The sequence below is a fragment of the Camelus dromedarius genome, chromosome 22 (genome assembly GCF_036321535.1).
Source record: "Camelus dromedarius isolate mCamDro1 chromosome 22, mCamDro1.pat, whole genome shotgun sequence".
Classification (NCBI taxonomy): Eukaryota; Metazoa; Chordata; class Mammalia; order Artiodactyla; family Camelidae; genus Camelus; species Camelus dromedarius.
This window is the reverse complement of record NC_087457.1, coordinates 13864352-13986247: the sequence shown is the minus strand read 5'-3', so window position 1 is coordinate 13986247 and position 121896 is coordinate 13864352. Positions and strand designations below refer to the sequence as shown.

At 39.5% G+C, this 121896-nt stretch overlaps 1 long non-coding RNA gene across 1 annotated transcript; it reads left to right on the top strand.

Annotated features, from left to right (window-relative positions):
- Positions 1–4968: 4968 nt before the first annotated feature.
- Positions 4969–71732, top strand: LOC116149130 (uncharacterized). Its single transcript, XR_004132743.2, has 5 exons — positions 4969–5044; positions 12585–12900; positions 15172–15420; positions 34238–34375; positions 71622–71732. It is a non-coding gene; the product is annotated as an uncharacterized LOC116149130 (long non-coding RNA).
- The last annotated feature ends 50164 nt before the right edge of the window (positions 71733–121896 follow it).

Here is a 121896-nt window from a genome sequence, read left to right as displayed (position 1 = left end):
CACATATGAATGATATTGTATGGTATTTTTCTCTTTCTAGCTTACTTCACACATTATGCTGTACACCAGAAACTGACACATTGTAAACTGACTACACTTCAATTAAAAAAAAACCATTAAATTGAGCAAAACAATTATGACTACAAAGTTGCACAACAGAATATGTGTGCCACATATCTTGACTTACCATATTATCCTTGTATAATGCCTATGATTTTTTCATAGAATATATATAGAAATATATATATATATATAATCTTTTAGCATTCTATATGATGTTGCTTAATATAGAGATAGTGAGAAATAATGTGATGCAAAACTCCAGGATGACACGTACTGCCTTCTAAGAGTTTCTGGTATGGCTCCATGTGGCTTGTTCACAGTTCTTCCTACTCTGGGCAACCTTACAAATACTGTAGTAATTAGAGAGGATGAGTGATGTTATTGATTTGAGACTGGAGGAAGGAAAGAAGTAAACGTGTCTCCAAAAGATTTGAAAGGTGATGCTTAACATAGTTTAGGTATTTTGGTGGGAGGGGACTCTAAAGCAAAACCAAATTATTTAACACATACACATTACTATATATAAGATAGATAAACAACAAGGGCCTACTTATAGCACAGGGAACTATACTCAATTTCTTGTAATACATATAATGGAAAGGAATCTGAAAAGAAAAAATATATATGTATGTATATGTATAACTGAATCACTTTGCTGTACACCTGAAACTAACATTATAGATTAACTACACTTCAATAAAAAATAAAATTAACAAAAAAGAGAAGGAACAAATTGTTTAAGAAAAAAAACTAGTATTTAATAGACTTTTAAATTAACACCCATATCTGTTCTCTTATTTCTAATCATCAGTGCCGTTGGAGTGACACAGCTATGTTGATCCCAGTTCTACCCAGAGTTTTCCATTGCCAATATCCCCAAACTATGTTAGCCCATTGTAATTCTACATCCCACTGTCTTCAGGGTATAAGAAAAACACCAATGTGGAGAGAAAAGTGTGAGCTTAGAATAAATCGAATCTCAAATGATGAGATTTGCTATAGTCCTGAAACCAAAAACCTGATGAAGGCAGTATTAAGGAAAATTACAGGCCAGTCTCATTCCATGAATAGAGATGCAAAAATCCTGAAAAAGAAAAAACTTGGCAAGTTGTATTTATCCCAAGAATGCAAGGTCATTTCACATTCAAAAGCCAATTAATAATAATGTAATATAAAATAATAATTTATTATTGTTAGCATCAGATTAGGGCAGAAGAATCACATGATCTTCAGCGTATCGGATAAATCCAACATCTGTTTGTAAGAAGACAATGAAACACAGCATCCTTGCAAATGTAACAGATGCTGCCCACGTGCCCTTGCACTCACCCCAGCACACTCAGCCAGACTTCTACCTGCCAGTGTCTGCCTAAGAGATTTTCCTGGTTTGCGGTCCATAAGGCAGGCCAGAGGTGCCAGAGAATTAGCCCCCTGCTCCCTCCCTGGCAGCCCTCAACCAAGGACTCCCAGCTCTCCCATCTCTCCCTTTGAATAACTCTAAGGAGTGCTTTTATACTGACTCCTGGAAACAACTGGCTTTATAAAGCACCTTTCAATGGTCTCCTTCGCTTCCCTAATTCACTAAACATTTTCTTTATGGTGTTTCCGGAGATTACCTCTCAAATAAATTATTGCATTTAAATCATCTTTTTTCAGTCTCCTTCTGGGGCAAATTAACTAAGACAGCAAGGTAGGGCTGGAAGGAAACTTCTTCAACTTGATAAAACAAAAAAGAAAAGAACAACAACAGAGAAATCCTGAAAAGAAAACAGAAATGCAAACAGGAAAACAAATATCACAGCTGACATTCAGCTCAGTAGTGAAATGCTGAACTTACTCACGTAGCATCCAAAACAAGGCAGACGCACCTGCTGTTACGCCTTCAGCTCGGCACTACTCTGAAGGTCCTCGCTGAGTGCGGCAAGGCAAAAGAAAGAAGTAAATGGTATAAGAATTGTAATAAATTGAAAGGAAGAAAACCTGTCATTATTTGCAGATAACATGGTTGTGGAAAAAGGAAATGATTTGAATTGCTGAAAGGTCAATATATAAAAAAACGATTGTAAAGGCAGGGCTCAGGAGAAAAAAAAAGTCCACAGTAAGGGTGTATCCACAGAGGAAACCCAGTAGCCAATTGAAAGTGCTCCAGTTTGGCCAAGGGTGGAACCAGTTTAGCAACAATATAAATAAAGTAGCATCAGATTAGAGCAAAACTCTAAATTACTCATGAGTCCATGCTGATATACATAAACTACTGAATAGATAAATGGGGAAGAAGAGACAGTTTCAGGTGCAGAAGAATTCCAATTACCTTGTATAGGTATTTGGCCCTCAAAAATGTGGACCACGACTCCCCACTCCTTAGGCATGGGCTGGGCACAGTGACTTCCTTCTAAAAATTATAGTATGGCAAGGGGGTGTGAGAGAATATCCCTGCAGTGGTGAAACCTGACAGACACCACCTCAGCCAGATCGCCAAGGTCAACTTCCACACTATGTATTCTTTTCTTGTTTCATTGAAGTATAGTTGACTTAAAACAGTATGTTAGTTCCAGATGTACAACATAGTGATTCAATATTCTTATACATATGCACTCACACTATGTACCCTTGATAAAATGGAGCAAAAATAACCCATCACTTCTGTGGTCTTCTTCCCCAAAACCTATGACCATGAAAAAAATGTCAGACACATTCCAATAGAGGGTTACAGAAGATACCTGACCAGTTCTCTTCAAAATTGTCCAGGTCAGCAAGCCAAGGAAATTCTTAAAAACTGTCAAAGTGAATTGGAGCCTAAGGAGACATGGTAACTAAGTGTCCTGTGGAAATTCTGGAATAGACAAAGGATATTATGTAAAAACAAAGGAAATTTGAATGAAGTATGTACTTCAGTTAAATAGCAGTGTGTCAATATTGGTTCATTAATTACAACAAATGCATTAATAATACAGGAAACTGGGGCAGAATTTATGTGAACTCTCTGTCCTGTCTTCCAAATTTTTTCTTTAAATCTAAAACTCTTCTAAAAAATAAAGCTTATTTTAAAAAGGATAAAAAAATCAATTTCAATTTGATACATGCTCAAATACATTTATAAAAGGTAATTATTAAAAGATAGCTTTTATATTGGCTTGAAATAAAAAGAAAGTAAAGTCCCAAGGAATTAATCAAGCAATAAATGTACTAAATTAGTATGGAGAAAATTATATTGAAGAAAATATTTTCAAAGAAATAAATAGAAACCATACCACAGGCACAGCCTGTAAATTAATAATGAAAAGACAGTATCTTAAGTATATAAATTCTCACCAAATTGCTCTAATGATGTGATTCAACTCTCATCAAAATACCAACAGGTTTTGGGGGAATTTAACAAACTTATTTTAAAATTTATGGGGAAGATCAAAGGTACAAGAAGACATCACTTAAGAGGAACAAAGTAATTGGATTTGCCTTATCAGATACAACTATTACCATAAACTATAAAAATTACAAAATTCACAAAGATGGACAAATTGGAAAAGCAGAAGAGAGAGCTCAGAAACACACCCACACATATGGGGAAACTAGGTTTATAACACCATAGCGAATATCAACTCTAGCTGGATTAAATACATATATGCAAAAGGCAAAACTGTAAAACTTTGAGCAAAATGTTTTCATTACTTTGAATTAAGGACAATTGCCTTTGTATACACAGAAGAAAGGTAAATACTGACAAATATGAATGTATTAAAATCAAGAAGTTCTGTTCATCAGAAGTCCACATAAATAAGTGAAATCAGTGTGTAAGCTGGAAGAAGTTATTTGCAATAGGTTAAATTTATAACATTTAATGTCCATAATATATAAAAGATCTACAAACTGATAAAAAAGGCAAATGACCCAGTAGAAAAAGTGAGCAAAAATAAAAACGTCTAGATATTTCACAGAAGAGGCAATGCCAATAAAATACATGAAAGGAATGCTCAATTTTATCCATAAAGAGAGAAAATCAGATGTAAGCCACAATAAGATACCGTTTCAAACCGAACATATTAGTAAAGGGTAACAATGTCATATGTTGGTGAGGATGTAGGGGAGGCTGAATAATTGTGCAATATTATTCAGAAAAAGATGTAGTAGAAACTGCTCCATCATTTTGGGAAAACGGTATGGTATTATCTCACAGACCAAAAATATGTCAAGCTCAGGACTTTGTGACACTCTCAGATAGACTCTAGGGGGTGTGTATCACATGTTCTTGTCAGCACTCTTTGTAATAACTATCTGAGGGCCTGTTCTGCCTGTTTTTCCCAGAGCACAGAGTGAATCATTCCCGATTTCCACCCCGAACTCCTCGCAGGGTGTGTTGAAGGTCAGCGACTGCGGTGGTGAATGGCTTCATTCTTGTAGAACCAGTGGCGAGTGACAATTTTTAGTCAGCAGTTGTCTTCTTTGCTTACCCATTCATTCATTCATTCATTCATTCATTCATTCATTTTTATCATTTGTTCAAGTATTTAAGGATGAAGATCAAGTTAGTCAACTAATGATGGTCACTTCATTTTAGAAAGATAAACCATCATCTTCCCCTCAGATATAGGGTAGCTTATTCAGGTTTTCTGGAGACAATACCTCAATACACTTATCTCATCAACAACTTTAGTAGGAACATAAGGTCAGGCACTAGGAAGAGAGATCTGGATGCCTTGTCCTTTTGGTAAAACTAAAGCTTCATCTCAAGGATCACTTGGAAACAAACATGGACAAAGCAGATGCTCTGTGGTCACGCACACTTGGGCTCGTGCCCCAGCTCAGCCTGTGGCTTAAATATAATCCTGGGCAGCTGATTAAGATACCCCCAGGCTTTATTTCTTCATGTAAAATATGAGGATACTGTTTCTTTCATTGCAGGTTCGTGGTAAGAAGTGGAAACAATATACTCATTGTGCCCAGTGGAACCCCTGACGCTCAGTGGGAGCTCACAGGAATGATGGTTGGTTGTTCTTCTGCCTATATCATGATATGATTAGTAGATTCTTCAATGATATAACCATTTCATTATTCTATAGTATATAAATCTTGTATCTGTTTTAAATTATAGCCTAGAAGCACAGCAGAGTGTCATGGGGTGATTAGAAACTCAGTCCCTGGTGTCAGATGGCCCAGGTTTAAATTTTGACTTTACCAATGACTAGCTATGTGGGAAGATCCTTAAATTCTCTGTGTTTCTTCAGTCAAGTAGAAATAAATAAATAAATGAGATAATTTATATAAAATGTTGGGCACCTCTAAACATCATTCAATAAATGTTACTTAGATTATTATTAATAATATTACCATCATTAAATTATTTGGTTGCTTTTGAGAATTTCCCCTCTTAGAACAACAAAAAAAATTTTTTTTAACTTTTTTTTATAGATTTATAATCATTTTACAATGTTGCATCAAATTCCAGTATAGAGCACAATTTTTCAGTTATATATGCACATATATATATTCATTGTCACATTTTTTTCTCTGTGAGCTACCATAATATCTTGTGTATATTTCCCTGTGCTATACAGTATAATCTTGTTTATCTATTCTACAATTTTGAAATCCCGTCTATCAAAAAAAAATTTTTTTTAAAGAAAAAATATATATGGGTACAGCTCAGTGGTACAGTGACTGCTTAGCATGCACGAGGTCCTGGGTTCAATCCCTACTACCTCCATTAATAAATAAATGAATAAATCTAATTACCTCCCCCCTAAAAGAGAAATCCTCAAAAACTTTTAAAAGAAAAAAAAAAAAAGAATTTCCCTCCTATGAAACTCCAAAACCTATTTTTGGATATTGGTTTTATCCTTATTTTAATTAAAATGAATTTATGATCCTTTTTAGTTTTCAAACTTTCTCAACACCTTTGTCCAAGAAGAACTCTTAAAGCAATCATCAAAATCAGAGTTTCAGAAGCCGAACGTACAAAAACAAGCAAAAAATGTAAGGATCTTGCGTCCTATTGGAATGTGATTTTGGTTCTATCATCAGCAAATTCTTTCTCCTTTCCAGCGGTTTAATTTTCACACTAGAGTGTGGAAATGATTTTTTTTGCCTCATTTTTCCGATAGGAATTCTAAAAAGGAGTCTCTTCTTTCCCTTCATTTTGGTTGAAATAAGCTTACAGAGTGACTGTGTGTTCAGAACTTTGTGATAAAGGGTCAGATGGAGTCAGTCTGTGACGACCAAAAGCTGCTTGGTAATAAAAGTGGAAGACCCCAGGTCACCTTAAATAATCCACTTCGCAAATAACCTGTGCTGTTGATCAAATTCGTGTGAATGCAACATCACTTCCACACGAATCGGGTTCTAAGATAACCGTATTTACTTCCCAGAAACTTTTCTCTGAAGCACACAACTCTGCAATTTATTTCAAAAAGTTGTCTTTTAAACAAAAGCAAGAAACAAAAATTTCAAAACTCCCTTAAACTAATTTTAACCAGCAATTCAGGATGGTGAATTGCCGTTCAGACACCCATACCTCGAGCAGAGGAGACAGAGAGGACTCTAGTAGGTCCCGTTCTGAGTCCTGAGGAGCACAAGGGGATGTTCTGTTGCCATGACTACAGAGGCTAGCACTCAGCCTGCTTCCCTTGGGACCAAAGTTCACCATTCTCCCTTCATGCGTGGCTTTTCCTAAGAGCCTGCATGAAGACCAATGGCCTCAGTCACGACTTCTAAGCACCTGTCTATTTCCAGCCCACATTTTAACAAATAACTTTGTTTTCCTTTCACTTTTATTATTTTGTTCCTTTTTTGTTTCTTTTCAGGAGCATAGAGAGTTGAGTTTTTTTTTTTTTTTCTCCTTTTTCCACATGATTCCTTCTCCATAGATAACAAAATTGAGGTCCCTAGCTGTTGTAATTATTAGCATATTCCTGGAGAAAATTGCTACAGTCTACATTAAAGGACTCCCTGCCGAAATTTACGCAGTAGGTATCCAATTTCTCTTTAAATAAAAAGCACTCAGAACAGTGAGGGGTTTAAAACAAGAGAAAAAGTGGGGAACAAACAGAGCTTTAAGGAACAGCAGGGGGATTTGCAGTGGTCAAGAGCAGATAGTCAGGCTGAATTATTTGGATAATTAGTCTTCGTTAGCAAATTGGAGAAAACTATAATGCCCCCCTAAGATGTTATAATGTGCCCGCGGGCTAACAGTGTTAAGGATCAGGTCTGACCCTGTTCTTAAAGGGCTTGGCTCTCCATTCTGAATATTCTGTAGTGGAAAATAGATTTTGAGCCTGTGAGCTCTCTTCAAAATGTTTCCAAAGCTTATTAATATGTGCATTTAGTCGAGGTGATCCTGGTGTCACTGTGATCCTCTCAGCATAAGAGGAGAATTCTTAAGGAACCTCTCTGATGATCAGGAAACTTTGAAGATGAAAGCAAGGAAACAAAATGGAAATGGAAGACGTAATTGTGATTTCTGTCCTAAAGATGATGAAAAATATGAAAGCTAGGCTGACTCTTGTGTTCCGGAAGGCTTCTCAAGGAACTTACCTGGCCTCAATGAAAGGAACTTAAATCTAAATTTATATTTTGAAAAAGTTATATTTAAACAACCTGCAACAGTCTTGAGGAAAGCCTCTACCCTTGAGATTCACCTGGGAAAAGTCATCCTTTATTTTCTAGACCCCTAAGCATCTGTGTAAAAGTCCCTTGTGAAGGCCAGTGGGATGCAGCCCATGGACGGTTCCAGAGAGCAATTCTGAGCAGATTAGAATGTTGCTCCTGCTTCAGGAAAAATACACAGAGGACTGAGACGAAGACAATAGTAGATAAAGAAAATAAGGCTGGTTTGAAGGACCAGGGTAGTTTAAGTTTTCTGAGAAGCAAATTCATTTCTTCAGAAGAGATTTTTTAAGGTTTTTTACGTTGCGTAGCCAATTCCAGACTTGCCATGTCTCGGGCACACACATGTACACATGTCTGCATGTATACAGGAGGGACTCTGGGGAGGAAGACACGTGGACTTGTGACCATCACCTGTAGTGCCTCCACTGAGGTACCATTTAAAAGACTCACCCAATGATGATTTTTTCCTAGGGGAATATACTTGGCTTGACTCACTGTTTATTACTGAATAAAAAAATTTAATAAAATACACGCTAACTTACAGATTTTGATCCATTAGTAATGCAAATAGTTTCCAACAGTTAGGAAGGATAACTCCTATGCATGGTTGCTCGTGGGGCATCAGTCAGGCTTGCATTTAACCCCATTCTTATTCTCTCATTCCTTCAAAATGCCTGTAAAAATTCCAAACCTCAAAATGCTTTTTGAATCAGCCTTCACCTTGTTACTGGTTTCCTTGTTACTTAATAAGTCAGATAAAATCCTTGAAACAAGTCCATATTTTATTTACCATGAGAGTCATATTTTTAAGTTTTTGGAAATCCTGCTTTGACTTTAAAAAACCACTTGGCGTACTGAACCCTGTTCATAGGAAAGTGAGGACAAACTGGGTAAATTCTTGAATTTGTAAGTATTGTGGCTAAAATTACCTCTGGTGATCTTGTTGGATAGATTTCTTTTTTTCTTTTCCTTTTAAAAAATGGACACATTTGTGAATCATTTTTCTGTCTTCTTCATAAAGAGAGATGTCATGTCGCCGGCCTGCTTGCTTCTCTCACCAGCAAAACTGAAATAAAGAACATTTGGCCTCATTAAAGGAAGAGATGGAGGATTCATCTTGGTTGGAAATGCAATCCGCAAATACAAAGTTCTCTGAATCCCAGAACAAAGCCAGGGTCTAAATATATAGAAGAACCATAGCAATCAAAAGTGAATTGGAAAAAAAAGGAAGTGGGTCAATCATTTTAACTGGAAAGGCCGGGGGCTGTGCGTGTGTGCACGTGTGTGCATGCGCGCGCGTGTTTACCTAAGTTTTTTCTGGATGCCTCGAAGGACATCAGAGGCAGAATGTGTCGATCAGAAAAATGCCAAAGAGAGCAGAAAGATGACAAGCTATTCTTAGAGTCTTTTCTCAGGGCACGTCTGTTTTCATGCCTCAGAATATTAAGGAAAACGTGACAGGCATTTGAGAGAAAGGAGTCCTCGGTGTGGTTGGCGTGTGAGTTCTCTGGCTGTCAAAACCTGGCAATGTCAGGAAGGACTTTCATCTCCAACAGAAAGTCATGGAGATAGAAACTAGACCGCTTAAGTGACAATACTTTCTTCTGCGTGGAACTCACTTCATTTATGACCAAAAATCTAAACAACCATTTTTCTGCTTCCTCCTGGTAGTGACATATTACCTCATAGGAGAGCATTTTGTTGGGTCATCAATGAAGAATTTCCGTGTAGCTCTTGCCTCTGATAGCACATCAGGATGATTTATGGGACTTGGCAATAAAACCCCTCATTACTTAAGCCTCACCTCATATTTACAGCATCAGAATCATCACACTTAGGGCCTCCCTAAACTTCTCTAATTGTTTAACTTTCTTGGGCAATTCTTATGCACAGCTAGTATTACAGGATCTCTGAATTGAATGCTAAGCTATTAAATGGTCACTTGAATTTGTATTTGTTGCAGGAGTTTATTTTTTTAATTAAGATATAACTTATAAACTTGGGAAATAAATTCATCCTGTTGTTTATCAATTTGCCCCTTATCAGATACCCTCTGCCTTCTACCCTCTACCCTCAAGTAGAGAAATATGGCAGTAACATGTTTTTAAAGCAAGAAACGCCTTGTGACATAGACAGTGGTGAGCAGTTTTCCTTCACCTTTTCCTAAGATAACGGTTCTCAGGCTGGTCACCTGGGCCGGGCACTCAGCCAGTGACCTTTGAAACCCTGTGTGATCCTTCAGGCAGAGAGCTTGAGATCTTCACTGAGATGCTGTCTCCCAGGAGGGCTTGCCCATTTCTTCATCTCTAATGTCTAGAAAAGTTCCTGGCATACAAAAGGTGGCTAATTAATGCTGGTCGAATAGATGAACATGTGAATACATAAGTGATTAATTCAAATAACTACTACCTGTCCTCTGCTAATTTGAACACATTTTTATTCTGATTCTTTCACTTCATTGGACTTTCTCTTCTCCTGGTGCAGACCAAAATTATTCACTCAATAAGGGAGAGAAAGGCTAATATTTCTCTGGAAAATGAGACGTTATTACATCCTCAAACTTCTCCTTCAGTTTTCCCCACAAGCCCAAATTCACTTACCCGTTTTACCATCTCGTGGTCGTTTATCCTATGTTTCTGTTGATCCTGCACAGACATGAAGAAGAAATCTGAAACGAAATTAAGAGTTCAACTTAAAGAGGCAAAAAAAAAGCTGAGTTCCCACTGTGGTGCACCTTATAAAGTCCACACGAGGAAGGAAAATACAGGGCTCATAATTAATGACTAGAAAGCTGTCGTTATTAGGGAGACTAGAGATTCCAGACTAGAGAAAGGAAAAAGGAGATTCTGGACGTCATTAGCAATTAAAGGAGGAAAAAAAAAAAAAGAAACCATGGCCAGCAGGTTAAAAATTAATTAGGAGAAGTGCTAGGGGACTCTGTGGTGGTTTCAGGCTCTTTACTGCCGCTGTAAATGTCCCCGTGTCAGCAGGCTCCGGGGAAACAGGACCAGTCCTCGAGGCTGTCCTGAACAGGCAAACTCGGTGCCTCCGGCACCCAGGGGTCCTCTGTCCTTCCCGGTAACGGGGGCTTTGGGACTTCTGTCTGTTCTCAAAGAAAACGTTTTCTTGGATAAAACAGACATGGTTGGAGCAGTAAAAACACAAGTGAAAATTCAATTTAGATACATAAGCAGATAGCAGTTAACGAAGGGAGAAGGAATGGAACTTCAGACAAGCGAAACCATTCATTTTGATCAAGAGATAGTCATCAAAGGATTCAGAGCCTTATTATACTTGAGTGACCTGGAATTTCCTGAGACCGGTATCTCCTAGTACCATTGCTTCCTTCTCTACAGACTTCTCTGATTTTCTACATGGATGTTTCATTTGAGATTCTTAGGTGAAACTGTCAGGTGTCAGAGTGAACTGTGAGACAGAGCGCACTGTGGAACTAGAAAACTGTGGATGGCAGAGGACAGCTCAGTGATGGACAGTCTACCAATGTGCAAGTATAGGAAGGGTCAGCAGGCGAGAGGTGTGGGGAAGAGGGTATTTGGAGACAGGCGGTGGTTAATTATTACCCACTTTGCTCCCATCTCCAGTGTTCGGAAGGTCCCTCCCCTCCCCTTCATTCACTAGAGAAGGCCTTTGATCCAAATCTTTCAGAGAACTTGACGTGAGTCTTTGCAGTCAATGAAGCCTTATTGCTGCCAAGAACGTCTAAAAGGCTTTCCACCTCTGCTGGGTGTGAGAGGAGGTGAGTGAGGAAGAGGGAATGTTCTGTCCTTACCTCCCTTTCCTGGTCCTAGGTGGGGGAGGAGGACAGAAGTCCTATCTCAGGATGGGTTGAATGGTTGGTTTGTCTATGGGAGTGGACAGCCTAATTTCCAAAACAACCAACATCAGCTTTTGGACTAAGTGACGGTGTGATTTGAGAATCTGTGGTTGGCGGAATATTGTACCCACCCCGCCTCAGATGTCTGCATCCTGATCTGAGGACTGTGAGAATATGGTACCCTCCATGGAAAAACGGCCTGTACAGATGTGATTAAGGTTAAGGACTTTGGTGAAAGGGCAGGCATAAAAAACAAACAAAAAACTTCCCACTAGGAAAGGGAGAAGCCCAAAAAAAAAAAAAATTGCCTTAGCCTTGGCTTTTGGTAGAAAATAACTATAAAAACAGATAGCATCCTCTGGATAAGCCGTGACCACAGACCAGTACGAGTTTCAGAGAGATCTGAGAATTTAAAAATTGCAGTGAATTGTAGAGCAAATGGACAAAGCAGTTTCCTTTTTTCAGTCTCAAGCATCCTCTATGCGTCAACCCCTGGTTATTGTCCTCTGTTTCTGATTTGATCTCCAACATGTATAGATCCCCACTGCCATCCAAGGTCATTCTCTTAAAACTTAACAGATCATTGACCATAATGTTCTCAAAGCTCTGGATTCTCCTTCCCTGTAACTTCTTCCTGTTGGTCTGAATTTTGCTCTCTGGAGCTCAGACCACGGCTGTGATGATGTCATTTCTAGGTAAACATCTCTGATTCCTTGTCTGAATCTTCTTGCTTATGAGACATGAAGGCTCACATAGGCTTCAGTTAAAACTCATGAAATCACCTTTGAAAAGCCAATGATGGGGAGAATATGGTTTCATATTTTGAGTGCTTTTATTTCTTTGCCAAAATAATGAGAAATGTCAACTTTTTTTCTGTAATAATGGGCTATATTTCTAAAGATTGAAAACTCCTCAAAAGCACAATCTGGATACTTCTTTCCTCTTTCTGCCCAGGAAATCCAGCCGGGTTTGGTGCATCTGGATGGAATACGTGATTTAGGAGCCCAGGCAGGCTTCCTGCAATTCAGGAACCAGGGGCATTTTTCATTTTTGTTTTTCCTGTTATTTATTTTCTTCACCTCAGGTTTCTGAAAACCAGAAACAGATGGACTAACCCAAGCTCCTCAGAGCAGACGGCAGATCCACCTCCCCGCGTGGAGGAACGGGGCTCTCCCGCAGAGTCCTGTAGTCCTGCGATGATTTACTCCAGCTCTGCCCCAGGATGAACCCGCACAGAACTTGAACCCAGTAGCCTTTCCATTGGGCCCATTATCAACAACTGTTGGAAAGATGTGTCCTTGTCTGATGCTTGGGGGCACAGGTATCGGCCCAACTGCCAGACACCAGACTGCACCTTAAGGAGCAAAGTCCACGGACGTACGCAGAAGTGAGCAGGAGAGGTAAAATGGATGGACCTCGTGAATGGGTGCTTGGCATCAGCCACTTGGGGGGAAATTAGAGATGAAGGAAAATGCTGGATGGAAGGCCAATGTATAGTAGGATGAAAGGTCTATTAACACATTCTTGCCTCTCTACAGCTTCATCTTTACGTTCCTTTCCTTCCTTCCCATAATAACCCAATTAAAACAAAGCTGGGTTCCCAGGTCAAAGCTTAGACAAATACTCACTGGCTGTTACTGACAAGAGACATATGTTCAATGGTGAATAACAAGAATCAAACACAAACCAAAATCGGCTTAAACAAACTAAGGGTTTCATTTTTCCCATGAAATCAAAGTGGGAAGTGTTTGCTGGCAAGTACTAGATTAACAAATCATAATAGGTCTGAGGTCCATCAAATCTTACTGACCTTTTTCCTTGTGGTCACTTTATGGCTGCGTGATGGGTGCTCCAAACTTGTGTCAGCTTCCAGGCATGAAGAGAGGAAGGGTGAGGATCAGCTGTCAGCTGGGGCTGCCCCTTCAAGCTTTCTTGGAGGTTGTATCTAATGCTTTCTGCTTACATCCCTTGAGCCAGAATTGTGCCCTTTGGCCAAGTCTGTGGAGGCTGAGAAATTAATTTTTAAAAATTGGGCTCAGTAATGACTCTCTCTCCCAAATTATGGATGTGGAGTTGAAGATCTAGGGGAAATCAGTTTTCGAGCTAACAGTCCCTGTCTTACTGGCTTCAAGGGCAGATGGTATATTCTAATTCTGAAAATACAGTAAAATCTTAACCAGACTGTCTTAATATGAACTATTATGAACAATATTGGGAGTGGGTAAGAGGCTTGTGATAGTAAAATAAAATCATATTCAAGGATGGGACTAAACAAGCAAACTTTATAATTTACAGATTAAATCTTAGGGCCAATACTGCTCCAACCCAATCTCTCGTGCTGGCGGACCCACATCATGGCTTTTATGCCATGAGAATTGGTATTCAGACTGATGGTCCTCCACCCTTTTGCTTAGAGGACTGAATATTTCAGAATCAAAAGTAAAATTTTAATGGACCTAGAGATGATCATGCTAAGTGAAGTAAGTCAGACAGAGAAAGACAAATATCACTTATATTGGGAATCTAAAAAAATGACACAAATGAACTTACACAACAGAAATAGGGGCTCACAGTCTTTAAGGCATTAGCTTGCTGTGGTTTCCTTTGCCTGGCAAAGCAGTAAAGCTGTTCTTTTCTATCCTCAAAAACAAAACAAAACAAAACAAAAAACAACCAGAAATAGAGTTGCAAACATAGAAAACAAACTAATGGTTACCAAAGGAGGGGAGGGATGTATTAGGAGTTTGGGATTAAGAGATACAAACTAGTATATATAACAGATAAACAACAAGAACCTAGTGTATAGCATAGGGAGCTATATTCAATATCTTATAATAAATTATAATGGAAAATAGTATTATATATATATATATATATACACACATATCTGAATCACTTTTCTGTGTACCTGAAACTAACACAACATTGTAACTATATTTGATAAAATAAATAAAATTTTAAATATGAAAAATATATTAAAAATCAACAAAAATAAACCTTTAAGCTCTTCTTAGGATGCTGTACTATCTAACATGTGTCTTTGTATTCCTTTCAATATACTGTTAAGTAATTCATACACTAAGGTTTTCCATGTTTTCAATATGGTGTCACAGAGAGGACTCCTCCTTTTTAACCATGAGGAAACTCAACGTACCTACCAGTCACGCTCATACTGGATCGTGTGGTCCATGTCTCCTTCTTACACTCAGGGTACTTGGCGTTGGTTGCACACTTGCCCAGATCTCCTCTTGCAGGAAGGTCTGGGCATCAGAAGGAATGTCACAGTCAGGGGCACCGTTGGTAAGATAGAGCCATCGCAATAAATTGGTGATTCATGTCGTATGAGCCCAACTTTGGTCAAAGTTATGGGATTCTTAGGTCCATAATGCCATGTTTTTGGTTGTTTCTTCCTAGGAGCAAGATTAAATGCATGTTAAAAAAAAAAAAAGGAATCTTTTTCTCATATAAAACTAGACTGTGCTTTCTTGGTTAACAAAAATTTTTTTAAAAGAGGAAGAAGAAGAAGAAAGAGGGGGAGGAGGGGCGGAGGGGAGAAGGGGGGGCGGAGGGAGAGAAGTGGGAGAAGAAGAAGAGAACGAAGGCTGTGCTGAGCTGTGCTCGCCTTTCAGGAGCCTCGGGTGATTTTTTTTCTCGATCTGCTCCAACCGCAGGCACGGATCCTCCTCGCCCACAGCTCATTCCAGAGCCTGTTCTGTAGCATCGAAACTGGCAAAACCGGGGCAGACGAGCCCTTCCAGGAGCACCCAGCTCAACGAAGCCTGCGATGCCCGACTTTGAAGATACAGGAGAGCACAGAGAAGCCGAGCCTCTTCCTTGTGTAGAGAGAAGCGGACATTGGACCCTGGAATTTGGCAAACGAAGCTTTGAAAGGAGGTGCCATGAACACCGAGGAGACAGAGGTAAGGCTGGGAGAGAGCACATTTGTCTTAGGATGGGTTATCCACAAGTAGACCTGAGGCAAGGAGCAGCATGACAGAGACCTATTATGAGTGTTCTTAGGAAAAATGGACAGAGGGATGGAGAAAGGGACCAGGAAGAGGAGGAGGCGAAGCAAGGGAGAAATGCCAACCCAAGTCCCACTTAGAGCATGGCTGAACCCTGCAGGGGCGCCTCGGGGGCAGAGGAGGTCACAGCTCAGCGTTGTCCTGATCAGGTCGTAGGGGAGCCGGAAGAGTTACAGGGTCGTTGATAAAGGCTGCTCTCTGCGAACATATACGCCCAGGCACTAAACACCTGCATAGACATTAAACCTGTGTAGAATTCACCGAGGTAAGCCTGAGCTGCTGCTTCTTTTTTTTCTTTTTTTTTGACTAGATAGCTCTAGCTCTTCCCCTATTTTGATCTTGATAAAAATAGGGCAACTCTCAATATAGCATTGAACTAATTAAAAATATAATGATTACAAACAAGCCTAATTACTTCGAGCATCCATTCTCTGATGACATGAGGGAGCAAAACATGGGTCTCCCAGCGGTCTTCGAGGAAGTGATAGTTTAGATGCAAAAGGTACTTGAATGGTTTTATTATTCATTTTGGACCTAAACTGGGAGAAAACAATATATTAAAAGAAGAGTTTTTAGTAGAAGATGATTGTTACTTCAAGAAATGGTTGTATGTTATCAATTCCTACAGATAAGAAATTCTTATCTAGAGCTAAATGATCACTGTGTGTTTAATTTATTACTCAGAGAGATAATATTTTGTAAATCTAGAAGAAATTACCCCATCAACTATAAGGAACTATAGCTTTTTTGGAAATGAGAAACTTTTATTTTTAAAATGATTCACAAACCATTTTGGTAATGAGTTTAGCAGTTTCTAATCAACTTAAATGATACTTTATGACACAAAATCCCATTCCTAGAGAAATGAGAATATATGTCCACCAGAATATTTGCATATGATTATCCACAGCCGCTTTATTTAAAATAGCCCCACGCCGTCAACAGTCTAAGTGCCCATCAACAGGGGTGTGGATTCATTGCTGTATTTCCATAATGGAATACTACTCAGCAACATAACAAAATATGTACTGATACACTCAAGAAGGCAAATGAATCCCAAAACCATTCTGCTGGGCAACAGAAGTCAGACACAAAGCACTACTTACTATATAAATCCAAGGTATGCATTTCTAAAGAGACCAAGCAAACCTATAGTGGTAGAGCCAATTAGTTACCAAAAGCCAACATGGTAGGGAGAATTACTGCAGAGGGGCACAAGGAACCTTAGGGGAAGATAGAAATGTTCCCCCTTTTGATTGTGGTGGTTATACAAGTGTACACATTGATCGAAGCTCATCAAACATATACTTCAAATGGGCCCATTTTTAAAATACAATTATACTTCAATAAAATTGATTTTAAACATCTCAAACCTGATAAAATTCATCAAAAAGACACACGCATAATATAGGATCTACTGGGAGGAGGTTCCTCTCGACAGATAACACAGAATGTAGATGAGAACTTTTACCACCTAGTGTTAATATCAGGCTGGCGATACCGAGATTAATTTTCAGTTGGTTGATCATTTATAAACTTTCTTTGTGTAATAACTTCAATATGCCTTTAGACAAATATATATTGAGGTGACAAATTTAAAGCCTTTAACTTCAGCTTCAATCTGTATTAACCTGATCAGAGAATTGCCCTACCACATTGAACTCACCATCTTAACTGGAGCTTGACAAAGGGCAAGTTTGTTGTATGTAGATACGGATATTTCATCAGAGAGATGACATTTACATTTTCACTCCACGCAACCAGAGGAAGCAATCCCAGACGATTTGCAGCATGATCAAAGTTCACAGAAAGCCGTCTTTAAAGAGACATTAATTATTATAAATTAACTTAGTTAAATATAAACCATTCTCATAACCTTAAATAGTGTATGGAGACAATGAAGAGCTATCTAACCCCTTGGAAATTTAAGATGTGCAGGATAAAATGGCTTTCTATAAAATGTAAATTTAATATTTGTAATCAAATCTTATATAAATATTAAATTTATAGTTTCTGCCTCACTGTGACAACATTTGAGAAGACACATTACTAAAATTTAAACCAAAATGATCAAACCCGTCTTATCCATCAAGGGATTTACCTTCATTAACATGCATATTACATAAACTAGTACCTTATAATAAATCTGCTTTTATTTACCATGTATCAGATGTGTATCAGAATCTTTTATTCGTGCATTTTTATGATTATTTGTCACTAGCCGATGTCATTTGCATTTCTTTGTTTCTTATCTAGCAATCTGCCATTGCCAGCACAGCTTGACTTTTCCTGAGCTGGTAGAGAGGTTTTTCTTAAAAGGCAACGCATTTAAAGCATTAAAAGTTTGATTTCTCCCCTCTTTCTTTTAAATTCAAGATACTCTATTTTGTTAATCTCCTCCAGAGTTAGACAAAGGAATATCAGAGCTGTGCTTAGAAAATATTTCAAATGACACATCCAAAGAATCTTATCAAAGTTAGACAAAAGCTGAGAATTTTTTAGTGTGTCCTCTCTCTGCGAGGAGCCAGTCCTTTTGTTGGGTTTGAGCCCCAGTAGAGATGCTTGTCTGGAGACCGAGTTACGAAGGTTGGGATTTCAGAGTTTATCCTCAGAAGGTATTACTCCTAATACTTTTAGAGGGAAAAGCAAGAAAAGGCCAGATTATACAGAAGCCCTTCGACTTCACAGCAGGTTTGGTGCTCGTTAACGAGAGGTCTGCAGGCTCCCAACAGGCCCTGCCAGTTCCATCCTTGTCCCCATTCCATCACTCTTTTGGGCTCAGCTACCCAACTGAAATAAAAGCCACACCCCCCTCTGTTCTCCAACCCATGCCAGACTGTTCCAGTTTCTTTAAATATTTGCATATGCTTCCTGCCCTTTGATGGTAGATATGTGTGTTTGTCTTGGATACTCATATAGTGTGGAATTTGGACAGATTCCCATGATCAGCAAAGGTCCAAGGATGCCCCTTAAAAGAACCTGACTGCAGATGGAAAGGGTCTATAATTATAAACAGATCATTCATTGTCATTCTCTCCCCCTGTCAGGAGGCTTTCTCACTTACAGATACACACACAGAAAACTGACAGCATCAGAAAATTCAGTCATTGTGCAAAATAATGCAAAATTAATATAATGGGGCTTGTGTGCTAGCAACCCTTTCAGGAAAGACAAATGGAGACAAGCAACCTGAGGACTCTTTCTATGATGTCCCACCCTATGGTGTCCTCCCAAAGAAAAAGATCAATGAAGTATAATTTGGCATGGGACAATTTTTCAACTACCAAGTTGAGACTGGCTTGTGGTTTCATAAAAGAGCTGCTCCCTTGACCCTCCCGTGAGAAACGGGGGAAGGCTTGAGTCCGTGGAAATTTCGTGAAATCCTGCAGATACACAACCAGAACCAATCTCTTAGCACTTAGCACTGGTGGAAAGAAACCAGATGGCCATTAATTAATGACAGAAATAATTTAGATCAGTCATGAACCAGAGATAAACCAGACAACCACATAGCTGTGAACCAGAAACAATCCAGAAACAGACTCAGCAAGCTTCTGCCATTACTGTACATGGCAACTCATCCTTGGAGCCACGAAGAGTGGGCTCCAGGAAGCTGCTTGTGAAGTACCTGTACCGAGAGTACCGAGTTTCAGTGACTCCAATAGCTGGATCTTCATGGGGAGAAAACTGTTAACATCCACCAAAGCTAAAACCCTATGGCAGTTTCGGTTCCTGAGTAAGATCCCCCTACTCCTACCCAATAATAAAGAATAACACAAGGCAGTACCTCTGCTTTCAGAACCCCCAGACACCCAGAATAAAGAAGGATAGCTGCATCTATTGTTGAAATCCTTTTAAAAAATAAAAAATAAGATCTTCTTGTTGTTCGTGGCATAAACAGGAAACAGGACATGCTTTTAGATGTGCTGCGTTCTGGCTTCGATATAACCAACTGGGAGACCTTAGTAACTGCTTAGTAACTTAGTAACTGCTATTGTCCTGCGGGTTCCTTCCACCTGGCTCAGGATGCAGGATTTTCAGAAATGGAACTCTCTTCCAGCCATGCTGTGGGACTGGCTCTTTGTCAACAGCGTTAGGTTGCTGAAGAGACAGTATGTCAGTTTCACTTTTTTCATGATCATTTTCTTCTAGTATTTTTGTTACACTGCTATCAGTAAAATGTATTCAAAATGCTCCTAAATCTGATAATAACATAGTTATGCCTATAAATTTTCCCACAAATTAAGTAGATTGTATTTTTGTTTCAAAAATGGAAAACCACAATTCTCTCTTTTTCTCTTTTTTCTATCTGCACTCCTCCTCAATGTGCTCTTGGAAGGGAGAGGCTGAGGGGAGGGGCTGGCGGATGTGTTTTCCCACGGCGAGTGAGAATTACCCTGAGTCATTTGGGACAGTTATTTAACGGTTTCTCTAGGTTTAAAATGGCCAGTTTCCTGGTTGATCTGTGCTGAAAGGGTTAACAAGCAGTGAAAGCGAAGGTAACAAGGGACAGGCCATAAATGGCTCCAGCTGTGTATAATTAACTGTAATACTGCAGAGTAAATGGCTTTTATTGGCAACCATGTCATAACTTCATTAAAAGTCATATTTACAGCCCTATCACATGAAATGAGTCCTCCTGCATTCCGGAATATAATGAGCATTCATTTTCACCTTGTTCAATTATCTCCCACCCTCGCCCCACCCCCAAGTCTCCCTCTCCCTCGTATGGGAAGCATGAAGCCAAAAGACAAGAGGAATGTAATTAGCACCTGGCAGAGGGCCCCTCTTCTAGGGAGCGTTTCCCCAACCACAATAAAACTGTTTCTCCTTGTTTTCAATTATAAATCGGTAACTTCCTTACATGAAAGCATTAAGTAACAGTCATAAAAACATCTACTTGATTTGATGGAAAGCTTTCGAAGGTTAGACCTCTGAAACGTGGTCATGTCTGAAGCCATCAGGAACCAAGTCCACATGGGCACAGTGACTTGTGGTCACAGAGATGGAAAGGGGAGCTCGCTGTTGGTTTTGAGTCAGACCTTCTCCATGATAACTCTTGTCTGAAAGCACCTGTCTCATGTAGGAGTGGAGTATCTAATCAAATCTCTCTTCTCTCCAACCCCACTCCCTACTTGCCTTCCCTCCGCTCCTCTTTCTGCCTCCTCCACTCAAGTTCAAAGGGAAGACCTTGCCCAATCCATCAAGCGTTCCAGGAACTCAGCTTTCATCCCGTCTCAAGTGTCTCCTTAGAGTTCCTGGATGTTGAACATGGGATTATAATATCAAGAGTGGATTTTCTTTGTTGAAGTTCCAGTTGATGTTCCCTGTGGTTCAAGATGCACACATAAGGTCCCTGTGCATTTTAGGAAAAATATGCTCTGAGAACCCAAGCATAATTGTATGTTTTTTTGGGTGGGGATGGACATTTTTATTTTCTTATTTTTTCCCCAGCTTTATGGAGTATAATAGAGACATAACATTGTGTGTTAGTTTGAGGTGTACGGCATGTTGATTTGATACATCTGTAAGATGTGAAATCATTTCCACCTTAGCATTGGCTACCACTTCCATCCCATCACATAGTAACCTCTGTGTGTGTATGTGTGTGTGTGCTGAGAACATATAAGATCTTCTGTTTTGGTCGCATTGATGTGTACGGTCAGTATTATTAGCCATAATTTCCATGCTGTACATTAGATCCCTGGACTTATTCACCTGAAAACTGGGAGTCTACCCTTTGGCCAATGTCTCCTCATTTCCCCTAGCCCCAAATCCCTGGTGATCACCCCTCTACTCTGTTACTCTGAGTTTGTTCTCTTTCGATTCTGTGCATAAATGATATCACACAGTATCTGTCCTTCTCCATCTGACTTACTTCACTAAGTATAATCCTTTCACGTTCCACCCACATTGTTGCAAATGGCAAGACTTCCTTCATTCTCATGGCTGAATAATATTAGAATCATTTGTGTTTAATTCTGTATCTCACATCTTCTTTATGCATTCATCCATTGATGGACCCTTAGGTTATCTTTGTATCTTAGCTATTTTGAGTAATGGGCAGACCTACATTGTAATCCATACCATCCACTAGCTGCATGGCATTGGAAATTCTAGCTCAGCCTTCCTGAAGGTTATTTTCAAATGAGTAGGATTAATTACCATGTTTTTAATGGGGCTTATTAATATTAAATAAATAATATGTCTGACATTGCCTGTAAAAGAGAAAACATTCAATCAATATTTTTTTCACCTTTCCTCCCTCCAACTCCTGTCCCTTCCTTTCTCTTTGGACGTTTATAATTTCCCTGTCTTCTGTTTTAGCTAAGATAGAATGTTCGGCATTATTGTTCTGGGCTCCAGATTAACTGAAGGCTACTGTCGACAAAGGATGCATTTGTTTGGCAAGCCAAGATCTGCCCAGAATCTGTAAAATAGACCTGTCTACCATAAAAGGATGCCGTGATAGGTAATTGACCCCTAATTCAGTGGGGAAGGCAGTGAGAAAAATGATAGCCATGGTGGGCATTGAATGTGGGGTCATCTCCCCTCGCAAGCCCCCTGAGGTTGACAGCCTGAGCAGGGGTGATGGAAAGAAGGGGAAGTGCCCAAGAACCATTCATGCACAGCCAGCACTTACATTTGTGAACGTAAAGTGCCGTTGGAAACTGGCATCGTTTTAAACATAATGCCAACACGCCAGGGGATACATCTGGCTGCCAGGCCCGTTGTCTTCAGCAAACTCCACCGCGCATGTGCGCTGCCGTCCTCAGCCCTCCTGCTTTATCTGATTTTAGGCTGATCCTTTGTAATTAGCACTTTGGGCTGGTGGTATTGTTTAGGAACACTGTTTCCAACATTCATTTGGGGATTTTATAAAGCTTAGAAATACCATAAGCAGGAACAACATCTAATGCAATTTTTTTCTTTCTTACTTTTTTCCTTTTCAATTGAGACTCAAAATTTCTGAGTGGGTTGTAAAATCTTTCAACTGGGTCCTAACCAACATTTCAACCTTTTTAAAATAGAATAGAACAGAATAGAATCGAAAATGAAGTACAATAATAAGGGAAAATATAGGTTCATAAAACTTTATGTATACTCAACATACATATATATAATGTGTGTGTGTGTGTGCGATGCTGTAAGATATGGTCCAGAGTTTGAAAGTCACTGATACAATGATCAGCACCCAGACCCAGACCCAGATCTGGACAGGTTCCCTGGTCCAGCTGTGTTCTTGCCTTATTGCAGTCTGCTCTTCAAAGCTCCATTTATCTTCATCTTCCTTATCATCAAAATGAGCCCAGCAGCACAAAAGAAGAAAATCAGATTTCAGAATAGGAGACACCACAGGGGGAGGGAGGTCTATTTTAAATGAATCAAGGAAATTTTTATCTCATTGTGGCTCACAAGGGCCCCTACAGTTAATCAGCCCCAACCCCTTTCCATATAACGTAGCAATCATTTGGCTTATTAAATCCAATACAAATCTCAAATACACAAATTTGCATTTAGATGCAGTGAGCTACAGTGTGTCCCTAACAAGATAATTAAGCACCGGCGTGCAGGGTAGCATTTAATTGCTCTTTACCAAGTGTTTCCAGATAGCGCATTCCAAATGTTTTGAAATGAGGGACCTCCGGAGAGGTCCAAGGTGAACGTTACCAGATATGTTCTGGCTCCAAGTCTAGTTTAAGTAAAAGGAGTGGAAAGGGGCAACGCTGAGGAAAAGCGAAGGTTTGGGGACTATTCCCAGCGCCGCCCGAGAGGTGTTATTGCTTTGTCGGTCCCTGGTCCAGACTTGCACCTTGTTAAATGTCATGCTGTCTTCCTGGTATCTTTGATCTAAGGTATCTTTCTTGTTCTCCGTCTTCTCCCACCCCCAATTCCAGAGGCTGCATTTTAGTTGTGAGGCAATTAGCTGCAGTGTGCACACTCTATTTAAAACCAGACTCCGGGAGAAGGAAGGGGAGGATGCCAGAGAGCAGTGGGTGATGGCAGATCTCTGTTGAACACTAGGTTTTCCTCTACCCAATCTGCCACACTGTTGAAGCAGGCAATTAGATCTCACACAAAACCATAGGATGCCCTTGCATGTGTCCAAACAGATGGCTGGCCAGCAGAGGCATCTGCTCTGATTCTAGGCAGAGCAGGGGGTGGCCAGAGAGAATGCCCTCTAGAATCTGGGACACTTTGGGGAGCCTTTCCATCCTTTCCACTGCAGAGTAGTCACCCCCCTCAAACATCTTATGCGTGTCTTTACTCCCCATCCTTTTTTGAATTATTGATTTTCAAAAGTCAACTTGTTGAGGAAAAAAAGGGGATGAAAACATATATACAGAGTTATTTTTTCTTTATTTTTCTTTTCAAGAGAGGTAAAGAGAATAGAAAAAAAAAAACAAACAAGAGAGAAGAATTAAAGGAAACGGGGGAAGGAGAAAAAAACAAGATCCAAAAATAATAAATCCTGTTTAAATTGTGTCCCACTACTTTCTTCTTCCTGCTCTGAAATATGACTTATTTTGCAACTTATTGAAAATTCAGGAGAATGGCCAATTATTTGGATGTGAGAAGCACAGTAATTAAACAACATCTGACCACCATTACAGCCGACTAACACATCTTTTTTTCTCTCTCCAAAGATCAGAGAGACCTAGTAACAGGGGAAGGTCCTGCTCTCTTCCTCGAGCGGATTCTACCCAATTAGTCATCAGACCATCAGGGGCCAAGCTCCCTGCTCCATCCCTCCCCCTGGCTTCACCCTATAAAGCTAATCTCTTAGTTCAGCAGGCTTGCTCTTTCCTGACATTTCCAAAAGACCTAACTAAAGTTGACAGATGTCTGTTTTTCATAACCAAGACGATTGCCTCCAACATGTTCATTAATTTTAACAAGTTATTTGAAAATATCAGTGCACTGTCACTGTTGATTGACAGAGGGTGAGTTAGCCCAGTCCAGGGAGTCCAGGAAGCATTTACTTACATGTGACACGTGTTATTTAACAGCTGCAGGTGTGTGGCCAGAATCCTTGGGTAGAAGCCCAGCTCTGCTGAGTGAGGCTGTGATTTTGTGCAAGTTTACTCTCCGTTTATTTTCTGCCCTGAACAGAAGAAATAAAGGATACCTATCTCGTAGGGCTGTTGTGAAGATTAAATGCGTTACTTCACTTGCATACCTACAGTTGCACAGAACGTATCTTTAAGAGTTAGCTCCTACATGATAAGGAGGAGGAAGGAGAGGAGGCAAAAACTTTACCCAAAAGATACAGGGTCAGTACAAACAGTACAAAACATAAAATATCTAGAGACCTCTGGACTCCCAGCCTGAGAATGCTATTCATTTGCAAACTCAACTTTTTTTGGAAAAGGAAGAATGACTCAGGGGGTGACACCAAGAACCAGGAAGAACAATATGATAGTTCATTTCATGTGCCAGTTTGTCTAGGCCATGGTGTCGAGTCTCTGGTCAAACACCAGTCTAGAAGTTGCTGTGAAGGTATTTTTTTTTTAAAAAAAGATGCGATTAACATACAAATTAATAGACTTTGAATAAAGTAGATTATCCTCCATAATGCGGTTGGACCTCATCCCATCAATTGAAGATCTTAGGAGAAAAGAGTGAGTTTAAAAAAAAATATATATATATATATATACACATAATATATGGGATCTGCCTCCAGACTGCCTTTGGGCTTGCGTTGCAGTATCAGTTCTTCTCTGGGTCTCCAGCATGCTGACCCATCCTGCAGATTTTGGATTTGATAGCCTTTACAGTTGCATGAACCAATGCCTTAAAATGTATCTTTCTCGATAGATAGACAGACAGACAGACAGACATATACATGTGCATATATCTCTCTCCATACATACATCTATATATATATGTGTGTGTACATATATAGATCTACACACACACAAACACCCATGCTGTTGGCTCTGTTTCTCTTGAGAACACCAACTAAAATAAAGAATTCCCAAGGACTAAGACGGAGCCCTAATCAGAGAACCAGCAGCTCATAACAGCTCAGTTTCAGATTTGTTGTGGAGCGGTGAGGGCTGTGAGACCCCATTTATGTGTTTTTGAATGGGAATGTCTATCACATCCGTTATCTTTTTATGATCTATGATCTAACGCCTGTCCCACTATTGTTTGTTGGACATGTCAGGCGTCACCGGTCACTGATGCTCACTAATCTCCAGAAGGGGAGGAACCATATTTGAAGACCCGCAGCTGAGGCGTTTCATCTGCACCTGGACCCGGTGTGGATGATCAGATCCTGGACTTTGAGTTGCTGCTGCAATTAGATGAGACTTTGGGAATCTTGGGAGAGGGACTAAGCATATTTTCATGCGGCAGTATGTAAATAATTTATAGTCAATGTGTTGGTTTTGGCTACTTTTTTAAAGGCCACAAATTCTTCGACACTCTTTTGGTTGAGAGTGGGGCATCTCTTTCTTCTCACCAGGAATCTTGGACCGCTAGAATACGGTGGGAATATGCCGTCTGACTGCCAAGACTGGGTCACACAAGGAAATGCAGTGTCTGTCTAGTTTGCTTGGAAAATGCACTTGGAGCCCTGGACTGCTGTGAAAGAAGTCAGGCCATCCTGAGGTCACCCGATTGAGGGGAAGACAAGGTCCCCTGGTAGGTCAGATTTCAGTTTGCCATCCTAGCTATTAAGATACTCCAGGCAAGGCACTAGACATGTGAGAAAAGCAGATTTCAGATGATTCCAGCCAGAGGCATCTGAAGTCATCAAATATTCCCTGCCTAATTCACAGATGCCATGAGGCAGAGATAAGCCATTGACAGGGCTGAACTTTATCAGAGCCCTGTGTTCCCAGAAAGCAGTGATGGTTAAGAAAGCCTCCCACCCTTGTTACGCCAGGAGACAACTAACCGCAGAGGGCCACTCTGCCCTCGCATTTTCCAAGGTAAGACCCTCTCCATCCTTCCTCTTTACTCCCAGATAACTCATGGATGTTTACCTGTCTCTATAAAACCCAAGATCCCCCTTTCTTTTCCCTGTGATTGTTCTCACTAATGAACATTCTCTCTGTTATCAAAGCTGGATTGAAATCGTGTCTTTAACTGTCAGGTGCCTTTCGTCTTTCACACTGTTCTCACTGAGCCCCTCCCAAATACATAACCCACAGAATCTGTGAGCATAACAAAGTAGCTATTGTTTTAGGGTTTGAAGTAGTTTTTTCCTCCAAACAAAACAACGAGGAGAGAGCTTTATGCTTCAAAGTTAAAAATTTCACCAAGTTAAATTTGGAAGTTAGTCTTCTACTGGTATTACCACAAGCACTTATGGGTGTTTTTAATCTGCAGGATTATGACTTTATTCAATCCAGGAAAGATCTGTCTATTTTGTTTTTAAATTATTGCTTCTGTTTGATTTGTCGTCTTCCTCGGAAACATCAATTATGTCTATGTTAGAGCATCTTTCTTTCTCATCCATGTATTTCATCAGGAGCTCTTTTTTATCTCTTTTCTACTCCAGTTAATTCTGAAATATTTTCAAGTTTGCCCCATATGTCTTTGAAATTTTTCACTACAAAGTGATATATCTTTAAATTTATTTCCTGTGGTGTCTTAAAAAATATATGTATATATATTATTTATCTATACTTTGATTTACTTTCATATGTGATATATTTTGATATTTGATATACTTTGATACTTTGAGTGTTTTGTTTTCCATTTTTTTATATTGTAGATTTTTTTAATGATTCCATTTTGATTTTTTTTTTCTAATTTCCTAATCACTAAACTAGAAAACATATATCCAGTCCTGGAGTGGTTTCCTTGTTGCCTCTCTGGTTAGTCATGTGGAATGGAGATTATTTCTGGATGGTTCTGAGTTCAGTCTGCTTTTGCTTAGATTGCTCTGCCTTTTATTTTATTGGCAGAAAGAGCAAATAACAAACTAACTCACAGCGTCTGTCCTTCTGGGGGCGTTTCCTAGTTCTGTCTTCTCTGTGGAAAGGACAATTCATTAAGTACAAGACCTATCTTAATCTACTCCCCAGTTTACCCATCACCAGGGATTGCTGTTTTCATGAGAATTTTTCATACTATAATGGCTTCAGAAAAGGACCTCGAAGGCTGACGCTGTGACAGTCAGACCTCGGTCATTCATCCATAGCTTGGCTGCTGGCCTTCCCGGGAGGGCTGGTCCTTTTGCACATTTCTCTGCGAGCTTCAGAGCATAGATGTGGGCTATGCCTGCGGCTTGACAACGCTGAAGTCTTTGTCTCCATTTTATTATTTAGTCCTTTGAGAATTCAGGGCATCAAATATGCAAAGTGGTTTGAGAGCCTTTACATCGAGGCCAAAAATAATGCTGATTATTTGTTATTGTTTTTTAAGGAAAGTCACTTAGGATTACCCTCCTGCCGACTTCTGATTAATGTCCATCTGAGCAGCATTTTCGCAGCGGCTTTGTAAAGGTTAAATTACTTCCCTGAACATCCAGACCTCACAATGTAACCCCAAAAGTAGGAGCATAGAATTCTGCATCATTTGGTCCCATGTAAAGGGTAATGTTTACTTGATGGCGGCAAAAAAAAAAAAAAGCAGCTCCATTCTTACTCCCATCCCTCCCTAAACCACGAGTCTTTGCAGCGTGAGTGCTTTTTTTAGCTGACGTGTATTCTGCTTATACAAAGAGCAATAAGGAAAGTAAAGGGGACAAAAAAGAAAGAGCTTGAGCTCTCTACACGTTTTATGCTTGGATTCCATATCAGCGTCATGTTAGTCAGTGCCAGGCTTTTCAAGATGCCGGCTTTTCAAGATGTGTGCAGAGTCCTGGCCCCACCCCAGACCTTCCCAATCAGAATCTGCAGTTTGAATACAATCCCCAAGTGATTCACATTGAAGGGTGAGAAGCACCTTTCTTTGTAATGTTCTGCCTGATGAGTTCTAGATCAAAACTCTGAATTCTCTGAGTTTGCTCAGCTGCTCTGTTCACAGGGGACTATGGGCTGGGGAGCTAGGTGTTCACCCTCCCAGACGTCTTTCTGTTCTTGCTTTTATAAGGAGTCTAGTTAATCATTGGTTACTGCCAGAGAAGCAGCGATTAGCTGCGAGGTCTCATTGACCAGACTTGCATAAGTGGTAGTAAGTTTACCTTCTGGAGAGAGGGTTTGACAGCGCCAATGAGAACTTCAGCATCCTATCAGAGCCTTTAGTACCAAGTAGATGGAAGTTTTGTTTCATCAAGCCGGTGAATAAATGCAGCTTCCTATGGAATTCTCTTATTCTAACCAGGTTTGCTTGCAGAAGGAGTACAGGTCAGAACCGTGGATTGTGTTCGCAGACAAGGCAGCTTCCCCAACCTCTAACCGTGATGCGGTGCAGGCTGCTAGCCAGGGAAGTGGAAGCTTCTGGTTCATCTGTCTCAAGGAAGGCATCGTCTGAGGGGTTTTACTGAATTGGTCTGGTGTGTGAAGTGTGTGAAGCTCCTCACTGGACTCTGCTTCCTAAGAAGAAATCAGGTCACTTTTTAAAAAAGAAAAAAGAAAAAAGAATGGACGAAGTCACAGATTTGCAAAACAGATTTATCAAAAGCTATTTCTTCCCTTATTAAAACATCACAATAACAACTCCTGGTATATTTCACTAACAGCATTGAACATGAGATTTGATTTATACAAAAGAGAATCAATTCATCCTCAGCCCTTAAGAATATACCTCTTATGTTACCTGACACACACCCACTTCAAATCTTCATTCGCTTATTAGAGCCTTCAGTTATGCTGCCCTAGGAACCAGACATCATTTCAGAAGCTGTTTCTTCCTCCCTCCCTCGGATTCTGTTCTATTTTCTGTCCAAGGCCACTGGGTGAAAACTAGTCCTTCCAAACTGATTCCACTCTGTTTCCTCCCTCACTTAAGCCTGCCTTCAACTGTCTGGTTGCCAAAGGAATGTAAAAGTCAGTGGAATCATGAGGTTTCCACATTTTGGCTGACTTTTCGGATAAGTCATTTGAAAGGAAAAGCCCCGTGCTCTCTTTTCTCTGTAAGTCAGCTTTGTTTCCTGCCCCTGGCTCAATGCCACAGTGAGTCATTTCAACTGCTAGAGGTTAATTTTCCTGTAATAGCCTCATTGTGTTGGAGGGTTTTGGAAATTACAAAAATTAGATGCGCTACTAATTGGCCTGTCTGTTTTTTGGAGCAGCTCCCTTGGTTATAATACAGGCAGAGGAGGCCAGATTAGATTCCTAAACCAACACTTAGATGTGAGGAAAGAAAATTGTTCCAAAAAAAAAAAAAAAAAAAACCCGCGTAAGTGTATTATTTCTTTTTTTTAATTGGCTGGGAAAAGGTCCGAGAGATGCATTCTCTTCACTAGGACGGGGGCAGTGTGTCAACAAGTGCTGGGCACCTGCTGTGCCCACTTTTGAGCTGAGCCGGCAGCAAATACAAAAGAAGGATATGCTGCTTCTTAATTTTCAGGGGCTGAGCTTACAGAGGAGAAAATGTCAAATCACATAGCCATCCATCAAAGTTTCAGATCTGCTCAAAGAACACCTTGGATGTACAGAGAAAATGATCTTGATATTTTTTAATTCATCTGATTAGCTGGGTGGGTAAGTGGGAGCAACTTAAATATACCAGATAATAATACTGCAATCTTTTCTGATCTCAAGAGTCCCCCTCCAGTTTATACTTTTGTTCTATAGGAAGTCCTCCTCCTCAGCATAGCTATAATGCTGGCTGTGGATGGCTCCGTCTCTTCGGGCAATTGGTCAGTCTTTTATCTTTCACTCCCCCCTCCACTGCTGCCAAGTGGTATTTGGATGTAAGAGGCGGGGCTTAGAGCATTTTTATGGAAAGTTGGTTAAGAGTGGGAGTCCTCAGATCTGCTCGGCTTCCTCTGGATCATCCCCAGATCCCCGGATGGAGTGGTCAGGTTGTCCTACTTTCTGGTCTAGTCCCAGTGAAGGGTGAGTGGTTTCATCAGGACTTCAGAGTGAGCTGGGGACATCACCACTGGCCTCTGTCCTGAAGTCTTAGCCCAGTGTTGTCTCTTTTCCTGAACCAAGTCTTTTTCAATCCACCGTCCCTCCCAGCCTCTCTGCGTCTCCTCTTAGATCACACAGGGCTTTCTGCATCATCTGTTTGCCATGCCCAGCCCGCAGGGAGCCCCAGATTCAGTTTCAATGCCAGCTAGTACCCAACCTCTACTACCTCCATACTTCTGTTCCCACATTATATAGCTCATGGCTCTGAGCTAAAGGCACGTATTTTCCTAGGACCATGGAAAACCCCACGATATGGCCAAGGACATGAGTCAGACTCGTCTTCCCCATACTTGGTAGATGCTGCTGAAGTTTCTCTTGCTAGTGATTGAGTTTAGACAGGGACGAGGTCATTGGTGCCTTCCATTTGTTTCTCTCTGTCACCTGTCTGGTTGAGAGGGAAAGACTCAGAATTCCAGCTTTCTCTGCATCTTCTCCTTAGGGAAGTAAGCCTTATGGCCACCCCAAGGGTTTGTCCCCTCTGTACTGTCAAAAGCGCTTTGTGGCTCTGTCCTTTAAGTTTGGTTCATGGTTTGATAAATGGGGGCTCATCTGTGATCAGAAACTGAATGTCAGACCTTTAGCTTGCTGCAAAATCCAATCTTGAGATCAGAAGTTGAGTGTAAACTCTTTCTCTTTGTATAATGGAGTGGTTAAGAGGACATGCTCTGAAGCAACACCCCTGAATTTGCATCTTCATTCTATCCCTTAGTAGATTTGTAACCACGGGTATGTTTTGTAACCTCTCTGTGCCTCAGTTTCATCGTCAGTAGAACAAAACGAAACAAAACAATATTACAATATTACCTCCGTCACAGGGTTGTTATGCAGATTCTGTGAGTTTGCTTATGTGAAGTGCTTAGAACAGTGCCTGGTACCTAGTCAGCCATATAAAAAATGTTGACTATTATGTGAATTTCTCTTGGAACAATCCTAATGGGTATTTCTGGGAAAACAGAGGGGGGGTGAGTGTGTTGGGAGGACAGGAAATTGGAGGGAAGGCTCAATATTATTAAATGTAGGAGATAATTGCATAAATCTATTTTCAAAATATCATCTCCTTTATACTTATAGGAACAGTTAAAGGCTAATATGAGGCAACACAGAATTAAGCACTAAATTTTATTCTGCATATTGGATGCACTGCCAGCATTCAGCTAAAGGAGAGAGGAGATGAATTTAGTGGCAGTATGCAGGGGAGTTTTTATGGAGCTGCAGGAAATGAAAGGATGGGTGGGATTTGGGTGAAGAGACGGGGAGCGCAGAGCTTGAAAGATAGCAATGGAAGGATTTTTATCTTTATAGGCAATATGTGAGACCAAGTGGGCTTTTTATTGTCTTTGGTGAATTCATTCCTTGGAAATGGTTCAAAGGGATAAAAGGGAACGGATTAATCGTTTCTGCTTGCAAGGCAGGGAGATTTAGTTGTCTATAAAGACTAGAGTATGTGGCAACTGATTGGCTACCTGGCCAGTGGTCTGAGTGTTTCCTGTAATCTGATTCTGTGCCGATGAGGTTTTTTTTAGAGGATTTTTTTCCTCTTCCATTTTTAAAAAGATTAACAGGAGGGGACTGCTGTGCTCTGAGCAGCTCCAAAGCCCACCAGTCTGTGAAGGGGAAGTTTTATTTTTCCCTGGCTCTGTTGCCTCATCCTTACCTTTCTCCAGGACCAGATGCCGACCCCAAAGACATTCTATTCTGACCTTCAGCCTCCCTCAAGCTTCTCTCTGTCTTACAGCAGACTCAAGTCCAGAATGAATTTTAGTGATTTTCAAGGAGGAAGCAAGTTACAGGAAGAACATTGTGCAACCCCTTTCTGACCTTAAACACTCTAAAACCGTTAGGAACATCATGGTTGCATCAAGTCTAGGACTGAACATTACTCCTGGGGAAAAAAAAATGAGTAAATATCCTTTCTAAGCTTGATCCAAGGCTGCTGGACAATTGTTGTGGCTTCTTATATTGGTATTTTATGGATGAAAAAAAATAGGCAATTAGGGAGTGGGTTATAATGTGATCACCTTGGATACCATTGTTTCTACTATTTATAGCTGTGCTAAAATTTGTGCTAGATCTTCAGTGACTCTCCTACCATTATTCAGAGTCTAAAAACTAAGAGCATAACTGTCTACCTAGAATTCTGACAATTGCACCTGCCTCTAGAGCGTTGGGCATGAAAATCTGTGTTTGGGTGCAAACGAATGTTACTATTTATACACTCGTCTCCCTAAAAATCCTCTCTAAAAATCTTATTTTTAAGAGGAGGAAGAAAAAATCCATGGCATAATGAAGGTTATCAGCAGGAATTCTAATCTCATTTTAGAATTCTATAGAATCTGTCCTTGAAAACACAGACTCCCCCAAATCCCAGCAAGTGTCCTGAGGACTGCCAGAGGAGCACTGGTTATTAGACAGATTTTAATTTGTGCAAACCCATTAACAAAAATCTCTAATTAAAAAAAAATCAATAGATGCCTGTGATATTAACCAGGAAAATCTAATAAGGGACCATTAAAAATTTTTTTTTCTATTCAATTAACTTAAATACAACATGATGGACTCAACAGATACTTTAATTAGATGCATATGAATAGAAATTTTGCAAAATTAAACAGACTCTGTATTTGCCACTGTTATAAGGCAAACTGCAGTGAAAGATTTACTCCAGTCCCTAATGACCGGTAATTTCCTTGAGAGGGACATGAATTCTTAGACATCCTTACAAATCAACCCTTCCCAGGAGGCTGTTTTTTGTCAAGAAATTGTACATGGTGCTGCCTGCTTCCTTCTTAATTCTTTTTTTCTGCGTGAGATATTCTTGTGGAAAACAGAAAATGTAAGTTTAAAGGGACTGTTTACCAAACTCACTATTCCAGGCTCCGCACAGTAAAAATGGCCCAAAATAAATGGCTCTAATTTACAGGGTGAACATGTGTCCACGATTGTCCTGGACAGTCTCAATTTATGCCTGTTGCCTTGGCACCATTATTAATGGCACTTCTTTTTGCTCTAAATAGTGTCTTGGTTTGGACAATAAATTATACAGTCATCCTACTAATTTATCAACCATCCCCACACCCTGTTTCATACTGCTAAGCTAGCCTTTTCAACTTCTGGTAGAAATACAGGATTTCCATGCTCATGAGAGGTTAAAATTTGGGAAATTGAAGAGTACCCATTATTGCCTATGCAAGAAGTCTGCAAACTGACATTTGCCCCTCCCTCATTTAGTCGCTGGCTGCTCCTTTCTGGTCTCCCACCTCCGACTTTATGTCCAATGCTTTTGTATTTACGATGAGTGTCAGACTCTTGTGAGATGAACTTAACATAATTCCCACTACAGTGGTTCTCCAGTCCAAGATGATTCTGGCCTCTTCTGTTTAAAAAATGACTGTCGTCTTCTAAACCAATTTGTTAACTGCAATGTATCACATATGCTTGAGAGAAATGTGTATATGTAAAATCTCGCAAAGCCACGTGGTAGCCAGACTCCAGGCTGGCTCTCAGTCATCCCTGCTTCCTGATATTTACACCCTTGTGTGTTCTCTCCTCATTGTACCAGGATTGGGGTTTTCAGCCAGCAAATGATGATTTGTCTTCCTAAGATTAGGTGTTACAAGACTACTATTTCCATTTTGTGTGTCCCATTGCTTACATGGTCTCCCTTTCTTTTTCAGATTACCTACTCTGGGGGAAGCCATGTTGTGAGCTAAGTTGTAAACAACCCTAGGAAGAGGCCCACCTGGCAAGGGGCTGAAGTGTCTGGTCAACTACAAGCAAATGAGTGAGCATGGAAGTGGATTCTCCAGCTCCAGGTAAGCCTATAGTCTTGGCCAAGGGCTTAACTGAAATTTATTGGGAAACTCTGAACCTTGACGATGCAGACTCCTAACCCTCAGAAATGGTATGAGGTAACAAATATCTGTTGTTTTAAAGTGTAAAGTTTTGGGGGGGGGTAATTTGTTAGGCAGCAATAGCTGACTGATACAGCTAAAATCCCTGCTTGCTGGGGGAATGTCAGTACCAGGAACCAGGAAAAATATGGAGATAATAAGGGCATAATCTGTCGATCTGTTCATTTAACACTTATTGATCACCTACAGGATGCCAGGTACTGTGTAACACTCTGTCCAGGTACTGAGGATGTTGGAATGAGTTAAGGATATAGAGATGAACACTTGCTTCATGAAGTTTAGAATCTAGAAACATCTGGGAAAAAAAGGAAAATTTCTAATCAATTTCTGAACATTTGCCTATTTAGAAGGTTGAGTATGTGAAAGTGTAAGGGGCATTAAATGTCAAATATACCCTGAACACTTATAGGTTTTATTGCTACTATTTAATTTATGCACATGAGTATATACCAACCCCAAATCAAATGATTCACTTGCATCACAGGAAAATTAGACCCTAGTTAATAAATTTAGAAATAATTTCCCCCCAGCTTGGAGAGTAGCTGAAATAAAACTGTGATGTTAATCACTAAGAGAAATTTGAATATTAATATACTATGGAATGATTGGTTTTAATTGAACAGTAAACACAAGGTGATAAATTTTGTCTGGTGTTAATTTACATGTGGGCTTAACCAAGAAGAAGATGGGTTGGGGGTTATTCTCCAAGGGAAACTGGCTCTGAAATTTTGGCATAGCGTCTTAATTTGGTCATAAAAATGGGAGTTATTTTTAGAATCTTAAATTCTAAGTCCACCACTGACTTTTTCAATGGTCTGAAAGAAGCAATTTACTGCCTCATATTTCTATTTATTAGCACACATTAAGTGGAGATAATAATGCTTAGATAGCTCTATCAGGAAGATTTCAAAAATAAATTGCACAGTGTTGGATAAGACTTATGCAAGAGAGAGTTATTACCTGAGTAAGAATTGGTCTTTTCATTTCCTGTGCTGCGTCATCACGATTTTAAGGAAAATTCTTGGCTGTGACTGTGTGGTCCACATTCAGAGTCGTGTTCCCCCAGCCCCCACCTTCGGATGTCAGGTTGATATTCTTGCGAGGTAGGACAGTGCTTCCACCTGCAGTACCGTGGATGCCTTTGCTCTGCACGCTAATGGAGAATCAGTGCTGACAGATCCACAGTAATCACCATTCTTTTCAACGTCCCTTCTCTCCCCAAAGCTTAAACTAATAATAATAAGCATTTTAAAGCTTTCTCATGGGAAACTTGAGCATGACTGGAAGGGAAGTCAGTTGTTCTTAGGACAGCTATTATTGTAAGAATTAATCACCGCTATTTGCAATTACTGTACCATACAATTATCACTAATATTTATGCCACTTTGGCCGCTGCTGGAGACTACCTTGCCTTTGCTGCTATTACCCCAGAACACAGAGGCAGAGTGGAAAAATAGATGAAACCCGAGGATGGAGATGACAGGTTGAGGGGATCCGATTCTCCTACTGTCAGCCCAAGATGTATTAAACAGCCACTGCCTGCTCATGTCACGACAGCAACCCACTCCGAACGGGAAGTTTTCGTTTGAAAGAAAAGAAAAGAACGCAAATAGGTTTGAGAGGATACAAATTAGAATTATTCTCAGCCTTAAACATCTATTTTCTGAGCCTGCATTACTCAGTTCTCCTGAAGCATATGATTCTTTGTCATGCACACACACATGCACAAATCTGCCATTCCCTGTTTTGCACTACATCAGTTGGACCCTCCAGGGTGACACTCCATCTGTGCTGGTGAGAGATATTTGGCTGCCATATTGGAGGGGAATGGTTAAGATTTCAGGCATTCAATTTCACTAAGCAATAAAAAAAAATGACTAGTCTTTATTTTTCTCATCTATTGATCCAACACTAATTTATAATTTAAACATATTTAAAATTGTTTATGCTTTTATTTATTTTGAGTAACTTTAAACTTACAAAAAAATCGAAGACATTGTATAAAAGTGTTTGTATAACTTTCATTCATATTTCCCCAAATCACAGTGCGATTATCAAAAATCAGGAAATAACATTGAAATAGTAGTATTATCTAATCTACAACCTTGAAGATTTCACCAGGTTTTCATTAATGCCCTTTGTTTTCAGTCCAGGATCAAATCCAGAATCCCACATTGTATGTCATTGTCCTTAGTCTACTTAATCTGGAACAATCCTCATTTATTGTTTTTTCTAATTTTACCTTGGATACTCTGATGGTTTTGAAAAGCAACATCTGAATATTTGTGATGATTTGTGAAATGTCTCTCCCATTTGGTTTTCCTTGAGATTTCCTCAGGATTAAATTCAGGACATGCGTTTTAGGGAACAGAAATATCACAGCAATGAAGTTGTGGCCTTCTTAGTGCATCCTATCAGGAGGGACATGAGATTACTGGGGAAGTCTCTTTTTTATTTAAACTTTTTTATTTTTGAGATAATCAGAGACTCACAGGCAATTGAAAAAATCATACAAATAATCTCATAGACCCTTTGCCTAGATTCTTCCAATGTGAACAGCTTCCACAGTCATAGTGCAGTACCAGGATATTGATACTCGCACAGTCAAGATACAGAATGTTTCCATCAACAAAGGGATCCTTCATTTTGCCCTTTTTAGCCACATACACGTCCCTTCTCCCTCACCCTTTTCTTAGCCCTTTGGCAGCCACTATTCTGTTATCCACTTTTATAACGGTGTCATTTCAAGAATGATTGATAAATGGAATATAAACTTTTGGGATGGGCTTTTTATTTTTCATTCAGCATAATTCTCTGCAGATTCATCCAGGTGGTTGTGTACGCCAATAGTTTTTTTCCTTTTTATTGCTGAATAGTATTTCATTGTATAGGTGTATCACAGTTTAACTACTCACTTGTTGAAGGATGTTTGGGTTACTTCACTTGGGGGATAATAAGAACAAAGCTGTCATAACCATTTCTGTATGGGTTTTCATGTGAACATAAAGTTTTTCATTTCTCTGGGATGCATGCCCAGCAGTGCAATTGCTGAGTCATTGTGATTGTTGCATGTTTAGGTTTTTAAGAAACTGCCAGACTTTCCCAAAGCAACTGTACCATTGCACATTCTGACCTGCAAAGTATGAGTGATTTAGTTTTTTTGCATATTCACCAGCATTTAGTATTGCCACTATTCTTGGTTTAGCCATTCCAATAAAAGTACAATGATATCTTGTGTTTTTTAATTGAATTTTGCTCATGGCTAATAATATTTAGCATCTTTTCTTATGCTTATTTGCCATGAATATATCCACTTTGTTGAAATGTCTGCTCATGTCTTGCCCGTGTTCTAATATAATCATTTGTTTGTTTTTCTGTTGTTTTGAGGAGTTCTTTACATATTCTAGATTCCAATCCATTGCTGGATATAAGGTGGGCAAATATGTTAACCCTAGACTGTAGCTTGTATTTTCATCCTCTCAACAGGCCCTTTTACAGAGAAAAAGCTTTAAATTTTGATGAAGCCCAATAATCATTTTTTTAATAGATTGTTCTTTCTGGGTCAAATCTAACAATTCTTTGCTTAGCCTTAAATCCTGAAGATTCTGCCATATCTTCCCTCCAAATTTTAGAGTTTTATATTTTCCACTCAAGGCCATAATCTATTTTGGGTTCATTTTTGCCTATGGTATAAGACTTAGGTGAGGTGTTTTGGGTTTTTTGTGTTTTTGTTTTTGTTTTTGTTTTGTGGTCCAGGGGTGCCAACTTTCTCCAGCACCATTTGTTGAAAAGGCGACCTTTCCTCCATTGAATTGCTTTTACACCTTTGCCAAAAATAATCCAGGCATTTTTTTCTCAGACTGCTCCTGGGTGCTCTATTTCATTTCACTATTCTGTATTTCTCTCCTTTCACTAACATCCATAGTCCTGATTAGTGTATCTACATACACTGAAGACTGAATCCTCCCTCTTTAATCTTTTTCAAATAGTTTTATCTGTTCTAGTTCCTTTGACTATCCATGTGAATTTTAGAATAATCTCATATAAATCTACTATGTTATCTTGCTTCCATTTTGATAGGAGTTGTGGTAAACTTGTATATTAATCTGAGGAGAACTGACATCTTTACTATGCTGACGGTTTCAATGCATGATCACAGGAGGTTTCTAAGAAAGGAAGCCATACAGATAGTAAAGACAATCTCCAGATCCATCCATGTTGCTGCAGATACCATTATTTTATTATTTTTAATGGCTGAGTAGTATTCCATTCTGTGTATGTGTATGTGTATGTGTATGTGTATGTGTATGTGTATGTGTATGTGTGGTATATATATATACACCACATCTTCTTTATCCAGTCATCTGTGGATGGACATTTAGATTGCTTCCATGTCTTGGCTATTGTAAATAGTGCTGCTATGAACATTGGGGTGCGTGTATCTTTTCAAATTAGAGTTTCCTCTGGATATATGCCCAGGATAGGATTGCTGGATCATACAGTATGTCCATTTTTAAGGAATTTTTTTAAGGAACTTTAAGGGAGTTTTTTAAGGAACTTCCATACTGTTTTCCATCATGGCTGCACCAAACTACATTCCCACCAGCGTGTAGGAGGGTTTCCTCTTCTCCACACCCTCTGCAGCATTTATTGTTTGTGAACTTGTTAATGGTGGCCATTCTGACTGGTGTGGCATGGTACCTCATTGTAGTCTTGATTTGCATAATAACTGCATGATGGGTATTGATATTCACAGTGTGGTGAACATATCTGAAACATGATGATGTTTAAGAGGTCAGGTCCTGTAGTCAGGCAGAGATGGATTCTGCTCTTTTATTGAGTGTATGACTTTGAGCAAGGTAACTCAGGCTTTCTGAAGCTTAGATTTGTCATTCTGAAATGGAGGTAACAATGGTTACTGTATCATCGAGTTGTTAGGATTTATCATAATAATGTATGTAAAGCATATAACACAATGTCTGAAACATAATTAGGGTTTGATTAATGTTGCATTTTTGTCTTTATGGATCTACAGATATCATTAACAACTTTTATAGCTAGAGAGCATTACATTTCTGGAGTTTCAAAGATGTTTGCTGAGGCTACTCTGTGTACACACCACACTCAAAGAAGCAGACAGCTGGGTGAAATTCAGCATAGTGGGCACTGTTTCATTTTTAAATATATTAAATAAATAATTTGCTTTCTAAAGATGACTTTTAAAAATATGTTTGTTTGGCATCTTGTAGACACAGTGGCAGTCTCTGTTGTCCCGACCATGTGTCATTCTCTCCTGGTCTAGAACACTTATCAAATAGCTAGAGTCAGCTGTGGTAGCCAGCCCTTCACTGGCTGCATTCTTGGGGGAGACACAGCATGCTTTTAATTTTGAAAATCTCTCTATTTTGGGATATCAGTGCATTTTCATATTTTGGATCACAGAGCCAGGTCCTGGTCTTTTTAGAGGTAATTTGCAGAAGCAGCTCTTCATGAGAGGTGATTTGTGCTTCCTGCCACTTTCAAATGACTCTTTTCTGCAGAGGGTTAATTTTAAGGGAAATAAAACACACGAGCTCAAACATTTCTATTTAATAATGAGATTTTGCAGCTCAGTGCAAACCTTGCTGTTATTGATTTTTTCTCAAAGATGTTAATTTATCACAGGCTTAATTCTGTGTGGAGCATTCTCAATTATAATATTTCTCCTTCTTTACGTCCTGGAGAATTTCAAGATGACACATGTATTTCCTGTCCCTCCTTCATTTCTCCTAACCCTGTTTCTCCCAGCCTTCTGCTTGGCTGACCATAAGAAGTGTTTTGGAGTCTTTTCTGTTGACCTCATGAAACTATCCTTTATTAATACCCCTTGGCATCCAACAACTTCAAGGTGATGGAGTCCAGGAGTGACATTAATTATTTAGAATTGAATAACCAGAAAGGAACAAGCCACTTCCCTTCACCTTTTCACTCTCCCTTGGCAGCGTGGGGGGGGATTGCCCAAGCCAAGCAAAATGGGGCAAAGGCACTGACGGGAAAGGCAGAGATGGATCAACAAATCAGAGCAAGGAGGTCAGCTGGCTTGTCTGATCCCTGTGTTCCACCCAAAGAAAAGGCAGAGCTCTTCATAAGACTGCACATGAACAACAAGGGATCGTAAAGACAGTCCAGCTCTGTGCTTTCTTATTCAGATGAGAAAACTGAGGCTCGAAGAAGTAAAATAATCGGTCCGAGGTCACACAGGGAACTGATGGGTGGTCCCATGGTTTTTTTGCAGGACAGAATAAAGTCCTGTTGGAGAGGCAATTTAAAGGAAATGTCCTGTGTTTTGAAACTGAGAGTTTCACATAGGTGCACCCTGGTAGAGTTTTCAAGTTTGACACTTAATCATACCAGAGAAGAAAATGTGTGAAGCCACTTATAAACATTTCTGCAAGATTCTCATTAAGACTGCAGTGGTTTTCCTCTTGACTCCGGGGCATGTGTGACAATTAGCGTGCCTCCTGGATCTGCAGGACCCCTCAGCCCACACTGCATTCCAGCTGGTCCCCTCTTGCACTTGATTAATGACATGTATGTCGATATCAGTCTGCTGGACTTTTTCTCATACTGACAAACAGCTTACAGTTTATTTCCATAAGAATCTCCCCAACCAGAGTAAACACTGTCAGTAGGGACGATATGTTTTAATTCTTTCTAGCTCCATGGTTCCTATTTTATTGTTCATGCCATACTGGATGCTCAGCCAGTACATGTCCATCCATTGATGAGTGCTTATTTGCAGGACTATTTATGACTACTCTGCCTCCCATCCTGAATTACACTGGCTGTAGAAAAACCACTCACGTGTCTGAGGAACCATCAGTTCTAGAAACAGACGAACTCCATCATATGTAAGGGTCCTCCTGAGAAACCTTGCATATCCTCTAACATTAATTAATTGTTTCTAGATGTAAAAAATTCTTCTGGGTTTACATTTGTGCCTTTCAATCTCAAGGCTCTTACTAGCTTGTGTGTAAAGATGGATCTGCTATTCTCTCACTGATTTCTGAAAGTTTTCATATCCTATTAGAGAACTGTCTGCAAGGGCAGATTATTATTGCATTATCAGCAAGGGCAACTGAGTCATAGAATGAGTTCCTTCCAAGGGATAAGCTGTACTCTGATGGTGTAGGAAATCCTATAATGCATTAAAATGTTTCCAGTGAAGCTTAATGAATGCATCACAGTTAAAAATAATTCAGTCTGTCCTGATGATTGATTTGAACCACACGATAGAGACTGGCAGCTAAGTCCCCTTTCTCTGTCTCTCAAACATTTTCCATGCAATGAAGATTAATTCCTTTTTATCGTGTTGATGAAATAATAATAGAGTCATAAAACATAACAGAACAAGAGAAAGTTGACAAAGTATGTGCTTGATTAATTGCCTTAGTAGATTACAGTTGCTGACTGAAGTGTTTTTTATTTCTCAATCTTCATCTTTCAATGTTTTAATATGTAGTGCAAAAAATATATATTTACCAACCCCCACCTCTATTAACAAAATGCATGTGTCAGAGTACTCAAAGCATGAAAAACCTAATATCTGTTTAGAGTCTTTAGGTTATGACAGGCTGATTGGGTTGACTTGTCAGCCAGGAAAGGAAGATAATTAATCAGAGCAACCTGGCATTTCAGGCATTTGGACTCTCTCTTCTCAAGTGATGTCTGGCTTCTGTCTTGCAAAACCGAAGGTCTAAATACCTCAGAAAAAACACAAGAACTATTCTCAGTGGCACCTGCCCCTGTGTTGTCTTAGTCCTGGTCTCAACCAACATGGGCTTGGTCATGGGATCCTATGAGAATCTCATGGGTAAGAAGATGACAGAGAGGTTCGAGAATTGGCCACTGAGTTGTATTCAGTTGACTGGGGCAACATTAATCAGAGTTCAGGGTTCTCAGAACTTTTTCTCTTTTTGTTTTTTTTTTTTCAGTCCTAAACTATGCTATTTTCCTATCTATCTGAATTTGTTCACTCTTTCATTCATTTATTTTTCTCATCTGTCTACCATGTGAAAAAAAAACTGGAATACAACAATTAACATCAGATGCATGATTGCTGTTCTCAGAGAACTGATAGCCTGTTTAGAGAAAAGGATATTAAACATGTCATTTTGATAAACTGTGATGGGTGTTATGATAGTGAAGATATAGGGCGCTATAGAAACACACAGTGAGAGATGTGTAGACCTAATGTCCTCTAGCACATTAAGGAAGACAGACCACCTGTAGATGGAGATGTTTAAGCTAAAATCTACAAATTTAGAAGGAGTTAGCAAAGTGACATGATATTATTCGATGATGGGTGGATGTTGTGGTTGTCATCCTCTACTGCCTTATTCAAAAACCTTATGTTAAGAGTTGTCATTTTAGTAATTCTGGAGTAGCTTATATGAAGCAAACCTTTCTGCAGAAAACAGTTGCAAGCTTAGGGAAAAAAATGTAAAAACCATCTATGTAAGTCACTAAAGAGAAGCCAAAGGTAGGAAGAAACTTGAGAAGATTCACTCCTGAAAGAAGAAAATCTCACTGGGTGAGGTCTGTGATTTTACAGATTGTACCCTGGGAGCACATGGGGCTGGACAAATAGAAGTTAAGCAGAAAAACTCAGCCTCAGAGGTGGCTGGAAATCAAAGAGGGAAAATCCTTCATGTAATCTTGTGAGCTACAGAGATGTTGCCCCAATTCTGCTTATAAAATCTCCTCAAAAACTCCAGTGACCCCTGAACTGCACGTGTCCTGGGAAGATTACAGATGCCCAGAAGAAAGCAAAAGATTTTCAGCTGTAAAACATAAGCAAGAGGTTCCAGCTCCTGCCTAACACAGGAGATACAGAGTTTAAAGTCGAGTCCTATCAATTTGAGACATCTCAGAGCCGGGCTTTAGTTGTATGTTTAAGCTTTTTGGAGCCCTGTTACTCTGAAGATTAAGTCTGGGACTGGTCACAGCTTTCTCTTTGCTGCCTTTGAAGGAGATAAGATACTCTTTGTCTGTTTCAAACAAGGCCCTCTGGTTTTCACCCCTAGTTTTTAATTGCTTATTAATTGCCCTCAGATTATTATTACCTTTTTCCAGGGCTCAATTTAACCACCAAGTTCTATTGTTCTTATAGTTACTATTGTATATTTCTCAAAGACCTGATAAATTACACCAGCGAGTGCATTCTCTTCCATTGATATATCAACCCACTGGTGAAAGGTGAAGCATTTGGATCACCAGTTTTTGTAGGGACTATCTGTGATCCACTGACCACCACTAATGGGATTGGTAGCCTGGCAACAGGTGATCCAGCTCAAAAATGTGACCTTATTGGTTGCTGTTCCTGATCAGCCAGACACCAACTACTGCCATTTAGAAGTGTATTCTTAGGTAGAGTTTAGCATGCAGGATGTTTAGGAATCACACCTGTAAAAGAAAGAAAGCAGAACCTGGATTTGATAGACTAAGAAGTCCAATATAATGCCTGAGCCACCCAGGAGCTCAGGAACTAGGAAAGTTTGTCAGTATTATTCCCACTGAGACAAGGTGGCTAGGCCTTTGCACATTACATGCAATACACCATGTTGTATACAGGCTACCCCAGGAAGGTCTGTAACTTGTGCAGTTTGGTTCTCAGCCACTGAGCCAATCCCTAAAGAAGATGACAGCTAAAGGCAGTCTGCTAACAGCTCTCTCAAACACTGGGTCAGCAGGTGCTTTCATGGAAGGGGATTTGGGTGGTTTATCAGAGTATTCATCACAATCCACATCCGCTGTCTTGGACCCTTAGTTGATAAGCTTAATGGTAACAGGCAATACTCCAAAAGGGCAGAACGGAGAGACAGAAAGAGACTGGTTCTCTGAATCATGGAAACATCTAGGTCAGGAATTCTTACTAGGATGTTTTCCATATCTCATTGCTTGCTGTCACCATTGTTAGCTGGATTTGCAGTTACTGAAAACTGAAAATATCTTAACAGATGGGAGAAGGAGAGAAGGGCAGGTTGCACGTTGCAGGCACAGTTAACATCTTGTGAAACAGCCAAGATGCTAGAGATCACGTATCTTCTGAATAACTGAAACAAGTCTAGTACAGGTAAAATGTATATTGTACAGGATAGAGAGGAAAGAAGGACAACTGTAGAAGTAAGCAGTGGTGAGATCACGGAGAGCCTCTCAAACTTCATTGTGCAGTTGATTTAATCCTAAGGGCGAGGGGAAGTCAGTCAGGTTTTCAGTAGGAAAGTGATATAATAAAATTGTGTTTTTTGAAAGCTCTTTCCAGCTCCACTAAGGAGCTTAGCTTGGAGAGACCAAGGCAAGATACAGAGAGACCGTTTAGGAAGTAATTGCTGTAATCCTGATGAAAAGGGGCTTGGAGCAGAGTGGTAGCACTGGGATGGAAAAAAGAAGTCAACAGAATCAGAGCTATTAACTGGTCAAAACCAGTTGCACCAATTATAGACCAGTTCAATGAGAAAGCACTTGGAATTGGGGCTGTTTCCCCAGTTCTGTCTTCTGCATATGCATTTCTTGATTCTCAACATTCTTTTATTTATATTGTCCCCCTAACCCCCCTCCCCACCATCACACATGTAGCACAGATACCAGCCCAGGTTCCTTAAAGCAGGATCTCTCTCCCTCTCTGTCCGTCTCTTCCTCACTGCTGAATTGCTGGCACCTAATTAATATATGGGACACATATGGCTTGTGATCAGTAGACATTTGTTGACTAACGGAATGATGACTGATTGATATCGAAGCCTTACTATTAAAAAACCGATACTACTGAGGCCTTGGGTTCATCCTTGAGAAATTAGCAAGTGGGATAAAAATAAAACTGTTCCTTTGATAGAAGAACAAATCATCTCTATTTAAGCAGATAGAATAAACAAGATCCACAGAGGAAATACAAGATAGACGGACGCCATAGAGACACAGTGTATTTGAGATTTTACTCTGTATATCAATTTAGCATGCTTTTTGACTCCATGGCATAAGTACTTTCTCACATCATTAAAATTCTTCGTAAACATAATATTTAATTGTTGAACAATATTCCATTCTCTACAGAGACACCATAATTCATTTAACTGTTCTATTGTTCAACATTTACTTTAATTTTTTTCTGTTACAAGTAAACACACTTGTGCATTAGTCTTTTTCAACATGTCTGATTATTTCCTTAGTAAGAACTCTTGGAAGGGAGAAAACTGCTTAGAAGTATAAATATATTAAATGTTACCAAGACTTATTCCTAAATAACTTCCTAAGATAAGTGTGTAATTTATATTCCCATAGTCTCTAAAAGTAACCATTTCATAACACCCTCCAACATTAACATTTATTTTAGTCTGTTCGTTTAGAGGCAAAAAAAGATTAATCTCAATATTTCCATTTGTATTTCTGTGATTACTAAAGCCATAAATATTTCAGCTATTTGCAGTATCCCTTTTGTATTTTGTACATTTGTACAGTATATTTTCTCCTTTTGTTCTTAGTGATTGTCTCAATCTATTTGTGTGAAGTTTTTTCTGAATTAAGCATACAACTATTTATCTATTATATTTGTTTCAAGTATGTATCATGACTGTAGATTTTAGAAGAACATTTGACCTAATGTCAGTAACAGTAGAAGCTCTGAAGGTAAAGGCAAATCTAATCTAAGTTAAAGCGGAAAAGTACCTTCCTCTGGGGAGTAGAATGAGCTAAAGTTTGGCCCAAGCAAACGAACTAAGGATTTGCCTGAATAGAGTTCCAGTGGAACCTAAAGGATTCAGGATTTCACAGGATCAAGAGGAAGTCGCATTCAGTAAAGCGAGCTTCCCAGACAGGGTGTGCTAATTTTTCTCCAAAAACAAGGTCGGTCATGGCTGAGAGACCAGGCACAGAGCATAAAGCAGTCGTAATTTATCTTTTCTGAGCTAAGGATTAGACCATCTTTGATATCTTAGATACATTCTTTTCCAACCTGTAGCCTTTAACCTCACACATCTCTCCTCTGAAGCCATAATATTAAGGAAATTTTGAAAGACTTTTTATCTAATATCTGGAGCAAAGCCGGGGGGAAAAGGGCAGATGCTAAAGAGAGCAGAATTGAATTCTAAGACTTCTGTGAAGCTGGGGAAATTAAGAAGATCTCCCCGAAGAGCATTTTGATTGTGGGAGAGAAAAGAGAGACAGCTCTGGAGACAACGTTAGCAACGAGACAGCAGGTAGGTGCAGGGAGTCGACCCGACCACAGACCAGTTTAGAACTCGCCTTCCCTGGTGGCTTGAATAAGTATGTTAACAGCCAAAGGAAAATCTTCAAAAACCAAACACCTGGGACGAGGAGAATCTATATTTTTCTTCTGAAATCATGCTCTTTGGCACATGTGCAGCTTCTAGGGGATCTAGGCCAGCTGTGCGCCCTGGGAGCTGGCACAGACACAGGGACGCGTGCCTGGTGGCTATGCCACGTCTCCCAACTTGAGTTAAGCTCCTCGAAATGGCACCGACTGAGAATGTCCTTATTAACACCATTACCATGCCACTAAGCTGTTTTCCCTTAATTTGAGCTGAAATTTATTATATTCAAACCTATTAAACAATTTCCTGAAATCTACTGCCACCACAGTGTCTTGCTTTTTCCAGGCTTACTTGCACGTAGACTCAATTGTCATTTAGCAACAGGAAGGAAAAAAAATCACCTTCCTTATCTCCCGGCTTCTTATTTATTCAGAGTTCCCTCAGGCTTTTCAGTGTTACCCAAAAGAAGCTGCCTTGCTCTCAGTCATTCTGTTCTTTAAGTATCATGGAAATTGGCTTTAGGAGGCAGCCAATGAAAAGGCAAAAAGGAAAAGCTTACTGTGGTTAGCCGAAAATTAAAGTAGTTCATAAAAAGGAAATTTTTTTTTTTATTTGCATGAATGCTTTCCTCTTTTCAAAGCCTTTTTTTCTTTTCTTTTTTTTTTTTTTTAAGATCTTAAATCTTGGAGCTGTTTGTCTTCCCGGCTCCCTGCACCATGCCTCCTCCTGCCTAGAATGTCCCAGTCCCCATCTCTCGCCCATCTCAGCTCCCATCCTGCACATCTATCTCAGCATCAAAACAGAACCCTGCGCTGATCATTGTGCTTTACTTCAGCATCACAGGAGGCATCTGAGTGTCGTTTATTCACCCATCCACTTAGCATCTTATTCAACAGACCAACTAGAAGCCAGATGCTAGGAAAATACAAAGGCTCATTCATTTGCTCACATTATTCTAGGCATGCCCCCTAATTTTTCTCTTCCCTCATTTTGTTTTAATTTTACATATATTTTATAGGAATTTATCAGTTTCATCTGGATTTCAAATTTATTACCTATGATAATCCATTAAATACATTAAAAGTCTGTATAGTTACATCCTCCTTTTAAATTTCTATTCTGTAGCTACACCACCTTTTCATTCTCCATTTTGTTTATTTGCACCTCTCTCTCTTTGTGGTTTTTGTTTGGTTGGTTGGTTTTTGTTTGTTTGTTTGGCTAGTCCTGGCAGAAGTTTGTTTTAACAATCTTTTGGAAGAATCAGCCTTTCATTGTTAATCTTCTATAGTGTTTATATATTGTCTGAATTTCATTGAATCTGCTATTATTTTCTTGTTCCTTTCTTCTTTTTTACTTCTAGTGTCTTCAGGTTTGATTTTTTTTTTCTCTCTAACTTCCTGAATGGAGGGCTAAATTATTTACCTTCCACCTTTCTTCTTTCTTGATAAATGTAGGCATAACTCTACGTTTCCCTTTAAGCACTGTTGTCTCTGTGTTTCACAATTTGTTTTTTAACACATTAATTAGCATTTATTTTAAATACTTCTTAGTTTTCTTTAACATTTCCTTTTTTAACCTGAGTTACTTAGTAATTAGTTTCCAAACACATTGGATTTTACAAAAATAATACTTCTGTATTATATTGATTCTTTGAAATTCATTGAGACTTCCTTTGTATCTTATTATGGGGCCATTTTCTTTCTTTTTTTTTTTTTTTTTTTGGTCAGTGTTCATGTGTGCTTAAAAATGCTATCTCTTGTCTTTGAGTGTGGATTATTTATTAATTTTTTTTAGTTTTCAAAATCTCTGATTTTACTTCCTGCTTAATCTCCTAATTTCTAAAAGAGGTGTAAACATTCTCAGTAATGGTTACCTCTATCTCTTAACATTCCTTCCAGTTCGTGCTTGATATATGTGGCATCTACATTGTTTGTTAGGTGAATATGTGTATGTGTCCAACTGTTTTGTGATACTTTGTATAAGAACATAACGTCCTTCTTTGAACAGTGTGCTGCCTTTGCTTTAAATACTAATTTAATCAGATCCTATAAAACAACCCTAAATTTTCCTTGGTTCATTTTTGTTTGAGATATCACTGCATATCCCTTTATTTATAACCATTCCCCTCTTACTTTAAGTATGTCTCCGGTCAGCAGATATCTTGTTTTATTTTCAACTAAATCTTAGTCTTTGCCTTTTAATTGATATGTATAGTCCATTTAGAATTACTTTAATTATTTTTATGGTGGAATTTTGTTTCATCATACAATTTCCTATTTTCCATTGACTCTTTTTATTCATTATTTTTTTTTCCTGGATCAAATAAAAAACAAACCAAGGCTTAAGTAAGGAGAGTCTTTGCTTAAGAAGTATTACAGTGAGAGGAGAAGGACAATTGCAAAAGAGAGAACTCTCAGATCTTGACATCTGCTAGCATCTTAAAGATCAGGCAGAAAGGAATTTTGTTGTACAGGGAATAGTAAACAAGGCTGCAAAGAATGAAGCATGGGGGAGTGAGGTGAACGGTTGAACAGAAAACGTCTTTACTTGAGGTCAGCAGATACTTGGGAGGGGCCATTAAGAAGGACTGAATATTGAAGGCACATTGCAGTCCTGGAAGGGAGATTTTAATTTCTCCTGTATATTTGTGCAACAAAAACTGTGTTCTTATATTAATTAGGTGATTTTTAAAGCATTCTTATGTCCATCAGTATATTTCTTATGGTTTGAAAAACAATTACCTGCTATTTCAAACTGATTTATATCCAGAATTTTTCAGTTCTGCTTATTCTTACTCTCTTCCTCAAAGTCACAATCTTTAAATTGAGGAACATTAAAAACACACATAGTTTATCAAAACCCATGATTCTTCCAGGGGAATTCTTAAAGTCAGTAGTATATTCTGTGTCTTGTCATGTGGATAAGGTGGCTTTGATGGGCTTATCCAGCAAGCTCTCTTTATTTGTTCACTAGTCTCATGGTATCCACCCTGCAGGCAGTCACCTGTCTACAGAGCAAGTCAAAGAACATTGCTTCCTTAGCTATAAGCCAATGCATCTCCTATAGATATTTTAAGATACGGCTCCAAATCTCTTTTCCTACTTCAGTAACTATCATTGCCCTCTTCCATCATTACTTACTGCACTAAATATCTTTCTATTCCTCTTGGCCTTTATACATGCTCTGGCTCTTTTCTTTTACCTATTCATTATGATATGGTAAAAATATATAGGTGTTGGGTAAATCATAACTGAATTCAAACTCCAGCTCTGCCAATTACAGGTTATATTATTAGTAACAAATTACCCAGTGTAATTGACCTTTAATTTCTTCATCTATAAAGTGAAAATAAAAATACTTAATTGGATGTCTGAGAAGATCAAATCAATTAATAGATGTAAAACATTTATTATTATAGTTATCCTAGTAAGTACTCAGTCAATATTTGTTTAATCAGTTCACACCATAGCAAGCAATAATTCCAGGTATTTACCTCATCAGCATCTACCTATTTGCTGTTATTCCAAGCAATACAATCTATCAATCAGTAATTTACTATATTATCATGTTGCATTATTGAGCTTTCCAAGCACATGACTTACCTCAGCATTATAAATAAATATATAGTTGTATCCCTTTATAATTTCTAGGAGTGTTAATAAAAAGTAAGTAAATAATTAACCCCGTCTACACTGCTCACTGCATTCTATTTTCCAGCCTCCCTTCTCTATGATTTAGTCCTGGACATCATTTCACAGAAACTATCTTGTCCATTAACTACACCCATGAAAGTCATAGAAGGGTTTAAATTGTACCCTTTTAAATGTTTACCTTATAGAGAAGAAGGGAGACTAATTCTGCTAAAATTTTACCCTGGGACCATGTGTCTTGATGAGCAGCCATTTTTAAAAGGACAGAGCAACTCCCAGAGTATCAGCTCACCCACTGCATACGGTTACCACATACGGCCATTTATCCAGTTTGCAAATAATTGCTGGCCCTGGGAATAGAGTGACTGACAAGACAGACTTGGTGATTAGACCTCTCTTGTTTTACAGTCTGGCATTGGAGATACACAATGAACAACTAATTACAGCAAAGCATGGTAAATGTTGGGAGAAAGTATGTCCCAGGTCAGTGGGAACACAGAGCAGAGGCATCCACAAAATAAGCAGCATTTGGGATTTAAGCCCAAGTAGCCATTTCCGAAGAAACTCCTCCAGAAAACCTGTTTGTTGCAGTTAAGCTGTTCCAAATCCTGAAAAAGAAAAGATGATTTAAAAAAAAAATCCCTTAATCACTTAAAACATCATCTCAACCGTCTAATTCTTCCTGGAGCTCCTGGTAATTATGGTACATTTTCACCCTCAATTGTCAATGAAAAAATCCTTCTGTAGGCCATTCCTGTCCTACTGTTCGACCAGGATTTTTTCTTTTTTTCTTTCTTTTTATTTTTTAACAAATCGACCAAAACAAAAGCCCTGCTTCAGCTTAGATACTGGAGAAGCTACATTCTACCTGGTCCAAGCTGTTGTCAGCAGAAAGCCAAGTCTACACTGAAAAAGCAGGCCGCCTTGGGAGATAGTACCATCACTGTGATAGAAGTGATTAGAGTAGAAACTGACAATCACCTTTCAGGGAACCAGGGAATGGTCTTATCCACAGAGTGAGAAGTTGAAAGAATGATTGGTTCCTAATGACCACAGTCTTGCAAATTCAGATATAAATCATACACACACACACACACACACACACACACATATATAATACAGTGTATTATGGGGGATATGGGAGTCCAAAGGAACAAAAGATTAATTTAATTTTCATTTAAAGGTAATAGAGAAAGCTTTATGGGAAAAGGTGCTATTTGACTTATATTTAAAAGTGATGGAAAAATTTCAGTGACATCAGAAAGGAAGATACAGAACATTTTTAGATCTTCCTGGTCTGTTGTAGCTCGAGCAGAGACTATTGAGGTTTTTTGATTGAGATAAACATAGAAAGAGAAATCCAACTGTAGAGCCACCCAAGTAACGGACAAGACTCTCTGATTCTGAATTGTATTCTTTTCAAAAGAATCTGATTCACATTCTGTCCTGATTCTTTCCAGAGAATATTCCTTTGGTCTGAACTAACAAATATTTATTTTGGAACTGAAACTATCTCTATGTTGAAATGACTCCTTAGTGGGATTGAGGACTCAAAATCTGCCCTGAAATCAATTCCATGCACATGAACATGTGTCCCCCTTATAGATATGTATATGTATATATCTGTGTGTGCTTTAATTTGTCGTTAGAGAAGACCTGATATATAATATTGTCCACAGTCCCTTTAGCATCCTGGAAGGAGCAGAAACAAAGAGGCTTGTGACCAGAAGGGACAGATGTCCCCTCATTTGAACCTGTCAATAAAATTGTTGGCATCATTCTGGGTACGGTACTGAGCTCATGAGGATCTCACAGATTTCTGCTTTACTGCTTTCTTGGATGCAGGTACCAACTAAAGGTACCAGTTACTACTGGTACTTTACCAACAGTGTCAGCAGGCCTGCCTGAAAAACATTTTTTAAAATGAGGATGTATTTGCTGAAGTAGCTAAGTTCTGCCATGTTGTTCAACCAAACTTAAGCCAATATAGCTAAAAGAGACCCCTGAGAATTTAAATGACAGCCAAATCACCCATGTCTGAACACGTTATCTCATACAATCATCTTTCAATAGCAAGTCTTAGAGCAACTATGAAGAAAATACGTTTAATTCTTTAATAATGTATTAATTAATGAAAACCCAAAGGTGGAACCCAGAGCGTAATCACCCTGTGGTATTGAAATAATGAGCAAGACAGTGCTGAATACTCCAGAGGTTTGGACTCCTGCAAATGGCAGACACAGTCTTGCTTTTTAATGGTTTGGAATGGATGATTAATGTAATTCGTTTAACTCACCCAAAACATTTACTAAAGTGTTGTCTTACACACCTGGAATACAGCTACAGACAAAAACAAAAACAAAAGCAGCAGAAATGTCTCTGCCCTCATGAAACTTACATTCCAGTGCAGAGATATCAGCAGTAAATGAAACCGACCAATAAAGGGTAGATCAGATGGGGATCAAAACTATGGAGAAATAGAAAGCAAAGAATAAAGATAAGGATACAGGGGCAGGGGTGGGTGGTAACTGCCATTTCATGGCATCACTGATTCCATGGCAGATAAACTGAAATTTGGAGGAACTGAGCAATGAAGCCAAATTAACAGTTGAAAAATACGAGGGTTGGGGGAACCAATGTCCATGCACTCAAAAATCCGAATATAATTTCACAGTTGGCCCTCTGTATCTGCGGTTCTGCATCTGTGGATTCAGCCAACCCCAGGTCGTGTAGTACTGTGTATTTACTATCGAAAAGCAATCTGCACGTAAGTGAATCCATGCAGTTCAAACTCGTGTTATTCAAGGGTCAACCGTATTAACTGTAAGGAGAGAATGCCTGGCAGTGGAAACAGTACAGTCAACCATCCGAAGGCGAGACTATGCTTGGTTGTTCAAGAAACATCAAGGAGATTAGTGTGGCCAAAGTATAATGATGAGGGAGGAGAGTTGAAGGAGATGAGACGAGTAAGTTTGCAAGTAAGGCAGCTCACATGAGTCCCTAAGGTCATTGGACAAGTTTGGCTTTTACTCTGAGTGAGATGGGGGGACATCACAGAGCTTAGAATAAGGAAAGGACGTGGTCCTGCCTGAGTTTTGAAAAGACAACTCTCTATTGAGAATAGACTGTGGGGGAGGATTGGGTATTGGGAAGGGCAGAAGCAGGAGGACCCATAAGAAAGCCATTGGAAGATGGCCTAATACAAGTGGAAGACGATGGTTTCTGGTAGGGAACTGGGGAGGACATGGGAAGCATTAGACAGATTCCGTATGTATGTGATGACAAGGATTTGCTGTATGTTGCATGTAAGTTATGATAAAGGAGAGGAGTCAAGGATGGTTCTGCCTTAAGGATGAAGTTGCCATTAGCTGAGATAAAAACGACTAAGAGAGGAGCGTCTCTGGAGAAAGGGAAATCACAGACTTTGACTGGAGGCATGTCAAGCGTAAGGTGCCTATTAAACATCAAAGTATACGTGTTAGGTAGCCAGGAGGAAAGAAGCATTTAGAATTGGAAGTAGAGTTCATGGCCAGAGATGTAACTTTGCACATCAGTAAGAGGATGGCATTTAAAGCTCTGAGACCAGATAAGTCATCAAAGGAACGGTGTAGAAAAAAGCAAGAAGTATGTCGGGGAGAAAAGAACTCATCAAACTGAGAAAGAAGCCCCCAGAGTTTTTATGATCACAGTATTAACTGTGCAATCAGTCTTTCTGTTTTAAGAACGTGTTTGTCATTCCTGGTAGATGATCCTAATGCCAGTCACTCCTGGCTGATTCATTCACTCAGTACAGATTCTTAAGCACCTACTGTGTGCAGTGCTTTTTATTCCTCCACCAAAGCACAAAGTGCATGTTCTCTAAGACCATTGGACCAAGATGAGATAATGAACACGGGCAAATATTCATTCTTACCACAGTTGAATCTTTCAATGGCTCAATCTTTGTGCTAGCTTAGTGTACAGTAGTTAGTGTGTTGGGGGGGGGGGGGAAGAAAGAACACATTTCAGAAAGTGAAGCACAAAGCCCAGACAGTAGGATATGGAAGAAGGCACAGATGAGTTAATGAAGATTAGTCTAGAAAAACCAAGCTCCTGCCTCTCCATTCCTTCAGCAATGTGTGGTGGCAGGTTGATTTTCTTTAGATTCCAGAAACATTCATTCAATAAATTACTTCTGTTCATTACTGTAATTATAAATTCATGACTGTAATTTTAAAGTCATCCTTTTTTTTCCAGCCTCCGTTCCAGTGACATCTGAGTGCTATTGATTGCAAATGTCAAATTAATTTTCTAGGCATATTTTCCTTGGGTTGGGATCAATACATAACTTGAAGAGGTCCTTTGATAGGACACGGAAAGTTATTCCTCACCCATGTGGCATTTTGGCTGTTTTCCCTCCTGAATATTTCAGCTAGATATTGGCAGCTTGCACTTCCTGGATGTTTATAGGGAAATATGGTCTTTCTTTGTAAACTTGAACTTCCAAATTAACAACAACAACAACAACAAAAAGATACGGGATCTTGAATCATATGCATATTAATTTAACTTTGAGTAAACCCAATACATGAAAATCCAAATTTACAAAAGCTGATTAAGGTACCCCGACTGTGTTAATTATTTATTGATTTTTTTTAAACAACAGTATTCTTAGTTTTTCAATTTTCTTCCTTCAGTCATTTAAAAATGCTTTATTTACAGGTTTTTAAGGTCTCAGATTTTACATATAGAAGTCTTCCCAACAAATCATAAAGTTTAAGGAATTCAAAAAGATGTATTTGCTTAAAATATTACTTTCATATTTTAATCACTTATTCATTCATTCATTTACTCATTGAATCATTTTGCTGTAAATTGGTACAGCCACTATGGAAAACAGTGTGTAGTTGCCTCAGAAAATTAAATATAGAACTACTGTATGTTTCAGCAATCCCACTTCTGGGTATTTATCCAAAGAAAATAAAATCACTATTTTGAAGAGATGTCTGCACCCCGATGTTCTCTTCAGTATTATTCACGATAGCCAATATATGGAAAGAACCTAAGTATCCATTGTTAAATTAATGGGTAAATGTATCTCACAATGAATATTTTTCAGCCTTTAAAAGGAAGGCAGTTCTGCCATTTGTGACAACATGGATCAACCTGGAGGGCATTACGCTTAGTGAAATAAGCCAGACACAGAGAGACAAATATCGCATGATCTCACTTATATGCTGAATTTTAAAAAGCCAAAGTCACAGTGATGGAGAGTAGAATAGTGATTATCAGAGGCTGGGGTGTAGCAAAAAAAGGAAAGTTTTTTTTAAAAAAAGGAGAAAAGTAGAACGGTTGCTCGTAGGGACTGGGAAGAGGGGCAGTTACCAGGAGTTATGGTTTAACGGGTACCGAGTTCAGTTTTGCACGACAAAAGGAGTTCTGGAGATGGATGGTGGTGATGGTTGCACAACAATGTGAATGTACTTCATGCCACTAAACTGTATGCCTAAAAATGGTTAAGACAGTGAGTTTTATGTTATGAATATTTTACCACAATAAAAAATCATAATGTATTTATTTACTAAATATTCTTGAGCATCTAGACTTGGAGTTGTCCAGGCACGGGAGTTGGGTCTACAGGAGAGGGAACCTCCCCGCAACCCTACCAGTGGTGGTAGGGCCAGAAAGAGACAGTAGAAGACAGTACTGTCTGTGGTGGGCGTTCACATTGTCTGCTGATTGGTGTCGAGGGTAAACCTGTCATCCACTTGCTCTATGAAATCCCCAAGGAAGTCAGCATATCTTACTCAGTTGTTTGAGTGAATTTCTATGGGGAAAATGAAAGAGGTGGCAAGTTCTTGGTCCAAAGTTGGCATGGGCTAGAAACAGGCAGCCTTCATATACACAGGAGCTGGAATAGGGGAGATGGCTCTTACTTTGGTGGTCCTCTCTTAGAACACTTCTCACCCTAGAAGGTAAGTCTCTGCAGACTTAGAGCTTTATCTCCAAATCTGTTCTGTTCTTTAATGGTAAGGTGTGCTATTTGATTTATAACTCCAGGTGCTCAGCATCTGGCCCTTTACCCTAGAAAGAGACAGAATAGTGTAACACAAAGAAAACATATCTGGATTCAAAAGAGGTCAAGGGTTTATCCTAGCTGACTACACACCAGGTGTAGGGTCTTAAGCCCTAAACATATGAATGCTTTTAAACCTTATTTTCATCACCTATAAAATAGGGATTAAAATAATTTTTCCCTTGGAGAGTAAGAATTAAATAAGAAACCTCTAAACCCCATAAAAATGTTGACTGTATGTTCATTCAAAAATATTTATGGAGCACCTAGCACTAGTCTTGTCCCAGAGATACAACAGTTAATAATAAAGTAAAAAATCCTATGCTTATGTATTTTTTTCATATCTGTGTGTATGTCTTTGTGGAGATAAATAAGCAGAATGTAGTCTATAGTATGTCAGATGTGTAAGTGCAGCGGAGAAAAATAAAGCCAAGAGGGAGAGTGCAGGGTGGAGGGAGGGACAGGAGCTGCCGTCTAAAAGCAGATCAAAAGGCAGGGCTCTCCAAGAGAGGATGGTTGGGACAAGAGTCCACTAGGAAAAGGGAGCAACAAGAGCAAAATCCTGATGGGGAGAACTTGCCAGGCATATTTGAAACAAAGCAGTGTTTGGAACAGAGGAAGTGAAGGATAATGCAGGTGGAGACACATGTAACAGAAGCAACATGGAACCCCATCTTGCAGGGCTTGTGGTCAGTTTCCAGACCTTCAACTCTAACTCTGAGAGGGGCAGACATGGGAGCAGGGGAATTACATGATGGGACGTGTGGATTAATTCACTTTTCCTCATCTTGCTGGTTAAAGAAATGAGTCTCAGAGAAGTTAAGAAATACCCAAAGATTATGTGTTTGGTTCAACCCAGGGCTAAAATTAAAAAGCAAAAAAAACCCAAAAAAGCAAAGCTGGCCCTCATTGAGAAGAAGTGAACAAGGTGAGATGTGTTCATTGTGTGTGTGAGTTTCAGTCAGGCAGGAAGTAGGTCTAACAATGCTTCCGCAACCAAGACCCATCAGACTGACGCATATGGCGACACCGTGTGGGAGCTCATCAACGAGAATTACGCTCTGGTGAGAAGAAAACAGCCGGAAGGGGTTGGCTCTGCCCTCATCCAGCTCAGTCACACTATCACGTACCTCTCAAACTGGCAATCTAGCCACTAACAGCATCTTACTTTCCCGGGCAATTCTGTATTATGGAAACGGCAAGCTATTTCTTGGTACTTAAGACTTAGTTTCAAATACTGGTAACTATAGTTTCTAACACCCTGCAAGGAAGGCATTTCCAAAGCAGCTATCAAAAATACATATTCATTTAGTTATTGAGAAGGTAAAAGCTGTCCCTTCCTTCTACCTGTGGGGAACATCATTTTTCCAACTGCAATTTGTTCATAAAGGAGCAATATTTGTGCCAAGAACTCAAGGGTAACAAATGTCCTTCTTGATGGGAAGTGTCCACACTCATTTGGAGCTGTAAAATAAGAATTTTGAATCCACCTTCCTGCGATTTGGCATTTGCAACGTCTACATAATTTAACTCCTGTTGAGCTGCATGAAAGGACCCGGTGGCCAGCCCTACACAGTAAAATACCAGGCTGATGTGCTGAAATTTCCACTGTACCTTTCAAAGGTGCTGATTTCTAGAGTGTGCTGTTAGGCATCCTGTCATCCTTCTTTCCTTGAAATGTCACCCTTGTTCTGTCAAAGGCTCCTGTCTGTGTGTCTGACTAGCTTTGCAAAAGCCTGGCAGAAAATTGTCAGGAAAAGCTAAAAAGGGAGACGCCTTTTGTCTCTATGTGAAGATGGTGTTTTTTGGACAACGTGGATCAGCCGAACAAATGCTAGGAGAGTTCACGAGCTCTTTGAAAAGGCATGAAGATAATGCCAGAGGGTTGAACAGTCCCCAGTCCTACTGCCTTCACATAATTCTCTTAACACTACATCTCTCAAACGACTCCAGATAAGCTCTCTGGAACTTCCCATGACTCTGACAATTTGAAGTCTCCTCAAGGGTTCAAGACTTCCTAATACTAAAACTTCTCCACAAATATTCAGACAAAATAAGAAGAGACCCCCACAAGTGAGGTAGATTTCCAGAACGAATAGACTCCAACATTTAACAGAGAAAATGGTCATCTAGAATTTATTTGACAACCTTCAATGAGACTGATTTCAGTTGGCAGATCCAAGAGTTAGGATGGAAAAATCAAAAGACCCTTTGTGTTCTCAGTGCCTGTGTTCTCATTTACTAGTTCTGATCCTCTGAGCAGTCCCGTAGGCTCCCACTCTTCAGAGGGTCTCGGCAGCACAAAATTGCAGTCATGGAGCAAGTGACCCAGAGCACTGACCTAGTTGTTCTTGGTTTCTGATGCCTGCAACCTCCCTGCTGAGTGGCTGCACGTTCCATGTAGAGCAGAGCAGAGAAACTCAACTCACAGTAGAAAAAGTGTTTCTTCACATTAATAAGAAAATGATGCTTTAAGAAGAAATAATAGGAGGTTGGAAGTCACCAGTCCCTTCTAAAATTAAAAAGCTGAACAGATTTAAAAAAATCAGCAACTCTTCCTGGATCCACAGAGAGAGGAAAACACAGGGCAAACCACTGCCCCCAAGATTGGAGAGCTAGACGGGCAAATACAGGGTGTCCTGACTTACCAGAAGGGAGTCCCTAGTAGAAACCAACACAGGAACCAGCGCCAGGGTAGGAAAACCTGAGTTTTAACTGATGAACTGCTGGAGGCTCAGTGTAGACCACTTTGAGAATGAAAAACTCCAGGGGGATCCAGTAATAGGGAGGACTCTAACAACGTTGTGAGATTGACGTCCAGGATCTTGATCAGATGCTCGTGGTAAATATCAGAGAAAAATCCACACATGCTTCTGGCAGGGGGAGGGAAAAAACCAAGAACAGATGGGCAATGTAGCAGAGAGGTGGAAATCCTAAGAAAAAACTTGTTAGATATCTTTTTGCTTCTCAGGGCCATGGGATCCAAACAGGAAATGAACAAACTTTGAGCGACGTTCTTTCCTGAATGTGGCAGAATATAGTTCTCCACTGCACAGAAGAATATTGATATTCACTCACTTATTCAACAAATATTATGGAGCATTTGCAAGGTGCTCAGCCTTGTGTTTAGAAGAGGGAGACACAAGGAGAAATATGTCCCTGCTTAGGAAGAGCTCACAGTGTAAGAAGGGCTATTGTAGTGCAGCATATATATTAAAAACCAGCTGATGTCAGAATGTCATGGTTCCAGGGTCAGGAGTGATATTGGGATCAACTTCAGAGGGAGGGTGATATTTGAGCAAGATTTTTTCACGTAGGTTTTGCCAGTAAGGGAAGTTTGCCTTCCGTCTGTGAGTCTGGAGGTAGCAGCATCTCTGTGCTGGAGAAGGAGAGAGAAAGACAGCAGTCCTGGGGGAAAGAGAAAGAGAGAACACGAAAAGATAACCGAGATTCCATTGCGACGCTAGAGCCCACGATAGAAGAAGAGAAACCCTTGTGGGACTGAAAGCAGTGTCTTTATTTCTACATACCAGCAAGACTATTTGAATTCAAGAGTGTGGCACGATTTTCCAGATAGTCAGAAGTAATTTTTGGCCTCAACCTTCACCCAGCTTCTCTGAGACCTCTGAAAAAACTCAGGAACAATATGCAAATGTGGCATTTCCGATTAAGTATAAAGAGTGCTGTCATGGCTCTCCAGGAATGGGACGCCCGTCAGAATCTATCCATTAAACAGGTATTGCTCTGCTGCATATAACTGAAGACGGGTCATTTTCTTCGTATCCTCCATCCTCACCATTAAGCACATAATGAGAGAGAGAGAGGCGCATAGAATTTTCTCTCTCTGCGTCGCCAGTGCTTCGATACATAAGTAGAACAAAACAGACGAGTCAATTTAAATACGTAGTTTTCCTTTCTACCTGTCTAAGGAAAGTGATTGTTTCTGGAAACTGACATCATCTCTGACAAACACAAAATAAGAGCTTGCCTGTCCTATTACGTATGAATCCAAGTGCAATCCCCTGGGTTAGTCTGGAAAGCTAAGTCAAATATTACAAGGGACCTTTAGATTGGGAACAGAGTCAGAAATGAGTACAACACAAACATATTAAGGGGAGGCAATTAAATGCAAACAAACACTCTTGCAGTTTTCTCCTAAGGAAATATAATTAGATTGCCAAGTAGATTGCTTTTGGATTATTTGGATTAAGTGTTGCCTTCTTGAAAGCTTAGTGACTTCCTGGCATTTCATTACCTTGGAAACCACGAGCTTCCACCGTTACAAGCTCTGTGTTCTCCCGTATGCCTTGGGCATTTTTTCTACATTTTTCTAAGACTGAGAATCACAGCATTTGAAAATAGGATGACAATAAGAATTAAGAGCAAGTGTAATAGGGAAGAACAAATCTGACTCCATATTAGATCTGCTTCTTTAGCTCAAACCCTCTGTTCTGTTTTCCGGGCTCAGTCATGCTGGTTCTGCACCTTTTGTAAAAGAGTGTTGCCTATTGCCTGAAATATACAGAAGAGCCCATTCTCAAGGCTCTGACCTTTAAGGGTGTAACACTTTTCCATTCAAATATAGAGAAAAACTTGTAGAACAGAGTCACATTTGTGTTGCTGGAGGTTTACAGGAACATCATGACCTGACCCACGTGGACAGCTCCAAGAACAAAGGATTCCAACACCAAGAAACTTGCAACAACCAACCACACTCCCCCCCCCCACCCCTTTTTTTTTAGTATAAAAGGAACCTGAATTCTGACTTGAGTAAGATGGTTCTCCAGGACATTAGTCACTATCTTCTCCATCTGCTGGCTTTCTGAATAAAGTCATTATTTCTTGCCCCAACACCTCATCTCCTGATTTATTGGCCTGTTGTGTGGTGAACAGAATGAGTTTGGACTCAGTAACACAAGGATTAAGGTCGAAGAGTTCTGGCTGATTGGGGAAACTTGGGCAAGTAGCGTCATTATTGCAACCTCAGAATACACTTGCTGAGCCCCGCAGACCAGACAGCATGGACAGTTGCTCTTGCTCTTAAAGTGACTTTGAGGATTTAATGAGCAGAACGACCGAACTAAACAGCCCCTGCAATAGTTAACTCAAGACCTTTCTTTTGCTCTCGTTTTAGCCTACTTTCCAGACCTTGGAAAATAACCTTTATTTACCATGTTTTTAGCTTCACACTAAGCTGAAAGTCACCTCCCAGGAGGACGCACTCCCAAGCTTTCAGCTGTGTCTTATTAATAAAGTTTTCCGTTTACTGAAAGAAATGGAAAGAAAGAAAATCAGGCATCTAAATGAGAAACCATGTTGCATCCACAGTCAGAGATGAAAAGAAGAAGGACAGGGAGATGCCAGTGGCAGAGATTTATTAGAAAAGCAAAAAATGAGTGGCCATTGACTTCTGGGCTGAACTAGCCGGATCCACCAGAGAGTTGGGAGCCTCAATTACAACACAGACTTGATGGAGTCAGTAGTCACCTGTCAGGCACGGGGGCGCACAGCTATCAAATGGATGCAGACGTCCGGACTTAACTGCTCTGACTTCAGCTAGAAGTGTTTGGGGTTTTTTGTTTTGTTTTGTTTTGTTTTTTAATTCGGAGACTTCCCCGACTGATTTTTATAGCTGGCATGCCCTGGGAGAGAAAGCATTCTGTCTTCTTAACAAGGCTGGTCCTTAGCAAATTATGACATGGGGAAGTTGAAATTGCATGTCTGTCCTCTTCTCTCATATGTTGGCCACCGGGCACGGATATCCATCACTCTTTTTTTAAAGGCCCAGGTAAGCCTGTCCAACCCAGACTGAACTGAGATTTGAACTGATTGGCTCACATCCTGAATGTCCAACACCAGCTTCCTCTTTTGCATCCTGTTTCTCCAGGCCTATGTTCACTAAGTGAACTTAATTAATTGGTCGAATGGAATCACCGTAATTGCTTTTAATGCGAATATGTAAACCCTGGTAGCATATTGGCACTTTAATTACATGCTTTCTGGAAACTTACCTTAATCTCAACATGGGGTTTTCGGAACTGTGGCAAAAGAATCAGCCTAATGAGGGAGATATTTGGTGTAAGAGAGTGTTGTTTTGTTGCCCACCTCTGACAAGCGGGATGCGGTGTTGGGAGCCGCCTGAGGATGGCTTAGAATCGTACCATCAAGAGGACAGCCTCAGGTAGAGCTTATACAGGGGGAAGCAAACGTTGACTGTAAATAAACAGAAAGTAAATATTTTAGGCTTTTCAGGCTGTCCATGCTCTGTTGTGACTACCCAACTCTGCCCTTGTAGCAGGAAAGTCGTAGACAGCACACAATAAATGGAAGTCACTGTGTTCCAAAAACACTCTTTTTTACAAAAATAAGCAGTGGTCCAGATTTGACCCACAGTCCATAGTTTGCTTATCTCTGTTCTGTACTAATGAAAGTAAGACACCAGTTACCTACCTGCCCCAGGTGAGAGAGAGTCACCATCCAGACACTCGGGAGAAAATAATAAATTTATTCCTTTTGAAACAAGAGACTCTTTGCATGTGTATGTGTGTATGTTTAAGTGTGTGCATATATATATATGTATTCAAATATGTGCACATTTATACACATAAGCATATATACATATATGTAACTGATAAAACTTTATTCTCAAAACTTTTTATATTATAATCTTTTCATCTATGATGGATTTGTGCTTTCAATTTAGCTAAACCAGAACTGTGTTTCTCAGAATCCTCATCTTTGTATATTTCTGGGTTAGTGTGGGTCACAAGTGACATTCTGCATGAGATTTGGAAGAGGCAGGCTTGGAGAAGTAACCACCTTTCCACACTCTCCAGGCTGGGGCAGGATCCCAGGCGCCAGTGCAGTCCAGGCATGATGGTCCTGATCCGCAGGCTCGCCTTGTTTCTGGGAGGCAGCAGCTGAGCCCTCAGCTACACCAGCGCCTGCCAGGCCTCCTCCTCCAATTTTTCCAACTCCTGGCCAGGTTTGTGTGCAGCTCTGCGGAGAAGGACATCAGCTCCTTCTGCAGAAGTTCACTTACATCAGGGAAGTTGGGGGCTGGGAGGCAGGTTCCACTTTGTCCTCATAGGCTGCTGCTCACCTTATGAGTTCCTGTTCATCCTGCTCTCCACATTTCCCATGATCTCTCCTTCCCAACTCTCAGCCCTGCGGACTTCAGGCCCAGCTGCAGATATAAAAATAACTGGCCTTTCATGGACTCTTTAACCAGCTCCCACAACTGCACAAGGTCAGACTCTTACAATCAGTCCCCTTCTCTGTATCAGTCATAGTGATTCTGTTTTTCTCATTAAACCCTAATTGATGTATCATCCCAACCTAAGACATTTCCCATTCAGAGAAATGAAATCCAAAAATTAATAATGGAAAGTACTGTGTTTTTAAATATCATAGTAAAAGTGATGCTCATTTCTATTCGTGAAGGTCACACTATCCCATTCCACCCTGAGATTCTGTAGATGCTGGATTCTATAATGATGTTGACCTGTTTATTCACATATGGCATGGACTCTGATTTCATTTTCTTCTCTTCTGAGACCAATGATACACATTAGTGAGGAGGCTGATGGGAGCTCAGTGTAGCATCCTCTTGCCCCCAAAGTAGGCAAAGCCATCTGGCCCTTAGAGGAACTGAACCCACATCGTTGACCTCAATTAGCACCAGATTTAACCAACTGCAGAAATAAAAGGTGCAATTAATCCAATTGTCCTCTCTCTGGTTATTCCCAATTGCAATATTCTATTCATATTGACCTTCTAAAACCCAATAGTTCATGCTCTTGAGCAAGAAACATTCAAGGCATGATATCACAGTAACATCACTATTACAACTTGAAGTATTGTAGGAAGTCATATATTCAGCTGTCTCATCATAGCCCTCTCCCCAAAACCCACGTCACATTAGATAAAGGAAAGGATTTCTCAAAGAAATGATGTCACACACCTATTTAGTGAATGGGAACTCATGTCCACTACCTCTCATTTCAGCCCATCTTCCCCTGCTCTGTGCTCTGGGTTGGCTCCTTGGGAAGGGAGAGCTTACTTTCAGTTACATTTTGTTCATGTTCAATGACTTAATTTGGGGGGTTCAAATATAATTTTCAATATAAAATATATTCATCTCATTCATTTGAGGCGTTGGACCAGTTGCATTCTTTTCTTTCTGCTGTTCTTAATTTCAACTTTGATAAGATTTAAAGACAGAGGGAACTGTCTTGTTTTAAGTAATGATCCTTTCAACTACCTAATGGCTTCTGCTGGTTATAGCAGTCTGTCTCCTAGACTCAGGGCATTGGCTCTAGATGACTTTCAACAAGTTTCCCACACACATGCGTCTTGATGGATCAGCTCATTTGTGTGTGTTTCTACTCTCCTATAGACCAGCTCAGATAAGAACTAAATCTTAATGGATAAAGGTCACAGGAAAAAGATTGTTTGTTGTTTCTAAAGTTTCTTTTCCCATTTAGCTCATGTAATGTTATATGTCTCTATTAAAACCAGCAATGCTTTTAGTTGAAAACCTTCGTGAGATCCATTTATAGATGTAGACAAATGGGTGCCGGTTGGAAGAGTGTGTGGAATGATGTGGTGATGTGTAAACTGCTGGGATTTTATAAATGGGTTTTTCAAAGTATGGCAGGCTGAGAATGGCCCCCAAAGTTACTGGGTTCTAATTCCTGAAACCCATAAATGTTACCTTATTGGAAGGAAGAGTCTTTGCAGCTGTAACTAAATTAAGAATCTTGAAATTGGGTGATCACCCTGGATTAGCTGTGTGGACCCTAAATGCAGTTACAAGTGTCCCTATAAGAAAGAGACAGAGGAAGATTAGACACACAGAAGAGATGGGGTTGTGAAGTTGGAGACAGAGATTGGAGTGATGCAAGTACAACCAAATTCAATACCTTGTAATGGCCTAAAATGAGAAAGAATATGAAAAAGAATATATATGTGTGTATGTGTATATATACACATACACACATATACATATATATATATATATAACTGAATCACTATGCTGTACACCAGAGATTAACACAACATTGTAAGTCAACTATTCTTCAATTAAAGAAAGAAAGAAAGAAAGAAAGAAAGAAAGAAAGAAAGAAAGAAAGAAAGAAAAAAAAGAAAGAAAGAAAGAAAGAAAAGGAAAAAGAAAAAGAAAAAGAAAAAGAAAAAGAAAAAGAAAAAGAAAAAGAAGAAGAAAAAGAAAAAGAAATGCTGGCAGCTACCAGAAACTAGACAAGGTATAGAGTAGATTCTCCTCAACTCTTCAAAGGGTCCTCAGCCCTGCCAACACCCTGATTCTGGTCCAGAAATGATGATTTCTGGTCTCCAGAACTGTGAGACAATAAGTCTCTGGGGTGTTTTTTCACATAGTTTTATGAAAGTTAGTCAGTTTACAATGTTGTATCAATTTCTGATGTACAGCATAATGCTTCATCATACATGAACACACATATATTTGTTTTCGTATTCTTTTCCACCATAAGTTACTGCAAGATATTGAATATAGTTCCCTGTGCTATTCAGTATGAACTTGTTGTTTAGTAATTAGTATCTGCAAATTTTGAACTCCCAATTTATCCCATCCCATCCCCTTCCCCTACTGGTAACAGTAAGTTTGTTTTCTATGTCTGTGAGTCTATTTCTCTTTTGTAAGTAAGTTCATTTGTCTTTTTTTTTTTTTTTTTAAGATTCCACATATAAGTGACATCATATGGTATTTTTCTTTCTCTTTCCAGCTTATTTCACTTAGAATGACAATCTCCAGGTCCATCCATGTTGCTGCAAATGGCATTATTTTATTCTTTTTTATGACGGATTAGTATTCCATTGTATAAATATACCACAACTTCTTTATCCACGCTGTTATTTTAAGCTACTAAGTTTGTGGTGATTTGTCATAGCAGCCTCAGGAAATTAATACTCAAAGTTTGGCATATGTTTGTAATTTCCTATAGGATTGATTGCCCAAAGTGGATGGGCAGCTCCTCCCAATCTAGAACAGTAAAGTCCCAACTGAGGGGATCCTGTTTGGCTCCCATTATCGTGTACCTTAAATCCCAACAAAGACATTTTTGATGTGAATTTCTTGATCAGGTACTCAAGATAGAGGCTCTCAAATCTCCCTGGCCCCAAGGTCTTTCCCCAGTAAAACCCTTCAATACCAGCCATTATTTAGAGGATGTGATAGTGATAATGGATTTCTGGCATAAAGAAGGTGGAGAGTAAGATGTTTTTGCCCTCTCTTCTCAGGGCTGGTCCCCAAGCCAAAAGGATAAGAATAGAAACTCCGTATTTTGCTATACATGAATTGATCCCCACGTATTAAGAATGTCAGGAAGCACCCCATGGACATATGGAAAGAGGTCTAGGCACCGGTGACTGCAGAAGTCAGAAAAGGCTTGCAGAGCTCAGATTTCCAAAGTAAGTGGCATATATTAACAAGCAAACTCAACGATCCCATTTTGGGAAAAAAATAATAAGCTTAAAAGTAGGAGCTTCAGTCTTTCATTTTTATTTCATTTCCCCACCGGGGCTAGTGAGGAAGGTGGACTACACAAAACAAGCCAGGTTTACAGCAGGCTGTTTGCTGGTAAGCCAGAGTGGAGACAATAAAATATGAATTTGGAGCAATACTGCAGCTGTGAGTCTCTGTTGGATGGGAGAAGAAAGGTAAACATTTCACAGAGAAAACGCTGCCATCAAGGACTTCTCTTGAACTAAAGGACAATTGCTGCTGTTCCAGAATAGAGGCCAAATTCCTCTAAATCTGAAATAATGAAGCTAGGAAGAACACAGCTCATTCGAACATAAAATAAGTAAGAAATTTATTCCAACACACAATTAATCCAAGCAGTATCATTTAGTGAAATGCTGTTTTAAAAGAAACAAAAATAAATTAAAAATCTAAAACCTGATGGAGTAGAAACTAAATTTTTTAAAGGGTCAAAAATAGGAAAAAGATAAATATCAGATGACAAAAAACTCAGAAGAGTTTCCATGGAGTAGAAGGAAATCATTAAAACTAACAACCATTAAATTAAAAAAGTGATGAAAAAATGATCTTTTAAAAACACCTGCTGAAAGCAGAAATGCCAATGTTTAGAGAAATTTTAGGTTAACGGACATTGGGAGAAGAAAAGTGAGCTGGGGGAGCTAAGGAAAGAAGTGGGAAACAAGATAAAACTGTCATGGAAATGAAGGTCTCTTTGGAAGCTGGAGAGGAGACGTGTGAAAATGCAAAGAACATTTCCATTTGGACAGAATTGAGCCATGTGAGCAAACTGAAATGAGAAGTACTGAAAAGGATCAGAGAGAAAAAATAGACAAGATGAAGGCTATATAGCATACAAGAAAATCGGTGTCCTGAAAGAACACAAACGTATAGTGGATCAGAAAAAAAGATTCAAAGTTATAATTGTAGAAAAAATTCCAGATAGTACAACAATAATGTATTGAGCACCTTCTGTACAGCAGGAAGTTCTATACACAAAGGACACAACGGGGTCGAAGACAGATGGCATCCCACCCACCACCAAGCTTACCTTCATAAAGGAGACTGGACCAAAGATGCTCAAAAGAGGGCTTATTGTGTTAAAGAGAAGAAGATACAGGATGAGTCACATCAAGACATGCGCTAATAAAGTTACTGATTTCAAAGCCAAATAAAGTATATATTGAATAAGCAGGCAAAAAGATTTAAGTTACCTAGAAGAGGAAACACAATTGTACGGACCTAAACACAAAGCCATCAAATGAAGCAACACCTGCCAGCTCCTGGAAGAAATAAAATTTTAACTGAGAAATGTATGCCCAGCCAAAGACAAAAAACATATTTTAATAAGCAAGGATGAGGGACCTCTAAATGCACCCTTACTGAGAAATTTTTTGAGGACATTGACATCAGTCAATGAAAAGATGCAGAGATTTTGGTGAAAGGATTGGTGATGAGCGCTGAACAGGCGTAGCCAAAATAGCCATGGGAACAACAACTAAAGAACAGAATGTAAAAGTTATGCAGTAAATATGTGGGAAATATAAAATAATGAACAGAACTTGGAAAGTAAGTGGTAAGAAATGAAAGAGATTTTAAATACAACAAACAAAATACATAAGTTAAAGTTGATAAATCAAGTAATAGATATAAAGTTGCATTTAAAGACACAAATTTAATCATTAATAAAACTGAGAAAAGTAGCATAAGAGCTTAAATCAGGTGGTGAAAGATGGAAAGGAAAGAGTGATACAGGTGGAATTCTTCGGATTTCATATTCACTTACAGTGGTGTACCAATGTTGTAAAAAGAGTAGCCGGATGTCCTGAATGTTTACATTAAGAGAACAAAAACAACAAAAAGTTAACTTTCCAAATTACCTTAGGGAACACACACACACCCCTCAATCAAATCTGAACCATATTGTTTAAAAAATACATTAAAGGCGGTATAAAATAAAATATGATACAACTAAGGCCAAATCTGTATTCTAGTAACATTAACAAATGGGTCACGCAATTAAAAGCTTAAAACTGGCAGATTTGATGGCAAAACAATGTCTAACTATATGCTGTATACAACAAACATATCTCAAAAAGGTAACTCCAAACATCCGAAAAATATAAAAGGACAAGCAATAGCATGCCAGGGAAATGCAGTAAAATTAAGACAACTTATTAGTTCAAATACAAGTTATTAGAAAATTCCTAAATTCTTAATTCCTTTGTTCTTAAATAATTCCTAATTCCTTTACTCCTTTTGCTTAGGAATAAAAGCAATAAATGAAACAAATAATCAGTTTTATTGTCTAAGCTTATTCTAAAATTTTTATAGAAAAAAAATTATAGATTGGGAGAAAATATTTGCAAACTGTGATTCTGACAAAGAACAACCAGTCTAATCAGAAGATGGACAAAAGCCATGAGAGATATTTCACTGAAGAAGGTACACAGATGGCAGATAAGCACATGAAAAGATGTTCAACGTCATTAACCATGTAAACAAGTATAAATTAAAATAATATTAAATGTAAATGCAAAGTAATAAAAATTGAAACCACAGCGAGGTAACACTACACACTTACAAGAATGGCTGAAATAAAAAATATTGACAATACCAAATACTGGTAAGATTCATAGCAGCTGAATCCCTCACACACTACTATATGTAAAATAATATAATCACTCTGGAAACCAGTTTAGCAGTTTCTTAAAAATTCTAAACATGCAAGTATCCTAAGACTCACTACTTCTAGGTACTTCCTACAGAGAAAAGAAGACATATTCACTTAAAAACCTGGCCAGGCAGAACCAACAAGAGGAATCCTGCCCCAGAGTGGCCTGGACCAGGAAGCCTCTTTGCGCTGGTGGGCGACTAATTCACCAGACAGGTTGTCTTTAAGCAAATTCCTGTAAACAATTTAAATGCTCATATGTACAGAGACTGGTTTAAAATGGACTACTGTACAATGCTTTAAAATGACTGATGTAGTTTCTTATTTCCTAATGTTATACTCCAAAATATATTAAGTATTAAATATTGAGAATACAAGGTTAAAGTAATTTATATATTATGCTACATGTGTTAAATGACACAAAATGTATACATCGTATATTTGTATGATATATTATACAGATATGTTATAAGTATACATACATATACATGCTTACTTATACATATGTAGAAGTGCATTTAAAAAAATAGGAAGAGAGAATACAATATTTTAAATGAATCCCTCTGTTTTTACAACAGTTTAAGTTGAATTTTCTTTTACTTTTAATTGAACACATTCTAATGATAACACTCTGTGGACTGAATACTTTAGGGCAGTTAAGGAACCACTCTGCTCTCTATTTCTCCATATCCAGAGATACCGTTCGTATTTGTTCCTAGTTTGACAGCATAATCTAAGGAACAGAAGTGCCTGAATTTACCTTAATTCCATTAAATGGTTTTGAGCTTGGTTTTGACCAATAACATCAAATCCATTTCCTCTCCTAAATATAAAACCAAGAGATTGTTTCACAAATTTTATTTTAATATCTCTTCTTGAAGCTTAAGAAACTATTAAAAAAAACACTATCTCTAAATTATAGCAGATTTTTAAAATAACCTATAAATCTTTGCATCCTTACATCAACGTGTGGCCAGCATATGATTAGAATTTTTAAGTGGGAAGAAACTTTATCCAATTTACTGTCCCCTATTTTTTACAGTAGAGAGGTAAAATGACTTGCCCAGATAATAAACTTGCCCAGTGAGAAAGATCAAAACTCCTAAATTCAAGTTTAACATACTTTCCATTATACCATACGGCCAAATATCTAATAAAAAAGTGCCAACGTGCCTTCCAAAGAGAAGTGTGGATTCCAAGTCCGTGAAATGTTGATACATTTCAGTCACTTTTGCAAGTGGTCCAGACAACAATTTGTGTGCAGAATCTCCACTCTGACCTGTAAAAAACAAAAGCTGGGGGTTGTCCAAACCAACAACCCACATCAGTATAGACATTGTTTAATGGGCGAGAACAAATAGCCCATGTTCTCATTAAACAGCTTTTTGTGATGGCTCCAGAGTGTGCTCATAAATGTAATTTACTCTCTGGCTGTCGAGGCCTCCTGACTAATTGTTCCCTGGTCCCTTGATCATCTTGAATCCGCAATGTTGACTAGCTTAAAATACCAGGTGACCCAATTGAGCATCAATATAGGATGCCTATTTTCCAGAACAGTCTTGTAAATCTGGATAGTACATCATTTCCATCAAAAAGATAAAACAGCACAGAGATGTGTCAGGCTCAGAAATAAACACTTGCAACCAACCATGAGAAAAGAATGACAGAAATCCTAAAATCCACAGCCAAAGTAACCAGATGTTGTACCCTCCAGATTCTGTGGCTTCATTATGAGTCAAGTTCCCTGTGATCTTTCAGATCATGTGCCTCATGTATGCTGTTGCCACACAGATACCCTGGAGATGGAATGACTGGCTCCATCACTGCGACCTTGGATGTGCTACCTACCTCCTCTGTACAGTGTAGTTAATGATAGTTTCTACTCCAGGTAGTTATTTTATTTATGATCTAGCACTCACCTAGTCTGTCTACAATCAACAGGTGCTCAATAAATGAATGCCAACCAGACATCAGGCATTCTGCTCTGCTGGGGCCACTTGGAGATGAATAAAACATGGTCTTGGTCTTGTCATGGATTGGAGGGGAGAAAAAGACAAGGTAAGTACAAGAAAAAAGTTACAGATCAATATGTAATATAAGGACTAAAATTAACTTCTGGTATCAGAAATAAAGATTCAAATTTTTCATTATTATAATAATATTTTCTAATACCTACATGACATTAAGATAATCAACTGAAAACCCATTAGAAATGATCAGAATTTAGTAAATTAGAAAAAAAGTGCACACACACAAAAAAACTTCCTCGTATGTCTACAAAGCCAGTTAGAAAATATGGGGAATTGACCCTATTCATACAGTTTACATCAATGAGCAAGTAAATATTTAATAAATCTAGCAATAATTGTAATAATTGCTCTCATTTATTGAACAGTTATTACCATGTCAGGCACTATGATATGAGCTTTTCCATTTTTACCTCATTTTATACTCACTACTTAAAATAGGTACTATTATTAATCCCATTAAGAAAACTTACACTTTAGAAGGTTAAGTGATGTGCTTAAGTTTACCTTACTAGAAAGTAAATGTGCAGATATAAAAATAAAACTTTGCTGGCTGGCCTAGCCTAAAAGAAAGCCTGAACAAATTGAGTAATATATCTCTGGATGGGAAGGTTCAATATCATAAGATATCAATTTTCATAATATACATGTACATGTTAAATTCTAAAGCTTATTAAAAAGAATAAATAGAGAAGCCTAATTAGTTCTCAGAGGGTAAAAATGAAGCCACCAGAGGAGAAGCCTCAATCATGAATACTTGGGTGTATAATATCAGCCATCAAAAGCTGTGAAAATGCATTGAATGACTTAGGAAAATATTTATCATACATATTTATGTGAAATAGCAAGATGCAGTATTTTCCATGAGGCATCATCTCTTAACAGGACTGTCTGCTTACAGCCTTGCCTCATTCTCAGCCTGTCTCCTTGCAGCTTCCACACCTGCTTCAAAGAGATCATGCCTTCCAGCTCATGGAGGATGATATTGTGAATCTCATTTTTCTATTTTCTGGATTAAATAATTCTCATAGATAGGGTACCTCACAGAGTCTTAAGGATGGTTGTGAGTTTTCCAGTCTCAAAACATTTTCTGTAAGCTTTATTGCAGGAGTGTGTGTGTGTGTGTGTCCAAGATGCTCATTCAGGACTGAGGAGAGCTCTCTGTGTTTGTCAGCAGGCATCGTGGAACGGTTCATCCGGGGCCTTAAGACTGACTGTCCCAGCGCTTATGGCCACACAACTAGATCACCGTGCTAGGTGTGGTCATGTGACTGCATTCTGGCAAGTGGAATGTGAGCGGAAGTAATGTCTGCTCTTTAGCCTGGTCCTTCGAAGTCTTCCTGCTCTTCCCTCTCTGCTGGAGTGAGGTAGACACACGTGGAAGTCGCCTGCTCAAGGAAGGAGGCTGGGTTCCTGACCAGCTGCTGAGAACGGAGGTGCCCACGGATTGGGAACACATGATCTGGACCTGTGGCAATTGAGAAGCGACCTTCTGTGTGTTAAACCGCAGGTAGGTCACCCTGATACAGCCCTGTAGTAATACAATGAGACAGAGATAATACATTCACCTAGCAAAGCAGCAGTCTGCCCCAGGCAAGGAGAGAGAAATTCTCCCAGTGAGATGGACATTCGAGGGTCCAGAAAGATCCTCTTCAGACTGTTAACCAGCGCAGGTTGTTAGGGAATTAATTCCTAGTCCTAGTAATAAGGTTACTAATATCCTTGTGGACCATGCGGGCTAGTTCCTACTCTGGTTTCTGAAGGAAAGAAGCAAGCCCAGTTTCCTTCTATGAGGGAATGGCATAGTTGATCTCCAAATGCAAAGGACACAGTGGGATGGGACGGAACATCTGCAAGCTGTGGTCAGGGTGACACCTGATCTCCCGGATGCGTTTTCTGCCCCTGCTACCAAGTTGCCTTTGGGCCCAGATTTCTCTGTTTCTCTCTGAAAGCAGGTCAGGCCTCTTTTGGCAGAGGGCAGTGTGTGTGACTTGGTCCCAAATTAGAATGTTTGGGTCATAGAGGTTTCTAGGTTTTTATGTTATGAGCCGGGGCACTGCAGTAAGTGTTTTGCCTGCATTTCCACATTCAGTTCTCACAACTACCCTGGAACGCTGTCCTATTATTGTAAACACAGCCCTACTGTTGTACCTGTTACAACTGAGGATATATTAATCTCATTATTGATGGCCAGCTTCTCAACTAGGGAGAAAAATAACATAATTAGGGAAGAAAATAAAGCAAGAAAAGCTAGTATTCTCTTGGTTGGCCTGGAGAACACCCCAGTGAACAAGAGACGGGGAGACACAGAAGGGGAGAGGAGTTAGAGCATCGATAAAGGAGACCTGCCTTATATCAGAATAAAGGTGGATTTGTATGGTCATTGTTATTGATTTTTTAATCTCTCACGTGGTTTGCCAGCCCATTTCCCTGGTCATGAGGCATCCACTTATGCGTGGGGAGAAATACTCCTTGTTTATGTACCAAGGGGTAAAGTCAGCTTTTCTCAGCAGTTCCAAAAGCCTACAATTGATTTTATGTCCTGCAGATCATAGGCAAACATATTAAACAGAACAGCGGGCCAGTGGTACCCTTGGATGTGAGTGGAATTCCCTTTCCCAGCACACAGCTGGAGGATGAATTAGAATGCCTGGCTTATCTCTTGTGAGCCCAAGATATTCCCTCCATGGGCACAATAGGCTTGATGTGGGCACCATCTCCATCTTCACTTTTCTTCTTTAATGTGCAGAAGAGATGAAATACATAAGCAGGTAGAGTCCCCAGCCTGCACCGGGGCTCCTCCCATCTCCAACTCACCCCACCGTTTGCTTGTTGAAACTGTAACTCCCAAAGCTCAGTGCCCTCCCAGCAGCCCCTTCTACTTCCTGCCTTTCTATTGGTTAATAAATATACTGGGATACATGATGTAGAGGAAGAATGTTGCCTGTCATATCAGTCAACAGAGGATGTTGTGGCCATCAAGCCATCCACCACTGCAGCCGCGCCCCGAGCTGTGGCCCCTTAGGGCACTCAGGATGGGAAAGAAAAGGACACTGGCCTTAGATAGCTGAGGTGATGGTGATTTTGTCAAAGGATTGATGGCAATGACCCAGACTCTTGCATCTTCCCATACATAGAAAAGCACTAAATTTATTTACTCGAGATACCTGCTTTTATTTAATTAACAGTGGTCTTTTGATATTCTGACCACCTGGTCTTTGTTACGAAACACCTATAGCGCCTGGCTTCTCCCTCACCTCTTTGGACCAGCCCCTCAGAGCTATCTGAGAGGAGTCTCCAAGGCTTGAAGTTCTCAGAAAGTCCACCAAAGAGTTGTACATGTTTTTCGGCCAACAGTGGGAAAGCCTGAAAGTTTTCTGTTGTTGCAGACCTTGGGTCTCATCCCAAAAGTGGAGGGGGAAAAAGGTGCTTCCTTAAAGTTCTTCAGGGAAGAAAGTGTGCTTTCCTTCATGTGTGTATCAGCCTCTGTCATGAGCCATATGTCTTTTTTGTCACCACAGACCTTCCACATCCCATAGTGTTTCAGGAGGTGGTCTGATGTGTGTGCATGCATGTGTGTTTGTATGTGTGCGTTGTGATTATGTCTTTTTCTGCTCTCTAAATTGTCAGAAGAATTTCGAGAGAGTTAAGAATGACAAAATCACCATCTGAAACAAGAAACTTAACACTTTTTATTTTGAAAGAGGGCTTAAAATGTGTGATATTTTTCAGCGTGAAGTATGTTAGTGAATTCCAGATCTTTGTAATGTTCCCTAGTTGATGTTTTTGCCCTTTGGTCTGATGCTCTTACATCCTATCTAAATAGGAAAATGGTCCACTATTGCTCGAGTGCCTGTTTCTTTTGGCCCAGATGATCTGGTCTCCTATTGAAAAACACTGTGAAACTCTCCAGATACCGTGGTCCTAATGGATAACTTCACATTCAGTGATGGGGCGCATTCTCCTGACAGACTCAGGAGCTCCCTTTCAGGGATGGGGTGAATCAAGGTTAATTTACATTTCTGAACCTGTTGTCTGCATTGTTGTATGCTGACACGATTGAGTTTCTAAGGGACAACCAAAATAATATACGAAAGCACAAACCTAATGCTATTAAAAGCCAGGAATGGCCATGATTAATTACCACTGAAGCTGAAGGGAAGAGGGGAGGACTCCAGGAATCAGTTTAATTAATCATTTGGTTTAGAATTAATAAAATCCCTCTAAACTCAGTAAGAAAGAAGGATCGACAGGGAATAAATGGTGTTTGCTATTCAGAAAATCCACTGAAGCTCTTAATCTGGGGAACAGCCACGGCATCTTAGAGTCATTTACTTTGATTTTGCTTTATTTTAAAATGTAAACAAAGTTGATACTATTCTTCTGTTTTTGGTGAAATGGATGGCAGTGTAGCCTGGGGGTTTCAAAGTCCTTTGCAAAGAGGTGGGTGTCTCATATCTGCTGAGTGCAACTTACAGGGCGTGCATGGGCTGGCCCTCCCTCCTCTTGCTGTTCACCGTAATTCCACAGAGATAGGCTACATCCAGAGTGTGGGGGTGGAGTAAAAGAGAGAATTTTGTAATTATTCAGTGTATTTGATCCATGGATGTAACCAAAGCAGACAGCTCCAACCCCAAGCTACACATTTCAGCCTGAACGATCTTTTCCCCCAGCTTGCACCCTAGATTAATCAGGTGATTGAAAAACTCTCTCCTTTATTGTGAGATGGTAGAAAAGGGCCCCGGAGATGAACTTTAAGTTTATTAGGGAAATGATGACATATATTTGGGGCAGCTTTTATTTCTCTGGAGTGAACTGAATCAAAGTGAGAACTAGAGCCCGGACCACTGTGCATAGCTCCAGCTGTGCATAATGCGGGCTGCTCCATCGTCAATAGTGTCTTAATCCAAAATATAAACATAAAAAGAGATACCTCTTGTATCTCTTATAATAATATAATATAATATAATTATATACATATAATAATATAATAGTATAATAATATAATATAATAATAATTGATTGTTACTTACAATCAGTGGATAGTCATTATCTCTCTCCTCTGAGGTCCCCCAAAAGAAAGTTTAGACACTGGTGTCATGAATGCACTCTCCCCCTGCCCAAGACTTCTACCCAAAACTGAAATTTTCAATCCGTTTGTGCTCAGGAAATATCTTTGGAGTTTCACATTCCAGAATGAAAATCTCGTCCATCACCTCACTGCAGATACCACTCAGGTAATCAAACAATGCAATGAACACGAGTGTTTTCAGCATGAAGATTATGCATTAAGTGTTATTCGTGGGAGACGTCCTTAAAGCAGAACACTCAGAATTAAAGAATATCTCCAAGTGGAACAGGATAGAATACAGAGTAGGCTAACATTTTATATACAGGTCAGTTTCTCATGTCAGCTTGTAAAACAAAAATCACATATGTTGAAAATTACTTGTAATTAAAGTGTCAGGAAAATGGCAGGTCGGAAACTATACCATCTCATGACTCCAACACACCAGCACTGGACAAGTCAGCCCTTTCCTCATTCAGGCACAGATGAAGGAGTTGGCTTTTCTGAGGGATTTGTTGTCTGAGAAGTGTTTACCTCTAAAAATTGGATGCCACTGGATGTGGCTGAACATTTACATCCTATCCCTAACCCTGAGGCAAATGCTTATAGAGTGGGTTATTTTAGCTCCACTATTTAAATTCTTGTTTTCCTCTGTATCTCCTCCTCTCCTCTTTTTTTCCCTCGGCTTTCTATCTTCCTCTGCCAAGTCTGTTTAATTGAATTCATTAAAGTTAAAAGTGCATATGACAACCCGATTAAAACCTGAACCAAAAGCTTTAACCCACACCACACCAAAGAAGATATACAGATGGCGAATAAACATATGAAAAGATGCTCCACATCAAATGCCATCAGGGAAATGAAAATTAAAACGACAACGAGACACCACTATACACCTTTTGAAATGACCAAAATCCAAAACACTGACAACACCGAATAGTGGTGAGGATGTGGAGCAGAGTCAAATCTGATTCGTTGCTGGTGGAAATGCAAAATGGTACAGCCACTTTGGACGTCATTCTGGTGGCTTATAAAACTAAACAAACTCTCACCATATGGTCTAGCAATTTTACTCCTCAGTTTTTATACCCAAAAGAATTGAGTATATCCAACAAAAATCCAAACAAAAATCTGCACTTAGATGTTTATGGAAGTTTTATTCATAATTGCCAACACCTAGAAGCAACCAAGACGTCCTTCAGTAGGTGACTGGAAAAAGAAACTGTAGGACTTCTAGACGGTGGGATATTACTTGGCACTAACAAGTAATGAACTATCAAGTCATGAAAAGACAGAGAGAAACTGTAAATGCATATTACCGCATGAAAGAAGCCAATGTGAAAAGGCTACCTACTGTATGATTCCAACTATACGACATTCTGGAAAAGGCAAATCTATGGAGACAGTAAAGCATTTGGTGGTTTGGGGAAGGGTGGAATGAATAGGTGAAGCACAGAGGATTTCTAGAGCAATGAAACAACTCTGGATGGCACTATAATTATTAATACATGTCATTATACAGTCATCCAAGTCTACAGAATGTACCATGCCAAGGGTGAACCCTAATGTAAACTATGGACTCTGGGTGATAATGATGTGTCAGTGTAGGTTTATCATTTTCAACAAATGTACTACTCTGATGCAGAATGTTAATAATGGAAGAGGTTGTGCATGAGTAAGGACAAGGGGCATAGGAAATCTCTGTGCCTTCCTGTCAATTTTGCTGTGAACCTAAAGCTGCTCTAAAAAATAAAGGTTATTTTTAAGAAGTAAGTTCATCTTTGATTCCTACTTGCACAAGCATGAAACTCGCTCATGGCTGCATTAGAGCCTCAATTTGATAAATGATTAGATTATATTGGAAAGGTTAGATAATGGTCCTCTCCTGTTCCTCCCACTGCACTTGTTAAATCAGAGAGTAGTTTTGCCATCTTAGCATTTGAGCCAAATCTTTTAGAAATAATAATAATGATGATGATGATGATGAACCGAAGAGGATGATGAAAGAAAGAATAGGAAGAAGAAGGAAGAAGAGGAGAAAGAAAGGAGGAAGGAAGGGAGGGAGGAAAGAAGGAAGGAAAGGAAGAAAAAGAAGGAGGAGGAGGTGGAAGAAGAGAAGAACAAAAAGGAGGAGGAGAAAGAAAAGAAAGAGGAGCTAATATTCTGATATTTATGAAACCCTTACCATGTGCCCAGCAGGATGCTCATTGTTCTTGGATTGTAGAAGATCCTACGACAATCATATAAATTTGGTGCAGTATTTATCACCCCCAATTTTAAAATGAGGAAACTGATGCTAAGTAAACTGCCTGAGCTAGTAAGTGATACAACCAGAATTCAAACCCAGACTGTCTGATGTGAGAGCTTGTGCTGTTAGCAGTGATCTCAGTACGTGTCTGAGTCATCCCCGATTCTGTCTTCTCCACTCATTCCTCCCACCACCTTAGTTTCTGTCCGACATCAAGTCATGAAAATTCTGCCTCCTGAAAACTCAGTTCCTCCTGCCACTTTCCCACTAGCAATGCTGGATTTGGCCTCTCAGTTGGCTTTTAACAATTGATATCTGCCTAACTAGCGTCTCTCCTAGCCATTCCTAGTCAGCCTAACTAGATTCTTTTATTTTCCTAGTCTTTGTTTCCTCAAACCATTCTTCCCAGGGCTGCCAGAGTGATACTACTGAAAAAAAACAACCCCCAAATCTCCCTTTATTGTTCCCCATATTAAACCTGCTCTGTGAGTCCCCATCCCTGCAGAGATACAGTCAGATTCTTCAAAGGGGCATACAGAACCTTCTGTGGTCTTGCTTTAGTCCACCCTTTTAATCTCAGCCTCTTCCACATCCCCACACCTACTCCTGGCTCAGTTATATCAAAGGACTTTCTTCATCCTCTTACATCATTCTCTATTCTGTTCCTTCTGCATAGAACACCTTCCCACCACTCATCTCCAGCTCCTTCTCCTCCTCGAAAACTTTTAGCCATATGTCCGATCTCACCTTGCATGATCACCTCTACTGCGATGTGGTTCCTAGCCATGTCTGTTCTCTCAGAGTTGCTATGCCCAACTCTATGATAGTCCTTAACCTCTTGCGTGATGATTGTTTGAGTGGAAGCCTGAGACTCCAAAGAGCAGTGACTATGTAACATCTACGGCCCCCTACAGTCCAGTCCCCACTCACCCACCTGTGCTTGTAGCCTTACCTCACCACACATAACTGACGTGCCCATCATCTATGCTAAATCCCATACTCTGTAAATACCTCATGATTTATTGCTTCTGTGTAATTAATTGGTCAGGTCATCCCTTCTGTCTGAATAGACTCCCCCTCCCCCAAATCCCGACCCAGCAAACCCGTTCCTATATTTTCCGTTCAAGCCCAAATGTCACCACTTCCTCAGAATTTTCTCCACCCGGAAGTGGTCTCTTCTCCTTGGAACTGCCATAAAGCTGTCTGCTCTTCGGCCTCATCTCCCTGGCACCTGGTGTCAAGATTCTCAGCGTCCGTGCCTTAGTTCTTCTACTCTAAATAAGTCCTTTGAGCTTCTTATTAGAAATCAAGTCTTAGTCGCCTTTGTTTCACCTTCACCTGCAACATACTCATCCATACTTCCCACCTGCCGCCAGCCCAGCCAGACATGATGAAAGAATGCGTAAATGTTAGTGACTAGCTTTGTTGATCATGGCACTCTCATCCTCATATTTTCCTTTTGCAAAAGAAAGGGCTTATGGCAGCATCAGTGGGTTAAGAAATGGTTAATACTAGAACATGGACTGAAGGATGTCCTTTGGTTGTGCTCCGGGTCTGATTTATATCGAGACTTGGTTCTGTCTGGTCTGAGTGTATTGAACTGAGCATTGATAAAACTCTCGCTGGAGAATTAAGAATCGTTCATATCATCATAGCCAACACATGCTTGTGTTTACTAGTGTCTGTGCCAAGCATTTTGTGTGCATTTGCGGATTCTTTATAGTAATCCAATAAAGTAATACCGCTGCTAATTTTACACCTGAGAAAACTGAATTATGGAGAGGTTATATAACTTATTATGATTGCACAGCTAAGTAGCAGATCTGGAAGTAAAATCTATGTCTTTCTGACTCAAAGCTTAAACTTTTAACCACAATTCTCTTTTCTTTAGAAGCTTATTTTTTTGTCTGACATCAGAACCCAGATACCTTACCACGGTAGAAAAAGAAGAGCAGTAATGTCCCATTTTCTGAAGATTTGTTTAAAGCCAAGTTTCTCTACCTTAATAAAATTAGCATTTTGGGCTGCGTAATTATTTGTTGGGGGGGGGGGTCTGAATTGTGCATTTCAGAATTTTTAGCAGTATTCCAGCCTCATCTACTGGATGCCAGTAGTACTCCTGAATGCCCTTCCCACCCCCATTTTTAGCAACGAAAAATATTTCCATGCATTGCCAAATCACCTCTGCTGAGAATCACTTGATTTAAAGGAAGGGAAATCCTCCTTGTTGAGATAGCATATCTTGATCATAACTCAAGGAAAATACTAAATAGAAAGATACTGCAAAAAAAGAAATCTAGGCGAAAACAGTTAACCTCAGCTGAGGGGCCATTAAGCAGAGTTTTCTGAGGTGTTTTCTTTAATGTTCATGACAGTCCAAAAAATGTGATCAGAACCTTGGACAGTGGGGGGAGGGGGGGTGTGGGCAGCTGAGGCAGTAATCTAAATCTTCCCATAAGAGATGACTGAGGAGGCATTGCTAGGGTATTTAGTACATGTGAAGCCACTTCCAGCATTTTTACCCTAACAAAACCTAGTTAGAAAAGTCATTGAGAGTGCTCTCTCAGAGGAATAGCCATCAAGGAGCAATTTTAGAGGAAATAATGTGGAAAAGGAGGGAGGCCACCCTAAATTTACCATGGTAACAGGGTCAGGTGTTTTAATGGATTGCTCACATGTGAATTTCATTTTTTTAAAAATTAGTAATAGGGGAGCTCCCATCCAAGCCTGCTCCAGCCATCACTACAAGGAATGGAGGCATAGTTCTTGGCCTTGGATAAATCTGCTATGGTACCCAGTAAGAGATTACAGCAAACTCATGTCTAAACAAAGGATGAATTAACTGAATTCACTGAAGGATCTTTGTATTTCTAAAAGGGACAAAAGCTGAAAAGCCTAGGCTTTTTAAAATCTTTTAATGTGAGAAACAGAGGCAGTGACTTTGAGATTCTTAGGTTTGAGTTGGATACATTGAGGGCGCTCTTCTTAGTAGCATCTCAGATTTTACCTTGTGGCCATCACCCTGGTTTTCCCACTCATTACAAGAAATTTTATTATAAAAGTGTAACTCTTAAGCTGACCCAAGTTTTGATCAGCAAATACAAGGGAACCATGAAAAGTGCTAGTTGTATGGCTTACTGTGGAGAGTAAGAACAAGGAAAGGCAGTCGGATGTTCTCCTCATGGTAAATACTTGGTCACGTTTTTGAAGAGTGTTGATTTTGAAACCTACTCTTGTAATGAGAACATTTTGGAAATTATGTGGGAAGCCTCCTGGCTTCTCTCCTTACCAGCTCTGTGACTTAGGATATGACACTCAATTTCTTTGAACCCTAGTTTTCTCCTCTATAAGATGAAGACAGCAATATCTACACAGAAGAGTTGATGAAGGGTAACCGGATTTATCTTCTCCTCTTTTTCCTTCTGGGCTTTTCCATGTATCAGGAAGGGTGTAAGCTATTTAAGAACATCATATATGCTATTATTCCAGTACAAGGTGGTTTCTCTCCCTTTCTATTTATTCATGACTGCATTCAGTCAGCCAGTAGACTGATTTTTCTCTGCTGCCAGCCTGCAGTTACAAACATAAAGAAGTCCTGCATACTTAGCTCCAGCCACTTTGGGAAGGTCTTTCATATACTCTATGATGCACAAATATCTATTGTTTTTTATTATTTATGCTGCTGTCACTTCTGTAAGACCTCACATAGCTTATACTCTGTCAGCACAGGGACACCATTCAGATTTCATCTGCTGACATGCGTTGGCATCCTTGGAGGAGCTGGGAGGCAGTGTACCAAGCCGTCCACAGAAGGCTGGGCGGCTCCGTCACCTTTATCAGTCTCCCATTTCCTGCCCTGATCTCCCACAGTTCTATGGCGTAACAGCCAGGAGAGACAGAACAGAGCAGAGAAATATGGGAAGAAAGGGAATTGCTTTTCAAGATGAGGTTTTTTGATTCTGGGATGCCATTTAACCAGTGTTTGGCTGAATTTAAATTTTACTAGGGTCTCTGTAATCTTAAAAATCTATTATTTTGTTCTGTCCCAAGATATGTACTGACAGCAAGTGGCATTTCTCAGTAACTGTCCCAGAGAAATACATGGGGAAAAACTTCAGAACAAGGAGGTTGATAGTCAGTCTCCTTCAGTCCAAGTAACCTATGAATTAAGGAGTGATTTTAAATGTGAGTTCTCTGGATCTGTAGGGTTCTTGAGAAATGCCTGCAAGGGGCCATCTTGGAAAACCAGGGAAGGGGACTGAGTGTAGGGCTCCAGGCTCTCTTTACCCACTTAAATCAGAGCAGCTCAGAGTCCATCTATTTTTAATATATTAAAATTATTCATGAGATTTTTTTAGAAAACAGTTGTATTACTAAAAAGACACTTGAACACATTTGAAATGGTGCCTCTGGGGCTTTATGTGGAAACCTTCAGTCCCACCCTAGACAGGATGAACTTGTGGTTTTTGAAAACCAATGACTTAAATAGCTACAAAAATGTGAAGGATGTTCAGGGGGAAGAATTAAAGTGGTCAAAGCTTGGAAGGATCCCTGAACCAGAAAACTTGTGAAAATCAACAATTACTGTCTTTTTCTTTACAATAATACTGTGTTACCTGTGGAATATCACTCAACCATAAAAAAGAATGAAATAACGCCATTTGCAGAAACATGGATGAACGTAGAGATTCTCATACTAAGTGAAGTAAGTCAGGTAGAGAAAGACAAATGCCATGTGATCTCACTTGTATGTGGAATCTAAAATATGACACAAATGAGCTTATTTGCAAAACAGAAATAGACTCACAGAGAAAACAAATTTATGGTTACCAAAGAGGAAAGGAGATAGAAAGGGATAAATTGGGATTTGGAGATTAACGGATACAAACTACTATATATAAAATAGATAAACAATGAAGTTCTACTGTATAGCACAGGGAACCACATTAAATATCCTGTAATAAATCATAACGGAAAAGAATATAAAAAAGAATATGTGTGCATGTATATATATAACTGAATCGCTTTGCTCAATCACTCCAGAAACTAAAACAAGACTATGTAAATCAATTATACTTCAGTAAAAAAGACACTGTGTTCCCCACTATCTTCTCTTCTGCCCCTCTCATTCACAGTTTAATCCAGTCTTTCCTGACTTCCACCCTCATCACTTCACTAAAGCCAAAGTCTTCCTTGTAATTAAGTGAAATGAACATTATTCAGTCCTTATCTCACTTAATGCCTCAGCAGCATTGACACCAATGGCCACTTCCTTCTTCTTGAAACCATGCTGATCCATTAGACTCCATGGTCTCAAATGCTTCTGGTTGTCCTTCTGCCCTCATGCATCTTCCCTGAGGATTCCTTTTTTTTCTCCCTCCCTATCAGTCCTGTCCTTGGTTCTCCGGTCTCAGTGTCCTTCAGTGAACTCATTCACTCCTCTGATATCCAAGTGCTAACAATTCTTAAATGTTTCTTCCAATCCTGAGTGGTAGATTCACAACTCTTGTACTTCCCAAGGGCGCCTCAATTTCAAAATGTTCAAAGTCTTATCTCATCATCTTCCCTGTAACCTAGCCTTAAATTTTTTTAGCATGCTCATCACTGCCATCTTCTGCATAGTTGTCCAAGCCAGAAATCTTGACTCATCCCTAGACATCATCCTTGACTCCAGAATCTTCAGTTTGACCTTCCCTCTTCTCTTCCTTCATATTTAATTAATTATGGGGGCACCATGTTGATTCCTAAGTGTTTCTCATATCTTTCTGCTTTTCTTCTTCCCCCCTTTCAGTTCTCATCTGTCATCAAAAAGGCAGCAGGGACCTCCTAGCTGGTCTTCCAGCATTTAGTTGCATCTTCTACTCACTCCCTATACTCCAGGCGAACTGACCTTTCTAAAACAGAAATTTAATTAGATCTTTGCTTTAACACCCTTCAGTTGTTTCTCACGTTTCTTTGATATACTCAGACAATTTTAACGTGGCTAATAAGGCAAAGTATACAATTACGCTAGCTTACCTCTAAAGCCTCTTCTCTTAGTATCCCATCAAAATGTGAATTATACCTGCTCCTTGTTCTATGACATTTCCACGTGTTGCTCCTGCCTTTAGCTGGAATGATCTTCTTCCAGTTCTTTGCTTAATTAACCATGACTTAGTCTTCAAATCTCAGCGTACACACTACTTCCCGCAAGAAGTGTTTATTACTTCCCTAAGCCTTGGTAGATTTCCTACCAACGTGCTGCCGTGGCCACCCTTCTTTTCTGTATATAAGCACTTATCCCCTTGTATTGCCATTGTCTGTTTACCTTTGCTGTCATCCATCCAGATCCTAAAGCTAAGGAAGACAGAAAATGTTGCATTCTGTAGTACTTAGCAGTGTGCTTGGCGTTCAGTGAAGAATCCCCCATTGAAGAACAAATGAATGGCCTCTAAAGAACAAAGGAGAAAGTGTCTTATCAGGGACTCGAGATAGTTGGCATCTGAGATACAGAAAATGAAGAAATTAAAAATAGGCAAACAGTGGGGAATATGGTTCCAGCATGAAAAGAGTCATTTAACATCATTTGAAGTATAAACTCTGTAAGTCATGTAAGACAAGTTATGCATGATTTAAGGAGTTCTGGAATTGAGCACACAGATGTGAAACCAGGCTAGATTTTCTTAACTGTACATCTGGGGCTGATATGGGGGAATGAATGTTAGGAAGGGTAAACCTGAAACAGAGGCTCCTAAGCCTTTGGTGGGGGACCGTGCTCAATCAGTAACTACTCAACAAGCATCTTCCATAAGCAAGCACTATACTAGGTCCCAAGGACTCAGGAACGAGTAAGCCCATATTTCTTTTAATGAGTTCATGACATTGAGAGAAAAACCACCACAAACAACAAGAGAATCACTGCACTGAACTGATAAGCAAAAAAGCCAGAATGAAGAAAAATTGTAATTGCATAGAGGGAAACCAGTAACTCTACTTTTCAGGGAGACTTCCCAGAAGAGATGACAATTGAATTAAGCCACGAAGAACAAAGGAGTTGGGTTTAATCTAACAGAGAAGAGAGAAAGGGGAACTTTAGGAAATTCTGGGCAGAAAAGGCAGCAATCTGAGGCAAGAATTGTTAGGAAAAAGCATGGCACATTCAGGGATGGCAAGCGGACTCATGAAACCAGCTGCAGAGTTCATGGAGGATGGTGCAGGGTGATGGGGTGGAAAGGCCGGTAAAACTCAGACTGTGACCCCCCATATTCAGCTGACTAAAGGCATGGAGTAGACACCAACTTTTTAAAGGGAATTAATGACGTAACTAGATGTAATTTTTAGAAAATCTCTCCAATTGATTGGAAAATGGAGAAATTAGAAGAAGCGACACTCAGGCGAGTGCTAAGGCAACTGCAAGGGTCTTCAGGCAACTTTAAACATGAATGGCTCACTCACGGAGATGGTGGAGTGTGTCGCGGGGGTGGGAGGTGGCTGTGTGTGCGACAGGTGGGTATATCGAAGGAGTGCCTGAGGCACAGTCTACTTCTCCAAATCCTGGATTTGCCTACAAGTGGTGCCTTAGCGATCTTATTCTTCCACACAGTTTGAGAAGGTCAGATTTCGGAATTAACGTCATGAGGTGAAGGGCAGCTCAGAGAAAAGATAATGAAGCATATCACAGGAACTAACATGAGGTATTTTTTTTTTCATCTGTAAAGTGACTGCGTGCTGAGTATATCCAATGGCCAGATTTCATCTTGTCTCTTCAAAGCACCCTCCTAGGTGCCTGGGCGGTTTTTTCCCTCAACATATTATATATGAAATAGTAAAATCCCAGGTAAATTCAGAATGCTAAGATCAATGCATTTGCTAAAATATCAATACAACCAGAACAGCTGGCTTGCTCCTTTCCCTGAAAAAAAAAAAAAAGAGTGTTCCTGTGTGTTTCTGGCAGATCTGTCATCTCTTCTTCAAGCCAAGTGACAAGTGAGTTATACAATGGGGCTTCAAAAGGTTCTCACCATATTGCACAGCAGATGCTCTGAAACTATTATTCAGAGTCTTCCCAGGCCCCCTATTGCCCTCCGATTCCCTTGAAGCGATGTATGACCTACTCTCTCTTTGCATCCGTTACATTATGACTACATTAATCCAAAGATGCATGAACCTCACCTCTACTTCAATTTCTCTGAATCCTAACCACCACTCCCCCTACACACACAGGTACCTCACATCTCTCCACCATATATACACATTGTGTTCTTTCATATATTGTCTAAAGCAGGATGATTTCAGGAATGTATTAGTACCAAAACGAGCAGTTTGATATATACCGAACTTTTACCTAATTCACTCATTCTGGTCCTTTCTGCTTTTGTGCCGCCGTAAATCTTCCAGCAGCTTTCATTTTGGAGGATAATGATCTTTCTTCTCATTTCTGTTTCATCTTATTTCCCAATCAATCTCACCTTAAAATTAACCTGGGCTAGAGCATCATGTGATGCTCACCCTATATGGAATTCTATAGATCGTCCTTAGATCCACATTTTAGAGGTACTCAATAGTGTTCATTAGAATGCTACTTTCAATGAAATCTTATCTTTGACATATTGAGACTACAAAGTACTTTGCATTTATAGATCTTGTTGAATTCATGACTGTTACCTACACAGCAGCAAATCATGAAAATTAGAGCTGGAAAAGTCTTACTAGGACTTGGAGCACATCCCCAGAGTCTATGTAAGAATGCTACTTATAATTCAGAATTTATTAAGCCCCCAAAATGCACTTGTCTCTTTATGGAACGAAGAGCCGGACCAAGTCAGAGCCTGAGTTGCTTACAATAATGTGCCGTCACCCCGTCCATTGTTCTCTTTAAAGGACTCCAGAAATGGGGCTTCTAATGTTTTCCACAAACAATGATTCTACAGCTTGACAAATTTCTCTGATGAGAAGTTTATTTCTGGTATCTAGTTTATATACTCATTTGAAGAGACACTTAATTCACCTTAGGCTAGGTAATAGTCAGGAGCAAAAAAAAAAAAAAACCTACACTATGAACCCAGAGTATGAACCCTGGGAGTAACTCCTCTCTGCCTGTCACCCAACTTCCTTCCCTATCTTGAAGCAGGACTGAAGAAAACTGATTCACAGTAAATACTTGCTTACGTATTTCTTAAAAATTGAATAGCTGAATAACGCCTCCATGAACTTTCTCCTCTCTCTTCTCCCTCTTTTGATAAAAATTACATTTGTGAATACCCCTGCCACTTAAAACAGTATATTACACGGTGCTTGGCACATTGGTAAGCATTTAGTAAATTTTTGTTAAGTGGAGGTTTAAGATAATTTTTTTTCAGTAACATGTGATTGTGGTATGCTTGGCTCATCTTTGCACTGTTAGACCAAGAATAGGGGAAAATATACTACCACTTTGAATATTCACCATGCTTTATAAAATCCATGGGTTCAGATACACAGTTCTTTAGTGCACCTCTGAGATATATAGATTCATAAATCATAGGGTATAAATTAACTAACATTCACACCAGGAATTTTGATTACCACTCAAAAATTATTTTAACTGAAATATACCAAGGTCTACTGGGTGAGAAATTTTAAAATAAAATCAGGCCACGGAGGGAGGAGGGGTGATGGAAATTATCAAACAAACAAATCTGGTCTCTCTCTTTTTTTTTTTTTTTCACTGAATTGATTGAATTGAGAAGTTATTGGTCTCAGATACAAACTTATTGTTTAAATAAACATGCTATATAGCCAGTTGATGGACTGAATACGTTACCCCATCCCTTTACTATTTCAGCGCCAGGATCTATGTATTTAATGCAAATACCTCAGGCTGCAATTTATAACCCATTCTCTCATTTTGGCTCTGGAAATTGAGAGATAATTATAGTTAATGCTAAGATATTTTTAAAATCTCATGATATTTGCCATGTGATAAGTGAGACATTGATCCTCAATTCTCCTGCCAAAGGGAAATGGACACTGCTCAAGATTTCATTTTCCAAATGCTCCCAATCTATCACACCCTTTCTCACGTCTCTCTTACCACACCCTCCCCCTAACCAAGCAGGGGACACGTGGAGATGTATCCCTAAAGCATTTGCCTGAAAACAGAAATGTGTGTCGTAAAGCAAATCTCATGTTCTTAAATCTGTAGCCACTGGAGGTGAAGAAACGAAGTGTGAAAATATTTGCAATTGAAAGTACAGGATCTTCACCATTTAGATTAAATGAGAGGCAATTGCAGTAAAGCTTCTCTGCATTAGAAGCCTCGTTGGGGTATAGCTGTGGGAGAAACCTGTAACAGCTCTGGTCTGTTAGTCAGAGACACCTGGTCTTAGATCTGCTACAAACTAACCATGTGACTTCAGAAACGACACACGTGCCTTTTCTTGGTTTGAGTTCATTGACTTATAAAGTAAAAAGATGGAACTAGATTATTTCCAAGGTCTTTGCTGCTAACCAATCTCATGTATTTTTAAAATTTTTATGCTTTAAAAAATGTTTTAGAGATCTTGGTAGATGATAGAAAAGCATTATGTTAACACTAAAGTTCCTGAAGTTGACAGCCATACTGTGGTTGTATAAGAGAATACACCTGTTCTTAGGAAACACAGGCTGCGTTTAGGGGTAAAGCGTTACGGTGTCTGTAACTCCCCTCAGGTGGTCGGGTATAAAATAACACATACATTACACACACACACACACACACACACACACACACACACACACACACGGCCTGCACAAAGCAAGTGGGGTAAAATGCTAACAGTGGGTGAATCTGGGTAAAGGATATACAGGTGTCCTTTGTGCTGTTTTCATTTATGAAATATTTCTGTACATCTGAAATTCTTTCCAACTAAAAAGTTAAATAAAAAATGTTTCATAGACCCTGATATGCAATAGAAGATATGATTTGGCTCTTGATATCATAACTACATACAATAAAAACCTGATATGACATTAAACACCCATAAGATAAATATAAGGGACGTCAGTCCTTACTGAGCATTGGCATTTAGTTCTCGTCACTTTGTCGCACCCCTGTAAGGACGGCCTCAGCGCCTTGACTTTACAGCTGAGGAAACCGGAGCTGAAAGAAGATGAAGAATTTACTCCATTACACCGTCTGCTAAGAGGTGGAGGTGGGGTTAGAAGCCCGGTCTCACTGGAAAGCCTGTGCTTTACAAAGTGAATCTTAAGCAACAAGTGAGAGTCTGTTCCTGTATTTCCAATTTCCAATTTTTTAATTCCGGGAACCACTGAAACATAATGATAACTTAATGTATGTGAGCCTTTCCACTGGACCAAACACCGTTCGAAGCACTTTTATGTGTCAGTTTACAGCAACCCTCAGGGGAAGCACAGGAGGACAAATGGACAGAGAGGTCAACGTCATGCGTAAGTTTAAGGTCTGAATCCCTGTATCTGAGATCAGAGCTTGCTACTCCGTACTGTCTCTACCCAAGACACCTCTGGATCTGAGACTGAAGTTCTTTCTTAAGCACACAGAGAAAATGCTTACGGATCTAGGTTACTGCCTTGTCTGAAGGAAAACCATTTCTTGGTATCAGTCTCATTGTGAGTCTTACTTCTGGGTATATTAAAAAAATGTTGCCTTCAGAGGGTGAAATTCACAGTCTCCTGTGACCTAGAAATTCACCATTGTTCATTTCCTCAGAAGGGTTATGCTTCCGGCTGTGACACAGTGAATAAATCCGTCATACTTTTGGCAGAAAATAGTATCCCAATTTAGATGTCTTAACCCAATCATACTGTGTCCGCAAACAGAAGCTGACATGAAAGAGAAGCCAGCCATTGACTGGATTCGGCAAAGGTTGCTTCCCACCGGCTACACCTTCACCACCTTCAGATCCTATACGTCAGGATAGTCTGAAAGATCATTTGGCCCCTAAGAATATTTTCACCTTACACAGTGAAACGGACAAGTGGCATTAACCCTTATTAACTCCCTAACGTGATAAATATCGGCAATCGATCTTGATTATGTAACCTCCAGAACGATAAAAATCTGGGAATACTTCCACAGCTCCACAGAACTGCTCCTTCTAGCGGAAATGCTCCAATCCCTTTTCTCTTTCAAACCTTTGCATAAACGTCACCGCCTCTGGGAGGCCCACTCTGATCAGACAATTTTAGCCTACCCCTGTGCTCTCTCTTTTCCAATTTATTCTTCTCAACAGCACTATTACATCTGACTTCCCATATATTTTCCTTGTTTTTAGTGTCTCCCCAAATGAAAATATAAATTCCATAAGGGCAGAGGGTTTTGACTTTTGCTCACAGCTGTATCCCTGGTTCCTAAGTCAGTGCCTGGCCCGTAGTGGATGCTCAGTAAGGATTTGTTGAACAAGTGAGGGAATGATAGCTCCCAAATATAGGTTTGTAACACTTCTGGTATTATCCTATAATGTCCCGGAGTTGTATCTAAATATAACTTCTTCTCTGGGATACAGTCTACTAAGGAGTTTATTTTCTTTTCAAAACAATAAGGAAAATGTTGGTTGGAACATCCAGCATGTTTTCCAAAGACCTCAAAAGTCCAGAAATCTGAGTGTTGCACAGTTTGTATCCTGGTCCTGATCTACCATTGTCTCCAGCAGATTGACTTTGTTCAGATCACTTAGATCTCAGAACCTCAGTTTTACAGGAATGCAAATTAAAGGACATAAACTAAATGATGCTTGATTCCATTTCAGACTCTGAAATTCTTAGGATATTTGCTTCCATCTCTCCAATGCTTTAAGCATTTCATGTATATAGAACATGCACTGGTTGATAAATAGATATGGACAAAATAGAAAACTGAAGTGCTTACTCAATAGGTATAGAAAATCAGGAAGCAGGCAGATCTATTATCCAGGTTTTTATATGTAAATTTATGTGGAAGTTATTCCGAAAGTCAAATGCTGTAGCTTCCTTGCCATTACCTCCATCACTGACAGTTCTGAACTTGAGAATTACACCCTACAGAAGCACAGCTCCACGATTCTTTTTTTATCCAGATTACAAAGCCACTGTACTGTCTTTTCATCTTGGATGCTCTGCTGAACATACTCTACAATTTTTCAACACCATAATTTGATCTGAGAACAGCTGCAAAAAATCTGTAACATATTTTTTTCCCCTTCTCAGCACTTGACTTCCAAGCGTCTCTGCATCAGACATTCCCCTGTGGTCTCTGTGACATATTATTGGGCAAACCATCAGAAGCGCTTCTGCAGAGTGCCCGTAGGAACAGAAAATGAGTCGATTACCGTCGTCATTAACAGAATTCTTAATTACCTGCTCAACCTATTGATCAGGCTGTTTCAGAAATAATCTTGTGGCATTTTCCCCACTGTGATTCTTCATTTGAAACTATTCTTATATACAATCAAGATTGTATCACTCACCTATTGATTTTCCCAAATAAGCTGAGTTTTCCTGGAAAGAAGGGCAAGGCTTTGCCTGAGGTTGGTGTTTCAGAAAGTGAGGAAGGTCAACTGAACATTCCAATTTCACCTCAATCGTGCACGCGTAAAACCTAATGTGTACTTTCTCTTGTTGTGTTCGTTTATTCTGCGATGTTAGTCTTGGAGGTCTCATTTCCTCCTTTCCCCAGAAATTCAGTAAGAAATGCCACCGTAGCCTTTGACGCCCGCCCTTTTCTTCCTTCCTTTCTCAATTGCATCCTAATATTCATTTATTTCCATCTCAGTTTCTTGTAGATTTCTAGCTACCTGCTACTAATCTCTATTCTTCTTCTGTATTTCTCCTTGAAGGATTTTACTTTATTTATTTTTGGGTTCTGACAGTCTGGGTGGCTTGACCAGCAGAACCCTATTTTCTCTCAGTCCTGGAGGCTAGAAGTTCGAGACCAAGATGCCAGCAGGGTTGGTTTCTTCTGAGGCCTCTCTACTTGGCTATATATGGCAAGTGTCTGTATCTTCAAATGGTCCTTCTGCTTTGTGAGTCTGTGTCCTAGTCTTCTATTCTTATAAGGAGACCAGGTACACTGGGTTAGGGCCCAACCATGTGACCTCTTTTTACCTATATCATCACTTTCAGTGCCTTGTCTCCAAACACAGTCATGTTCTGAGCTACTAGGGGTTGAGACTTCAACATATGAATTGGAGGGGAAACAATTCAGACTATAACTTTTTTTTTTTTTGCAAACACAACTTAACCGTACTTTATTTGATTGCATCTTATTTAGACAGCTTGCATATTTCAAATCCCATTAAATCTCTCTCTCCAAAAGGTTACGAGACAATAGAAGAAAAAGATGCAGCAATATGCAGCCATCAAACCGCAGTCGAGTGTTTTGAGATACACATGATATTTTATAGATACTCAACTCGTATATGACATCTGTTTTTCTACTTTATTGTCATAATTTATATTTTTACCCTGGTCTCTATTCTTCAGACCTGTCTACCGTTTTTATGCCTCGTGCACAATCTTGTCCCCATTTCTTTCCAGGGCCGCTCACCCCCAAGAATCCCAGCAGCAACAGACCCTTTGTAACTTGCGGTCTTGAGACTAAAGAAAGGAGTTAGATGATAAGACGTCTGAGTGATATATGCCTGCTCCACCCTGAAGCAGACGCCGGGCGGGCTTTTCCAGCCAGCCCGCTGCCACAGCCAAGAACGACAAGGGGGAACAAAAGGCCAGGCTTCCAGATTTGATCTCTGTATTTGTTCCCATGAAAGGCTAGAAGCATACTATCAATTTCGTTCATTTCATTCTTGCTGCTGACGCTTCGCACTTAATCACTGAGCAGAAACACATCTGTTCTTCCATTGCCACCATCTTTGAAGAAAGAAACACCGCTGATCCTGTCAGTTACCTGCTGAAGCACTGCTCAGTGGTTGTGCACCCCAGAATTTCCAGAGACACGCTCCATGGTTTTCTTACTCAGAGATACCGGGAGACCAACACTCAGTCCCTGATTAACCCCTTCCTCTCTAGCTGTTCCACCCCCATTCTCTTGCCCCAGGTGTTTGTTGAATCTGAGCCTTCACCCCCCCCTCCCCCACCACAATTCAGAGTACAAGAGAGATGCTGTCACTCTGGGGACATACCATGCTGTGTTCAGTCAGTTCTGAGTTTCCCACCAGGCAGAGAACGTGCATGCCTAGCGCACTCTGCAAAGTAGGAGCACCGAAAAGATGTCTGAAAGAGCCTTGTTTAATAATGATATTTCCTAAGAAAAGCATGACATGAGAAATCTTTGGGGGGAATATTAGAATTTCATTGGACTTTCTTACTTTTATTTTACATCTTGGTATTCTTATTTTTTAAATTTTTAATTATGTATCTGGGAAGCCTGGGCGCAACATAAGATTCTCAGTGCCGTTATTGCTCATTATGTTGGCCCAGCCTGCTTTATATTTAAATTGCAATTAGAGATGATTTAATTCTCTAGTTTGAAAAGCTAGGATACAACTCTTACTTTAAGTGCTCTTGACTAGAGAGAGTTTTCAAAGGCATTGAATCTGAGGCATTGGTAAAACGTATGATTCAGAATATTCACCGGTTCTGGGCTTATAGCATTTTCACGTCTTTGTGAACTGTATGGATATTTTTCTGACTCCCTAAAATTCTTACCAATTGATGTCTCTAAGTATTTAGTTCATGGGAACCGATCCCACACAAATTGCTAGGATGAAAGCTGGAGAGTGACAGCTCAGTCCTTGCCCTGACCCCGTCTGGAGGCTTCAGCTCCATGTAGACACTAGGACATACCCTCCTCCCATTAGGGAGAATTTAAAGAATTCTAGGTTAAGAGTTAAGAAAAAAAAAAAAAAAACCTGAATTAGCCTCTTTGCCCCCTTTTGGTCTCAAGGTCCAGTAACTGAGTTCCAGTACTAGCAAACCTTCACCCTCTCAGCCCCTCTGGGGTTGTAGCCTTTCTCCCACTCTTACCAAAAAACTTGCCTTCAATTCCAGAAGTATAGCCTCTCTTCACCAACAGAAGCTCATTCAACTTAAAGACATCACTGGGAAGGACTTAGAGCACATACTAGCCCTGACATTAGATAGGTTTTTCCCTAAGGATCTTCTACTGGTTCTACTAGTGAGGAAATCAAAGCTCAATGACTCGCCTCAAATCCCACATCTTAAAGTCTGATCTTGTTTGGTACATGCTGTTCTAATCTCAGCTCTATTCTTTGTCCCAAACAACCCCCTGTTACTCTACAGATAGGAGACTTCCTGTATTCCACAAATAATTTGACTCTCAATTAAAGCAGAAAAATTTCTAATGGGATATAGCCACCCAGTGATTATTTAAAAGTAAGAATCAGAAAGAAGATTCAAAGCAGCAGGTCTAGACGCTGGAGTGGGTCAAGCTTTCCTAGTCCAATGCAGGCGCCATGCTTCTCTGTGGAGAAGAGGAAGCTAGTATTGGCACTGACTTGCAACCTCTTGCCCCACTCTTACCCTTATTACCTCACTTACAAAACGCAAAGTTGAGCGTCTAATGCTGATTCTTGTCCATGCAAATCGAAGGTGTCTTTTGTTCAACTTCTCTCGCTTAGCAACTTATAATACAGTTTTCGTGTAGAACACTACCAAGATCAGAAAGTAAATACTAGAATAATTTAAGAATCAACATGGCATTTACTAGGATTCTGCTTTTAGTTTATCCAAGTATTTCCCACCCAAATGAACTTTAAATGACTTGCCTACAGCGTACGTCCCCATCGCCGCAAGAAGCACTTGAATAATGTTGTAATTAATATGCATAGTCACACAAATGTGCCCCGTGAATATCAATGCGCTCTCCACGTAGCGCACCTACATTTATACTTACTCCCTAAAATAAACGTCAATTGACTTAGCGGGACTGACGTGTACCATCTGTAGCAGGATACTGAGCTTCCGGATGTGCTAGAAAAGATGCATATGTGATGGAGCCAGTGTTTAGCATGTAGCAACATGACTGATGGGCATTCTCTGCAGTGAAGTCCACTGAACGGGAAGCATCTTGCCATGTTATTTCGCAGGGCAGTGTGCGAAAGCTAATGTGTAATAGTTGTAGAAGCAAATGATTTGAATGAGTCTCTATTAAAACCTCCGGAGGGCTGTAACTGATTTTTAGTTTTAGTTTTAAATCAGAGCAAAGCAATAGCAATTTAAATAACCTTTTAGGGCAGAGCTTCCTTTTCGCTGCTGGATGTGTCACTTACTGGGATAAGGGCTAAGTGGCCAGAGCATCAGCATGCTAGCTTCCTCAGCGGGAAAGGAGGAAAAAGGGGGATTTATGAGTGGTGTTGTGATCCAGTCTTCTGTAGGGCGATATCTTTAGCAAGTAGGGGAGTGGGGCTCATGCCTGTCCTCACAATGTAGTAGGAAACAGGACCTGGAAACTCGGGGCATTTTCCTCAGTTACTTTCATTTTGCAGATGTGCAATCTGAGTCCAAAAAAAGGCAGTGTAACTAACTTAGGATCACACAGTTAGTTAATGGCAAATCCTAGACCCCATCGGCACCTCTGAATTCTCTGCCTCTACACGTTTGATATTTGGAGACAAAGTGGGAGATGAGGACGGTCGACTGAAAGTCAGTACCTGAGGCTACAAAATAATTCATACCGGAAAAAAATTTTTTTAATACTGACACACTGACTTCCAAAAAATGAAGTAGAAAATGAGCATGGATATCCAAGGGACCAATTACAATTAAGAAATCTGTTCTTTCCATCTGCTCCAAGAGCTGTTCCCACCCAGCTTCATATACTCCCAGGCCTTCAATCAGTGGTAGCAGGCCACCTACCCGTTAACAGTCAGAAGGCAAGGGCAGAATTTCTGGATCAGGAAGGATCTGAGAGGATCCCAACGTTCTCCGCATCACAGAAGTCCTACCCGCAATACTACTAAGAGGCGAGGATGATTTAGCCTTTGTCCTAGAACTGGCAGTGGCAAAAGCTAGCTATATTCTGAAACAGTGTGATTCATCAAATTGTGCTGTTCGTATGGAAATTGGTGATCAGGGCTACAAAGTTTGGTTGCATCAGCATTTTGAGGTCTGTGATGTCCTGCCGGGGAACGAGAGTAGCAACCCACGTATGGCAGACTTGTGCCCCGCAGGTGACTGCGTCTACCTGGGTGAAGGGGGATTCTCTGTACAAAAGCACCTCTATCTTCCAAACCAGGTATCAGTGGGGCTGTCGCAGTAGCGGGAGAGGAGGGGCGGAAGTCCAGCTTTTCCCAGTGTACCTGCAGCATAGGATAATGGTGGGCCCACTGGCAATACGTATGTACTTCTGGACATCAAAAGAAAACTAAGAAGAAAGAGCTGTTAAAAAAAAAAAAAAAAAAGGATACTAACCAGGATACTGAAACCCAGAAATGATTTCTCCAGTGTGGGAAGTAGATGAGCCACCGGTGAGCTTCTGCACTCAACAAAAGCAGTTTTCCAGACTCTTAAAGATGAAAGAAACAACTCTGGTTGGACCACCTCAAAGGTGAAAGTAAAGACTGTTGCTAAAGTCACGCTATTCCAGGGGGATTTGGAGCTTTGTAGCAACATAGCAGCCTCCTTAAGCATCCAGCTCCAACCTAACTTCCCAGCATCATTTGCTGCCATTTAGGCCCCTCCCTTGCCTTACTCACCACTCCTTCACCAAACCGACACCATCTATGTTCCGGCCACATGGTACTTCTCACCTTTGCACAAGCATCAGGCTCTTTGGCCCTCGGCCCTCTATGCCGAGCTATCCCCTCCCTTTGCCTGGAATTGACGTCTAGCTTCTCCCCTGGAATTGATGAGGCATGTGCCCATCCACAACCTTGACCCAGCTCAGAGGTTCTCCCCTTTGGGAACATGCCCTCCCCCAGCTGTCCCACTACATTCAAGTCTCGATGATGGGGGCTATTTCTTATTTATCTTTGTGTCCTTGATATTTAGACTGAATAATGAATACCCTGCTTTATCAATCTCCAGATCAGGGCTGTCTGAAACAGTCTTTCACTGGACTTTGCTTTTATGTGGCTATAATTTTCCTATACTATCTTCCAGTTATTTTATTACCAAATTCTTGAAATTCCAAATCTGTGTGATCCTTAGAACTTCAGTTTCTTTATCTAAAATTGAGGCAAAGATGTAAGTATCTCATAGGTTTCGAGAATTAAATGAATGATCCATGTACAGGGCTTAGCAATGTGCCTGATATAGTAACAGGGGCTAGATTATGATTGGTTTATATTCCGTTTTTGTGGTGTCTATGCTTTTAAAAGACTACACTTCTAAAATAAACCAGGAAACCACTGACATTAAACTAAAAGGAGAATAAGTGTAAAATCAAAGAACGTGAATTTTTGCTTTAACTTGTGACCCACATGTACCATGGAAGAGAGTGGCTTCTTGACATTTGGGGGAGCTCACTTCCGGTTCCAACATTCCACGGATGCCTTTCAAAGACTCAGCACCTTTAGTTCTAACCAGAAGTGAGGCACGTAGTATAGAGGTAAATAGCTGGCTTACTCTTGATCCATTTTCCCCTGTGGCTTCTTGCACAAGCTAAAATATCTGCATCGTGGGGAGAAGGTCTGCCCAATGTATAGTTAAATATTTCATATCACATATGATCAATTCACTTGATTATATTTCAGTCATAGGTCATGATTTAAGCTTTTCCTTCATGAGGCTAACTCGCCTCCATTCCCCGGAGGCCCCATTCGCATCATGCTTTTAACCTCTACCCAGTTTAACTTAAAATCACTCTCAAAGCTGATTAAAATGGGATATTTCAATATCTTGTAATATCCTATAATGGAAAAGAATCAGAAAAAGAATACGTACATATGTATAACTGAATCACTTTGCTGTCCACCTGAAACTAACACAACATTGTAAATCAACTATACTTCAGTCACAATAAAAAGACAGAAAAAAAAAAGATAGATGGTGAAGACTTAAATGAGCAGAGAGTGGTTCACTTATGCACAAGAAAATTGAATCTATTTGCCTGATAAGATAATTAAAGAAAATTTTATCAGAGCTTAAAAAAAAAAAATGGGACCCCAAACATGTCTTCTAGTTAACGAAAACCGGGGTCATTGCCACATCCATATGTCTCCAAGAACAAATGTAATCTTATCCAGATCTGTCACAAATATTTGTCAGCCTGAGCACTATTGATTATTAATGATAATTCCTTGCTTGAGGAATCCCTCCCCAGGTTCTGTATTTCAAAGCACAGCATCTCCAGGCTTGTTGGCAGAGGCTATTACTGGGACAGAAGAAAGAGGGAGGGAGGGAGCGGAAGCAGCAGGCCTCTCCTCTGGGAGGCCTCGGAGGAGATTGATGGAATCACAGATAGTCTTTAACCAAACACCAAGCCTACCTGACAGACACCGCACAGCCATTCAGAGGGTCCAGGAGCAAGAGCGATGCATTTTAAACATACTCCCAGCCGTCGGTCTGTCAGTAACAAATTAGACTTGTCACTTTCTCCAGGCAGATTTAGTGAGGACATTACCCATGTTAATGATCTGTGCTTGCCACGGGAGGACAGGAGGAAGGGGCTGGAAGCTGCGTTTGGTAGCGCCCAGGGAAAGCTTCCAATTTCTTTTCATTGCTTTTCTCTTGGCTGCGTGATAGCCTGACAAGTGCCCCTTTTCCACAATCATCCTTCTCTCAAGTTTGGAAATGTCAGGCGGTGTGAAAATCTGTTATATATCCTACTCCTCCGGAGACAGGCCAACGCTTCCCCACTGCTTACTCCAATGCATGAGTTCAGTTTAGGAACGTCAGTGAAATTAACCTCGAAGAGGCACGTGCCTGTGAGCAGAGAGCTTGTTTTGCAGGATGCAGGTACTCCTAGGTGGTCCGTGGACGGGTGATGTTTTGTGAGTAGTGTGTCTTCAGCAGGATTCACAATCTCCTGGATTCTGCTTCCACTGAATCTCACTTTTGAGAGGAAGGTTCTTGAAACTAAAGGACAGTAGGCAGGATCCCAGGATTCCAGTGATGAACTGTCTACACAGAGCACCTCCACCTTTAAGAAGAAAACTCCTTTAATTTATCCCCAATAATTAAAGAGTTTTCGCTAATGTATGGGTGCAACACCATTGATAAGTACTCTTGGCTTTGCTCAAGCGTTTTTAAAACTTGTCCAGAAAGGCAAACGACAATAAAAACAGTATGTCTCGCCATCCAGTCACAATCAGGTACATTGGAGTAGATACGTAGTAGATCATGGAAATCAATTCATCTAAACCTACTAAGCTCCAGTAATTATTTCAGTGACTCAAACTCCAAAATTGGGGGGAAAAATTAATGGTGATGGCTCTGGTTGCAACTGGTTGAAAATTTAAATTTGCCAAACACCCACAAAGATGACTAAATGTAGGACAGACTAAAATGTCACATCGCATTAAAGGACAAAATGGGTTTCAAAGAGAAGACTCAGGCTGAGAATATTGAAAGCGGGTGATTTATAGACAGAAGTCCCCTGAGCTTGTCAGTAGCTTCGCACTTGCATTGGACGGTAAGCAGCTCCTCCCACAACTCGAAGGTCTGGACCGAGCCATCCCCAAATGAGTTTGTAGAAACCACAGTCAAGGATAATTCAGGAGGGAAATTTATTTCATGTTGTTGATATGATGGGCTGTTCATTAACCATTATGAGTCTTTGGGTTGTAGGGGAAAAAAGGAAAAAATGGGTCCACGGCAGAGAGAGCACAAATCAAAAGGATAAACATGGCTGTGCTCATTTTCCTGTAGACTGGAGTCAGCTTTGCCTTCAAGCCCTGAGTTTGCAGCAGCCTGGTGGCTGGAAAAACACCGAGAACAAGGGGGGAAAAAACCCACAAAAGCGTAAACAGCCGACGCCAAGGAAGGCTTTCAGAAGCAGCTCTAGTTAATTCTCTCTCCTTCCTCAGTCCAAGCCAACACCTGCCCAACAAGGAGGTGGTGCGGGTTGTGTGTTCATCTCTCACTGTAGGCTCACACCTTCTCTGCTTTGATTCTCTGGACTTTGAAGTATTTTACTGAACACACACACACACACATACAAACACAAAGTTGAATTTCTAAGGGGCAAACTTCAGTTATTTTTTTTTCTCTAAGATTTTTTTTTCCCCTTGTCTTCTTGCTGCTTTCTCATCTGTATTTCTTCAGTATGCACTTCACCCCTAAACCCATTTTCCTTCTTAGAGCTTCATTCTTAACTCACCATTCTGGGTCAAGAGATAACTAAGTTCTGTGAGCATCTCCCACTGGGAACCTTGCCTCCGTGCGAGTGGGTTTGAATTGCAAGCTGGCTGCATTTTTGATAAGTCCTGAACATAATGTACTATCAACCAGGGATGGAGGAAGCCAGTGGCATTTGGACTGAGCGGCTCAAGGAACACATTTTTCAGACATATTGGATTTTGCAACGCCCGCATCGGATTTCGCCCCACAGGTATCCTACTTATTTATTCCTTTAATTTCCAGGCCTTTGTGGATTTAAAGGGCCTGAATCCATCGGAGCAATTGACAATGAAGCCTTTTAAAGTTCAGCTTAAAACCCAGGATGCAAAGAGAAATCTAAATGGATGGCAATTCTGAACTTCGTGAAACATGATTTATTGCCAACACGTACAACGGTGTTTAAAATCCAGCGGTAAGCAAAGGGTAGACACGAAATAATACATGTTGATGTATATATTCGTCAGCTTTTGCTGTGGCAACAAGCAAACTCAAGATCTCAGCAGTTTGTAACACAAGAATGTCTTTCTTCTTCCTGGATCTGTGGATTGGGGATGGCTCTGCTGGGCTCAGCTGGGCTTGGATGGACTTGGCTCAGTGTTACAGTTTGGGTTCGGGTCTGTTCTACCAATCCTTATTCTGGGAATCAGACTCAAGGGACAGCCACTCTCTAGGGCCTGCTGTTCTGGTGACAGAGTGCAGAAGCTCAAGAGGATAAGCAAAAACATGGAATTCCTCTTAAATCCTTCGCTTCGAGCCAACACAGTGTCAAAGCTGCCCACAATTCATTGTTCCAAGCAAGTCACATAACCAAACACAAAGTCAATGGAGCATGGAAGGCGTGGTCTAATGAAAAAAAAATTGTGTCCTTGTTCATGGTTCCTGGCACAGAGCTCCTAAAACTCTTGGAATTTACTGGGTTCTTGTGTGTATGTTTGTGTGTGTGTGTGTGTGTGTGTGTGTGTGTGTGTATGCTAATAAGGTGAATCACAGGAAAGGAAGCCCGAGGTAGCTTTAGGATGGGGACTGGTCACCTGAAAAACCAGCCATGTGAATCTAGCAGAAGAACCGTCAGCCCTACCAGCCCCCCAGGGAGGGACAAGGGGCTGGCAATTGAATTCAGTCACCAATATCTACGGATTTAATCATTTGTGCCTGTGTGATGAAACTGCCATAAAACTCCTCTGATGGGGTTCAGGGAGCTCCGTGGTTGGTGGAAACATTGATGAGCTGGATGGCGGTGTGCCTGGAGAGGGCGAGGAAGTTCTGTGCCTGCCCGCTCCCACCTCGCCCTCGGCATCTCTTCCATTTTGCTGTTCCTGAATTGCACCCTTCATAAGAAGCCAGTAACATAAGTGAAGTGCTTTCTTGAGTCCTGTGCAAATTACTGAACTTGAGCTAGGGTGTTGTTGGGACCCCTGAATTGGTGGTCAGCGGGCAAAAGTGTGGATCACCTAGGGGCCCCATTGGTGGGGGACATCTGAAGTGGGGGCAGTTTTGTGGGACTGACCCCTTAGCCCATGGGGTCTGCACTAACTGTGGGTAATTAGGATAAGAATTGAACTGAATTGTTGGACACGCAGTCAGTGTTGAAGAATTGGAGGCTTAAAATGACATGTTTAGTGTTAGAGAATGCCTACAGAAGTGTATTCTCATCAAGGGAAACCAAACCTGAGGAATGAATAAATACCTGTGAACAAATAACACAGTCGACCACAAGGTACTTTGGATCAGATTTAAATGCGTTAAAAATATTTAGCACTATCGAGGATCCTCAAATCCCAGTTTCCTCCAACCTACTCCCCACCTGACGGTAGCAAACGATACCATCTCCTTTTTTCATAAAAATGTCAACATCACTCAGCATTAGCCAGAGGAGGTCCCCTCTGCTTCCTAGTAAACATTTCATATAACCTGAAATAATAACAGGGAAGACTTACGGGGATATAGTCTGGGTCCCTAGTGAGGCTTCAGATACTTCAAAGAAGATACTCCATCTTACGTGTTCTCTGTGCTGATATATACAAAGTCTGGCACATGGTACCCGGTACCTTTTGCTCACTGACATCCTACAGTTCTAGGTGGCAGAACTTTTACTCTTCTGTGTATAATTATAAAGGCATCTAGTTAAAGAGTGTTTAAAAGAGTACCCCCCCAAAATATCAAGGACTTGTTTTCTCAAGCTCTACACACATCTCTGCTTGTCCCCATCTCAAGTTACAAAGGGAAATAAAAAAGACAAAGAAATTGAAAACAACACTAGTTCAGCACAGTCTTGGATGCTTCTCTATCCTTAGCCCCTTCTGATCATCACGACAGCTTTGTAAAGGGGATACCATCACCCCACGTGGACCCCCAGCTGTCCAGATAGAAACAGAGACATAAGTAATTTGCCCCCTGATGCAACTGGCACGTAATAGAAGCCACCTGAAAACTGTGTCCTGCACAACAGAAGCTTTTCTCTCTACTCAACATTGTTCCACAGAAAAGGTCCCGTGCTTGAACTCATCTCAAGGAAAGACCAACAAAGTACCAATGTCAAGTGTATTATGAAATCTATTCAGTGTTAAATGCACTTGGAGAAGAAAGGGGTTAAGTAAGACCACATTAACCTGAATAAAGGAAGCCAGTGCTAGACATCTCTGGCATTAGGTGTTCATGACTAAGGTTTGCTTATTTTCCAGAGCCATCTATGTACCTTACATTCTACAAATACACAACAAATAACTCCCCCCACAACAAAGTGGGCAAAAGATCGGAGCAGAGAGTTCACCAAAGATTAGCAGATGGCAAATAAGCACATGAAAAGACACCCAACATCGCTCGTATTAGGGAAATGCAAATTAAAACTGCAGTGAGCTACTACAGCCCACATTAGAACAGCTGAAGCAGACAAAGAAGAGACAATAACAAATGTTCACAAGTGTGTAGAGGAACTGGAACTCTTGTATACGGATGCCAGGTAAAATCCTATAACCTAAATTGTACAACCATTTCGCAAGAGTTTGACAGCTTTTTAAAGTGGTAGACAAACCACATGACCCCAATTTTTGACTATTAGATATTTACACAATAAAATTAAAATACATGTCTACAAAAATATTTATATACAGATGTTCAGAGAAGCCTTATTTGTAATGAATTCTTGAAATGAGTTCAAGCCTGGGACCTGTTCTGTGGAGCAAAACTGGACAACTCGATTATCCATCAGACGTATGTAGATAGTGTTGTGTATCCATACGATGGGACAGCACTCAGTGATAAAAATGAATGGATATCGGATACACAAAACAACATGGATGAATCTCAGAATATTTATACTGCGTGAAATCAGCCAGACTCTCCGCTCCAAAACTATATGACTTAATTTATGTGAAATTCTAGAAAATTCAAACTGATCTACAGTGACAGAAACACCAGTTATTGGAAAGGGATATGAAGTGGGGAAATTAGGGAGGAGGAATTACAAAAGAACATGAAAAAACTTTTGGAGGTGATATGCTTTTTTTTATCATGATGGGGTGATGGTTTCGTGGGTGTACACATATATCAGAACTTATTAAATTGTACCCTTGAAGTATGCGCAGCATGCTGTATGTCAATTATACTACAATAAACTTTTTTAAAGTACATCATATAGGCATATTGTGAAGAAAAGTGATTTCAGACATGAAAACTTAGACACATTGTAAGCATTCAATGCATGTTAAGATCTTACTACTGTTACTTTCATTGTTATCAAGAGGGATCTTGCAGTCATTGCTGGTGTTAAATATAATCTGCAAAGATCTCCTTTCTCTTTTCTGTAGCAGTTGCCTTCCTATGTCACTGCTCAACCATGACAGAGGTGACAAAATCTGAGGCAAATCATTAAGACTCTCTGTGATCAAAAGACGTTTTCTCATGTCTGCAGTTCACAATGTGAGAGTATAACAGATTGTATTTTTCTAATTATATTCTGTTCTGTGTGAAGTTAAATTGTTTCTACTAAAGAAGGCTTTTGATAAGTCCTAATGAGCCACAATAATTTAGATAATTTAGCAACACTGAGTTCAAGAGTTTAAGTTTTCTCCCCAAACCTCTTTCCTTTTCACCCACCCTGAATGCTGAATGAGACTCAGAAGTTTCTGAATATTTCACTGTTTCTTGGGGAACTGGAAGAGAAGCTAGCCCCACTCTCAGGGTAAACAGAATCCACAGGCTTTGGCCATTGCACCAATTGCCCAGGTATTAAAGAAACAATTCTTTTCATTTGTTTTTTGATTTTTGGTTTTTTAAAAAATTTTTTTGTTGAGGTATAGTCAGTTATAACGTGTCGATTTCTGGTGTACAACATAATGTTTCAGTCATTCATATACATACATATATTCGTTTTCATATTCTTTTTCATTATAGGTTACTGCAAGATACTGAATATAGTCCTCTGTGCTATACAGAAGAAAATTTTTAATCTATTTCATATATATAGTAGTTAATATTTTCAAATCTTGAACTCCCAATTTATCCCTTTCCACCCCTTTTCCCCTCTGGTAACCATAAGCTTGTTTATTATGTCTGTGAGTCTGTTTCTGTTTTGTAGATAAGTTCATTAGTGTCTTCTTTTTTCTTTTTTAGATTCCACCTGTGAGTGCTAGCATATGGTATTTTTCTTTCTCTTTCTGGCTTACTTCACTCAGAATGATGATCTCCATGTCTATCCATGTTGCTGCAAATGGCATTATTTTATTCTTTTTTATGGCTGAGTAGTATTCTATTGCATAAATAACCCACAGCTTCTATATATCAATTCAAAAAGATGCATGCACCCCAATGTTCATAGCAGCACTATGTACAATAGCCAAGACATGGAAACAGCCTAAATGTCCATTGACAATGAAGTTGACTACCTTTAGATATATTTATTAGCCATATTGATAACCTTTTGTGAATTCCATCTTCAAGACTGTTGCCAGTTTTTTCTATTGAACTTTCTTATTGGTTTGTCTAGGATCTTCATATATTCTGGATGTGAATCCTTTGATGAAATTATGTATTGCAAATATCTCTCTCCACCCTGTGGCTTGCCTTTTTATTTTCAAATATATATTTGACAAATAAAAGTTCTTAATTTTAATAGATTTTCTTTTATACATCAATTATTTTATGGTTAGTACTTTTTTTGTGCTATTTAAGAAAACTTCGTCTACTCTAAGATCGTGAAATCATTCTCCTATGTTTCCTCCAAAGAGGTTAATCATTTGGTCTTTTACACTCAGATCTACAATCCATCTAAAAAACTGATTCAGTGTATAGTAGGAGCTAAGATGCACTTTCTCCATCTAAATATACAATTGACCTTATACCACTTCCTGAAAATAAAATTAAGGGAAAAAAACCCCCACCTTTCCCCCATTTCTCTGCAGTGGCAATTTCATCATATATCAAATGAGTAGGTATCTGTGGGTCTCTTTTGGGACTTTTTAATTTATTCCATCAGCCTGCTTGTCTTTCCTTGCACTAAAACCACACAATTTTAATTATGTAGCATTGTGTAAGTCTTAATATCTGTTGGGGAAATTCCTTTACCTTTTTTTTTTAAGTTTGTCTTGGTTTTTCTTGGGCCTTACACTTTCTATATAAATTTTAGAATCAAATTCTTAGTTTCCAAAAACAAAACAAAAATCTTTCTGGGATTTTGACTGAGATAAATTTGTTTTTATTTGAAGTACAGGTGATTTTAATTGAAGTTTAGTTGATTTACAATATTCTGTTAGTTTCAGGTGTATAACACAGTGATTCAACACTTTATAGAATATACTCCATTTAAAGTAATTATATTGTATACATAAATATTAAATATTTAAAGTTGTAGGTAATATAATATATCATATTATTATTATATTTCCCTGTGCTATACATTACATCCTTGTATTTATTTTATGCATAGTAGTTTGTGCCTCTTATTCCTCAGCCCCTGTCTTATCCCCCCCAGCCCCCTGGCTTTGAATTTAGATAACCGATTTGTGGTAGAATTCACATCTTGAAATATTAAGCCTTCTGATTCATGGGCATAATAATTCCTTTCATTTATTTGAGCTTTCAAAATTTATCTCAACAAGTAGTTTTCAGTGCAGAACTCCTCTCCATATTTCATCAGATTTATTCCTAAACAGTTGATATTATTTATGTTAGTAGGAACGGTATTGTTCATAAATTTCAAAAAAAATTTTAAGTAATACACAGAAAATACAATTGATTTTATATGTTGACTTGAATCCAGTGACCTCATTAAATCATTTCTTTTAGTTTTCTGTGTATTTATTTGTATTTCCTGTATTCCATGGCTAAGGCCATGTATAAATAATGACAGTTTACTTCCTTTCAGGTTTTTATTTTCTGACTTTTGTGCATTGTCTAAGATTTTATTACATGTTGAATAGAATAGAAATTGAAACAGCATAAATCTTTACCTCACTTTTACTTTTTGTTTGTTAGTAAGACACTGTTAAGTATTTTATTTCTTTAGGTTATTTTTTGATAAGTTCTGATTTTATCAGATTAAGAATGTTTGCTTCTATTATTAATTCGCTAAGAGTTTTCATTATGAATGGCTGTTAGATTTTATCAAATACATTTGCTGTATCTTTGCAAGGAATACATTCTTTCTTTCTTCTATTTATGTAGTGAATTCCATTGACTGAATTTTCATGTTAAACAAAACATACAATCATAAAATAAATCCAATTAGGCTGTGTTATAAAAAAAACTCTTACATATAGTTAGATACAACTGGCTGATATTTTAACTAAGATTTTCCATCCATGTTCATGATTTACTGATTTATAATTTTCTTTTCCTGTGGTGTGCTTGTTACAATAATTTTGTACCAAGATTTTTGTAACAAAATTATTCAAGTTTCATATGAGTTTTTCCTTTGTTTTCTGTTCTCTGAAAGGATAGGTATAAGTTTAGTGCTTTTAAAGCTATTTATCCCTTTCATCTAAATTTTTTTAAAGTTTGCATTACATTCTTAAAAAGACATCATTATTTTTTAATATCTATAGGATTTATAGTGATTTCCCTTTTTTTAATCTTGATATTGGTAATATGCGCTTTCTTTCTTTTTTCTTGATCTGCTTTGCTAAAACTTTAGAAATTCTATTAGCCTTTTTAAAGAAACAACATTTTGTTTGTTGATTTTTTTCTCTATTGTATATTTTTTAATTTAATTAATTTCTACTTTTATCTTGTCTCATTTTTTTCAACTTTCTTCAGGTTTATCACACTGTCTTTTTCCTAACACCTTGATTTTGAGTCTCAGATAATTAATTTTTAGGCTTTTTTTCCCCAGGCTCACAAAGTAATTAACTTTAATAGATTTTGAAAAATAGCTAGCCTTTCTTTTTAAAAAAAAATGTATATATACTATGAATTACACTCTAAGAACATCTTTAGTTTCATTCCACAAGTTATGGAATGTTGTATTTTCATTGTCGTCCACACAGCAGGATTTCAATCGAGAATTTCTCTTTTTCATCCAGAATTCTTTCAACTAAAGTGTACTACTCTTATTTCTTTGTCATCCATAAATAAATGGTTTTCAAACTTCTATGTGAAAAACTTAGATACCAAAGGGAATAAATACAGTTGCCATTTTTTTCATTTGCATCTTCTGTGCCAGTAAATGCTCAAGCTTTTTCTTCATTTATTTATGTCTTTATATCTGATATTAATGACACCTCGGGGATATACATTATTATCTCCTCTCTACAAAAGGAGAGACATGTGAAAGGAGATGCAGGGGCTGTGTCCATCCGACTAGTATGTAGTGGAACCAGAATTTGAAGGTAACCAAGAGAAGCTTCTCTTGCTCCAATGTTCTTTCTCTTTCATGCCCTCCTACTCTCTGCTGCTTCTACACATATACCCTTTGTTCAAGAGAATCCAAGAATTACAGCCAGACTGAGCGAAGTACATTAGACCCTTATATTTTGCAGGTAAGAAAAGTCAACTCTGGAGAGGCAGTGTGGCTCGTCCAAGGCCATTTTGCCAGTGAGTGGTTGAGCCAGAACCAAATATGAGTCCAGATTTCTAGCATGATGGTCTTCCTGCCCTTCCAGATTGCTTCCAGTTGACCTTCAGGAAGAGGCAGTCATGCCACACCATCAGCCACACTTACTTAACCACTGAGTTCACTTGGTTGCAAAACTTGAGAAGTTAGTTTGTCAGTATTACTACAAAAATGTCCTGATATTAGTCCCCATTACCAACTTGAAAATATTTTTGTAACCTCTTCAAAAGGTTTCTTGTCTCTCATGGGTGGTCACTGAGGGGAGTTAATATGGAGAGCAGAGAATGAGGGTCTCAAGTTGTCAGCAAGGGTACTGCCTGGACATACCGACAACTGTTACCCGGGTTTAAACTTGACTCTGGGGAACAGAGCTCAGGTGTGCTGATTCCATGAGGGCTGGCTGTTAAAACTCCATCTGCTGGGTTTTGGATGTGATTTGTTATTTTGTGTTTCGGTCTCTGGCAGTTTTAGCAGTTATTCCCCTGCTCACCAGGGAATTCTATCAGGGGTTCCCAAAGCTTTGATACAGGGTCCCTGTGGGCTGGGACAGGAAAGAGGAGACTGGAGCTGCATGGTTTAACCTCTCTTTACCACCCATGCTCCTTACCAGCCAGAATCTCTGTCACAAAGTCTAAAGGCAGAGACGAGGTCAGTGAGAGAAACTATAAACTGAAAAATTCTATTCTGAGAAGACACATCATCCAATGAATGCCTTGTAGCTTTTGCCGAGACAATAAATGTTACTGCCATACAGTAAGGAGAAATGAGAAATCCTATTCCCAAGGGAGAGAAAAATCCATCTCCGTGTATGACAAGTAGTTAACATTATGAATAGCATCTGCCCGGGCTCTTATCATGATGTAAATTTGTTTTCTATTCACTGGCTTGAGTGCTAATAAAATAATACTGAAATGTGAACGAAGCACCAGCCACAAATTTTCTTGCAAGTTCCATGGTAATCTGACCGTGGAGGGGAAGGTTTAGGAGTGAACAAACCCAGGCAGCAGTTAATCAACTCTAGTGTTTGTCTTCTGTATGGGAAGCCAATCTGCTTATTAGTAATAAGCCAAATGCTTCTTGGAATGAATAATTTCTTTTTAAGCTTTGCCAACATTATGTAATGGGAGTTTACGTAAAGTTCCTGAAGGACTAACAAGTACTAACTTGTTGACAAGATTGTTCATCATCCCTTTTGGATGAAACATAAAATGAAATTTTGGCCACAAGGCTCATAAAAACTAACTTATGCCTATTTTTTTTTCCCCTAGGAGTAGACACACTAGTTGTGAGGTTCTGGATAAATCTACTTCAGATTTATTCTTTATATTAAACTGCTCAGAGACAGGTCCGTATTTCTTATAAACGTAGTATAGCACATAAGTTTAGGTGAGTTCGAAGGTGTGTATTGACAATGATGTACTGGGGGATTTTAAAACTTACGGGATGATAACAGAACGCCTCCTTGAAGTCAACACTAGCATTTCAAGTGGACATAGGAGATTTTATTAATTATCCTTTAATACTTCATCTACATGAATTCCTCAGGTGCATGGCCTGACTTTTAGAGAGCTACTCATTTTTATCATGGGGCTAACTGCTTTTAAGAAATGGAGATGTATATTTAAGAGTTTACTCACTGCTAAATTAGATGCTTATGAATCCTTATTTGAAAAAGGAAAATATTGGATACATGACAGAAGCCTTAGAAATGAGGTCACTGGGTGAGAGAATGTGAAATTCTTAATGTCTCTTCGAAGGACAGAATGAATATGTCCTAAGGAACCAGTAAAATGTATGCAGACTGTTGAGGGCTATGAGCAAACTGGCATCTTTGCTTAATATTGTATGGCCAATAACAAAAATCATAATTTCAACTATTATTCTAACTAGCATATTAGGTTAAAAAATGGGTGCTGGGAGAGATACAAAAAAATGTAAGGAAGTGAGAATATATTATATTAGGAAAGTCAGTGCTTTTACTTGAAAAATATACTTTGAAGTTGTCGACATTAAAAAGATCAATCCTAAAGAAATTTGAGTGATAGTGACATTGAGGGGGGGAGAGAGAGAGAGAAGGCCTGGTGTTCTGTGTTATCACATTGTCTTGTGACCACCACCTCTTACCCCAATCTTCAGTAAAAGCTCACAAATTTTGATAAATGTTTCTCAATAAAATCAGGTAATGAACTGGGTTTTGCCTGCGAGGAGTTGCCAAATTTTACAAAGATTAGAGGTTAAAAAAAAAAGGTAGAGCTCAGGAGTGGAGAGAGAGAGAAAGAGAGAGACATAGGAAACTTTGGGAAAAGCACAGAAATATCAGAGGACTTTGAATGACAGTCAGCCCTGCTTCTGGAATGTAGGCACAGCTTCACAGATGTATGAGTGATGATAGGGCGTATGCAGCTAACATTTGGACTACCTGTGTTCAGTAGAAATATATATATCTATATCTATCTATATCTATCTATCTATCTATCTATCTATCTATCTATCTATATATATATATGTATCTCCACAGAGTTGTACACTGTTAATATATATACACACATATATAAATCCTTTGTATGTATGTATATATGTGAAGGAATTACATACATATGTAAAGAAATTACATCTATATGTTAAGGAATTATATCAAATATTCATACTGGTCGTCAGTCTGGGTGACAAGGTTATATGAGATTTTCATTTCTATCTTCATCTATTTCATTATTTTTCCAACTTTTCTATAATGAATATTTATTACTTTAAAATACATAATTAACTATAATTTTCCTAGAAAAGTCTAAATTTATTGAGTATCTCTAGCCAACTTCTGAAAAGCCAAAAACTTGGACACACCCTATTTACATTTAAATCAAGTACCTCTCCCGTTTGCGTCTTGCTAGTTGTTTGGAGGTTGTATTGCTAATTTTTAATAAAAATGGTAATTTTTTACCAGATAACTAAATTAATGATTCTATTTTAATGTCTCTATTATTGTCATTTCTTGCAGTCTTGCATTTCCCTCAGCATTCCATTTTCTTCATGTTGAAGTATTACTTTTTTAAATTTATTTTTTATGGTTATCACCTTAGCTTCACTGAGGTGTAGCTGACAATTAAAAATTGTATATAATTAAGACATACAACTTGATAATTGGATATATACATATATTGTGAAATAATCACCACAGTCAAGTTGATCAACATATCCATCACCTCCGATAGTCATCTTTTCTTGAATGTGGTGAGGACACTTAAGGTGGACCCTCGTAGCAAATTTCAAGTATACAACACAATTTTCTTAACTATGAAGTATTACTCTTAAATTATCTTTCAGGGAGAGTTTGTGTATGAATGGTTAACTTTCTTAATCTTTGTCTATTTGAAAATGTCTTCATTCTACCCCTTATTTTTCAAATGATAGTTTAGGTGGGTATAGAATTCGAAGTTGTCCATCATGTTTCCTTCAAACTATAAAGATACTACTTCATTGTCTTCTGCTATTTATTACTGCTGAGAAAACTGTCAGTTTACTTTTTTGTTTTTAATTAGAAATCTGTTGTTTCTGGTAGGAATTTTTTAAATTTGTACATTTAAAAAATTTCAGATGCATCACACACACAGAAAGGAGCATTAAGTGTTTATATCCTATTTAAGGAAGGTGAACAGCCCAGGTGCTACTTTCTGGGCCAAGCCGTGAGATTTTACCAGCATCTTAGAAGCCAATGATGTGCCCTTCCCATCACAGTCTCTTTTTTCTAGAAGTAACCAATATCTTGACATTTATCATAGCCATGTTTTGATTTTTTTTTTATGTTAGAGGTGTTTTACAAGGAGAATTGCACTTCTAAACAGTGTAGTTTTACCTACTTATGAAAAATGTGATTAAATACCCCAAAACAGACCAAGACCCCTTCCATCTCCATTAAGAAGAGAGCCAATTTCCTCTTCTTTCATTCAGTTTTCACTTAACGCTCATCTCTGTAGAGTAACGAAGGGTGGATCAATGTTGCTTGTCAAACAAACACTGTCAGCACGAATGCAGCTATGTTAACACTATTGCAGGTTAATGATAAATAATGATCAATAATGAAGCAAACACCTACAGTACCATCCCAGCTGTGAGTCTCCAGGCATTTGGTAGGCATCCATTAAGTGATTGATTGATGCTTATTAAAGGATTAACAGATCAGCAAACTTCTTGATTTTCTGTGCTTCAGAGAATGTTCCAGTCCATGAAGATATGATTTCAGAAGGTTAAGATGCATTTAGCATATAAGTAGTTGACAAACAGGAAGTTGCCTGTTCTCTTACCACCCCATTAGCCTCTTTGACAATTTTATATTCTGTGAGCTCTGAATTGCTGTCACAGTTGGCGAGAACGTAGAAATCATCTCGGACATTTGTCTCATTTGAAAGATGAGGAAACTGGAGTTCGGGAAAATCAAAGGACTGGCCAGACCAGAAAATAGGACTCTCAGCTTTCATTCTGCATCCTGATATATAAAATACATATAAAGAATTTTTTAATACTTTGATGGGACTTCAATGTAACTTGGAAAAATACTTTGTATTATATTCTCAAATAATTTTGATTCCATCAAATACACCTTTATTAATTGTTTACCATGTGATAAGCTATCAGGATACTACAAGAAATGGACTATGTTTCTTGCCTTCAGCAAGCTCACAATTCAGTGGGGAAATTAAAATGAACAATGATAAACAAGTCAACAGGGAGCTGTGGAAACATCAAATAGAGAGGAATGGATTATGCTAGGGTTGATCATGTGAAGAGAGTAGAAGTCCCAGAGGAGATGGATTTAATCTGGATCACAAAGACAATAAACATGCATTCACTGGGTGAAGGAAGAGTGACAAAGGACAGCCTGAGCAATGGCACAAGAATGTAAAAAGGGCTTGGTAGCTTCAGAAGAAAATGAATGTGGTGCAGTCAGTGTGTGCACGTAGGAAGGTGGGCTGTCAGGAGATGACGATAAAAGGAGATGGTCCTCAACTCTGACTGCATATTAGAATCACCAGTCAACTTTCAAAGAATGCTGATGTCTAGGCCCCACTTCCAGACCAACTTATACCTGGATATCTGAGGGTGGCTGCAGGCATGGGTCTTTGAAGCGTTCCCCAGGTGATTCTTTGGTGCAAATTTGAATACCAGTGAGTTAATTGCGCTTATTATGAAAGGAAAAGGTTTTAGGTCAGTGGTTGTCTGGATCATGCTGATCTGATCGAGGATCAGATCCTGAATGTTAAATGGCTTTTTATTTCTGAATGAATAGTCTCAATCTAAACACAGTAACTTTATCTGATGACTCACGAACCTCACTTTTGCTGAAACTATTAGCTGTAGTTGTTAAAACACTTCCTAACTACATTAAAATAAAGCCTCAGAATCAGGGTAAGAGACAACTAAAAATTCAGACTCTGCTTTCCTCAAATTTAGTTCCCACTCAAATATCTAGTGACCCCAGCATCAAAGGAAGCCCAACGTAGGATAATTTAAACTTCCCTGGATTTGCCAAATCCTCAGATGACAAACCCAGCCCAGAAGTTCCCCAGCATTGTTTTAATTCAATCATTTAACTTTCATTTATTTAAAAACAATGTTGATTGTATGTTAATGGTGTGCCAGGCACTGACCCAGGCTCTTCGGACACAGCTACGAATAGGACAGCCCCAGCTCTGCACCGTGGAGCTCACGTTCCTTCAGAGGACTTCTTTCTTTCAGTTAACTTCAGCCCTCTGAATTCCATCCTCTAATTCTTTACATGGTATGAGCAACTCAGAACAAATTGTGAGTTTGATTGGAGTATGTAGTCATTTTTTCATCACTCTTCCTACTGTTCCTCTTCCACTCTTATTAATTTCTTAAAAACTCTACTGTCAGTGCTTGTCACTCCCTGTTCCAGAGTCCCCAGTAGATCCCCATGGCTTAGAGCAGTGCATCTGTGGTCAGTTTTTAACCTCCGCTCCTATCCCACTCTTTTCTGAGGACCACAGTTATTTGGCTTCTGTTATCGAGAGGAGTAGGTCACATTGCCCTGCTGTATCAGGGTAGAGGGTAAAATACAAACCCCTTACACTGACTTCAACCACACCTGACCCCACGACTTCCTGTTCAGCCTGATTGCCCTGTGATACAGGACCATCGGCATGCTCAGTGTTACATACTTTCTACATCCCCACCCGAAATCTCTTTCTTCACCCTGTTTTTTCTGCCTCAAAGGCCCTGGTGCTTTTGGTCTCTTCCATTCTTCAGTAATTAAATTTTTTGTTTTCTTGAAATATTGTTCATGTGATTATTTTCCTCTCTATTATTTACTTCAACAGACGAAGAGCCTCTTGAGGGATCTGTGTTTCATAAACAGGTGCACTGGTCACAGCCCAGGGAAGCAGGGCACACAGAGCAGTTCAGGTTCAATGCAAGAGCTTGGGGTTGGGCATCTGATAGACCTCGGTTTATTTCAGGTACCAAAGAATAAAAGAATAACAGAAAAAAAACCCACTCTTATCTTTTTAAAAAATTGCAAATCTGAGTCTATTAACTTGCCAACAAAGGAACATACAACAGTGAAAAAATTCACTTAGTTGTTGCCTGGGTAGAAGAAGAAATAAGGCATTTTTAGTGCTGGAGAGTCAGAGTCAATGGTGGCGATGCTAGGTAATTGTTAAGCGCAGACTAGCATTATGGGCAGAACAGAATGGTCCATGGGTCCAGCATGATTAGTAGAAATAAGCTCCGATACTCATCATTTTGGACAGTTAAGCCTAATGAGGGTCTAGAGTAATGGATCATTCAAAGTCATGTCTTCTATCTGCTTCCGCTCTTAGAGTCAGTGATTATGAAACACAACAGTGAAATTTGGTATCTCCTAGGAAACACTACCTTAAGTGGAAAATTTCCTTGATAAAGGCTTGAATTTTAAAAAATAGTTAATATGTGTACATTGTCTAGCATGTAGTACATATTTATTAAAATTACATGTGACATTTGTATTAAGTGAGTAATATTTGCTCATTGATTGATATTTAACTTGGTCCCAAAAGACATGTCCTTGATTTTTATTATCTCTGGAGAGAATTTGGAGAATGAGGAGAACTAAATATATTGATTTTAATAAATATTATTTAAGGGATGCTATGGCTGGATTGTGGCCCCCAAGTTCATGTTTAAGTTTTAACCCCCAGTGTTGCAGAATATGACTATGTTTGAAAATAGAACCTTTAAAGAAGCGATGAAGGTAAAGTGAGGTCCTATGGGGGAGGGGCGCTAATTCAATCTGACTTGTGTCCTTGTGAGAAGAGGAGATGATTAGGACACGGACTCACTCAGAGGAAGGATCGTGTGCTAGAAAAAGCCTAGATGGCCTGGAAAAGACTGTTTGTGGAAATATAAGCCTTAAATGTGCTTCTGGTAACATCTCAGACAGAAAGGAGGAGTTCAAGTGATTAGAAACTGGAGGAAGGGCAATTCTTATTACAAAGTGGCAAAGAACTTGGGTGCATTGTATTCGAATGTTTATTGGAAATTTATCAGTGATAGACTTGGATAGTCAAAAGGAGACTTCCAAGCTAAGTGTTGAAAGCACGGTCTGTTTTCTCTTTGCTGCTTAATGCAAGAAGAGAAAGAGAACATTTTAAGCTAAAAGGAACTTGAACTTGAGATTTGGGAAATTCTCAGACTACCGGTATTGTAGACAGTGAGAAAGTGTGTCCTGGAGAGCACACCAGGAGGCTGGCTGGACCACCACTTGCTAAAGAGATTATGGAGATGTGACTGTGGATCCACTTGGCCATCCCAGCAGAAGCCAGGAATAGAGGTGGGATTTTCCAGGATGCATCTGTGGAGGGCTCTCTTTTTTGATGGTTTGGACCTGTGAATTACATGGGAGGCAACAAGGTGTTTTTTTGAGAATTTTATACTGGTATATTTTATACTAGTATAATTTTATACTAGCTTGGATTGAAGGAGACAGAGGTGGGATGAAATGAAGGAGCGCTGTCAGAACTGATGGATTCTATAGGATGGGCCATTAGAGCTGTGCACCTGCAAGCATGTTATTATCCTTCAAGAAAAGGGAAGCATGACCCTGGAGGCAGTTCAGAGGTCAGGAGAGCTGCCGCTGCCACCATGGGCCCAGAGGGCAGGCCGAGGGTTGCGACTGTCTCTTCCTCTGCTCCAGAGGTGTCGGCCACTTTCCTCTCCTAGGCTGATGGCTTCTCACCCTGATTTATGGATGGTAGGAAAAAGTCACTGTGCACCGGACTCCACTTTGCATATACATAAGGTGACTGCAGCATACAGCCCCATAGAGAGGGCAACAACTGCCCAATTTGTCTTTGGAGAGTTTCCATCTCTCCTCTCTGCCTTGTTCATCTCTGCCTCCGGATGCTGTCAGCGTGCGGGTCACTGGTACCAGGGCACTCCTGAGACAGTGATGCATGCTCCTCCACTCAGAATCTATCGCTCTCGTTTTCCCTTCATCTCTGTTCTATAATTTCCAAGAAAACAGTTTTGTCATTCATTAGTGACTTGCTGTATTGAGTTGCTGTAATTAATTCTTATGAGAGATGTTAAATTTAATGAGAAAACCTGAAAAAGAAACTTCTTAAGCCGGAGGTAACCCTTGCGGGTGAATAAAATGTCATGGAGAAAATGGATAGGGCTGTGGGATTTCAGGTCACTCCCTTGAGACTCCGGCAGGATGAACCTGGTCCCCTGGGAGGACTCAGGGGCTCCCCCAGATGCCCGTCCAACTTGAAGGAAATGCATGGAACATTCCTTTTTCAGATGCTCCACTGGATTATCTCAGCACCCCAAAGACCAGGGGCTGAGAATGGGAAGGAAGAGGCTTTTATAATTAGGAGAACTATTCATAGCTTCAAATTCAGCCTCCTGGATTCCAGGAGATCTGTTCTGTGTTCCAGGTTGTAATTCAAGACTGCATGGGTAGGAAGAAAATTTGTGTGGCATAGAAGAAGCATGAATTAAAGTTTAAATAGTAAAATAATATATATTCAGTCACAACACTGTATATAATCCTGTTTAAGAAATGGTTTCTTCCTTTGTTTAATTTAGTCTAAGATTCCATTGGATGTCTGTGGCATCACCGTAAGATTTTAAACCAAAGAGATTGGTTCACTATGTTAAAAGGGGAACGATTCTTTTTCTTCAAAAATGGTAGCAAAAGTGGTTTGAAATATTGAATATCACTCTCTCAATTAAATCTGACAGAATGTAAATCTCTCTTAATATGTCTCATCCTCTTTTTAAAAAAATGCACCGGGAGAAAAAGAGTCTCTCCTCTCCCTATGCTTTGAATAGATTTAATCCCCCTCATTTGTCTCCTGACTCTTAGCTGCAAAACAAAGGACCTGGAAGACCACGGTAGACACTTAGCTTCTTGCATAAAATAGGATTTGGGGTTGATTCAGGGTGTCGCCCAATCCAGAAGAAATCAGAGTCCAGAACAGTTGCCAACCTGGAAGCCAGCTGTGAGTCTTCCCGTAACCTGACGTTTTCTGAGCGTGCCTTTAATCCAGATTCAGAATTCATTTGGATTTTAATCAAATTTGTAGAGTAACCAGGCAGGCAGGATCAACAGACCCTGGGTATATAGATTTTCTGTTCCTCAGAACATGGGCAGCCCCTACTGGGAGGTGATCCTTGTGTTTTGCAGGGTGAAGAGGGGACTGAATAGAATGATTGCTTCTTTATTAAAGAAATAATACTCAGGACTTTGAGTCCCTTTGTCTTTAGCTTTTATAATGCAGTGTCCCTGAATATAGACCAAATTAATAATTATTTTTACATCTTCCTTGAGTTTCCTGAATTCTTTTTTTCTACCTTTATTGAGATATTATTGACATAGGACATTGTGTAAATTTAAGGGGTACATTGTGGTGATTTGATACAGGTATATATTGCTAAATGCTTACCACAGTAAGGTTCATTAACAAGCTTTGCCTCATACGGTTACCATCTTGTTGTTATTGTGTTGTGGTGAGATCGTTAAAGCTCTACTCTCATAGCAACATTCAAATATGCAATACAGTATTGTTAACTACAGTCACCATGCTGCACCATAGATCCCTGGGTCTCATTTATTTTATAATGGAAAGTTTGCACACTCTGACCAATATCTCCCCATTTCTCCAACTCCTCAACCCCTGGCAATCATCGTTCTAGTCTGTTTCTGTGAGTTCAATGTTTTTAAATTTCCCCATATAATCAAGATTATACAATTGCTTAGAAGAGTTAGAATCCCCCCCATTCATGGCCAAAACAACTAACTCTTCATTTAAAATACATACATTTTCCCAGAAAAAAAAAAAAAAGAGGGAATTTTCTTTAAGATGTTCTTTATTTAAAGCTTAAAGCATTAACTATTTAAAAAACAAAATTCATGTGCCCTACAATGTAAAATAGGTTTTCACAAGCCAAGGATCTTACTGTATTGAATCATGTAAGTCATTGGAATAATCCAAAAGGGATTGCTTTCTCAAATTAGAAACAGTATTTCAGCAAGTTAGTCAATGTTTGATTCAATGTTTGATGGAGACTTATGCCTATACACATGAGTGTTGCTGAGCCGGTATGATCCAATCACTTAAAAAAATATCTTACAGTCCCAGAACTAGGCAGTCTGGGCTCAGTCAGGATTCCTGAGAATTGTTCTGACAATTAACAGTAGAAGAACAGAGGGCGTTTGATAGCCTAAAGCTCAGAAAATCTTCAGGATTCTCAATGGTGAGCTATTTTCAGGTGGAAGTCAATCATGTAGATTTCAAGTCTAGATTGCTAAGAATAGATGAGGCAGAGGATGTCCCCTGTGGACTGACGAGCCCTTCATTCCATGGGTTACCCAGCAAAACAGGTTATTGAAAAGCCAGGGCTACCTCTGAGGCAGAGAGAAAGGGTGTCCTACAGTTCATAAGTATGCGTTCAGCAACAGGCACCCTGAGCTAACATGAAAAAGGCTAGAGATTTCTGGAGAAAACTCTAAATACTCCATTGCTAAAGTAAGTCGATGTGAAGGTTCATAAGCGATGTCACAACAGAATCAAAAGCAAGGAATCTAGAATTCTGAAAATACCCAGAGCCAAAGTCATTTAGGTTTTATTGATCCGAGGGAATGAAAAGGGAACTCATGTTGGGGGCGCACATCTGATGCAAGGGCAGGTAATAGATGCTTTAAACACATCATTTCTTTTTATCTTAGCAACCCTTTGAAGTAGGTATTATTAACCTCCAAAGTCACATAGTTTATTAGTAAGTTACAAAATCAGGATTCAAACCTAGGCCAGTATGACTTCAGAGTCCGTGCATCACCCCTGCGTTTTGCACTGCTAATGTGGAGGCGGCAGCAGGCATTAGACAAGAGGTACTATGAAGTTCGCTAAATTACAGATGCGTTCGTGCTGCTTTGAACTAACAATTTGGCTCATAATAATTTACTTTGAAAATCTACTAGCACAAGCCCAAAATATTAGCCACAAGGTTTTTATTGCTGCATTATTTGATTTAATAAAAACCTGGGGGGAAAAAAACCAAAATATTCCCCAATAAGGAAGTGATTGAATAAGATATGATGCATCCATACATTGAATTATTATGCAACCACACAAAATAAATAAAAAAGATAACTATGGACAGAGATTGCAATGTCGTTGCCAGATGTTGTTTTAAGGAAAGGAAAAACCATACCTAAGTACCAATATTGCTAGTACCACAAGTATCATCAGTATTGTCACAAGTACCATCAATATTGCCCCAAGTACCATCATTGACTAGTGAGTGGGCACCAAGACATGCGAATACTGAGGTCTTGGAAATCAGGGCAAGTGCCCCCTCTCCATCCTTCCCTCTCTGTCCTCTCCACAAGCCCCTGCACTAAAGGCTCATCTGGCCACAACAAGTATTCTGGCGGCAGAAACAACGACGTTTCTAGTTTGATTCGAGCAAAGAATTCCCTATAAAGTAGGGAACTCAGGAATACGTGGAGTTCTAGACCTAGAGGACTACTCAAAAAATATTAGCCTGCTGGGATTGGCAGTGTTAATCATGCAAGGGTAGACTTTTCTGTGCAAATCTTTCTGCCTGACATAGATTGACACTATTCATTTCTCCAGTGACATGATTTAATACTGCTTTTATGTTAATTAATAAACCCTTCGGTGCCAAATCAGACTGCTCTGTGAAGCACTTTCCGTAGCCCTCTCTGGGGAGTGTGGACCGTGCAATAAGGTTTTCAGATTCTAACCAACCACTTCTGATATGTTCTGAAATGTAAGTTACCAAATAGTGTACTTTACATGTTATGTGACCGTCTCTGTAGTCTAGATCAAGGTTAATTTAGATATGCACACACACCTCACTGTCAAACTGAAACACTCCAAATAAATGTTAGAAAACAGAGTGATAGTCCACAGAACTTTTTTTTTTTTTTTGGCCAAGGAAATCACTTTCCAGTGGATTCACTTTACAGTGACTCTAAGCCCATGGGATTCACTGATCTTACCATTTAGGAGCAGCTAGCCCTGTAAATCAGTAGAATGCCTCATTAAGGCACAGTGTTAACCAGGGGAAAACACCAAACAAGACAGGGATGT